The sequence below is a fragment of the Schistocerca gregaria genome, chromosome 2 (genome assembly GCF_023897955.1).
Source record: "Schistocerca gregaria isolate iqSchGreg1 chromosome 2, iqSchGreg1.2, whole genome shotgun sequence".
NCBI classification, from domain to species: domain Eukaryota; kingdom Metazoa; phylum Arthropoda; class Insecta; order Orthoptera; family Acrididae; genus Schistocerca; species Schistocerca gregaria.
Genome location: NC_064921.1, coordinates 992,715,005 through 992,859,183, shown reverse-complemented (window position 1 = coordinate 992,859,183; position 144,179 = coordinate 992,715,005).

Sequence of the window (144,179 nt, the reverse complement as noted above, 5' to 3'; positions counted from 1 at the left end):
CATTGTAGCGAGGCTCAAAACAATATCAACCAAAACCATTAAAAATAAACGCAAAATATATCAATTTATAACAGCAGATAAAAATTCTCTTGATGCCTTCCTAAGAGAGAGTCTCCATTCCTTCCAAGCTAATTATGAGTGCAGACCAAATATGGCTAAAAGTCAAAGATACAGTATCGACAGCAATAGATAGATCCATACCGCATAAGTTAATAGGAGACGGGACTAATACACCATGGTACACAAAACACGTCAGAACACTATTGCAGGAGCAACGAAAAAAGCATGCCAAATTCACAAGAACGCAAACTTCCCAAGGCTGGCTAAGTTTCAAGGAAGCTCGAAATGTAGTGCGGGCGTAAATGCGAGATGCTTTTAATAGTTTCCACACTGAGATATTGTCTCAAAATATGGTAGAAAACCCAAAGAGATTCTGGTCCTATGTAAAGTACACCAGTGGCAAAAGACAGTCAATACTGTCACTGCGCGACAGTGATGGAAATGATACCGATGATGGTGTCACTAAAGCGGAGTCACTGAATACAGTTTTCCGTAATTCCTTCATAAAGGAAGATGAAGTAAGCATTTCAGAATTCGAAATCACAACAGCTGTTAGCATGAGTGACATAAAAGTAGATATCTTAGGTGTTGCGCAACAATTCAAATCACTTAAGAACGGCAAGTCTTCCGGTCCAGATGGTATACCAGTCAGGTTCCTCTCAGAATATGCAGACACAATAGCGCCTTTCTAAGCAATAATATTCAACCACTCTCTTGACGAAAGGTCTATTCCTAAAGACTGGAAAGTAAAACAGATGACACTAATATTCAAGAAAGAAAATAGGGGTATCCCATTGAATTACATACCCATATCACTGACCTCATTTTGCAGTAGGGTTTTGGAGCATATACTGTTCTAGAACATTATAAATCACCTTGAAGAAAATAACTTATTGATATATAACCAACCACAGCTAGCTCTTTATTACCATGAAGTAATAAGTGCTGTCGACAAGGGATTTCAGATCGATTCCATATTCCTAGATTTCCAGAAGTCATTTGATACCCTTCCTCACAAGACACTACAAATTAAATTGCGTGCGTATGGCGTATCGTCTCAGTTGTGTGACTGGATTCGTGATTTCCTCTCAGACGGTAGTGATAGACGGTAAATCGTTGAGTAGAACAGAAGTGATATCTGGCGTTCCGAGAGGTAGTGTCATAGACCCTCTGCTGTTCCTGATTTATATAAATGATCTAGGTGATAATCTGAGCAGCCCCCTTAGATTGTTTGCAGATGACACTGTCATTTACCGTCTAGTAAAATCATCAGACGATCCATTCCAATCACAAAATGATCTAGAGAGAATTTCTGTACGGTACGAAAAGTGGCAATTGACACTAAACAAATAAAAGTGCGAGGTCATCCACAAGGGTACTAAAAGAAATCCGATAAATTTTGGGTATACGATAAATCGCACAAATCTAAGGACTGTCAAGAAAGGAAATAGGAGTAACTCATTGAATTACAGACTCAAATCATTGACGTAAATTTGCAGTAGGACTTTCGAGCACGTTATGAACCACCTTGAAGAGAATGACTTATTGATACATAACCAACACGGATGTAGAAAATATTGTTCTTGTGCAACACAGCTAGCTCTTTATTCCCATGAAGTAATGAGTGCAGTCGACAAGGCATCTCAGATAGATTCCATGTTTCTACATTTCCAGAAGGCTTTTGATACCGTTCCTCACAAACGACTGTTAATCAGATTGCCTGCATATGGAGTATCGTCTCAGTTGTTTGACTGGATTCGTGATTTCCTCTCGGAGAGGTCACAATGCAACCAAATACCTATGAATTACAATTACGAGCAACTTAAATTTGAAAGACCACACAGATAATATTGTGGGGAAGGCGAAACAAAGACTCTGCTTTGTTGGCAGAATACTTACAGAGGTGGTTGTTCTGGGTACTGATTTCTCAGGATCTATGCACCCAAATTGGGTGAAAATGTACTCACATGTCAGTTGTGGGATAAGATATTTGTCCAATGAATACCCGTTTATCATCTGCATTTCTTCTTGGTGTAGCAATTTTAATGGCCAGTAGTGTATATACAGGGACAGCAAAGCACGTGGAACAACCAGTACTCCATCAGCAACAGCACCGCACTGGCTGATACTCACTGCCGCCGGTATGCAGAAACGCGAAGCTCACTCGCAATTGTAGCACCTGTTGTTTTTCATGTTTTACTGCTCGTGTTAATACGTACCGATAAAACGAATATCGCAATAGAGTAATTTTGGAACGCTCTGTCGAATGGGCACGCAAAATTCCGCTTCCAAAAATTGTTTTGTTTGAAACGAGAAAGAAGCCGACGCTTTCGGTCGACGTCGGGTATCGGATGAAACATGTGATGATATAGTATTTGTTTCGGTTGACACCAGCTACAAGTTGCATCAGTTAAATTGCAAATATCTACCGAAAGGCCAGTGAAAAGGCGCCTGACGACCCTTAAGAGATACACCCTGTATAAATGGTTTGGCAGAAATCTTTAAGACTGCACGCAGATGATGCGGTTGTATGTAACAACGTAGCATTGCCAGAAGACAGCATGATTTTTAGAATGATTTGTAGAGGATTGATGAATGGTGCAGGCTCCGACAATTGAGCCTGAACGTAAATAAATGTAAGATTTTGAACATACATAGGAAAAGAAAGCCACTAACTTAAAACGATACAGTCGATGAGAAATAGCTGGAAACAGTATCTACCGTAAGATATCTATGAGTAACTGTCCAGAACGACCTTAAGTAGAATAACTTTATAGAAGAAACAATGAGAAAAGAAGGTGCCAGACTGAGAGTCACACGAAGAAACTTAAGGAAAACTAACTCATTCACTAAGTGACTGCCTTATGCTTGCTGGACGTGTTATTGGGTAGGACTGATAAAACAGATGCAGAAGATATGACGAAGAGCGGCGCATTACACCACGGTATCGTTTAGTCGGCGCGAGAGCATTATCGAGCTGATCAACAAACTCCATTGGCAGACGTTACACGAGAAGCGTTATGTATAACTCAGAGATTGACTACTGACATTTGGAGAGAGAGCACTTTCCTGAATGAGTCGGACAACACATTACTTCCGTTCACATACATCTCGCGTATACACCACGACGAGAAAATTCGAGAAATTAGAACCAATACAGACGCTTACCGCCGGCCGCGGTGGCCGAGCGGTTCTAGGCCCTTCAGTCCGGAACCGCGCCACTACTACGGTCGCTGGTTCGAATCCTGCCTCGGGCATGGATGAGTGTGATGTCCTTAGGTTAGTTAGGTTTAAGTACTTATAAGATCTAGTGCTCAGAGCCATTGAACAGACGCTTACCATACATCGTTCTTCCCATGCGCCATTCGTGAGTAGAACGTAGTGGGGAGAGGGAGGGAGGAAGCAGTCAGTGGTGCCAGGTGTACCCACCGCCAGACACTGTTAGGTGACTTACGTAGTACGACGTAAATGTATATGAAAAGCCATTGCCTACAGTGGCACATAAAGCTATCCGTTTTTTTTGGAAATTTGTGGTAAGGTGTTATGGGACCAAACTGCTGTGGTCATCTGTCCCTCAGCTCACACACTGTTACACCGGAGCCAAGGTAGCCACTGAGAGCCGGCAACCCATATTACACCACAGAGGACGAGGTTGTCTATGCCCAAGGCGTACCAAAAGCACCATGCTTAACACCGGCTATTTACATACAAGATACTGGAAACAGACATTCCGAGCACTACTTCCTGCAGGGGGAGCTCGAGCCACGGCCTGCAGGAAGTATCACTACGCCAGAACCTGATTGGCTGGAGACAGCTATTTAGGGGCTACAAGCAGCCCCGAAATTCAGTCCACGTCGGATGTCGACCTCATGTAGTGCGACCGTTGAAGATTACGTCTTCGTCTCAGAATTGGACCTTCACTAGTATATGTGTGTGTTACCATCAACCTTTGTAGAAATTTAGAAGTGACTTTTTGTTTGCCTCAATTAGGAGACTCTTACTGGCATCGTTATTGTTACCTTTCGTTTGTTGTTCAGTCATCAACCTTGGGAATTTACATCAATGAAAGTTGTTTGTGAAAAATTGCGAATTGTCAGTCACAACACACACTATTTAATCTAACTTAAACTAACTTACGCTAAGAACGACACACACACCCATACCCGAGGGAGGACTCGAACCTCCGACGGAAGGAGCCGCGCGGACCGTGTCATGGCGCCCTAGACCGCGTGGCTACCCCGCGCGGCAAAGCTATCCGGCAACAGTGGTCAACAGTGAGCCAAACAATTCATAAATTGGACAGGAGACGAATCAAGACGTATAGTATGATGTAAAAAGTCGCGATTTTACGTATTTTCAAACGACCAATGGCAGAATGAGGCGTCTGACAGGACGGAGGTTGTCCCGTGGTGTTTCTCTGACTATCACACATGTCTGTTCATTCAGATTATTGCAAACGTGAAACAGGACGATTATTTCAACATTCTCCATGACCAGGTTCTACCCTTTCTTTTACATATTCGTGCGCTCCCAGCTTTCAAAATGACAATATCCATCTTCACAGCACTGCACGTACAATAGCGCCCGTCAGCTGCCCACTAAGCCATTCGAGCTTAATCCACATAGGGAACGGCAGGGATTATTTAAAAGAGCGAGTGAAATGTAGCAAATCAACATCCCTGCAAAGTGCTATGAGGTACTCTAATCAACCAGTGTTTTCAGAGGGATGTGGCACAGCTGAATAAACTTGTGGACACTTCTCCTCGCCGAATCTCGCGACGGAGAAGTATGTGTCGAGTAAGAGCATTAGGGACGGAAAAGACCTACCTTGGTTTGATAATGAAATTCGGAAAATGTTGCACTCTCGGTTCAGAAGAGAATGCGCAAATGACGACAGGCATAGGTTAATAGAAATTCATGTGTTTGTAAGAAGGTCGATGCACGAACCTTACAACAAATACTACTGCTACCATCATACCTAAGCAAAAAATCTTGCCGAGAAATCGAGAAAATTTTGGTCCTGTGTAAAATCGCTAAGTCGGTGTAAGGCTTCCACCCAGTCCCTCGTTGACCAGTATGGTGTGACATTAGAAGACAGCAAAACGGATGCCGAAGTTTTAAATTTCCTGTCTAAGAAATAATTCACTCAAGAGTCTCGTACAAACATACCGTCGTTTGACTGTCATGGAGACTCCCGTATGGAGGCCATAGTAATAGGCATCCCTGGCGTAAAGAAACGACCGAAAGAGTTGAAAACAAACACGTCACCAGGCCCACATGGAATTCCAGTTCGGTTTTACAAAGAGTACTTTACGGCACTGGCACCTTACTTAACTTGAATTTGTCGCGAATCTCTCGCCCAGCCTAAAGTAGGGATGGGAAAAACTGACCGGTTAAAACAGATACCAGAATTTTGTCTCTTAATAACCGGCTTTTTAGGTATTTGTTTGGTCTCTGTTATAACAGATTTGCTCATTTTTTTACGAAAAACCAGGTAAAAATTTCAGAAGATATATAAATAACCTTGTGGATAACATCAAAAGTTCACTGAGGCTTTTTGCGGATGATGCTGTAGTATATCGAGAGGTTGTAATATTGGATAATTGCACTGAAATGCAGGAGAATCTGCAGCGAATTGACGCATGGTGCAGGGAATGGCAATTGAATCTCAATTTAGACAAGTGTAATGTGCTGTGAATACATAGAAAGAAAGATCCTTTATCATTTAGCTGAACGTAGCAGGTAAGCAACTGGAAGCAGTTAATTCCATAAATTATCTGGGACTATGCATTAGGAGTGATTTAAAATGGAATGACCATATAAAATTAATTGTCCGTAAAGCAGATGCCAGACTGAGATTCATTGGAAGAATTCTAAGGAAATGCAGTCCGAAAACAAGGAAGTAGGTTACAGTACACTTGTTCGCCCATTGCTTGAATACTGCTTACCGGTTTGGGATCCGTAACAGATAGGGTTGACAGAAGAGAGAGAGAAGATCCCACGCAGAGCAGCCCGCTTCGTTACAGGATCATTTAGTAATCGCGAAAGCATTACGGAGATGATAGATAAACTCCAGTGGAAGACTCTGCAAGAGAGACGCTCAGTAGCTCGGTACGAGCTTTTGTTGAAATTCCGAGAACATACCTTCGCCGAGGAAACAAGCAGTATATAGCTCCCTCCTATGTATATCTCGCGAAGAGACCACGACGATAAAGTCAGAGAGATTAGAGCCCACACAGAGGCATACCGACAATCTTTCTTTCCACGAACAATACGAGACTGGAATAAAAGGGAGAACCGATAGAGATACTCAAAGTACCCTCCGCCACACACCGTCAGATAGCTTGTGGAGTATGGATGTAGATGTAGATATCAAGTTGCCATATCAAGAATGCTATAACTTTAGGTTTTTATAGAAAACTTTTAAAAAAATGGGGTAATGTTTACTCGTAAAATTTCCATTGCTTTGAAATATTGAATTATTATAGAAAAGGAGAAAATAGATCAGAACTATTTTAATAAAAATGCCCACCGTTAGAAATTAGCAACAAACACGTGACATAAGTCACAGGGCTAGCGCCCACCTGCCCTATGCGTTAGTTACTTGCTGTCATTATCGAACATCGGCTGTACTGCAGAACGGCACCGTCCTTAGTGGTAGCAAATAAAGTACAATGCTCGACATGCTTAAAAGATTAAAAACGGGAGGAGGCACAATAAACTTTACACCACACAAACCGAAATCACCTACATTGTTCCCTTGAAGAGAAGGTAGCGATATATCTATAATTTTATTGACATTCTGAAGCCCTCAGGGTGAAAAATTGATACCATCGAAAAGTGACGGTACAGGAAGTCATCAACTTGTGGCCTCCCGCCCTCAACGTCGCCGCAGCTGTCTCCTTCATCTTCTAACTCTATGCAAGAGACAGTGAGACCGATTTCTGCCACAGAGACAACCACATGGCGATCATGATATCCAACTCTTTCACCTTCATTATAATTTTTAAATCTTCGTTCGAAATCTACTTTCATTATTGGAAGTAGCAACAATGAAAAACGGTCGTTTCAGAAACCGTGTACGAGGTTTGTCCAGAAAGCAAGTTCTGATCGGTCGCCAAATGGACACCACAGTGAAAACCCGTTGAAGCTTTGCACAGATGTGTTGGGCACTGCCTCTAGTATGACCGTCAATCACATCAAGACGCTCTTTTCAGTTGTGAGCGCACTGTGAGCGAGTAAAGGTGTCTAGAACAACAATGTCTCCCGCCAAGTAAGAGGGCCCGCTGAGAGGCGTCGCCTTAATGAATGCAGCCCACCTAACACAACTGCCACGCACTTCCTTCTTCGTGGCAATTCTCAGCCACACTCTGCAGGGGCAGTGAAGACGCTACCGCAGCCTTTCCGATGGGAAGTGTTCGGTCACCCTCAACACAGCCCTAGTTGACCCGTCCTGAATACTATCTCTGTTCACATGAAACCCTGGATACGAAGACAATACTTGGGCGCAGGCTAAGCGCTACAGACCAGCATAGAAAATGATCAGATAGCACAGGCAGCTGCCTTCTAAGACGATGGCTTTGGAAATATGGTATGATGCTCCGACAAATGTCTAAGTCGGAGAGGTGACTTTGTACAGAAGTATGTGGAACATGTAGATAACTCTTGCAATTAAAATGTTTCAGATTTCACTAAGGTCTCCATTTAGAAGCCGATCGGAACCTACTTTCTGGACAACTCTTGTATTTTGAGTGGCTTTAAAACTCTGGCTAAACTGGAGATAAAAAGAATCGGTGTAACTGAAAAGCTGTTGTTTCAGTGATAACCACCATCCCTAGCGTAAAGTCCCAAGCAACTGGAGAAAAGCGCACGTGGCTCCTGTTCATAAGAGGAGTAAGAGAAATGAGCTGCAATATTACAAACCAATATCCTTAACATCGGCGCCTCCAAAATTCTTGGACATAATGTCAATTCGAATATAATAAATTTCCTTGTAACTGAAAAGCTTCTGTCCATGAGTCAGCACGGTTTTAGAAAACTCAGCTTGCCCTTTTCTCACATGATATTCTGTGAATTATGGACGCAGGGCAACAGGCAGACTCGATATTCTTAGATTTCTGAAAATCTTTTGACACAGTGCAGACTGCTGATTGTCAACGAAGGTACAAGCATACAGATTAGGTTCCCAGATATGCGAGTGGCTCGAAGACTTCTTGCGTAATAGAACCCAGTGCGTTGTCCGTGATGGTGAGTTATTCATCAGAGACAAGGGTACAGTGAGGAGTGCGCCAGGCAAGTGTGATAGGACCGCCGTTATTTTCAATATACATAAATAATCTGACCCGCAGATCAAGCAGTCAACTGCGATTGTTTGCTGGTGGCGCTGCGGTGTACGGGGAGGTGGCGTCGTTGAGTGACTGTCCAAGGATACAAGAGGACTTAGACGAAATTTCTAATTGATGTGACGAATGGCAGCTAGCTGTAAATGTGGAAAAAATGTCTCCTACGTTAATGCACATGAGTAGGGAAAATAATCCCCTAATATTCGAATACAGCATTAGTAATGTGCTGCTTTACACAGTCAGGTCAGATGAATATCTGGGGGCAACAGTGCAAAGCGATACGAAATGAATCGAGCGTATAACGATTCCAGTGAGGAACACGAATAGTCGACTTCGGTTTATTTAGAGAGTCTTAGCAAAGTGTGAATCAGCTGTAAAGGAGACCTCGAGACCGGGTACAGAACGCTAGTGCGACCCATTTGTGAGAACTGCTCGTGTCTTTGAGATCCCCATCATGTCGGATTAAAGGAATACATCGAAGCAATTCAGAGGAGGGCTGCTAGATTTGTTACTGGTAGGTTTCTATCAACACGTAAGCATTACGGAGAAGTCTCGGGAACGCAAATGAGAGTCCCCGGATGGAAGGCGACATTCTTTTCGAGGAATAATATTGAGAAAATTTAGATAGCCTGCATTTGAAGCTAACTGCAGAATGATTCTAACGCTGCCAACGCACATTTCGCGTAAGGATCACGAACACAAGATAAAAGGAATTAGGGCACATATGGAGGCACATAGACAGTCGTTTTTCCTCGCTCTATTTGAGAGCGTGTACCGTCTCCAGTGAAATATTACAAATAACTTGCAAATAACAGTGAAAGAAAAAAAACATTTTAATATTAGATTATACGTGAACGCTAACCGCTCAATCGATATAAAATATTCTCTCATGCGTATTATTATTATTATTACACTCCTGGAAATTGAAATAAGAACACCGTGAATTCATTGTCCCAGGAAGAGGAAACTTTATTGACACATTCATGGGGTCAGATACATCACACGATCACACTGACAGAACCACAGGCACATAGATCCAGGCAACAGAGCGTGCGCAATGTCGGCACTAGTACAGTGTATATCCACCTTTCGCAGCAATGCACGCTGCTATTCTCCCATGGAGACGATCGTAGAGATGCTCGATGTAGTCCTGTGGAACGGCTTGCCATGCCATTTCCACCTGGCGCCTCAGTTGGACCAGCGTTCGTGCTGGACGTGCAGACCGCGTGAGACGACGCTTCATCCAGTCCCAAACATGCTCAAAGGGGGACAGATCCGGAGATCTTGCTGGCCAGGGTAGCTGACTTACACCTTCTAAAGCACGTAGGGTGGCACGGGATGCATGCGGACGTGAATTGTCCTGTTGGAACAGCAAGTTCCCTTGCCGGTCTAGGAATGGTAGAACGATGGGTTCGATGACGGTTTGCATGTACCGAGCACTATTCAGTGTCCCCTCGACGATCACCAGAGGTGTACGGCCAGTGTAGGAGATCGCTCCCCACACCATGATGCCGGGTGTTGGCCCTGTGTGACTCGGTCGTATGCAGTCCTGATTGTGGCGCTCACCTGCACGGCGCCAAACACGCATACGACCATCATTGGCACCAAGGCAGAAGCGACTCTCATCGCTGAAGACGACACGTCTCCATTCGTCCCTCCATTCACGCCTGTCGCGACTCCACTGGAGGCGGGCTGCACGATGTTGGGGCGTGAGTGGAATACGGCCTAACGGTGTGCGGGACCGTAGCCCAGCTTCATGGAGACGGTTGCGAATGGTCCTCCCCGATACCCCAGGAGCAACAGTGTCCCTAATTTGCTGGGAAGTGGCGGTGCGGTCCCCTACGGCACTCCGTAGGATCCTACGGTCTTGGCGTGCATCCGTGCGTCGCTGCGGTCCGGTCCCAGGTCGACGGGCACGTGCACCTTACGCCGACCACTGGCGACAACATCGATGTACTGTGGAGACCTCACGCCTCACGTGTTGAGCGATTCGGCGGTACGTCCACACGGCCTCCCGCATGCCCACTATACGCCCTCGCTCAATGTCCGTCAGCTGCACATACGGTTCACGTCCACGCTGTCGCGGCATGCTACCAGTGTTAAAGACTGCGATGGAGCTCCGTATGCCACGGCAAACTGGCTGACACTGACGGCGGCGGTGGACAAATGCTGCGCAGCTAGCGCCATTCGACGGCCAACACCGCGGTTCCTGGTGTGTCCGCTGTGCCGTGCGTGTGATCATTGCTTGTACAGCCCTCTCGCAGTGTCCGGAGCAAGTATGGTGGGTCTGACACACGGGTGTCAACGTGTTCTTTTTTCCATTTCCAGGAGTGTATATAAAATTATGTGGATCATCTTCGAGTACAGAGAATAAAAAGATGAACTCGAAACAAGATTGGACCAGATTGTTGAGAAAGGAGCTATCGTTTGACTTATCACTTATCACCATTATCACTTCTTCTCTTGTGTTCGTCGCGAGTAAACGGACATCTTGGCGAGTGCCGTTGAATGTAAGCAATACTCTATCTTTAGTCAGATAATATATTAGTTTCGTGTTATTATTCACTTTTAATTTGTAAGAGGTGAGCCCTATCTCATGTCCGCTTCCTTGAAATAAAGTCCGTTTTAAGTAATTTACAACGCAACAATTGCCGCGGCCGTTTCAGCCAACGACGCCATTACGTGACAATCTTAACTTATAAAATTAGCGGAAGCGAAAACCTCGCCCGCTACAATTATAATAACACTTTTTTCACAGCCTCCAGACGTTGCAGCAGAGCACCTAGTTTTAAGATTTCTATTTTTAGTTCAATAGCCGAGATCCAGAGCCACGACCCAGACTACAATCCAAACTCGAAACGTGGTAAGAAATACTTCTCTCGCACGTGTGTGGGCAAAATGCAAATAATAATTAAGGACCTCATGCTTGATTAAAAAACCTAATTAACTGAGGCAATAATCTGAGAAAGTTTATTTCATTTTTCGACGTATATGTCCATGTTCTAAGATCAGTTTGTCTTATAGTTCGTAAAGTGACATATAATTTTGCTATAGATTAACTCTGATTAAAAGGACAATTTCCACAAAAGCAATTTAATATAACTGAGAATCAAAAGCGAACTATCAATTATTTTGAGCAAATACCACCACATTACGACAGCAATACTCCATCATTATCAATGCATAATTTGTGTAAAAAAAAAAAAAATAACGTTGTCACGCGGGAAGCGGAACACAGGCCGAGACTCTGACTCGGTACATTTGACCTTCGTCGCCAAGAGCTATTCCAACTGAGATTCATCTTTTGTATTCGGCAGTTATACGTCCCACCACCGCCTTTCAATTTTCAATGCATTGACAATTACGTCTCCCTTAGTAGGCTTTCGCCGATTCACTTGCTTGTCTCCCTGACTTTACAATTACTTCACATTAGGTATCTCTCCATTGCCAGCTGAGGTACCCATTTTTTTTAAACTGTTTTCCACACGAGCAGTTCATACTTGACTGGCATAAGCTGAAACTCGTACTACATAGTGATCGTCAGCTTTCCATTTCAGACATTAGATTCCCGGCGTAAAGAGTATTCTGTGAAGTTTCGGGATCCCACCCGGATTAGGTCGACTTCTTGCCACGATATTTCGGCTGACAACCTTTCAGCCATCATCAGGTGACAGTTTTGCACTCATCTGGCAATGCCTGAATGGTTGTTAGCCGAAATATCGTGGCAAGAAGTCTACATAATCTAGGTGCAATACCGAAACTTCATAGAATAGATCAGAATCTTTGTTTTGAAAACTGGTTTATCAGAACCACTCCATAATATTTTTGGTCTCTTTTATTTCTGTCTCTCCTTGTCCATCATCAGCTCTTGATACAAAAACACATCAACTAGTTGTATGATTACACTTAATTTGTAACCTTTTCTTGCTGTGTCTTGATTATACATTATTTTCCTTATTGTCATTGATTCCCTGGCGTATTTGCATAGTTTATCTGCTATTAAGCTAGAAGTTTCTCAGCTCTAGAAGAAAACATTACAATTTCAACAATAAAATTATGACACGTTCCTCTAAAACGAATTCCTTCTCCTTCTCAGTGCAGTATATTCTCCAGCACACTAACAAAAGTTTAAACAAAGCCTTGTTTATCAATATTCGTTGAAACTGAGTTAAAAATTTGTATTATACTCAAGGACTGAGGGAAGCAATGGTGTTTAGTCGGATAAAGCAACAATATAACTATAGAAGTGGATGTAGTACAATGTGTCATTTTCGAGACTGAAAGAAACTATAGAACAGGTTAACGAACATGAGTTTCCATTTGTCTCCAGTACATCGATTTTTTTCAGCAGTCAGAATGACAATGTGCTTTAACTTTCATCTGAAATGATATAGCATTCTCTTCATAACAGTATTAGCTTTACAATAGCAGAGCATTACAAAGGCATTTTAATGGCATTCTCCCTCTCACTTCTCTTTAACTCACCCTCAAGTTCGATCGTACAGCCTGGCGGTCACACAACGTTCTCCACCGTAACGATTATTCATGCAATGTTAGCTGCTGCAAGACAACGACACGGGACATTCAGTGGTGATTTACAAACATTTACGTGTAATCCTAACACGCCTGTTTCAATGGTATAGTGTGGCGCATGTGTACAGTTCCTTTATGTAACTGTAACCATTTACAAGCTATTCGTCCTGACCCATTGAATCTCACAGCTGAATAACATCCCGTGTTTTCACTTCACTTCAAAACAAATCAAATCGTAGTACTTTCGACAGCTGTCATCACCGTCATTAAATGTCATACAACTGACAGCCATCATTAGTACAACGCATTAATTTGGCCAAAATTTATTCATCATCATCATCATCATCATCATTTAAGACTGATTACGTCTTTCAGCGTTCAGTCTGGAGCATAGCCCCCTTATAAAATTCCTCCATGATCCCCTATTCAGTGCTAACATTGGTGCCTCTTCTGATGTTAAACCTATTACTTCAAAATCATTCTTAACCGAATCCAGGTACCTTCTCCTTGGTCTGCCCCGACTCCTCGTACCCTCTACTACTGAACCCATGAGTCTCTTGGGTAACCTTGCTTCTCCCATACGTGTAACTCCACCATCTAAGCCTGTTCATCCTGACTGCTACATCTATAGCGTTCGCTCCCAGATTTTCTTTGATTTCCTCATTGTGGACACCCTCCTGCCATTGTTCCCATCTACTAGTACCTGCAATCATCCTAGCTACTTTCATATCCGTAACCTCAACCTTGTTGATAAGGTAACCTGAATCCACGCAGCTTTCGCTCTCATACAACAAAGTTGGTCGAAAGATTGAACGGTGTACAGATAACTTAGTCTTGGTACTGACTTCCTTCTTGCAGAAGTGAGTAGATCGCAGCTGAGCGCTCACTGCATTAGCTTTTCTACACCTCGCTTCCAGTTCTTTCACTATGTAGCCATCCTGTGAGAATATGCTTCCTAAGTACTTGAAACCGTCCACCTGTTCTAACTTTGGTCCTCCTATTTGGCACTCAATCCGTTTATATTTCTTTCCCACTGACATTACTTTCGTTTTGGAGATGCTAATCTTCATACCATAGTCCTTACATTTCTGATCAAGCTCTGAAATATTACTTTGCAATCTTCCAATCGAATCTGCCATCACAGCTAAGTCATCCGCATATGCAAGACTGCTTATTTTGTGTTCACATATCTTTATCTCACCCAGCCAGTCTATTGTTTTCACCATATGATCCATAAATAATACGAACAACAGTGGAGACAGGTTGCAGCATTGTCTTACCCCTGAAACCACTCTGAACCATGAACTCAATTTACTGTCAACTCTAACTGCTGCCTGACTATCCATGTAATTGCTTGCAAAAGTTTGCCTCCTATTCCATAATCTCGTAGAACAGACAATAACTTCCTCCTTGGAACCCGGTCATATGCTTTTTCTAGATCTATGAAGCATAGATACAATTCCCTGTTCCACTCATAACACTTCTCTATTATTTGCCGTAAGCTAAAGATCTGGTCCTAACAACCTCTAAGAGGCCTAAACCCACACTGATTTTCATCCAATTGGTCCTCAACTAATACTCACACTTTCCTTTCAACAATACCTGAGAAGATTTTACCCACAACGCTGATTGAAGAGAAACCTCCGTAGTTGTTACAATCTTTTCTGTTTCCATGTTTAAAGATTGGTGTGATTATGCTTTTGTCCAGTATGATGGAACCTGTCCCGACTCCCAGGCCATTTCAGTTATCCTGTCTAGTCATTTAAGACCTGACGTTCCACTGTATTTGATGAGTTCTGACTTAATTTCATCCACCCCAGCTGCTTTATTGCACTGCAGTCTATTGACCATTTTCTCCACTTCCTCAAATGTGATCCTATTTCCATCACCATTCCTATCCCATTCTACCTCGAAATCTGAAACATTGCCGATCGTATTTTCACCTACATTGAGCAACTCTTCAAAATATTCCCTCCATCTGCTCAAGGCATCCACAGGATTCACCAGCAGTTTTCCTGACCTGTCCAAAATACTTGTCATTTCCTTCTTACCTCCCTTTCGAAGACTGCTAATTACACTCCATAATGGTTTTCCAGCAGCTTGATCCATAGTCTCCAACCTGTTTCCAAAGTCTTCCCAAGATTTCTTCTTGGATGCTGCAATTATCTGTTTGGCTTTGTTTCTTTCTTCAACATAACTTTCTCTGTCGACCTGAGTTCTAGTATGTAGCCATTTTTGATACGCCTTCTTTTTCCTTTTACAGGCTGCCTTGACTGTGTCATTCCACCAAGCTGTTTGCTTCATCCTACTTTTACACACTATTGTTCAAAGACATTCTTTAGCCACTTCTAGTACTGTCTCCCTGTACCTTGTCCATTCCTTTTCCAATGACTATAACTGACTACATTCAACTAACTGGTACGTTTCTGAGATCGCTGTCATGTACTTGTGCCTGATTTCCTTATCCTGAAGTTTCTCCACTCTTATCCTCCTACATATGGACCTGACCTCCTGCACTTTCGGCCTCACAATCCCAGTTTCACTGCAGATTAAATAATGATCAGTGTCATCAAAGAATCCCCTGAATACACGTGTGTCCCTCACAGCCTTCCTGAATTCCTGATCTGTTATTATATAGTCAATGACAGATCTGGTTCCCCTGCCTTCCCAAGTATACCGGTGAATGTTCTTACGTTTAAAAAAAGGAGTTTGTGATTACTAAGCCCATGCTGGCACAGAAATCCAAAAGTTGTTTCCCGTTCCTGTTGGCCTCCATATCCTCTCCAAATTTACCCATAACCTTTTCATACCCTTCTGTTCGATTTCCAATCCTGGCATTACAATCACCCATGAGCAGAACACTGTCCTTATCCTTTACTCTGACAACTACATCACTGAGTGCCTCATAAAAACTATCCATCCTATCTTGATCTGTCCCTTCACAATGCGAATATACTGACACAATCCTAATTTTCTTGCTAGACACTGTCAAATCTATCCAAATCAATCGTTCGTTTACATCCCTTACTGCAACTACGCTGCGTTCCATTTCTTTCCTGATGTAAAGCCCTACACCCCATTGTGCTATTCCTGCTTTGACTCCTGACAGGTAGACCTTGTATTCTCCCACTTCCACTTCTTTCTCACCCCTTACCCGAATGTCGCTAACAGCTAAAACGTCCAGCCCCATCTTACATGGAGCCTCTGCCAGCTCTACCTTCTTCCCAGAGTAGCCCCCATTGATATTAATAGCTCCCCATCTCATTACCATTTGTTTGCCAAGTCGTATCTTAGGAGTCCCTGGTTTGTCAGTTAGAGGTGGGACTCCGTAACCTCCAAGGGTCCGAGGCATTTTGCTTTGATTGTTGCCAGCATCATATTTAAAGTATCGGTGAAGCAGGTTGCTAGCCTTACTTGCCCCGAGTCCCATTGAGTTTTACCCCTAACGATAGAGGGACTAACCGGTGGATTTGGTAGTCTTTGCATTATGAGCACAAAGGTGACCACGACTCAGAATATGTCCGAGATGCCCAGCCTTATTCCAAAGTAGCTGGTATCCCGACTGTCGGGACCACTTACTTGGCCACTCATACGTTGCCAGTGGTTCATGAACTAGGACATGACTACAGGAACCCACACCATGAACCAAAATTTATTATAAACAATATTTTATTTTTCCCCTCCAGGTGCGGGAATAAACAGACTGCTGGGTTAACATACTTTAGAGAAATAAACCTAAAGTTCCTTTATTCCTAGCAGGCTAGGAGTGTCACCCAACACTATTTTTTTTTCAATATGGCAAGCCTTATCAGATTAAAGTCCGGCTGATATTTCTCTAATTGTTCCAGACTGATCCTTACACGTTAATACCTTCCGTCCCTTATCCCTATTTTGATTCCTAGGGATGCGAGAGTTGTTTTACTTCCATAGCATCTTTATCCAGACGGTAACTCAAATTTGGCTGAAGTTGCACAAAGTATTTCACGGCCCTGCTTCACATACCATCCTTCCCACCGTCATCTGCACTCTTAGGAAATAAATACGATCGGAACGGTCACCATCAGAATTGTGACTCCGTAAGCTGATACGTTTTCGATTGGTTTTATGTTATTTGCATTCCCACCCGACATCTGAAAGCCTGCAACTGCACTGGAGCTGGTACCCAATAAAATGATATGGAATTAATCGCCAGTTGTGATCAATTTGTTGCTACCTAACTACCGAAGGGAGAGGACACGACCTGGGTTTCGGTTATGCACTGTTGCTTTAAGCCTTTATAGGAACATCGATCTTACATGAAGCACTTTAATTTTGCAGAGACGACCAGAAAACATTTTTGTAACAACATAAGTTAGCAAATAGATCAGTAAAAGAAAGAAGATACTGTACGAATGATCCCTCATGATAATGATGCAACTTAACTACTTGATTAAAGTTCACTAACAGTTTATTCAGATCACTCACAAAGTCGCTTCTAATGGTGGCCTTAAGCAGGAAGATTTTTAAAGACAAAAAAAGAGATCAATTGATTCACTTAACAGAGCAAGCAGAGCGTTCGCAGGCAGTAAGGAATGTACGCCAAAGATATCGTGTAGTGCTTCGAATCACTCAAACCGAATCAAATTCCTGAAGTTCAGTAAGACTACATACAATAACTAATTCATCATGGCAAAAGTTCAGTCACTGATAGCTATACCAGCAGCAGTCAATGTTGAAATATTTTCGAAGTGGAGAACTGGTAACGGAAATATTTCTACGTCCTGGATAAGTGCATACCATAATAATTCTATGCTCCGAATAACAAATAACACACTCATGCGGCTTACCGGCCGCCCAAACGTTTCTACCGTAACAACCTTAACCACCAAGACAGGAACATCAATAGACTGCGAAACATGCCTGTTCGTCTATTTAAAAGCTTCGCCAAGCGACCAACCACTGAAGTTGTAAAATTTGTAACTAGGTCACCGCCGTTATGATCACGTATTTCACAATATTTACGTACTTAAAAAGTACGAAAGGTAGGGTAAAGCCCTGCAATTGGCAGATTTTCTAATACTATGGTCATTAAGGGGTAGATTTTCCCGTGATTTCCATTTAAAGTCACAGGTGGACTTGTCACTAATAACCCATCCGAATTTCAGCAACGTCTGATAATTAGAGAGAAATTTCGAATTTACCTAAAACGAAAACCGCGGAGTTTTACTTCACAAAATGCGCTAAAGCGCCGCAGTGCAGGTTTTTGCCCCATTTGAGATAAACGCGGATAAAAATAGTTCACCGCGTAATGAAAATCCTTGAAATAACTCCTTATAACATTTCTGTATTGTAACCAAGTTGCTTAAAACAATATTGAAAAGTCTTGTAATTTGAACACAATACTGAAAATACTCGAATATGAACACATTGCTTAAAATCACTCGTACAAAAATTATACTGTCTTTTCCATGAAAAAAGTATTAGTGGGGTAACTTAAAAGAGTTCAATTCCTGAGGCTAAGTTAACTATGTGTCTAATAAATAGTGTACTTTGTTAGGTGCTCCGATTCTTTCTTGAAGTCTCAGACCCTTGTTCTTTTTCTTTGGATACTTCTTCACCAAACAGTAACTCCGTGTATCTAATCTTCGGTCTTGAAGTGATAACTCTGAAGAAAATCAACTGCCTGTTTGCTCTTTTTCTTCCTTTTCTTGGAATTGATGTAGTGAAATCTAGCTTACTTCGTTTGTCGCTATGGCACTATCTTTTCTATCTTTGCCACGTCTTTCCTTCTCAGTAGCAGGCTTTTCTTTCCCCGTGCGTCTTCGTTACAGGGTGTCTTCGTTAGAAGCACAGCTTTCAATGCATTGCCAGGAAGTGCTCCCTAAATCTTTATTTTAGGCAGCAGAATTATATCTTCAGATGAGACCATCTCACGCAGTGTGTTGAATGTCATATTTTGCGGGAGTTATTTTGAAGAATTGTCACTTTGTTGGAGCTGAGGGGATTTACCTGAAAACATCTGCGAGGATTTGCTACATTACATGTTCTAACCAACATGCCACTGCTAATTTGGGGGACCAACTGGAACAATTATTTCCACTCGAAAGTGAAGCTTAAATGCAGTAGTGTCATCGAGTAATTCGTAGATACATCTTTCCAAACCGTACGTAAAACATGAGATAAGTTACATGTAAGTAGCGAAAAACAGGCTTAGCTCATTTTCTCCCTCTGGATCGATCTGCCGGGACGAACTTTCGTGGGATAAGACCAGATAATAAGTTACAATAAGACAAATCTGCCAAACTGGTGGTCACCTCGTAAATGGATGGCAGTCAATTCTAATCCCCGGTGCGGGTTTTTACCCCAAGCTGAGATCATAAACGGAACGGTAAAAAGCTAGTGAAATTCATGTCTGAATTTAGCATGCCGCTGCAGTACAACGTTACTGAAATAGGCAGCTTATAAATATTAATTTTTACTAAAATCTCATTAATAAAGCTAAAGAAATTGGGCTAACTGGACAAGTCATTCATGCTGGTGCTAACTTATGACGTGTCTGTGGACAAGTCTTTGTTTTGCCACTATTTTATTAGATACGAAATAATTTATTTATAAAAATTTGTGTATTTGTTCAACAATAAGATAAAGATGGTCATTTTATAGCTGGTATTAAGACGTAGCCACCTAAATATTGATCGTCTATGTAGAGTGTCTGTAGCTTTTGTTATTGATTTATAAACATTTTCATATATAAGTGTTAACAACTCTGAAACTTCCTGGCAGATTAAACTTGTGTGCCGGACCGAGACTCAGATTCTTGAGTTTCCCCTTTCGTCGACAAATGCTCTACCGACTGAGCTATCCAAGCATGACAGACGACCCGTCGGCCTCAGAGCTTTTCCTTTGCTAGTACCTCATCTCCTACCCTCTAAACTTCACACTTCCCCTTCTAAACTTGCTTGACTCGCATTCCTGGAAGAAACGACATTAAGATGCATGGTTCAGCCACACCCTGAGAGATTGTTTCCAGAATGAATTTTTCACTTTTGTTTGTAAGTAGTAGATGAGGTACTGGCGGAAGTCCAGCTGTAGAAAGGCTTCTGAGTCGTGCCTGGCTAGCTCAGTCGGAGAGAGAGGCGCCGATCGTGATTGAAAGGAAATACCCGCATACAGAGTGGCATGTTGTGGCCAGCTGTGAGTGCTGCCACTGTTGATAGGGACGTTCTGTCTGCTTGGTACATAACGGTTAACAGGAAGAAGGTGTGTCAGTCTCACCGACGTCAAATTCACCTCGCGATCTCTCCATTGTGTGTCACCTACAGGGTGATGGATACGGATGACCATCGTCTTGTATGGGGATCGGCGAAGGATATTTGGCACCTGGTGCGCCAGACGTTAGCTTTCCTTATACGCGTGATTCCCGATCGGATAACTGCACAATCGCTCCTCTTCCCAGATGAAGTGTAGTTTCCAAGAGCAGAGACGAATTCTGTAACATGGGTAGGCTGCCACGCCGTCCACAACTGGTTTAGTGACGGTGACAACATAGTCCTCGATTTTTGGCAATAAAACGAACCATAGTATGCGATCGTAAGAAACCCCAAGTACCAGCAATAATTTTTCTCTGGAGCGCTTTCCATAACCCAGCTCGCAGCTAGATGATTCATGACAGAAGAAGTTGAACCACCAAAGGCGAGCCGCGCCGAGTGGCCGCGTGGTTTGAGACGCTATGTCACGGATTGCGCAGCCCCTCCCCCATGAGGCTCGAGTCCTCCCTGGGGCATAACTTAGTTTAAGTAGTGTGTAAGTCCAAGGACCGATGACCTCAGCAGTTTGGACCCTTAGGAATTCACACACACGCCAAAGGCGACCACATTGATACGAGAAGACAAGCAACGACAATTCCGCAGCAAGTAGCACCACATCATAAGGAGATGGCCCCTTTTGTTCTTTTTTTCTTTTCTTTTTGGTAGCCAACGAGGAACTGCTTCCATTTACCTTCCATCAATATTATGAGGCACGCCATAGCAAGAACTTTTGCAACACATTGGTTATGGTACAAAAATAAATAAAATAAAATATTTTCTCCTTTTCGTTGATGCTTTTTGGCTCTCTTAGACCCTATGCCCTGCACCCTTCTTAGTTCCGATGGGGAGAACGGGGCATCATGACCAAGCTTTGGGTTGCAACCCCTGCCCACCATTTTGCTGCCCACGATCCGTCCCCCCTCCCCCCCCCCCCCCCCATCCTTAGCAATGATTAAGAAAGAACTGTGGGTAACGCATTTGCACGCAAAAAGTAAAAGTGCAAAAGGTAAAAGTTCCAAGTTCGGCATACAGGTTTAATGTATCTAGAAGTTTGATACCAATGCACACTCGGCTACAGCGTGAAAAATTATTTCTGTTAAATAAATGTACTAAATCTTAGTGAACTCGTCTCTTTATTGCGGTCGCAATGCTGTCATTAGACTTGCTGTAGCATGCCTGGAACTGTATTTCAGGTTCTTAGTTATAGTTCTCTTAGTCTTAGTTCTCAGTTTTAGCACAGTCACAAACTGGCAGTGTTGTTCAGCCTTCGTATGCACCTGCCGGTACTGTATACCCAGACGGGTATTTCAAGTTGCGACCGCACGCTGCTCCACCAGACATATGCCCCACTTCATTCCACAGCTTGCTGCAGTGACCCGGAACACACCTGGGTACCCGCTTACCTACCTGACCCATCCACTTCATGGCAAATTGACAGCCATATAGCGCACAGCCAAACGTTCCATTTTAGAGAAGCAGACAGCACGCCACTTTCACGTAGCGAGTCACATACACTACGTGATCAAAAGTATCCGGACACCTGGCTGAAAATAACTTACAAGTTCGTGGCGCCCTCCATCGGTAATGCTGGAATTCAATATAGTGTTGGCTCATCCTTAACTTTGATGACAGTTTCCACTCTCGCTGGCATACCTTCAATCAGTTTCTGGAAGGTTTCTTGGGGAATGGCAGCCCATTCTTCACGGAGGCCGCACTGAGGAGAGGTATCGATGTCAGTTGGTGAGGCCTGGCACGAAGTCGGCGTTCCAAAACATCCCAAAGCTGTTCTATACGATTCAGGTGAGAACTCTGTGCAGGCCAGTCCATTATAGGGATGTGATTGTCGTGTAACCACGACAACACAGGCTGTACATTATGAACAGGTGCTCGATCGTGTTGAAAGATGCAATCGCCATCCCCGAATTGCTCTTCAACAGTGGGAACCAAGAAAGTGCTTAAAACATCATTGTAGACCTGTGCTGTGATAGTTCCATGCAAAACAACAAGGGGTGCAAGCCCCTTCCATAAACAACACGACCACACCATAACACCAACGCCTCCGAATTTTACTGTTGGCACTACACACGCTGGCAGATGACGTTCACCGGGCATTCGCCATACTCACACCCTGCCATCGGATCGCCACATTGTGGTGTACCGTGATTCGTCACTTCACACAACGCGTTTTCACTGTTCAGTCGTCCAATGTTTACGCCCCTTACACCAAGCGAGGCGTCCTTTGGCATTTATTGGCGTTATGTGTAGCTTATGAGAAGCCCGTCGACCATGAGATCCAAGTTTTCTCACCTCCCGTCTAACTGTTTTAGTACATGCAATGGATCCTGATGCAGTTTGGAATTCTTGCGTGATGGTCGGATAGATGTCTGCCTGTTACACATTACGACCATCTTCAACTGTCGGCGGTCTCTGTTCGTCAACAGAGGAGGTCAACCTGTATGCTTTTGTGCTGTACGTTTCCCATCACATTTCCGCTTCACTATCACATCGGAAACAGTGCACCTAGGGAAGTTTAGGAGTGTGGAAGTCTCGCGTACAGTCGTATGACACAAGTGACACCCAATCACCTGACCTCGCTCTAAGCCCATGAGTTCCGCTGAGCGCCCCATTCTGCTCTCTCACGATGTCTAATGACTATTGAGGTCGCTGATATGGGTTACCTGGCACTAGAAGGCAGCACAATGCGTCTAATACGAAAAAGGAATGTTTTTGGTGATGTCCGGATACTTTTGATCACATAGTGTATGTACCAAATATGGTTCAAATTGCTCTAATCATTCCAATACATTATTTCTGCAGATAACTGTGATATAAATCTAAAAATAACTTATGAAATTTCATATGTTCTTTACTTGCATATGTATCAAACACTCAGTGCACAAAGAGAGAATTATTTTGTGGCAGGTATAATAGAGAGAAGGAGTCTCTGCACGGAGCTCGGATATTCCCGTTACCAATTTGTAGGACTTGTGCAGGGGGTTGGTTGGTTGGTTTTGGGCAAGGAGACCAGACAGCGAGATCATCGGTCTCATCGGATTAGGGAAGGACGAGGAAGGAAGTCGGCCGTGCCCTTTCAAAGGAACCATCCCGTCATTTGCCTGGAGCGATGTAGGGAAATCAAGGAAAACCTAAATCAGGATGGCCGGACGCGGGATTGAACCGTCGTCCTCCCGAATGCGAGTCCAGCGTCTAACCACTGCGCCACCTCGCTCGGTTGTGCAGGGGGATTGACTAACTTCTAGGACTTCTACACGGGGATGAATACATAACATTCTGAATAGGAACCCATGTCCGGAAACGTTCCGTTTCTGTGTTACAGCCGTTTGAAATTATGTTTGCTAGGTAGGTATGGAACAGGGTAATCGCGACAGGGAGTGGTTACGTCGAACCGGCTGATGTCATTCGATGTGTGTGTTACCTCTCTGAACCGCTCCGAGCCTCATTCACGTATCTGCGAGTGTTCGAGCGACATGGTTGAGCACACGTTTGGAGATACACTGACATGGTCCTCCTGAATGGCGACGTTCACGGTAGTGGAAGAGCTGATCGTCGCCTTTATCAAGATCGTTCTCCACAACGCCCGACTCCATCGTATATCCTTTTCGCCACAATTACTCAAAGTCTTCGAAAAGTAGGCATGACCGTGGTGCTGCAAGCAGACGCCGCACCCCCGAGTTGGAAGAGTCCGTACTGAATCATCGTAAAGAGAACCGGTCAACGAGAACACGAGCAATTTCTCTGGCTGTTAATGGGTCGAATAGTGAAGCAAGAGACGTACTGTGTCACGCCTAAACAATTGCAGGTAAAAGTGGTCGCGTTATCAACATGTTTTCAAATGAGTGTAGTACGAAAACGGTACGTTTCCGGATATGGGTTCCAGTTCAAAAGATTGTCTACTCACTCCCCTATACAAGTCCTACAAATTTGTAACGGGAATTGCCGAACACCCTGTATAATCGCAATAAATAGTGAGAAAAAATTAAAGCGGAACACAGATCCCTCCTCTCGTGAAATCCTCAGACATACGTCTGAAAAAAAAAGAAGTCCCTGACAGATACTTTACGGTATGTTTGATCCTTTTTTCTGTATGCATCAGTGTGCATTATTTTTTACTACACATTATTTTAGAAACCATCGAAATGTTTCCATCAGTCTTATTCATGGCACACACAGAGAAAATTAGCCGTACGATTAAGTGTAGGAGTCCGGAAACTGAATTTCCGCGACTTGCTGCTGTTATGTATGAACGCCTGCTTTGTATGTGCGACGGATGTAACGGAAGGCATTCATGGCTCTTCGAAATTACCATAACTAAGTTCCGGCGAGATAGAGGAGTCTCGTAGCGCTTTAAAGGAGCGGGCCACAGTCACTGGAATTCGCTCTCACGTGAGATCCTCTTATCCCCCCATCTCCACGTGAGTCATTCCTCGCGACTACCTCTGTCCCTGTTCCTTCACTTTTTACGTGCTCACTGGTGCGCTGCAAAATCCAGGGCGAAGCAGAGCGAGAAATTCGTGGATACGTGACTAGCGAAGAGCGCAGCAGAAATATATTGCATATGAAGTAGCAGTTTCCGTGAAGTACAGAGCAAAAGACATACCTTTGAACACATCGGTCGAGAACGCTGAGGTGAGACGTAATGAATGTCTTTCATGGCCAGCAAATGAATGGGCGAATGATCGTAGGAGCGTGGTGAGGCTGATATTTAGTGTGTTATCGTGTCATCAGGCTCATTGTGCGCCGAATAACGTGAAATAAAGCGGAAACGGTATCGGTTATTATGAATAGGTTTTACGTGTGTTTATTGTGAATAGGTTTTGCGTCTATGAATGAGCATTGCAAAAATTAACCAACTGTTTCAGTCATAATACCAAATCACTTCTGTAGTTTCCGGAGTTTTAACGCTTTCATGGATAACATTTATTTTTCGTATATTTGAAGAATTAAAGGTCAATAACAATCTTCTTTTGTGATAAAGAGTACACGTTCACTTCCAAAAATATTTTAAATTGACCACAAAACTCTGTGAAGTGGGACACATGTGTCCTACGTCCCTAACTAGATCCATGTTTTTATGTGAAACTTGGATTTTCAGAGTTAAATTTTACAACGATTTTATCTGGCTGGTAATTATGGGGAAAAGTATATTGAATCAGTACCAAACACATTTATTCTCCTGACAGTGAAAAACATGAAATATCGCACACAATTTTTCAACATATCATTTGATGGTGCCTTGGACATACCACACACCACTGATTTCTATATTCTAAAGTTTTGGTAGTAGTAATAGTAGTAGTAGTAGTAGTAGTAGTAGTAGAAGCTTTAGTCATCCGTAGATCTCTTTTTACAAGTATATAGGACATGTCAAAGTATTTACAAATTTAGATCAATTTAAAATAAGATAATTCGTATACACATGTATTTACAGACTACTAGTTATAGACAAGTCATTAGATTTACACCTGGTACTTTTTTTCACAAATAACTTATTAAATGGTGTAATGCCATATTGTTCACTCAAATCTCACCATCAGTCACTGCACTCACTATACACACATTGCTACATAACACTTCACTTACTACACACATTGCTACATAACACTTCACTTACTACACACACACACACACACACACACACACACACACACACACACACACACTCTGGTGATCCCTGGGCCATTTTCTGTACCGCAACTTTCCATTTGCTATCCTGAAAAACTGAGTCAGCATCCTTCCATAATGAGTGAGATGTTCAGCTCAGAAATAGGAAGAGGTGTTAGTATTGTGCTATGCATAGCTTGAGGGTAAGTATTTCTAGAAAGGAAAAAAGCATACAGTGAAGGTGTTTGTGGAATGTTGGATATTTATAATCATTATTATTATTATTTATTTGTGTAACATTTTTTATCAAACCCCTACTCTGTTTTAGCTAAGTAATCCTTTAATGTATAGCATAACAGGTACTTTTTAGCTGACTTTTTAAATAAGTGTATTTTTGCAATTTCCTTAATCTCTTTTGGTAATTTATTGTACAGTTTTATTCCTTAGTAGAAAATGCTGTTTTGAGTTTTATGTTTATTTTTTCTTGGTAAATGTAAGTTGAGTCTGTCTCTTGTTGCATGGTCATGGACAGAGCTGTACATGCAGTAATTACCAATGTTATTTTTGATGTGTATAACTGAATGGTAAATGTATTCGCTCGGAGCAGTTAAAATCCCCAGTGTTCTGAACAGATCTTTACGATGAGTTCGACTAGTGTTTTCGGTTCTTATTCTTATGGTTCTTTTCTGGAGTTTCAAAACTGTATTCGTATTTTGTGCATTTGTTCTGCAGAATACATGTCTCACTACGTAAAAATTATGCGCAAACCAGCAGAATTACTGATGTACTTAGTAATGTTTCAAAACAATGTCCGTGACATATAAGAGAACACAAGTGGTTAGTTCAGAATTCTTAGACTGGAGAAGATGGTGATTTGATTTGATTTTTGTGGAACACATACACTATAAACACACCCTGCCCCATTTAATCGCTCACTGACTTTTATATATATCCAGCCCAAGGTCTGCAGTATTCTTCTCCTAAGGTTCCGAAAGCATCTCGCTGCACTAGACAGATATGATATATAGATATCCCAACGCTCAAAACTACGTATTACTGTGCTGGGATATACGTATCTCGTCAACCACGGAATGGTTAACTCATTTTTGATTAATTGAACTTTTGAGTTCTGCACAGTGAGCAAAATCTACCAACCTACTGGTATCCGAATTCCATGGATGTGGATTATACAAACTAAGGGAAAAAACGCAGCGCTACGAAGGAATTGTCCGAATGTGACGGAAATCGGTGAATGTAGTGTATAAATACAGACAAACAAATGATTAAGGTTTCAAAAAAATTAAATGATTTAGTCAAGTGAAACAGCTTCACAAATTGAACAAGTTAATAACGCAATGGTCCACCTCTAGCCCTTGTGCAAGCAGTCATTCGGCCTGGTACTGACTTATAGATCGTTGGGTGTTCTCATGAGGGATATAATCCCAAATTCTGTACAATTGTCGGGTCAGATCGTCAAAATTCCGAAATGGTTGGATCGCCCTACCCATAACGCTTCCAACGTTCTCAACTTAGGAGAGGTCGGGTGACATTGCTCGCCCAAGCATAGTTTTGGCAACCGCGATGACAATCGGTAGAAATTCTGGTATTGTACAAGCGGGTATTATCTTGTTGAAATGTAAGCTCGGGGTGGAACCAAAACGGGGCGTAGGATGTTGTCGACGTATCGCTGTGCCGTAATGGTTCAAATGGCTCGGGACTTAACATCTGAGGTCATCAGTCCCCTACACTTAGAAATACTAAAACCTAACTAACCTAAGGACATCACACACATCCATGCTCGAGGTAGGATTCCAACCTGCAGCCGTAGCAGCAGCGCGGTTGCGGACTAAAGCGCCTAGAAGCGCTCGGTCACAGCGGCCGGCTGCTGGCCTATAAGGTTGCCGCGGATGACAACCAAGGGAAGTCATGCCAAAAAATGGCTACAGTCAAGTTGGTATCCTACCGCTTCCCGCGGTGTCTCCCTATAACCTCATTGACTAGAGTAGAATTGTCCTCAGTGATGAGTCCCGCTTCGAATCGACCAGCGAAGGCGTGTCTAGAGACGTCCCGGACAGCTATAGGACAGCAACCTGAAATTGTAAACATTTGATTGTCTTTAGATGTACATCACATCTACCGATTTCCATCGCATTCGGATGATTCTTTCGTGGTGCATTGTTTTTTCTTAGAGTGTTTTACTTTAAGAAACACAGCTATCGGCCACTTTTTTACGTATTTTTATTCACACGAATACGCGTCTCGGGCTTTCGCCCATCTTCAGATGGCGTAATATTCAGTCATTCAAACACATCGACTGTAATTTGGACGCTGCAGCGACCTCTCTCTGCTTGTTGTTGCTCCTTTTTCTTCACATTTATAAACGTAGCTCAAACACTTTCTCTTTGTATGAGGCAAAAAAAAGCCCTGCAGCATCCACCATATAGATGACAACAACCTGTTTTGCGATAAGGAACAAGTCGCGTAATCTACCCACAAAATAAAATAATATAAATAATACTCTCATTTAGCGTAACTACCCAACAGTGAAAATATAATACAACGTGATAAACCTATAACCTTTCAATAATTGACAGTCAATTTAACCTGGTAAATTCTGGATGTCAGCAATGCTGCGTCATGGCCCTGATACATCATTCTGAATAAACTGAAAAATCTTACCTTAATTAGATCGCCGGATAACGCGTATATATCTGCTCCTATAAGAAATTTTCCTGGCGCAGCTAAGTGCAATGCTGGCCGATAGATTTGTCTTATAAAAAAGGAAAGAACTGACTTTTCTTTTCAATAATCGGGAATGCCAAGGATTGGAGAAATTAGTGAATTCTTTAAATTGAGATAAATTTCAAAAGTTACTTTTTATGACAAAGATTATTATTAACAGATTTTTTTAAAACATTTACATGGGACTTGATGTAACAATACTACATATGCGCGAGGCTGCTTTTACCTTATCCTACAACGCTCAGGCTCCGCCACCGCAGCACACGACCGGCCCAGCCAACACGATGCACCAGACCAGACTGCTCGCTAGCAACAACATACTGCTACTGCCACACAGTTCCTACTGCAGTCAATACTGCTCTTTAGTCTCAGATTCTCTTCTAGCTTACATATCGCAGGCAGCACGTGAGCAATACATCGAAATTACATCAGCTCGAGTGCGCTAGCAACAAACTCTTTAATCATGGACCTCTTACAGTCGTTTGAAATTTTAATTTTTTTTTCTTTTAGCTTAAACAACCTACACATTACAGCAGCAACTGTTCAAAGTGAAGATTGCAGAGGCAATTCATTCATTATAATCTATCAGTTTGCGCTTCAACCTCTGCTAAGGTTCTATGACTTCGTGGCATGTGTGTTAAATTCCTGTGGCTTCGCAACATCCAACGGCCTGTGGTAGCTGTTTTGCGGGGAAACGAAAGAAGAAACACGTGACTGTCCACAACGCAGATGATCACAGCGCATCCACCAGGGAAGATCCATTAAGCTTCGTGAACTCCCTGGCCGGCCGCGGTGGTCTCGCGGTTCTAGGTGCGCAGTCCGGAACCGTGCGACTGCTACGGTCGCTGGTTCGAATCCTGCCTCGGGTATGGATGTGTGTGATGTCCTTAGTTTAGTTAGGTTTAAGTAGTTCTAAGTTCTAGGGGGCTGATGACCACAGCAGTTGTGTCCCATAGTGCTCAGAGCCATTTGAACCATTTTTTTAAACTCCCCGTTGTGAGGCAAATCTTTTTCGCAACTGCATACAAATACACCCCCAACATATGTAACACAACGTGTCGTGATTACGACTTTTTGTCTCTTACCCGCTGTAGCAGTTTCCCCAACCCAAGCAGTTTGAATAGTTTGCAAAATATAACGGAGAATCTCTCATACAAATAGAATGAAGTGTCTGACGAATTATGTACTTGTGGCAGACCAACAAACACCAGGCCGCTCTGGCACCCAATCGAGGAGAGCGCCGTGCACTGAACGCCAGACCACCAGCCATGTAACCGAGGGTAGATGGCTTTCAATCGGATTTCGTGGATGGCCGTGCATCATCCGGCAATAAACCTCACGAGGTCTCTGCAACCACTCACATGGCGTATCGGCATTGACATAATTGAAGTCCATAAAGTGCTCCTTAACGTGACAGTGTCAGAGGAACGTGGCAGTGTAATTGGTGGTTCATGAAAGATGATGACCAGTTCTTCGGTCAGAGTTTGCTGTGAAGCTGCCCTAGAGACAAGTCCACATCTTCATCAAGCTGGTGACATACAAAGCACCTGCTCTAACCCAAACACTGACCGTTGCGAGACCGCCCTCTGTGGTAGGGAGAGCGAGCGAATCGTATTGCACTTTTATGATCTTACCCTCACTGATGAAGCAACGAAAGACCATCTCTAAATCACATACTGTAACTTCAGTACTGGGAGGACTGCAGCCAGATTGGGTATCGTGGATGCCAGATAGGCTTTGACGTAAGCCACTCGCTGGAGCAAGTTTCTAGAGAATCCATAAATTTGCTTTGTAGGAGATGAATCTAGATAAAGTGAGCTGTCCATCAACTGTTGTGTGTCAACATGACTCCAAGCATTTGATCAAATTCTGGAATGGCTGTGGGACCAAGCTAGATTCTGCAAGCCACTGTCGATGATCATTGTCCGAGATTTCTCCAAGTTCACGCGGCTTCCAGCTGCAGCACCCTATTGGACAATCCAGTCCCGTAATCTCTGGAAATCATGTGGCGTGCACGCTAAAAACACCAGATCGTTGGCATACACGTGGCAGACGGAGATTTCGTATTTCTACCTCTTTCCATCCAACTGGCATTGTAGTCCATGTAGCAGCAGCTCCACAGCAGTGGCCTATGATTGGAGGAAGTATGATTGCCACAGCAGCCTCTCAAGATGGTCTTGACGTACTCTATCGAAACCATGGTCGACGTCCACAAGACCAAGGCCACGACCACAACGTGCATCTGCCAGTGTGATGACATCACACTCACTGACTGCCACCAGGATATTGCTGGTCTATTGAGACAACTTGAGGCAGGCAGGACTCTCTGAAAGAAAGCAGCCGCGATCCTCGTAATGTTTTAAAATCTTTGTTGAGCAGCGTAAGAGGCCAGTAATGGTCAACTCTCCTTCCGGCAGATAGCTTGTGGACCAATATAAGGATGCCGTTGACAAAGGGAGGTGGCATCTACAATTCAAGCCACATCAGTTCTTGATACATTGTAACCCACTGGGGCATCATAACATCATGGAAAATACGATAAAAATCTATCATGAGACCATCGCGGCTCGGCGGTTTGTTGGTCGCTCCTTTGCCTAGAGCGTCGGTGACGTCCTCTGCCGTTATGGGGTCTGTGAGAGTCGCTGCCGCATCTCCATCGAGGACCTAAGGAAAGAAATGGAGAACTTCATCCTCCACTCCAGCCTCCAGATCATTGCGCAGAACTGCTGGTAATGATCCAGGAAGCCGTTGTTGACATTCTTCTCGGCCGTCAGGCGTTGGCCGTCCGACATATCCAGCACGGTTATCAATACTCTTCGACATCTGTGATGTTCGCAGATAATGTGTTACGTTGCTTGTGGTTCACCCTATATCCGTTCCTGACTGCGTGTGCGTGCAAGTGTACCCACGAGGCAGCACTGTGCACGTTTAGTGATCTTCACCTGCAATTGCCGAACATCGGCCTGAGGTCCTGACTATGGCGGTTAGGCGGATATCTCCTACTGTAGCACAAAATAATATTCCATAGTGTGTTGTTGCCAACGCATAAACTCTCGACACAGTGCATCGTCGCGCATCGCAGAGCAGGTTTTGCGCAATTGGGCCACCAGATGATTGTACAAGGAAATGTTAGATGGCGCCACTCACAGTTCCTCCACGTCAGCACTACCACCTGCTGATAATCTGGAACCTCGATGAGCTCAAGAGTCATCTTCCTGAAGCTCTTGCTTCACTGACCCCCCGTCTTGGGAGATAAAACGTGCAGACCTAGCGAGATGGCGCAGTGGCTTACACACTGGACTCGGTACGACGGTACAATCCCGCGTCTGGCCTTCCTGATTAAGGTATTCCGCGATTTCCCTAAATCGCTCCAGGCAAATGCTGGGGTGGTTCCTTTGAAAGGGCACAGCCGACTTCCTTCCTCGTTCTTCCCTACTCCGATGAGACCGATGACCACGCTATCTGGTCTTCTCCCCCAAACAACCCAACCCAACATAAACATCATGATCAGTAAACGTCGTGTCTCAACAGTTAGTGTCTCCACCATAAATCCCTGCGAGATGTAAACCCCGTTAAGGTGACTCACCAAATGTCTGGTAACATACGTGGACACCAGTCTGTCAGTGTGTATACTCCACCAGGTAGCAATGAGGCGAAGGTATTGGACCAGGCATTGCAGTTCGTCACACATGTTAAATTGTGGCACTGGATCCTGTGGTGATAGGACACAACAGAAATCGACCCCTGGGATGATACGATCGTATCATCCCTCGAAAAAGGACCCCATGACCTCTGAATAAAACTTCGAACAGTCTCTTATCTTATCCATGCCGGAGGAGCCATACACTTTCACGCTACTGATTCCTTGATATATGATAGCAGGTATAAAAGAAACAAAAGACGCTATTGAAAAAGTGCACAAATCGCTTCCAAAACTGGACTACAGATCTCTTACGAAAAGACACAGTTTACGAGCGCAGCGCAAAGAAACTCTCTTCTCTGAACGCAAAATATGGCACGATTTACAAAACGGCAAACTTCAAATACCTCGGTGAAACACTACAAATGAGTGGACATAACAGAGACTCAAACAAAGAAAGAAAAACTAAACTGGACAAGGCATACAAAGTAGTGTGGAATCATTACAACAAGAACTCGCAAAAAGCTAAATTACGCCACCACGACACGGAGGTGCTCCCCGAAGCACTATATGCAGCACAGGCCACACTAATCCTAGGGCATACACGTATCAGACAACTAGAAAAAGTAGAACGGAAAATACTTAGGAAAATATTTGGCGCAACTGACAACAATGGAATATGGATCAAGAAACCTACAGAGGAACTATACAAATATACGGAGACAATCACAGAAAAGCTTAGAAAACGCAGACTACAATTCTATAGACACCTATACAGAATGCCATCACACAGACTGACCAAACAGATCTTTGACTGAGTGACCACTAGAAACAACAAATGGGTGGCAGAGGTAAAAAAACGACCTGAACCAACTCAACATAACAGACACAATAAACGACAGAATAAAATTCAGAAACATCATTAAGAAAAGTAAACTACATGAGATACAATGTGACGAACGACCAGGCGTAAAATGGACCGAAGGACGAAAGCAAGATCACAGCCGGAAGATGAAAGATATATGGGCAACCAAAAAGGCAATCAAGATGAAGCCGAAGACACAAAGCCGACAACACGCATGAACAGAGGACCGGAAACAGAAACACAGCAAGGAAGGCATCAAAAGGAACTGTCCATGTAGTTTCCAAATGCGCTCTTTAAGGGCAAAACACCAAAAATAACAATAAATAGACAGGACCTGGTCGAGGTGCACTTCTTGTAGGAGCGCGAAAACGAGATCCAATGCCTTTGTCATTTCTGAAAACATCATCAGTTTGACATTGGAAGTGATAATATTGATGTTTCTGTTGGCAATCCCATAGGCATGACATGTTTGTTGTTTTTGTTGTTGTTGTTGTTGTTGTTGTTGTGGTCTTCAGTCTAGAGACTGGTTTGATGCAGCTCTCCATGCTGCTCTATCCTGTGCAAGTTTCTTCATCTCCCAGTATCTACTGCGACCTATATCCTTCTGAATCTGTTTAGTGTGTTCATCTCTTAGTCTCCCTCTACGACTTTTAGCCTCCACGCTGGCCTCCAATACGAAATTGGTGAACCCTTGATGCCTCAGAATATGTCCTACCAAGCGATCCCTTCTCCTAGTCAAGTTGTGCCACAAATTTCTCTTCTCCCCAGTTCTATTCAATACCTTCTCAGGTACTGTTGGCGCCTGTTGGGAGGGAGGGAGGTGGGAACCCGTAGAATCCCCTGCTGTCGATAGGACCCCTGCCGTATTTGTCGGCATTTAACTCTTGTGATGTGAAGCGACTGCATCTGCTTTAGCTACGGCAGCAGCCGTCACGTCCTCGACATCATGGGCTCACACTGTCAGACTTATGCTGTGATCATACCTCAGAATTAACATGATGGTTTAAGGCTGCAGCACGTCCGTGACAGGGACATAGAGGCATGATGTCTGCTGATCATCATTCGGTAAGGGGCCTTTTGCACATCTGCAGATGAACCCACTCAGCATTTCTTCTGTGTTACTTCAGAGCCATTTGCATTCGGTGGTCGTTGCAATGAGGACGAAAGCGTCGGTTCTCACCACCAAGTCGGTGCTGGCCAGTGTCTCTTCTGGGGCCATACATAGCCCCATCGCGTTGCAAGACCAGTACCAAGGGAGAAGGTAGATGGAGGCTCTGAGAGTGCGGATTGTTTCTGTAGTGCCCTGCCATCACATCAAGGGCTTTTTAGAGTCGACTGGAGACAACGCTTGGGTGAACAATCGATGATCAGGTGATACAGATTGAAGGGCGCCCACATACATCACTGGACGCACCATCAGAGATGGTGACACCATCTCCTACCCCAATGGCTGTTGCATGATGTGACGTTGCATACAGTCTGAAACAATACAATATGCATTAGATGAGTATGCGCCAAGTAAGATCGTAAGAGATGGAAAAGAGCCACCGTGGTGCAACAACCGAGTTAGAAAAGTGCTACGGAAGCAAAGGGAACTTCACAGCAAACATAAAAATAGGCAAAGCCTTGCAGACAAACAAAAATTACACGAAGCGAAATGTAGTGTGAGGAGCGCTATGCGAGAGGCGTTCAACGAATTCGAAAGTAAAGTTCTGTGTACTGACTTGGCAGAAAATCCTATGGAATTTTGGTCTTATGTCAAAGCGGTAGGTGGATCAAAACAAAATATCCAGACACACTGAGACCAAAATGGTACTGAAACAGAGGATGACAGACTAAAGGGCGAAATACTAAATGTCTTTTTCCAAAGCTGTTTCACAGAGGAAGGCTGCACTGTAGTTCCTTCTCTAGATTGTTGACAGATGACGAGATGGTAGATATCGAAATAGGCAACAGAGGGATAGAGAAATCGCTCAAAAGAGGAAAGGTCGCTGGACCTGATGGGATACCAGTTCGAATTAACACAGAGTACGCGAAGGAAATTGCCCCCCTTCTTGCAGCGGTGTACCGTAGGTCTCTAGAAGAGCGTAGCGTTCCAAAGGATTGGAAAAGGGCACAGGTCATCCTCGTTCTCTAGAAGGGACGTCGAACACATGTGCAGAACTATAGACCTATATCTCTAACGTCGATCAGTTGTAAAATATTGGAACACGTATTATGTTCGAGCATCATGACTTTTCTGGAGACTAGAAATCTACTCTGTAGGAATCAGCGTGGGTTTCAAAAAAGACGATCGTGTGAAACCCAGCTCGCGCTATTCGTTCACGAGACTCCGAGGGCATAAGCACGGGTTCCCAGGTAGATGCCGTGTTTCTTAACTTCCGCAAGGCGTTTGATACAGTTCCCCACTGTCGTTTAATGAACAAAGTAAGAGCATACGCAATATCAGACAATTGTGTGATTGGATTGAAGAGTTCCTAGATAGCAGAACGCAGCATGTCACTCTCAATGGAGAGAAGTCTTCCGAAGTAAGAGCGATTTCAGGTGTGCCGCAGGGGAGTTTCGTAGGACCGTTGCTATTCACAATATATACACTCCTGGAAATGGAAAAAAGAACACATTGACACCGGTGTGTCAGACCCACCATACTTGCTCCGGACACTGCGAGAGGGCTGTACAAGCAATGATCACACGCACGGCACAGCGGACACACCAGGAACCGCGGTGTTGGCCGTCGAATGGCGCTAGCTGCGCAGCATTTGTGCACATATATTTGTGCATATATATATATATATATATATATATATATATATATATATATATATATATATATACTCCTGGAAATTGAAATAAGAACACCGTGAATTGGTTGTCCCAGGAAGGGGAAACTTTATTGACACATTCCTGGGGTCAGATACATCACATGATCACACTGACACAACCACAGGCACATAGACACAGGCAACAGAGCATGCACAATGTCGGCACTAGTACAGTGTATATCCACCTTTCGCAGCAATGCAGGCTGCTATTCTCCCATGGAGACGATCGTAGAGAAGCTGGATGTAGTCCTGTGGAACGGCTTGCCATGCCATTTCCACCTGGCGCCTCAGTTGGACCAGCGTTCGTGCTGGACGTGCAGACCGCGTGAGACGACGCTTCATCCAGTCCTAAACATGCTCAATGGGGGACAGATCCGGAGATCTTGCTCGCCAGGGTAGTTGACTTACACCTTCTAGAGCACGTTGGGTGGCACGGGATACATGCGGACGTGCATTGTCCTGTTGGAACTGCAAGTTCCCTGGCCGGTCTAGGAATGGTAGAACGATGGGTTCGATGACGGTTTGGATGTACCGTGCACTATTCAGTGTCCCCTCTACGATCACCAGAGGTGTACGGCCAGTGTAGGAGATCGCTTCCCACACCATGATGCCGGGTGTTGGCCCTGTGTGCCTCGGTTGTATGCAGTCCTGATTGTGGCGCTCACCTGCACGGCGCCAAACACGCATACGACCATCATTGGCACTAAGGCAGAAGCGACTCTCATCGCTGAAGACGACACGTCTCCATTCGTCCCTCCATTCACGCCTGTCGCGACACCACTGGAGGCGGGCTGCCGATGTTGGGGCGTGAGCGGAAGACGGCCTAACGGTGTGCGGGACCGTAGCCCAGCTTCATGGAGACGGTTGCGAATGGTCATCGCCGATACCCCAGGAGCAACAGTGTCCCTAATTTGCTAGGAAGTGGCGGTGCGGTCCCGTACGGCACTGCGTAGGATCCTACGGTCTTGGCGTGCATCCGAGCGTCGCTGCGGTCCGGTCCCAGGTCGACGGGCACGTGCACCTTCCGCCGACCACTGGCGACAACATCGATGTACTGTGGAGACCTCGCGCCCCACGTGTTGAGCAATTCGGCGGTACGTCCACCCGGCCTCCCGCATGCCCACTATATGCCCTCGCTCAAAGTCCGTCAACTGCACATACGGTTCACGTCCACGCTGTCGCGGCATGCTAGCAGTGTTAAAGACTGCGATGGAGCTCCGTATGCCACGGCAAACTGGCTGACACTGACGGCGGCGGTGCACAATTGCTGCGCAGCTAGCGCCATTCGACGGCCAACATCGCGGTTCCTGGTGTGTCCGCTGTGCCGTGCGTGTGATCATGCTTGTACAGCTCTCTCGCAGTATCCGGAGCAAGTATGGTGGGTCTGACACACCGGTGTCAATGTGTTCTTTTCTCCATTTCCAGGAGTGTATATTCATATTCTCAGTCAAATGGGAATTAACATTCTCCATTAACAGGAATCTTCGCCACTACCACTACTACTGCTATTATCTTTTTCGTAACCACTACTGCCACTTTCCATCTTTCTTTTCGCTCCCTTCTGCGATACTTCCAGCATGTTTTTCACCTTTAGTCCACAGACGCTTGAGTCAGTCACGACCTTGGACACACCTGTAAATATGTCTTCCCCCGCGAAATCCATCTTTTGTCCCTCTTCCGGCCAGCAGGTAAATGGAGCGCGCTCGGTCCTACAGGCGGCCACAATGGGACGGACCGGTTCCGGCGGCAGGCTCTTTGTGGCCCACGCGAACGCGCAGTCGCTAACGGCTCACTTCGACGAGTTCTGTGACCTGTTCTGCCAATCGCTGTTCCACATTATCCTCGTCTCTGAAAATTGGTTGAAACCAAACATTTCTTCCTACACTATCCGAATCGCTGGTTACCCTCTCCTAAGGCCAGATCGTGAAACACGACGCGGGGGTAGTGTAGGTGCCTATGTTCGCTCTGATCTGACACCTACTGTACTATGCACATTGGATGCAAAGGGCGAAGGAGAAGCAGAGTTCTTGTTTTTCGAAATAAATACATCAAATCAGAAACTGCTAATTGGAGTAATCTATAAACCTCCAAACGTCGGTGCCATGTCCTCCTTTCAGTCTGCCCTGTCCTCACTCGTGGCACAGTATGAACACATAATCATTATGGGCGACACGAACATCGACTTACAGTTGAAATCTCCCTCTGCCGAAAAACTAAGGCGACTGTTCCACTCCAATGATATGAGTTTAACACCGCTGGACCCAACTCATCACACGCCACACAGTCACACACTCATAGATATAATAGCAACAAAGCGACCAGACAAAATAATCCTCGCCAATCAGACATCCGCTCCGGGACTCTCTGCTCATGACGTGAAATTCTTAAATTACTCAATGCATACTACCAAAGAAAAATCTCAACTGGTAACCTACAGAAACTTAAAAAATGTTAACCATGACGCTCTTCAAAAGGATTGCTCAGACATCCCTTGGCATGATATAAACAATGAACCGACTTTCGACGGAAAAATTCGGCAATTATGTCGCAAAATTGCACAGTATAATAAACATGCTCCTCAACGCACTGTCAAGGTAAAGAGAGCTCCCGCTCCATGGCTCACCACTGCATTACGCCAGTTAATGCATAAACGTGATGCTGCACATAGGGCCTTCAAGCATAACCCAACTCCCTAGGCGTACGAAGCTTATAGGAAACTCCGAAACAGAACCAAGCAAAGCGTGAGGAATGCCAAAATCAGACATGCCGGCTCTGTCGTATGCGGCATATCAAAACCTGCTGCACTGTGGAAAAAGCTGCGCAGTTTCGGTATAGGGAAGCGAAGATCTGACGCTGTTTATCAAGCGTCTGCAGAAGAATTAAACGATTTCTTCTCAACAGCTGTAAACTGCCACGCAGCGACAAATTACCAGCCCCAAGATATCAATCTCTCGAGAGACAAGTTTTTCCTAAAACATGTCACTACCGGCTCAGTACACAAGGCAATTATGAGAATCTCTTCCGAGGCAGTAGGAAATGATGGAGTGAGCATTGGCATGATTAAGAACGTCGTAGACACTATTATTCCAGTTATCACAGACATCTTCAACCTGTCTCTTGTCAGTAGTACATATCCTACTGAGTGGAAGCAAAGTTTAATTCAGCCTATACCCAAGACTGACAACCCTAAGTCGCCAGGTGACTACAGGCCTATCAGCATACTACCGGCAATATCTAAAGCCCTAGAATACATCGTCCATGAACAGCTGACGGATTACCTCAAAACTCATAACATCCATGATGAATATCAGTCAGGCTTTCGAAAGCACCATAGTGCAGCAACTGCATTAATCAAAGTAACTGATGACATTAAACATGCTATGGACAGACGTGAAGCTAGTATCCTAACACTGCTTGACTTTAGCAAGGCTTTTGACACAGTTGACTTCGATATATTACTAATCAAAATGAAACAGCTGAATTTCTCAAACAGCTACCTCAAAAACAGAAGTCAACAAGTCATTTGTGGATCGGAAAAATCATCATGGAAAAGCGTGCGCTCTGGAGTTCCCCAAGGCTCCGTCCTTTTCCACTACTCTTCTCACTGTACAATAATGATATTTCTTCAGTGATTCACTACTGCAACTACCATCTATATGCCGACGACATCCAACTGTACATAAGTGCAAGCCCCAAAAACATTGCTGGCGCAGTAGCGAGTATGAATGCAGATCTTTGCTCTGTTTCTCGATGGGCACAGAACCTAGATCTGAAACTAAACCCCAAGAAATCCCAGGTCATACTTATATCTCATCCAAAGTTAATCAGCCGGTACTTTCGCGAAACAGTCCCTAAAATATTCCTCTTAGAAAAATATTTCCAACCCATGTTAAACAAAAATTAGTCCAAACACTAGTCTCGCCTAATCTTTACTACTGCGATGTAGTTCAACACGGCACAAATAGTGAAAATTCTAGATGCCTCGAGCTAGTGATGAATGCTTGCGTTAGATACATGTGCAATATTCGGTAGTATGATCATATCAGCCCTTCATACTCCCAGCTAGGTTGGATACGCCCACATAAGGCACGCGATCTCCACATGATGTGCTTACTTCATCGATTTCTTAGCCACTGGTGCCCCCAATACTTATCTTCTCACATTAAACATCTATCATCATTCCACAATCGCAATACCAGATCGGATACGTCTAGCATCTTGGCTGTACCTTTACATAACACAAAATCTTTCTCCGTGTCATTCTCCATCTCAGCCATACGACTATGGAACGCGCTCCCCTGTGATCTGCGTCTTATGCAGAACTACTCAACATTCAAGAGGGAACTCAAAACTTACATATTAGGGACGGTATAACCACCATTGTTGTGCCCCTCCCATCTCTTTCCTTCTCCTCTCCAACACAGCTTCGAATTTTATCATTCTACTTCTCTTCCTCTAACCTATCTACCTCTTATATATCTCTTTCACCCCATTCTATCGTCTTATGTCTCTGCTCGGTGAGAATAACTCACAAGCTGCAAGAACATAACGAGAAAATTCCCAACTAAGAATGTGACTGACATTCACAAAAGAAAAGTATGTTTACTTTCATATACATAGTCATCATTATTATTATTATTATTATTATTATTATTATTATTATTATTCTTGATTGTTATAATTATTTTTATTGTTATAATTATCATTGAACTACTGTTATAATCTCTATTCTTTTCTTTAACATCAATACTGCATAATACGTTATATGTCCTTAATGCTTTGTAGAAACTGTAACTCGTTCAATCTGAGTATACCAGGTTAGGTGTAAGAGAGGGCCTGAAGGCCCTAATCTTGCCAGGTAAAATAAATGCATAAATAAATAAATCAATAAAATTAATCGTCGGTAAATCAGATGCCAGACTGAGATTCATTGGAAGAATCCTAAGGAAATGCAATCCGAAAACAAAGGAAGTAGGTTACAGTATACTTGTTCGTCCACTGCTTGAATACTGCTCAGCAGTGTGGGATCCGTACCAGATAGGGTTGATAGAAGAGATAGAGAAGATCCAACAGAGAGCAGCTCGCTTAGTTACAGGATCATTTACTAATCGAAAAAGTGTTACGGAGATGATAAATAAACTCCAGTGGAAGACTCAGCAAGAGAGACACTCAGTAGCTCGATACAGGCTTTTCTTGAAGTTTGGAGAACATACCTTCATTGAGGAGTCAAGCGGTATATTGCTCCCTCCTACGTATATCTCGCGAAGAGACCATGAGGATAAAATCAGAGAGATTAGAGCCCACACAGAGGCATACTGACAATCTTTCTTTCCACGGACAATAAGAGACTGGAATAGAAGGGAGAACCGATAGAGGTACTCAAAGTGCCCTCCGACACACACCGTCAGGTGGTTTGCGGCGAATGGATGTTGATGTAGATGTAGATCTGATATGTCCCTGTTACCCAAATCCGGATTAGATCTTTGACTTCCTACAGTAAACTGCTAAGTTATGGCATTCGCCTCTGTTGCAGTGGAACAGTATATTTTTAGTAAGACTTATGCATCCATTCAGAACTGGTACCAGGTTTTGCTATATGGCTTATCAAGGGCCTCAACGCTGCATTCACCATCTCTGTTGGCACCTAAAAAGAAAACTCGAACACACAGGCCATCCTCTGGCTGAGAGCTACATATTCCACTTTCACACAGTTAATGTGTATATCGGAATGTCTGAATTGAAGTATTCTCATCTTTTTGAGGACCCTTTCAGAAGCACCGCCATCCACCAGTTTCACATAGATCATGCTGCTCATGATGAAGAGGTGAGGCCCTACTAGTTCATCAGAATCGAAGCAAACGTTGTGTCACAAATATTGAGGAATTTCTAACGCTTTTGGTCATGTATACTCTGTGGTATAACTGAACTTCATTGACGATTTTCGTAGTGAAAATGTCATGGTGCATCGAAGAAAGTAATTCAAGGAGACAACTGTGAACTAGAACAACTCTGTGCACATGCTATCATTGTATGGATGTAAACAAGACATCCATACCACTTCACTGCTGAAGGCAGACTGTACTGCTTCGGCCACCTGGACACAGTTCCGGACCAACTCAGTTTTCCAACTTATCGCACTATTCATTGCAGTGTCCCTCGTCCATTAACACCCTAGTCGCAAGATACTGATTTTTGTAGGAGTTCAGACGATATCAGAAGCGGCAAATGCGGGTTAGAGTCTGATCTGGCACAAATTTTCAAGTATCTCCATTGGTCTGTGCAACTGGAAGTCACAAATTCCTGCCCATCCCTTGCCCTTCTTACCCCATTCTCTGAAGTGTAGGGCAGAGTAGTAAGAAATGGCGTACAGGAATGAAATTCTTCTACTTTTTCAGTTGATTATGATAAGTTAAACTGATACGGAATCCCTTGCTCCAGAAGAGGCAAAGCATCGAGCAACATTAACGATTGTAAAATTAAGTATATAAATATTAGTTATGGCTCTAGATTTCCTTCACAGTGTTTCGGAGTAGCATAATTAGTTCCAAGAGAAACGTTTCAGCCCAAAGGTCGACTTTGTTTTCGTTCTTGTATTGCCTGCGAATTTCTGTTGAGATAGCTAACTAGTGCGTGTTCTTGGCAGTAACGTCACTACCAGCATTTACCGAAGTTTATAAGGAGATACACAAAATAAAAAAAGAGAATGTGAAGGTTTTTCCAGATGTTTCGGAGAGATATTGGAAGTATTTTTGTTCTGTTCTGAGTTCTACGAAGAATACTGATTCATATAAAGGGTCTTATTGAGTTAAAATACCTGCTGCAAAAGAGAGAAATTTATTACAAGTTGTTCAGCGGTATGGAATAAATTTTATCAAAAGATAAATATTTTGTGTACTCGTGGCTGAGTTTGACAAGTGGAAACAAAGTTTTCGACATAGCATTCGTTGCAGGTAATAAATGACAGCGGTAAGTCACCGGCCTTTTATCTGTGTGTTTTACGTCCTCTTTCAGACCGGTGGAGCGCTTTGTCGTACAGAGGTAAATGTATTATTGGAAAGAATTGCCGCTAGCCTTTCTAATCACTCAGACCATTGACGCTGCCGTGAGAGCAGGTCATGTTTTCGAATGAACGACGTTACGATTTAACTGCTTGTTGCGTTCGCCATAAAGCCCCGGTTGCTAGCGTACGTAGTGAAAGGGCACAATAACTTACATACTGCATGCAACAACTGTGTAAAATAAACGAATATATTTAAGCATGTAGCCATAAACAGGATTTTTTTTACTACAGATCTTTTCCCTCTTGTGCGATGTGTAAGTTAAATTTCAGAACAGTGGTCTGTAGCATGCCATGTTCAAACTTGACTAAGGCAGCTGCGTAATTCGCAGGAGCCAATGAAAAATTCCACTTTATCAAACAAAATTTAGGCTATTAAGAAGACAATTAGTTTCCTACGACTTCATTTGGTGAATGATTTTTATTGGCAAATGCTAGAGCTACTCTTTTTTACTGCAATAAGTAAAGTCCTTAGAAAGCAGAAAACTTCCTCATGTTAGACAAATTTCGATAAATAATAGTTTCAACAAAAAGCGGATACAAAACATTTATTATTTTTGAGACACGAACGTTACGTAATCATAGAATTCTTTTGTGCCATCGTCCGTCTGGTTCTGTCTTGCGCCAGATATTCTCATTTCAACTTATCAGTTACACCCATCATCTTCGGTAATCCGTTCTATTTGTTACAGTCTTTTTCAATCCCCTCGATCATTCAACATCTGTTATAATGACGTTTCTGATAACTTGATTCCATTTTTATTTATTTATACATGTCCACGATCATCCATGTCTCATACGAGAGATGGAGACCTGCAGCAAGTCCTTCTTTGGGGTCATCCCAATATTCCTCTGATGATAAGCTACGCCAGAGTTCAACATTTGTAGTCCTGTCTTCCTCAGTTGCGTGTAATATTGCGGTATGTTGATAATTATTACTTTAAGCATCGTTTGACAGCAACTAAATGAAACACTATTTCATTCCATACGCGTTTCACCTTTATTTTCTGTAAGGCATCTGCAGTGGCCTGGAATGTGTACATATGTTTGCTATTTCGTTTACAATTTGGTCACTGTACCTGTACACCTAAGCCAACCAGCTACCAAGAGGGACAAATTCCAACAATCAGGAATTTATAAACTTGAATTTTAAAGTCGTCATGCAGTATACATAGGCAAGACATGCAGGAATTTTAAAACACGATACAAAGAACATATTAGGTGTTGGATGTACAAAACAAACCATTCCATATTTGCAGAACATTTAAAACACCATAACCACCATCCTAAAAGGTTATCCTCAGTTTTCTCCTGGCCTCTCTGTTCCGTATGTGGAATGCACACACTTGTGTCTTTGAAGAGTTTGGCTTCAGGCAGTTACTATCGTAACAGTCACATAATTTCTTAAGACCAGTTGTAATTTTCTCTTCCACCTCCTCAAAATTTCTCTCTTGAGTAGCAACTGCTATATCATCTACGTGAATGAGAGATACGGTGGTAGAATTAATTCGCTATACATGAATATAAATATTATATAACAATAGGATTAACACACTTCCGTAGGAGATACCATTTCTCTGTGCCCTCCTACGGTTCTTTTTTTTTCGGCGTAGCAATGAAACGTCTGTTTTGAAGCATACGTCCCTTAAAATGTGTTTAATGGAAGTCTTTTGTGATGGCATAGATCTTTGTTAATAGTTACCTATGACTGATGATGTTGTATGCGACAGTAAGCTCACCATAGGTAACACCGATGATCTGCCCACATTCATATCCATCTTCTATGTGTTGTGTCAGATTCAAGACCTGTCCACAACACGACCTCCGTGGACGAAAACCGGATTGTTCCCCAGTGTATGGTCGACATGGTGTCATTCTCTCTAAGGGTTAGAAAGGTGGCGTAGGAGTGATATCGGTCGGAAGTTTTTGGCATCTGTTGTCTGTTTCCCTGGTTTAAATAGGGCCACAACTTTGGTTTTTCTCCAGATCTTTGGTATTTGGAATCTTGAAGTACAGGTGTTCATCACACCTAGAATCCACTTCTTGGTTGCTGGTCCAAACATTTACATTTATCCTTTCTCAGGTCATCTAATTCAGTAGCCTAATTGTTTTTCATTCAGGATATTGCGGTTTCTATTTCCTCTGAAGCGAAAGGTGTGCCAGTATAGTTATTCACCAAAATAATTCTTTGTATTGCAGTTTTTTCAAAGAAACTGCCTTTTCTGCATGCTGCACATCGAAATTTATATTTTTATTTTTGCACCCAGACGCGTTTCGCCTTTTTTACAAGGCATCTTCAGTGAGTGTCATGAAATATTACACGATTTGTCCTTCTTACACATAGGTTATGGTTTCACATCTAGGCTATAGATTTATACAGGGTGTTACAAAAAGGTACGGCCAAACTTTCAGGAAACATTCCTCACACACAAAGAAAGAAATTATGTTATGTGTACATGTGTCCAGAAATGCTTACTTTCCATGTTAGAGCTCATTTTATTACTTCTCTTCAAATCACATTAATCATGGAATGGAATCATATAGCAACAGAACGTACCAGCATGACTTCAAACACTTTGTTACAGGAAATGTTCAAAAGGTCCTCCATTATCGAGGATACATGCATGCACCCTCCGTCCCGTCGCATACAATCCCTGATGCGCTGATGCAGCCCTGGAGAAGGGCGTATTGTATCATAGCCATCCACAATACGAGCACGAAGAGTTGCGTAGACAAGAGCTTTCAAATGCCCCCATAAATGAAAGTCAAGAGGGTTGAGGTCGAGAGATGGGGGATCCGCCCCTGAACTGATTCATAGAGTTGAATCTTTCAAAGGAGCGAACAATCAGTGATTCAGAAAAAAAGAACAGTAGCTCCAAACGTTTCCCACAGCTGAGAGAGAGAGAGAGAGAGAGAGAGAGAGAGAGAGTTGGAGCATATCAGCGGGGCCTCTGCTGGTCAGGGCACACTGCACGCCACACAACACAGCCAGCCCCGGTCTCTCCCCTGCTTCTGCCTTGGCTGCCTGCATTTTGCAGTGCCCCATTGGATTTTGTGTTTCACATTCGCCGTGCCGTCTCTGTGCTTCCTCTGCCACGTGCAGTGTCTGACGCACCTTAACCCTTAACTGCCCTATTTTTTCAATATTCGACATTTTAATTTATTTTCAATTTTTTGATTTCTTGTGCATCTAAGTAGTTCATATAGGGTATTATTTGACTCTTCTCTGTCTTAGTTTGTCTGTAACATAACGTGTCCATACGGACATGCTGGGCACTCAGATGCATATTTGAAATATTTTCTGTGATACTGAAATACATTTGAAGATATGTTTTATTAAACAGATTTTTAATACAACTAAGGCAAAATCTAAACAAAATAATTCTTACAAACCAATTTATAACACCATACACAAAATAATTCACAATCATTTGTTTTACTGACTTTTGTGGTACACTTCAAAGCATTCTAGACACAGTCCTACATCACATTTCCCACATTTTGAGCGAACAGCTGATGATTTCTGTTTGCAGTACAAAACTACACATCTTCTCTTCTTCTCAGTTTTCTTGATATAGTTGTTTATACCATCATATCTGATACCACTTGGAACATGCGATTTATATCCACACATAGGACTGATAGACGGCCTGCCTGCTCCTTTTACAGGATTCATATATCTTATGAGGTAAACTTGTACAATTTCTCTTCTGAATTCAAGTTGAGTAGTCCTAGCTGCCGTTCCTTTCTTCAGCTGCCACACATTATGCATAGATACGTCAATCAGCCAAGAAAGTAAAGCCCAGTACTACTTCTTATTTCGAATGTTTATTCTGCACATGGCAATGTTTTCATCCATCCTATCCACTCCTCCCATGTGTTTATTATAGGCTGTGATAATTTGAGGATGTTGTACTTGAACTGTCTTCTTCTCCTTTGCGGGATATCTTTTTGCAAATGATACAGGTTCAACTCCTTCACAGTTAGAAGCTACAGTAAACACTGAATTGTCCACTCATTTTGTGACTATAACACAATCATCCTTGTAAAGTGAGGATTAAAAATACCCTCTTTCCTTTTTAACTAGCACTTTCTTTGAGGAAATTGGGCACGATTTGGGAACTCTGTTTTCTCTGATAATGCCTGTTGCTCCATAGCGATTTTCTCTAAGGTATGACAGAACAGAAAAACCTGTAAATAGGTTGTCTAAGAAAACGTGGAATGGCAGTAGCTTTACATCCAGTGTCAAATCATCTGTCATCTGAACGAGTGGGGCAGTAGCCTTACTAAACTGTGGTTCATATACTGTATTTGGACTCATATACTGTATTTGGACTGGGTGATTTTCCTTGATAAAAGGAAAAATTTACCAGATATCCAGAAGTAGTGCATAAACACCATGCTTTATGTCCAAATCGTATCGGTTTTCCCCTGATAAATTGCTTGCAAGAGTGTCTCCCAAAATTTTTTATCATTGATTCATCGTAAGACAGATGTTGCTGAGGAACAAACAGCTTATTACATTTGTCTCTTACTATTTCAATAAAGGGTCTAATTTTTTACATCTTGTCCTTTTCATCAAATTTGGTATTGTCGTTACAGTGCAGAAATCTAAGAATTTGTTCAAACCAATTTCTCCTCATAGCATTGCATACAAAATCGTTTCGTGTGTCTAAATTGGAATCCCAGTATAACCTCTTATCATGGAGAGAGTTATAACTACTTAGAATGAGGATCCCCAGAAAACATCTCATTTCTTCACAAGTTATATTAGGAATTGGAAAGTTCTTGAAAAGTGTGTAGTTGTTTGACTCATCAACTAGGAATTGTATCAGATCGTCATCAAAGAATAATTCGAAAATTTCCACTGCAGACTTATCAACATATGTGTCAAAGCATGGATCAGGAAAAGACTTCAAATTTGAAATTAGTGAACCATGAACCCAGGTTTTTTTTGCATATTTCTTCAGCTTCAGCCCAGAGTTGTCTAGGATTGAGATTATCAGCTATTCCTCCTTCATACTCATCACCCGAATCCTCATCCGTGAAAACTGTTGGATCAGGGGGCGTGATGTAGATTCCATCAGCCTGAGGACATCCTCAAACAGGATGTCTAAAACATCCTGCACAGTCAAACCAGGCTCTAAAGATTCTGCCAGACCTCTGTTATGATATGAAAAGGGAAAAAGAAACGAAATCATTTTTGACTCTGCAACTGCCCAGCGGACATGGCTGAAATAATCACTTCATAAACAGAAAGTGAATCGATCGTTAACAACTTTCCTCAAATGAAAATCTCTATAAACATATTTAGATGTACTGCAAACAGTTTCACATGCCAGAATGAAGACGTTCTTTGCCAAACATTACTTACTTTACATCAACATGCTTCTTTGTGGACGTCAAAGCACTACCTCAAATACAGGCTGTCACAATCACAGTGTAAATGGAACAATGAAGTGTTAACACAATCTACGTAAAATTCAAACCCTTCCTTAAAACAATATGTAACCGCCAACGCTAAAAATAATTATAAGCCAACAATGAAGTAAAAACAAAACTAGTCAACAATTGTGTCCATATGGACATGCTGGGAAGTTATGGGTTAACTAAGCATCGCACTCCGTCGGCGATCGTTTCAGTCGCACGTCCTGCTCTCTGGGCAGTTGATGCGAGAAACAGGACAGAGAGCCTCCTAGCGGAGAACATAAGAACTACTTGCAATAACCTGCTCGCAAGAGAACGGACGATTTGTCTCGGAGCGGGTGACTGGTGGCCGTTCACCGCTCCCCCCACCCTCGGAACACGCCCGCTCAATGCTCATCCCACTGTTCTCGGCTCTGGCATTGAGCAAAGCATCTCAGGTGTCACTCTGGTCTCTGCGGTCTTAGCTCACGCAGTAATACAGCTCGCGGCTCGACCTGCTGGACTCAGCGCCTCTGCATTGGAGTTCATCACTACTGGATATTGTTCTTCGTAGTAACACCGGTATTTATATTACATAATTATGTTATGTGTACATCATTTCTTTTTATTTTATTTTTATTTGTTTGAACTGATCAGATTAGGTTCCTGACGACTCCACTTACTACAGGATTTTTTATTATGGACACTCGAATTTATGCTTTAATTATGAGCGAACCGTTAAACGTATCGCAAAATGTGATACACCAATATTTTCCTTGTTTTATTCTGCGTAACGCTATGTGCAGCACTTTGGTCTTACAGTCAAATTTATAATTTTTTTTCTTATTGTAATACGGATTTTGCGATTTTAGGCGTCTTCGGAAGGAAATGTTCGCTTTATAAATATATGGCTTGTGATGTATTTGTAGGAGGCTAATGAAATTTTAATACATTATAGCCAAATATATTGTTAATGTAAATCTCAAGTTACAACATTTTCCGATCACCCAAAAAAGTTCTTATTATTTTCGTAAACTAACTTTTTCTTATCACAGCATAAATATATAACAGAAACCGTGGGTTCGTTTTGAAGGTCTCTTTCGTGTTTGTAGGAAGCTGTAACCATTGTGACCATACAGTGGGGTATGGATTTTATACAGAGTAATATTTGATAGTGGTTGTGTGCGTGTTTGACCCTGCAGTTCGCAGTGTCCAGAGGAGCGCAGCATTGTCACGTACCATTTCCTACCCCGGCAGCTGGGAAAAACAGCCACGGACAAAGAAAGCTCACAGGAGTTAATTCCTTCCATGCTACCACTGTTACGCCTGAACGCGGCAACGTAGCAACGGATTTCCCTACCGCATGCACTATTAAGCTCACGTTCAAACACGCTCACAGTCGTTATTCAATATCACTCTGTATAAAATCGGTAATCCACTCTATGGTCACAGTGGTTGCAGCTTCTTACAACCATGAAAGAGACCTTTAAAACAAACCCACGCTTGCAGTGATATATTTATCCTCTGATGAGAAAAATCTAGATTACGAGAATCAAGAACTTTTTTTGGGTGATCGGAAAATGTTGAAACTTGAGATTTCTATTAACAATGTATTTGGCAATAACATATTGAAATTTGATTAACCTGGAACAAATACATCGCAAGCTGTATATTTTCAAAGTGAACGTTTCCTTCTGAAGAGCCCTAAAATCGCAAAAACCGTATTACAATGTGAAAAAAGTATATAAATTTGACTTTAAGACCAAATTGCTGCATATAGCCTTACGCAGTATGAAACAAGGAAAATATTGGTATACACATTTTGCAATACATTTATTGGTTCGTTCGTAATTAAAGTGTAAACTCAAGTGTCCCTAATAAAAAATCGGATAGTAGCTTGGCCAGGTCAAGGAACTATAAAACTTAGTACATCACATCTACTTAACAAATATATTCTAACATGTGTCTTCTTTATGCATGTACTATGCATTATTATCTTATGCCACTTACAGTAGAAAGGATCATATTCTAATGGAAACAAGTATTTCTGCTGCGTTGTCCAGGCAAGAGCCTTTAGGTCTAAGGAAGTAACAACCAGTAGTTATAGCGTAGTGCTGTGTCAATAATAAACTTGATCCTTTGGACTGTGATGCCATCCTGTACAGAGGATGCTCATCTGATACAAATGATGGATTTATCGATAGTGTTTCCAGCTTAAGAAAGAATTTTTCACAACTAATGCTATTTACCTCTGTGAAATATTCGTTTAGGACAATGGGATCGGCTGTAGCTTTTACTTTGCCTTCACTTAGTCAACTGTTGTCTTGTAGATTCATGTATCAGTTTGAATGAGTTTTCTTTTCTCTCAGATTGATTGCCTCTTCCCTTTTTGCTGGTAATCTATTTGTAGGTTCGATTTGTAGCGTGAGATTCATCCGTTAGCCAAGGCATAGGTTTCCCCTTAAGGTTTCCATCTCCTGTGGGCCATATTTATCTTGTAGTCAAGTTACTTTCTTAGTAAATCCAAGTTTGTATTTTATGTCCGGTAACAGAATGGAAGTAGTCTCCCAAACTCTCTCTTGTGCCCCTGCAGCAAGACCAGATACAATGATCCACTTAAAAGTCTCTGCATTGAATCACAGTTTCTTTCTTGGATATTTTACCAAGTAGGGCCAACATCTCTAAAATTGTCATGAGCAGAATTCCAAATTTTAATGTTTGAGAGGTATAAATTACACTGTTTGGAGATTTCGTTTCAAATATATATATGAAACTGTAACTGTTTGCTGCATTATGGATAGGTCCAAGTGGGAGTAGGTAAGTAGCGTCATATTTGAAGAGAAAGCTTATGCTTGAATTTTACAGTGGAGATACTGAAAAATTATGTTAGCGTCACCAGCATTAATTGTATGCTCTGACGCCAACTCTAATCTTGAAAGGACAGTTTCGAAATACTCTGCATTCAGAGGTTTGTAGATGATACAGTTTGAGGTGCCCAACCATGATCCCTGTGAATATTTGGCCTTATGTAATGAAGTCAGGTTTCCTGCTAAATGAAAAAAGAAGTCTTCAGATTTAGAATGTTAAAAGAATGACTGCATTCACACTAGCGCTCTCGAGAGCACCTTCACCGATATCTCTACTTCCCCTTTAACCACACAGTTTTTATGAATACCGCTGCAGTCCTTCTCCATGTCAACCGACAACAACGCAGATTTCCATTTCTCTAGCAGGCGGCCGCTGCTTGTGCCGAAATACCAGCACCAGAAACATTTGATGTCTCCCACCAGAGGGATATGCATTTTGCCTATAATACTATACAAAGTGCCCTGCGTAATTTTTTTAATAATGGGATCAACTAAAACCAAATCAGATTTGGTTTAATATTACTGTAATGTTAAGTCGCACCTAATACATTGTTAGATTCCTGTTTTTCAGTTCTATTTTATACTGGTTTTAGATACAGGTTCATCCATTTTAAATGCATATTTTCCTTGTTTAAGTGTATAATTTAGGTATTTTTGTGCATATTTTAACTATAAATGCGTACATTTAACATGGCAAGGCCAACTTTTCATCTATCTGGGGCAAAAGCACCGTCGTGTTGACATCAAAAAAAATTATTGAGATTTTATGAAATCTACTCCAAGTTGTATTCTTACAACTGGGTCTTCACACTTTATACTCCATACAAAGAAATAATTGAATTAAAATTTGTTTTTTCACCAATTCCTAAGCCCATGCAAAGTCGCAGGTATGCCATTACTTAATATACTGTTGGCCTGTCTGTAAATAGATTAAAAAAAACCTCATGCCATCGTTTTGATCAAAACTGTATAATCACTAAAGTCATAGAAAGTGTAGTTGAAATTACATTATACAAAAAATAGGGGTGGGCCCAAAATCATAGAGAGCCCTGAAATTCCTTAAAACTTCCCAGCCCCACCATAATTTTCGTTTACAAATATTAACGCATGTGCATTTGTTGTCATTTTACATTTTTACTATTTAAGAGGTCTATCTGAAGAGTAAATATTTTAATTTCCAATGTACTTTTCAGTACTGGAGGATAGTATGTCAGCTACATCGCATTCGCCTAGAAGAATTTGGAGCGACATATGGTACCATTTTACCAAAATGGAAAAAAAAGGAAAATGCTGTTACTGCCAGCAGATAATTTCCATTTCCTCTGGCTCCAATTCAAACCTGAACAGACATCTAAAATCGAAGCATCCAACAATACCTGCGGAACGGTGTGGGTCTAGAAGCCAATCAAGATCGCCATCAATGGATGCAGAAATTCAAGAAATCATTTCTTGCGAATCTACTTCCACCTCGAGTGAAGGTATTCTCCCAGAAAGCCAAACTGAGTCTCAAACTGTATCCAGCCCATCACTGTCATCTGGTTCTGGACCAAGTCCTGATTTATCTTCTTTTGTAACCCCCTCAACTCCAACTGTTTATCATTTGCAACAACCCATAAGTAGATTTGTTAATATCATGAAGCCAATCACATTAAACAAAAGTATGGCATTAAATACACAACTTTTGAATATGATTTGCAAAGAGTACTATCCTTTCCCTATAGTTGAAGATGCAGAGTTTAAAAAATTTGTATCTATGCTTTGCCCAAATTATAATTTACCTAATCGAAAAACAATATCAAACTCTTTAATTCCCAGATTTTATCATGAGTTATTTGAAAAAATTAAAAATGATTTGGCTGCTGCGAAGGCAGTTTGCCTTACATCTGACGGATGGACAAGTATAAATAACATAAGTTTCTATGCAGTCACGGCGCATTTCATAGATGTGAACAGTCAGCTGAAATCATACCTTCTACAGTGCTCACAGTTCGAAGAAAGACCAACCGCAGAAAATATTTCGAATTGGGTAAAGGCTGTGATTGCAAAATATAATATCAATTTTAAAGTCACTGCAATGATCACAGACAATGCATCAAACATGAAAGCAGCTGTCATGCTTCTGAAACTTCTGCATATCCCACGTTTTGCACATACATTAAATCTCTTTGTTCAACACGCGATACACGAGTCAATTCAGAAAATTGTTGATGAGGTGAAAAAGACATTAATGTATTCATGAAGAATTTTTTTGCATTAAACAAATTTGGTGAAATGCAGAAAAAATTTGAAAAAAGATAAATTGAAACTGAACATGATGTGCCAACGACATGGAATTCTACTTGCGACAGGTTAGAAAGATTGCTATTGAATAAATGTCCCATCATTTCTTGCCTAGCTGTTTTGGGTGGAAAGTCGATTACTTTAAACTTGAAAGACACTGACTCAGATATAATTCAACAATGTATAAGCATTTTGAAAGATTTTGATGAGGTAACCAAAGAGATGTCCTCAGAGAAAACAGTCTCTCTGTCAAAAATGAAGATCTTGCCAAAAATATCCTGAAGAAACACATGCATTAATAAATAATTTGCTGAAAGGCTTTTCAGACCGATCTGGGGTCATCTCAAGCAACGAAGTGGTTGCACAAGCAACTTCATTGGACCCTCGGTTCAAAAAACAAGGATTTGCTGATGAGTCGACATTCCATGACTGCTACACGAGTGTCATAGCAAAAATGAAATCACTGCTAGCTCAACAAGAAGAAACACATCAACGATCTGAACCAATTACCACTGTAACAGGAGAGAGCTCTTCAATTTTGGAGACTTTGATGAAACAATAAATTAGCTCCAAGGAAGTCATGACCCGCGATGTGCAGCAATTGTCGAACTAGACAAATATTTGTCTGAGGCATATTTGTGTAGAAACAGTGATCCACTAAACTGGTGGGGCACTAGAAGGTTGCTGCATCCAACACTGTATGAACTAGCCCTGCAAATGTTATGCATCCCGGCTACATCAGTTTCCTGTGAGCGTATCTTCTCAAAATCAGGACAAATATGCAATGAAAGAAGGAACAGTCTCACTTCGAGTAAAATTGACCAAATTTTATTTATAAACCAGAACATTGATTAGTTTTTCCTGTAACATATACTCATTGTGTGTGTCGACTGTGCATACTAAAATATATTACAGTTATTGTATGTTACTTTTTATGCAATTAAAGTTTGTTTACATAATATGAATCAGTCTTATTTTAAAAATTTCCCTACCTGATCAAAATAGTTAGAATTTTATTGTAATATTTTTATTTTTTCCACCAGATGAAATGTATAACTTTTCTGTCTCAAAGTGACTCAGGATGTAATATAAACCTATCAATGAGTTTTCCTTCATTGCGGACTGCAGTCACACTGTACTTTATGAAAGAAAATGCAACCATTTGATTAAGTTTCATTATTACTTCATTTCACACTATCACTAATTAGATGTGGAGGTTTGCTTTGCGGGGCACTCAAAAGTGTCGTTATCAGCATGGTATTTTAGCTTTGTATCCATTATCACGTGCAAAGGTGAAATATTTTTACATATCTGACATGTCTGAATGATTGTTGTCACAACATTACAATCATTCAGACATGTCAGATTTTTTATGACTATTTCACCTTTGACCATTATAATGGCTCCAAAGCCAAAACCACGATAGTGCAAAATAAATCAGTAATCCAAAACTTTGTCATATCGTGGAAATTTCAATAAACAATACAAAATTCTTACTCATTATTTGTGTTACTTCGAAATAGGATCAAATAAGATCAAAATACAGGTACAGTACTGGAATAAACCTAGTTTAACGGGCAATGTGCCTTCCATTTATTTTCTATTGTGAATGAGTGGTGAGTCATGAAAAAGAGCTAGTATTTTCAGAGACTGAGCAGTTCTGATTTAATGTCTCGTCTGTATGAGTACAATCAATAAATATTCCTACGATTCGAGTCCTGACGTCGCTTACCTCTGCCGGACTCGACCACCACATGTGTCTCCGAGATCTGAGACAGGATGGTTTGCCACATGCCGATTTGGTGCGTGGGAGTATGCAATGTGAGACACTGATGAGCGCTGTGTGCACAGTCACACATCAGGGTGCCGGAAGACGCCAACACTAATATTGTTGATTCACGTTAGTTCTGTATGAAGCGAAACAACATATAGTACAGGGTGTGCGTGAAAGAATGTCAGAGTTTCAATGGTCAATTTTTTTAACAGTTTAATTTAGACTACTTACGACAAGCGACTCATCAAATTGAAAGTAAGCTAACCTAGTTTTTCGTACAAACATTAAATATGTACACATTTAGTTACAGGACATATGGTCAACATAAAATGCAATTCTTCACACACTTCGGTCAATAAGTCGGGAGTAATGCAAGCAATAGTCTCTCATTTTTGTGTCTCATATCTGGCAAATCTCGGCACGATCATGTATGAAGCCTCAAAAGAAAAAAACATCCGATGTCGTGACGTCAGATGAACGTGGAGGCCAAAAGAAAACTGCTGTGTCGCATTGACCATTACAGTGAATCCAACGTCAGGCGCATCGACGTCCAACCAATTCCATACAGTGAGATGCGAATGCGGAAGGTTTCCATCTTGCTACCAAAATTAAGTTTTCAAGTTCACCTTCTTAAGTTGGGAAACGAACTATTGTTGAAAGGTACCCAGATAAGCCACGCCTATTATGACAGCTTCAGCTTGGGAATGTCTTTGTATTGTACAAGTTCATGGGGATATTCGTACCACCAGATACGAACATTATAGATATTTATCTTCCCACTTAGATGAAAAGTTGCCTCATTAATGAACCCCACACGATGGAGAGAGTCAACTTCCGGCTGTAATGCTTCTCTAACAAAGTTATAACGTACGCCACAGTCATCTGACTTTAATACATGTGCCACTTTTAACCAGTAAGGACGCTTTGTAATCGTTTTTAAAACCTGTCACACTGTCATCTTTGGCAGCTGATGTTCAAGACTTACTTTCCGAACAGACTTCTTAGGACGTCGAAGATAAGGTGCTTTGACACGGTCAACATCATCGTCAGACACTTTTTGTTGACGCGTGCTTTTCACTTTACACATACATTCGAACGTTTCGAATTGACTGCACAATCGGTGACAGTTTTTTTTCCACGTGGGGGGGGGTCATAATTTGACTTTAAATAAAATGCATGTTGAACTAAAATTACACATTCGCTCTTAGCGAACTGCAGAACATAAACTGCTCTACCTTGTACGCCGGCCGCGGGGGCCGTGCGGTTCTAGGCGCTCCAGTCCGGAGCTGCGCTGCTGCTACGGTCGCAGGTTCGAATCCTGCCTCGGGCTTGGATGTGTGTGATGTCCTTAGGTTAGTTAGGTTTGAGTAGTTCTAAGTTCTAGGGACTGATGACAACAGCAGTTAAGTCCCATAGTGCTCTGAGCCATTTGAACCATTTGAGCCATCTACCTTGTAAACCGTCCCCGCCCACACACACACACACACACACACACACACACACACACACACACACACATACACATACAGCTTTAGGCTCAGGAGTCACCGTATTGCGTATGTGACACTGCAATCGGGGAAACAACAAAGCACTGGTCGCCCTTGCGCCTGTCTGAAGTTGTTTGACACATTCTTTAATTGTGATCTTTTACCAACAGTCTACACCACTTACAGCTGACATTATTAAAATTTATAGCTGGGACATTCTTTCAATGACGGACAGCATTTTACAGCGACCGAACTGAACCAGGAAAGCAACTGCTAACACGAGTGGAGTCGAAGGGCGTGACTGCTAACGTGCTGTGAAAGACCTTTAAAATCGTACGGACATTTCCTATTAGTTTATATTATAACAAACACAGCCATATGTGAAGTGTATGAGAAGGAATTCGACTTAGTGACACTTTTAGGAGCTTTATTACCGTGATACATGCACCTTTGGAGTAAAACTACCCGCCAAGATTGAGAGCACGACAGTAACAGTACAAGTACGGCAGAAATCTAAAGGAGTCAGTATTCAAGAACCCACATTAATATACAGGGTGGTCCATTGATCGGGACCGCGCCAAATATCTCACGAAATAAGCGTCAAACGAGAAAACTACAAAGAACGAAACTTGTCTAGCTTGAAGGGGGCAACCAGATGGCGCTCTGGCTGGCCCGCTAGATGGCGCTGCCATAGGTCCCTTTGTGATAGATGGCGCTGTAATAGTCACAAACATATGGCTCACAATTTTGGACGAACGGTTGGTAACAGGTAGGTTTTTTAAATTAAAATACAGAACGTAGGTACGTTTGAACTTGTAATTCGATTGTTCCAACGTGATACATGTGCCATAGTGAACTTATCATTTCTGATAATGCGTGCTGTTACAGCATGATTACCTGTAAATACCTAATTAATGCAATAAATGATCAAAATGATGTCCGTCAACCTGACCGCATTTGGCAATACGTGTAGCGACATTCCTCTCAACAGCGAGTAGTTCGCCTTCCGTAATGTTCGCACATGCATTGACAATGCGCTGACGCATGTTGTCAGGCGTTGTCGGTGGATCACGATAATAAATATCCTTCAACTTTCTCCACAGAAAGAAATTCGAGGATTCGACGACCGATCCACCTGCCACGAAATATGCTATTCAATACCGCTTCAACCGCACGCGAGTTATGTGCCGGACATACATCATGTTGGAAGTACATCGCCATTCTGTCATGCAGTGAAACATCTTGTAGTAACACCGGTAGAACATTACGTAGGAAATCAGCATACATTGCATCATTTTGATCACCATCGATAAAATGGGGGCCAATTATCCTTCCTCCCATAATGCCGCCCCATACAACAAACTGCCAAGGTCGCTGATGTTCCACTTGTCGCAGCCATCGTGGATTTTCCGTCGCCCAATAATGCATATTACGCCGGTTTACGTTACCGCAGTTGGTGAATGACGCTTCGTCGCTAAATAGAACGCGTGCAAAAAATCTGTCATCGTCCCGTAATTTCTCTTGTGCCCAGTGGCAGAACTGTACACGACGTTCAAAGTAGCATTCTCAACACCGACGTTTTTGAAATTCCCGATTCTCGCGCAGTTTGTCTGCTACTGATGTGCGGATTAGCCGTGACAGCAGCTAAAACATCTACTGGGCATCATCATTTGTTGCAGGTTGTGGTTGACGTTTCAGATGTGGCTGAACAATTCCTGTTTCCTTAAATAACGTAACTATCCGGCGAACGGTCCGGACACTTGGCTGGTGTCCAGGATACCGAGCAGCATACATAGCACACGCCCGTTGGCATTTTGATCACAGTAGCCAGACATCAACACGATATCGACCTTTTCCGCGATTGATAAACGGTCTATTTTAACACGGGTAATGTATCACGAAGCAAATACTGTCCGCACTGGAGGAATGTTACGTGATACCACATACGTATACTGTTGTGACTATTACAGCGCCATCTATCACGAAGCGAAAAAAGTGATCCAACTGAAACATTCATATTTCTTTACGTACTACACGAATATGCAATAAAAATAGGGGTTACTATTTAAAAATCCCTGTTGATATCCGTTTGACCTATGGCAGCGCCATCTAGCGGGCCAACCATAGCGCCATCGGGTTTCCCCCTTCAAGCTAGACGAGTTTCGTTCTTTGTAGGTTTTTTGGTTGATGCTTATTTCGTGAGATATTTGGCTCGTTCAATATCAGTCGACCACCCTGTACATGTCAATAATACCATGTGTCAAAAATGTGAATAACCACCTTTTACAAACGGGGACGTGCAGGAAGAGAGTGAGTGAGATTCTGGAAGGTACTGAAAGGGATGTTGAGCGATGTCGTGACCAGCTGCGGTAGGTTTCTCGGTTGAGAATCAATGTTGCGAACAGGACGATCGAAGTGGACCCACAGATTTTTCATTGCAGTTATATCCGGTGAGTTTTTGGCCAGGGGAATACGATAAATTCATAATCGTGCACTCCGAACCAGGCCCGTATACTTTGTGACACCTTGAATTTTCCTTCTGGATGATACCATCGTCCCGATGAAAAAACAACTTTCGTGTTGGGGTGGGCACGCTCCCCAAGAATAGATGCACAGTTGAATTGATCCACTGTGCCTTCCAGAATGCCGGCCGTGATGGCCGAATGGTTCTAGCCCAGGTTCGGAACCTGCCTCGGGAATGGATGTGTGTGATGTCCTTGGGTTAGTTAGGTTTAAGTAGCTCTAAGTTCTAGGGGACTGATGACCTCAGATGATAAGTCCCATAGTGCTCAGAGCCATTTGAACCTTCCAGAATGAAGAGATCACTCAGGGAATTTCCTCTAGTCTGGACTCTTCTGTCAACTGTCGCAGGGTGTTTGCGTTCAGACATTTCACCGGTACACGCCATAGGTATCTGTCCAGTGGGATATAAAATGTGATTCATCTGAAAAGGCTGCATGTCGCCACCCATCGGACGTCCAGTAACGGTATTGGCGTGCAGATTCTAGCCTCCGTCAGCAGCAGTCAGCGTGGGTGCATTGATCAGACGTCTGCTATGAAGGTCTATACTCAGCAACGTTCGCTGAGCGTTCGCTGAGAAGACACTGTTGGTATCCCCTTGGTTCACCTGGAAGGTCAGTTGCTCAACAGTCATACATCTATTCATCTTTGCAAATCTCCGCGGTCGTCTTTTCAACATTGCCATCTATGACCCGCGGTCACCACATTCGGCCCGGCGCCGGTTTTGGATAGCGTCATTTTCCCATGCAGCGCATCAAGCGAACAGTTTACAGATTTGTCAGTTTCGTAAATGCTTCCATCCTTGGCCCTAAAGCCAATGATCATGCCCTTTTGGACGTCAGATAAATCGCTCCGTTTCCGCATTACGACAACAACTACATTGAAACTTTCCTGGCAGATTAAAACTGTGTGCCGGACCGAGACTCGAACTCGGGACCTTTGCCTTTCGTGGGCAAGTGCTCTACTAACTGAGCTACCCAAGCACGATTCACGCCCCGTCCTCACAGCTTTACTTTTGCCAGTATCTCGTCTCCTACCTTCCAAACTTTACAGATGCTCTCCTGCGAACCTTGCAGAACTAGCACTCCTGAAAGAAAGGATATTGCGGAGACATGGCCTAGCCACAGCCTGGGGGATGTCTCATTCTGGACGACTACACTGTTTCCGGCACACCCCTGAGTTGCTTTATACACCCTCAGCTGGCACCTGTCGTCCGCGAGTTGTTATTGCACATTGACGTGAAACGCAGGCGGTGGTCACATTAACGTGACTGGACCGCGTAAAACCGGCGTGGGGCTTTAGAGATGGCTTCCTGTGAGAGGACTGAGATACCATATCTTCGGATGTAACCACTATGAAGGACCAGGTGCAGTGAATTCCTTTGGATAGCACAGGAGTGTTTCAGTCTTCTGATCGAACCATTACAAGTAAAGCGAACTTTATAGGTAGACTACTATGCTTGAATAACAGAACTAAAAACGTCTGTGGATGGAACAAGGGAAGAACGAAGAATAAAAAAGAGAAGAATAGGCTGGACCTCACGACGAACAGACTCTGAACAAGCAGATGCAACATCACAGCACGCGTCGGCCACTAATGGCAGAAAAAGACAAATGTTTCACAAGCGCTGCAGGCGACTGAGCAGAATCGCTGCGGTAGACGAATAAATGTTTATAATTGTTGTAGCAAACGATACCTGGTGTAGTAAACGCTACAGCTACGTGTAATACATAGCATTTTAGACTTGTATTAGTAAGATTAGGACAGTAAAATGAAGCCATTAATTGCGATAAATGAGATTAAATTTTGGAACATATCAGATTGGGAGAAGTAGCAAATACTCAATGAAAGTAATATAGAATATCTGCTAATATACAGTATCCTCGACGAAATTGCAGGAAACGCTACCACGCCCTAAACAGTAAGGGAGCAAGAAGCAGGGAAAATACAAGACGACAGCTAGGTCGAGTAGCCACAATCACCAAAGGAAGGGTTAGAATATAATTTAGGTTTAATACATATGAAAGCAATACGTAAATCATCAACTGAAGAAAAGAGTAGCACGGCAGCAATATAATTGTCGAATGAAAGCCGAGTAAGGAAATGGAAGAATTAAAGATAGTACTGAAATGGGAACTTCAAGCAATAAAGAATCGTCAGGAGAAACAAATACGAAGCTTTGGGGAAACGTTCCTAACATGGAAAATAAACATGGATATAAAATCTGTAGAATAAGAACAACCGAAAACTAACCATTAAATAGTCGCATTTATGCAAACAAGAAAGGAAACGTTGAAAATCTGAGAAAAACAAGAAAAACAGCTTGAAGACAGTAGACAATTTAGAGGTACAGGTGTAGGTAAACACGCAGAAACCAAAAATTATACACTGAAGGGCCAAATAAATTGGTACACCTGCCTAAAATCGTGTTGGGCCCCTCAGAGCAGACGGAAGTACCGCAACACGACGTGGCATCGATTCAAATAATTTCCGAAGTAGTGCTGGAGGGAACTGACACCATGAATCCTGCAGGGCTGTCCATAAATCCCAAAGAGTACGAAGGGGTGGAGATGTCTTCTGAACAGCACGTCGCCAGGCATCTCGTATATGCTCAATAATGTTTATGACTGGGCAGTTTGATGGCCAGTGCAAGTGTTTAAACTCAGAATAGTGTTCCTGGAGCCACTCTGTAGCAGTCTAGACGTGTGGGATGTTGCATTCCCGCAGGAATTCCCCAAGTCCGTCTGAATTAACACTGGACATGAATGGATGCAGGTGATCAGACAGAATGTTCACGTACGTGTCACCTGTCAAGTCCTATCTGAACGTATCAGAGGTCCCATATCACTCCAACTGCACACGCTACGAGCTTGAACAGTCCCCTGCTGAAATGCGGGGTGAGGTTGTCTCCAGATCCGTACATGTCCATCCGCTCGATACAATTTGAAACGAGATTCCTCCGACCAGGCAACATGTTTCCAGTATTCAATAGCCCAATGTCGGTGTCGACGAGCCCAGGCGAGGCGTAAAGCTTTGTGTTGTGCAGTCACCTAGGGTACACGAGTGGGCCTTCAGCTCCGAAAGCCAATATCGACGATGTTTCGTTGAATGGTGCGCACGCTGACACTTGCTGATGGCCCAGCATTGAAATCTGCAGCAATTTGGGGAAGGTTTACACTTTTGTCACGTTGAACGATTTTTTGCAGTCGTCGTTGGTCCCGTTCTTGCAGGATCTTTTTCCTGACACAGCTATGTCGGAGATTTGATGTTTTCCCGGATTCCTGATATTCACGGTACACTCGTGATAATCGCCACTTCATCGCTACCTCGGAGATAGGGTATTCCATCACTCGTGCGCCAACTGAAAAATCACATTCAAACTCACTTAAATCTTGATAACCTTCCATTGTAGGAGCAGTAACTGATCTAACAACTACGTCTCATATGGGCGTTGCCGACCATAGTGACGTATTCTGTCTGTTTACATATCTCTGTGTTTGAATACGCATGCCTATAACAGTTTCTTTGGCGCTTCCGTGTAATATGAGTATTGTAGGTAGAATAGAAACTAGACACCGTAAACGAAGCGGTACAGACGTATAAATGGCAGCGGAAAAACACGTAAAACAAGAAGTAAATAATAAATTACGTCTGGAAGGAGCTTCTGTAGACGGAAAAATTACAATAACTGTTAGAAGAGACCCTCAAGTGGAATTCATTTGCAGCTGCAAATTTAAAAATTTTCACCTGCGTTATTGAAAAGTGAACTCGAACGAACTCAGTCTCTAGACGTCCAGAACAAAACATATTGCGCTAGGTAGAGCAATGACTTCCACACGAAGTGCGCAGTCACTTAATAGGCAATGATATAGAAATAACAGATTAAGACGGGAAATAGTAACGCAGCAAAGACGCGTAAGAGATCTGGACACACAAAACAGTCTTCGACAAAGGCAGCTAGCAACAAAGAGTCTGCCGCGAAGCTGATAGTGATAGCGACAATTGCATACATTACCACAGAGTAGCAGATGACAATCACCGAGCAAGGGATTCGTGAATGCGGCATATATACTCGTTCAGACATAACGAAGCGCAGAAGATAGGCACAGAAAGAAAAGGGCCCGGTCCAAGTGAAAGAGAATAAGAAGAGTGAAAGACGAGAGTGAGCGCGAATCTACATGCCAATGATAATGTAGGGAACCCCCTCTAGTTTCTGGAACGAAGTCTGTAGCACCATAAAAAGCTGGTAGCGCGCAGTCAATTTACATAATTATAACAGCAGAATTTAAAAAGACGAATTGAATGAATTATTAAAAGAATTAAATAAGCCGAACCTTGTAGATGAATTACGAAAACTTAGATACGGAATATCTGTTTGTTGCAGAAGCAAATAGCGCATATTTGAAGTACCATGAACAATAATGTAGACTGCACGTTTACCAGACAATGGGTTTGAAAATAGAAGGTGCTGTTGGAGAGTTATGGGAAATCCCTAAATGGCCAGATGTTTTTAGAATTTGAAAATAATTAACCATTCAACGTGTTGCACACATTTAGGTTCCGTATTTACAAGAAAAAGTTATTGTTGAATCAAAGTACTTGAAGCTATTTAAGAAGAAATAGACAACGGAAGAAACAAAAGTAAAATTATGCAAAGTAGGATTAAGAAAAATATGTTTTGGATGAAATGAAGTTACATTACGTCGAGAAAAATAGTTCAAATGGCTCTGAGCACTATGGGATTTAACATCTATGGTCATCAGTCCCCTAGAACTTAGAACTACTTAAACATAGCTAACCTAAGGACATCACCCAACACCCAGTCATCGCGAGGCAGAGAAAATCCCTGACCCCGCCGGGAAACCAACCCGGGAACCCGGGCGTGGGAAGCGATACGCCGAGTAGAAAGAAAAAGTAGAATTAAGTTTTTTATGAGAAGACAACATTCAAACATGTACAATGATTTACTTGCACCTGCCAAGTATCTAAATATTCAGTTGAAAAGAAAGAGATAGTGAACTTTGAAAATTTAACCGAACCAGTACAAGTCCGATGAATGATGAAGGACCATATTAACTGTCTAAAAAAAAACTACTTCGTAGGAAAATAATCGATATTACAAGAACAGAGCGTACTGAAGCAAAAGAGCTGACCGAAACATTGGGAAAAATGTCAACAATTTTTGACATAAAAGGGACGACCAGAAGACCGAAATTAATACCACATACTTTGTGTACAACGTTATCGTAAACTAGTGATGAGATTAGGAGCAGTCAAGGAAAAGCTACAAAGCTTGTTAACAGCAGAAGTAATAAGGCAAAGACTTAAACAGGTCACTTCGTTATTTCACATGTATGAGGTACATTAAATGTTGACTAAAGCTAAATATATAAATCCACTGAAGCTGATAAAATTTGAGAAGGTGAAAAAGAAACATGATGAAATTTCAGAATAACCAGTATGCTGACCCTACATTAGAAGTCATGTTTGTTTGAGTATTACCGTGCTTTATATACACTCCTGGAAATTGAAATAAGAACACCGTGAATTCATTGTCCCAGGAAGGGGAAACTTTATTGACACATTCCTGGGGTCAGATACATCACATGATCACACTGACAGAACCACAGGCACATAGACACAAGCAACAGAGCATGCACAATGTCGGCACTAGTACAGTGTATATCCACCTTTCGCAGCAATGCAGGCTGCTATTCTCCCATGGAGACGGTCGTAGAGATGCTGGATGTAGTCCTGTGGAACGGCTTGCCATGCCATTTCCACCTGGCGCCTCAGTTGGACCAGCGTTCGTGCTGGACGTGCAGACCGCGTGAGACGACGCTTCATCCAGTCCCAAACATGCTCAATGGGGGACAGATCCGGATATCTTGTTGGCCAGGGTAGTTGACTTACACCTTCTAGAGCACGTTGGGTGACACGGGATACATGCGGACGTGCATTGTCCTGTTGGAACAGCAAGTTCCCTTGCCGGTCTAGGAATGGTAGAGCGATGGGTTCGATGACGATTTGGATGTACCGTTCACTATTCAGTGTCCCCTCGACGATCACCAGAGGTGTACGGCCAGTTAGGAGATCGCTCCCCACACCATGATGCCGGGTGTTGGCCCTGTGTGCCTCGGTCGTATGCAGTCCTGATTGTGGCGCTCACCTGCACGGCGCCAAACACGCATACGACCATCATTGGCACCAAGGCAGAAGCGACTCTCATCGCTGAAGACGACACGTCTCCATTCGTCCCTCTATTCACGCCTGTCGCGACACCACTGGAGGCGGGCTGCACGATGTTGGGGCGTGAGCGGAAGACGGCCTAACGGTGTGCGGGACCGTAGCCCAGCTTCATGGAGATGGTTGCGAATGGTCCTCGCCAATACCCCAGGAGCAACAGTGTCCCTAACTTGCTGGGAAGTGGCGGTGCGGTCCCCTACGGCACTGCGTAGGATCCTACGGTCTTGGCGTGCATCCGTGCGTCGCTGCGGTCCGGTCCCAGGTCGACGGGCACGTGCACCTTCCGCCGACCACTGGCGACAACATCGATGTACTGTGGAGACCTCACGCCCCACGTGTTGAGCAATTCGGCGGTACGTCCACCCGGCCTCCCGCATGCCCACTATACGCCCTCGCTCAAAGTCCGTCAACTGCACATACGGTTCACGTCCACGCTGTCGCGGCATGCTACCAGTGTTAAAGACTGCGATGGAGCTCCGTATGCCACGGCAAACTGGCTGACACTGGCGGCGGCGGTGCACAAATGCTGTGCAGCTAGCGCCATTCGACGGCCAACACCGCGGTTCCTGGTGTGTCCGCTGTGCCGTGCGTGTGATCATTGCTTGTACAGTCCTCTCGCAGTGTCCGGAGCAAGTATGGTGGGTCTGACACACCGGTGTCAATGTGTTCTTTTTTCCATTTCCAGGAGTGTATTTTGATAGTACCAAATCGTGTGATGACTGGGTGTTGTGTGATGTCCTTAGGTAAGTTAGGTTTAAGTAGTTCTAAGTTCTAGGGGACTGATGACCACAGATGGTAAGTCCCTTAGTGCTCAGAGCCATTTGAACCAAATCTTGGCTATAGGGTTTATTTGTTTTGTTTGCTAGTTTAAATCGAATCTGACTATGATGTAAATGATTGAACCTGCTTATTAAGTACAGTAAACATCTGCGATCAAAGACTGTGTTGAATTCCGCAAATTCTTAAACAATGGGTCACTGTATAATGTCATACTTCATTAATAATGTTAATAATAATTATACGGTAATGGGGAAGATATTTTGAATGGAAAGAATGAACAATTCAGGCAGCACAAAGGCTTGCGTAAGTTGACTGAAGAAAGTCAGTAAGAGTACCAAAAAATTAGTAGAAATGTGGCAAACACATCGTTCTCGATTGCTGCGCCACCTTGGCATATAGGAGACAACGTTCGAATTATTTGTTATTCTGTTGGCAGAGTTCGTAGGAAAGATGGCCGTTGAAGAATGCAATTTTATCTTGTTAGTATAGTGTGAATAACAGCTAATGGACCGCTTAAATTTCTGACAACGAGGTGCTCCCTATGGATTAAATAGTGGACTGAAATAACGGTAGGTAAGGCGGGTTTTAAATGACCTAAAAGTACCTGTGATCGCCACCGTCCATGGATGAGGGTCTGTCAGGTATACGTATGTGCTTTTGCTCAAGAAATGATTTTTATTTTTAAAAAGTCTAACACCTTCTTGTATAGACAAGAACTTTTGAAACGTCCCCTTTGAAAAATTAATGAATTACTGTGGTGATAAACCCCTACGTTATTTGATTTTCAAACAGTTGAGCAAAACTGAACGTACTCAGACATTCACTAAAGTGACACACAATATTTTTAGCGCAACACAGTCTGACTTTCAGTAATCCCTACAAAAGAATGGCCCTGACTAACAATAACCTATACCTTTCATGAATCACTTACCTCACAAAAATCTTCGATACTCGAACTACTGCAAAATAGCGAGCGCCAGTACTGCCAGCTAAATAAAAGATTCTAACTAGTGAAGGGACTAACTACTGATAGGCATAGTTAGAAAATGAAAGATTTTAATAGAGAACAAACAATGTATTTACCTTAATAGTGTTCAATAGTCATTATATACTATCTCAGTTCATGACATCCAGTCTTACAAATTTACTCTCTCTGATGGACACACGTCCAGATCATCCGCTCTCAAAACTCCGCCGTTTCTCTCCCCACATTCACCACTGCTCGCGGCTCACCTCCAACTACGCAACACTACACGCTGTTAACTTCCAACTGCCCAACACTACAATGGCGAATATTGCAACAATGCCAACCAGCCTCAGACTGCACACAGCACAGTCCGTGATTTTCATACAGAGCGCTACGTGGCGTTACCAATATAAAAACCTAAACAGCCTACTTACACTTTTCCTGTCGATCGCAAAAGTTTCCTTCATTGCCTCACAATTCCGGTTAATGAACAGAACTTAAGCTAGCAGCAACGCATCATTGCATATAGCTGCTGATTCGTTATATGTTGCCATTTCCATTTCCCTCCTAACTGCAACTGGGGACAGGCACAAGTTGGTACACACTGCAGACACGAGTCGAGCTCCTCGCGTCATTTGAGCCTCTGGTCTGAATATGGTCGTACAGCCCGAAACTGTGTATGTGTATCGTTATATCGCTGGATTGGTTGTGGAGTATCTTTACGGGCAGCTTTGTGTGCACAGTCGAGCTTGGTACAAGGAAGTGTTACGTTGTACTGCGCGTAGCTCTGCACGTGAGAGGCATTGTTATTATGGAAGTTCAAGTGTTGCTACAAGTGCTATTGCAATAAAGTGATGAAATATGGAAGTGATTCAGAGGAAAGTGCGTAATGATGTAATTTAAAATGAGCAGTGCCGCCGATAACGTATTTGTTTATCCTCTCGTTGCGTGTCGCACCGTACAGCATCTACATCTACATCTACATCCATACTCCGCAGGCCACCTGACGGTGTGTGGCGGAGGCTACCCTGAGTACCTCTATCGGTTCTCCCTTCTATTCCAGTCTCGTATTACATCAATCATCGGCGCCGTGTTCGGTCTCCCAGGATGAACTAACGTGTATCAGTAATACTATTTACCGCAAAGGAGAGCAATCAAGTACCAGTGTCTTGTTGCGAGTGTGAGAACGTGCGTTCGGTCATGGCGTTCCGCATCATCAACAATCAGCCGCGCCGCGACGGTTACTCGCACGCTCGTACAAGTGAGAACTGCGAACTGAAAAATCAACTTTACGAAGAGTGTAATATTACTAATGTAATAGTATTACTAACTCCAAGGAGGGCTGGTGGGAGATATCTGTGTATGCGTGACCAGCGTAAGAACTTACGTTCGATCATTAGGCCTCTGCATCTTCAACAATCACCCGCGTTGTGTCGGTTACGCGTACGCTCGTTCAAGTGATATGGACAGATAATCATCAGGAGTGTTAATTTGGATAAACAGTTATGATTTAGGATGTAAAAAGTGCAAACTGTGATTTCATATCGTGTCAGAATATACACTCCTGGAAATTGAAATAAGAACACCGTGAATTCATTGTCCCAGGAAGGGGAAACTTTATTGACACATTCCTGGGGTCAGATACATCACATGATCACACTGACAGAACCACAGGCACATAGACACAGGCAACAGAGCATGCACAATGTCGGCACTAGTACAGTGTATATCCACCTTTCGCAGCAATGCAGGCTGCTATTCTCCCATGGAGACGGTCGTAGAGATGCTGGATGTAGTCCTGTGGAACGGCTTGCCATGCCATTTCCACCTGGCGCCTCAGTTGGACCAGCGTTCGTGCTGGACGTGCAGACCGCGTGAGACGACGCTTCATCCAGTCCCAAACATGCTCAATGGGGGACAGATCCGCAGATCTTGCTGGCCAGGGTAGTTGACTTACACCTTCTAGAGCACGTTGGGTGGCACGGGATACATGCGGACGTGCATTGTCCTGTTGGAACAGCAAGTTCCCTTGCCGGTCTAGGAATGGTAGAACGATGGGTTCGATGACGGTTTGGATGTACCGTGCACTATTCAGTGTCCCCTCGACGATCACCAGAGGTGTACGGCCAGTGTAGGAGATCGCTCCCCACACCATGATGCCGGGTGTTGGCCCTGTGTGCCTCGGTCGTATGCAGTCCTGATTGTGGCGCTCACCTGCACGGCGCCAAACACGCATACGACCATCATTGGCACCAAGGCAGAAGCGACTCTCATCCCTGAAGACGACAGGAGTGTAGATGTTCATTCCAGACACAGGATAGTGTTGTGGTCAACGTTGAGTGGCTCCCCTAAACCCGCTTGCATGCTTAGTTACATAATTTTGAGGCAAGCCAGCAGCAGTGTGGAGCAGAACCAATACGACAGCCGCGAAAGTATAAGGTACGTGGTGTGGACAGGGCGCATGGTCAAGAAACGATATACCAGTTTAAAGAGACACCCCCCCCCCCCCCCCCCCCCCGCCAGTTGTACCCTCCGGTGTGTTACAACTTCTTACCGGAATTAAAAATAAATAGTTTATTGCGATACAGATTGTTTTTATTTATCAAAAGTGGACTGTATCTGCTTCCAAATGATTGGAAAAGAGCACAGGTAGTTCCAGTTTTCAAGAAGAGTCGTCGAGCAGATGCGCAAAACTATAGGCCTATATCTCTGACATCGATCTGTTGTAGAATTTTAGATGTTTTTTGCTCGCGTATCATGTCATTTCTGGAAACCCAGAATCTACTCTGTAGGAATCAACATGGATTCCGGAAACAGTGATCGTGTGAGACCCAACTCGCTTTATTTGTTCATGAGACCCAGAAAATATTAGATACAGGCTCCCAGGTAGATGTCATTTTCCTTGACTTCCGGAAGGCGTTCGATACAGTTCCGCACTGCCGCCTGATAAAGTAAGAGCCTACGGAATATCAGACCAGCTGTGTGGCCGGATTGAAGAGTTTTAGCAAACAGAACACAGCATGTTCTCAATGGAGAGACGTCTACAGAAGTTAAAGTAACCTCTGGCGTGCCACAGGAGAGTGTTATAGGACCATTGATTTTCACGATATATATAAATGACCTAGTAGATAGTGTCGGAAGTTCCATGCGGCTTTTCACGGATGATGCTGTAGTATACAGAGAAGTTGCAGCATTAGAAAATTGTAGCGAAATGCAGGAAGATCTGCTGCGGATAGGCACTTGGTACAGGGAGTGGCAACTGACCCTTGACATAGACAAATGTAATGTATTGCAAACATATAGAAAGAAGGAACATTTATTGTATGATTACTTGATAGCGGAACAAACACTGGTAGCAGTTACTTCTGTAAAATATCTGTGAGTATGCGTACGGAACGATTTGAAGTGGAATGATCATATAAAATTAATTGTTGGTAAGGCGGGTGCCAGGTTGAGATTCATTGGGAGAGTCCTTAGAAAATGTAGACCATCAACTAAGGAGGTGGCTTACAGAACACTCGTTCGACCTATACTTGTGTATTGCTCATCAGTGTGGGAACCGTACCAGATCGGATTGACAGAGGAGGTAGAGAAGATCCAAAGAAGAGCGTCGCGTTTCGTCACAGGGTTATTTGGTAAGCGTGATAGTGTTACGGAGATGTTTAGCAAACTCGAGTTGCAGATTCTGCAAGAGAGGCGCTCTGCATCGAAGTGTAGCTTGCTGTCCTGGTTTCGAGAGGGTTCGATTCTGGATGAGGTATCGAATATATTGCTTGCTCCTACTTATACCTCCCGAGGAGATCGCAAATGTAAAATTAGAGAGATCTGTGCGCGCACGGAGGCTTTCCGGCAGTCGTTCTTCCCGCGAACCATAAGCGACAGGTACAGGAAAGAGAGGTAATGACAGTGGCACGTAAAGTGCCCTCCGCCACACACCATTGGGTGGCTTGCGGAGTATAAATGTAAATGTAGATGTAGATGAAGCCGAGAATACGAAATGCCTTTTTTAGTTCTGTTATAGCCACCTAGATTCGACCCACTTTGGATAGGGAACGAATGAGCGAGTTCCACAGCCCCACCAGGTAGACAGTTACCGGCGATCTCATCAAACAGCCGCTTACAGCTGGCTCCAAAGCACGGTAAACTTTGTTTTAATGCATGAGTTAAATCTGCTCATAATTTCTGTCTGCATTCACATAGAAGATATAGACTTGTGATATCGGATGAATCTCCTTGAAACATCCTGTATTTTGTCGTCATTGTAATAAATGTCGAGAAATTTAATGTTTGCTCCAAATCCGCTGGCTGCATAGACATTGCAACTAAAATGATTTTCTGAGTTTCATTAAGGTTTGGAACTCGATTATATCAACTGTATGCTGAGCTTAATGGATGATGGACACTAAGGTGACAAAAGTCATGGGTAGCGATATGCACATACCCATACAGATGGCAGTAGCATTGCGTACACAAGGAATAAAAGGGCAGTGCATTGGCGGAGCTGTCATTTGTACTCAGGTGATTCATGTGGAATGGTTTCCGGCGTGACTTTGGCACACGACGGGAATTAATAGACTTTAAACGCGGAATGATACTTAGAGCTAGACGCACGGGATATTCCATTTCGGAAATTGTTAGGGAATTCAGTTTTCCCAGACGCACAGTGTCAATAGTGTGCCGAGAATACGAGATTTCTGGCATTATTTCTCTCCACGGAAAACCAATGACCAACGGCCTTCACTTAACGACCGAGAGCAGCGGCTTTTCCACGGTGTTATTAGTGCTAACAGTTAAGCAACACTGTGTGAAATAACCGCAAAATCAATGTGTTACGTAAGACGAACGTATCCGTTAGGACAGTGCTGCGAAGTGTGGCCTTAATGGGTTACGGCAGCGGACGACCGATTCGAGTGCTCGACATCGCCTGCACCGCACTTTCTGGGCTCGTGACCATGCCGGCTGAACCGTAGACGACTGGAAGACTGGTCAGATGCTCCCGATTTCAGTTGGCAAGAGCTGGTGGTAGGGATCGAATGTGACGCAGATCCCAAGAAGCAATGGATCCAAGTTGTCAACAAGGCACTGTGCAAGCTGGAGGTGACTCCATAATGGTGTTGGCTTTGTTTACACGGAATGTACTTGGTCCTCTAGTCCAATTGAACCTATCATTGACTGTAAATGGCTACGTTCGGCTACTTCGAGACCATGGAAATTGGAAATTTGTGGTAAGTTCCTACGGGATCAAACTGCTAAGGTCATCGGTCCATAGGCTTACACACTACTTAATCTAACTTAAACCAACTTAAGCTAAGGACAACACACACACACGTGGCCCAGGGAGCACTCGAACCTCAGACGGGGGGAGCCCCGTGAACCGTGACAAGGCCCCCTTAGACCGCACGGCTACCCCACGGGGCCTCGAGACCATGTGTAGCATTCATGGGCTTCATGTTCCCATCATAATGTGCCATATCACGCAGACGGAACTGTTAGCGACTGGTCTGAGGAGCATTCTGGACAATTTAGGCGAATCATTTGGCCACCCATATCGCCCGACATGAATCCTATCGATCTTTTAGGGGGACAATCGAGAAGTCAGTCCGTGCACAATATCTTGCGCCAGCAATACTTTCGTAATTATGGACGGCTGAAGTATCAGCATGGCGCAGTATTTCTGCAGGGTACTTCCAACGACTTATTGAGTCCGTGACACAGCGGGTTGCTGCACTACTCCGGGCAAAAGGACGTCCGACAAGATAATGGGACACGGCGTTTTAGCGGAGCCCTCAACCGACCCTGTAAGCCATATACAGGCTGCTACAAAAAGGTACGGCCAAACTTTCAGGAAACATTCCTCACACACAAAGAAAGAAAATATGTTATGAGGACATGTGTCGGAAACGCTTACTTTCCATGTTAGAGCTCATTTTATTACTTCCCATCAAATCACATTAATCATGCAATGGAAACAGACAGCAGCAGAACGTACCAAGTGACTTCAAACACTTTGTTACAGGAAATGTTCAAAATGTCCTCCGTTAGCGAGGACACACGCATCCACCCTCCGTCGTATGGAATCCCTGATGCGCTGAAACAGCCCTGGAGAGTGGCGTATTGTATCACAGCCGTCCACAATACGAGCACAAAGAGTCTCTACATTTGGTACCGGGGTTGCGTAGACAAGAGCTTTCAAATGCCCCCATAAATGAAAGCCAAGACGGTTGAGGTCAGGAGAGCGTGGAGGCCATGGAATTGGTCCGCCTCTTCCAATCCATCGGTCACCGAATCTGTTGTTGAGAAGCGTACGAACACTTCGACTGAAATGTGCAGGAGCTCCATCGTGCATGAACCACATGTTGTGTCGTAATTGTAAAGGCACATGTTCTAGCAGTACAGGTAGAGTATGCTGTATGAAATCATGATAACGTGCTCCATTGAGCGTAGGTGGAAGAACATGGGGCCCAGTTTAAGACATCACCAACAATGCCTGCCCAAACGTTCACAGAAAATCTGTGTTGATGACGTGATTGCACAATTCCGTGCGGTTTCTCGTCAGCCCACACATGCTGATTGTGAAAATTTACAATTTGATCACGTTGGAATGAGGAAGTACAGTACATACTGACGAAACTAAAATGAGCTCTAACATGGAAATTAAGCGTTTCCGGACACTTGTCCATATAACATCTTTTCTTGATTTGTGTGTGAGGAATGTTTCCTGAAAGTTTGGTCGTACCTTTTTGTAACACCCTGTATATTGCATAAAAGACTATAAAGGAGGGGTCTGTCTGTCAGAGATAATGTGACTATGCCTTTAAGAAGCAAAAACTCGTTAAGTCCTAACGCGACCTATGATTATCGGCTACTCTTTAGCCACGCTGTTGGTACCAACGTCCATGTTTACGAAAGCACTATCCCTGTGTCTGTTTAAAATAACGATTTTCCCCTTATCAGAATCTACCTGTTGCAGAGAAAATAATTCAGACCATGGATCTCTAAAAGAGAAAGCGTCACTGTACATCTAGACGGGCGGTGTTGGGTGATTAGCCGATTACTTGACTACGACGTGTTTGGCTAGAAAGCTGCTGGCTCCATTCCGATTATGCCTCGCATTGCTCGGTAGCCTTGAAACGACGCTTGCTTGCCTCCAACAACAATCACTTTACAATGTTGTTTCTTCTGGACTTTGGACGCGAATGGAGATGTGGCGGCGAGCTATGTATCATTGACAGCTTGCTCAAGGGTTCTGTAAAAAGTTCTCCTTTGGAACAGCTATGGACCAAAAGGAATGATTGCTTTCTGTTGAATTACCCTGCCTCGTACCGCTGCACATGTCCAAAACTGTTCTCAGTAATGTGTCCGCTTACGAAAATTGGACAAAGAAGACTGTTTTAAAACCAATGATCGCTGTAATATCTGGTAACCATACTGACAGAAATACTACTTAATGAACAGTTAAGAACTCGATACCCACATACTATAGTACATAGCGATCATGTTAATAAATTTACCTGCTGTATCAGTCGGATGGTGGGGCACTCGAAAACACATACATAAATTCACATATAAAAATTATACTACATAGTTATTTAACAAAAATTCTAGGTACTACTGAATGTTCCAGTGTACGTGTACACTCTTTGACATAAAATATGCCCGGCGGCCGACCGCCGCAGAGCCTAACCGCTCCTATAACGAGTTGTGACAAATAACTTGGCCACGCTGATAAAATTCTAAGTCCGGCCATCTGCACGATCTTACTGCGGCACTTGCCTCTCATCCGAGCGAGTTTGTTCGGGTGTTTCATACTTGTCATGAGTTACATAGTTTAATTTTTAGTTCAACATGGAATACTTTTGTTAGAGTGGGTTAAATGTTTAAAATTTTCACGGGGACATGATTATTTGTCTCTGTTTTCGGTGATTGGTTTCGTGCAACTTTATGAACTTTAACTTAGCTTATGTGATTTGAGGCAACTGTGAATCGTGATTTTTTGCTGTAGAGGATATTTTGTCGTGTGTGATGAAATTATTGTAAGTTTTCACAGTGGTTGTTGAGTGTAAGTACTTTACTTTACGCCATTATTCATAGTGAAAAGTGCCCTTTCGAATTTGGAGAGTTTGCTGCCGATTGTCGTGAGTTAATATGGTGCTAAATGAGCTTTGCTACACTGTGTGGCAAAAACTATCCGGACACTAACAAAAACATATGTTTTTCATACTAGGTGCATTGTGCTGCGACCTACTGTACTCCATATCAGCAACCGCAGCAGTCATTAGACATCGTGAGAGAGCAGAATGGAGCGCTCCGCGGAACTAGTGGACTTCGAACGTGGTCAAGTGATGCGGTGTCAATTGTGTCAGAAGTCTGCACGCGAGGTTTCCACACACCTAAACATCCCTAGGTCCACTGTTTCCGATGTGATAGTGAAGTGGAGACTTGAAGGGACAAGTGCAGCACAAAACCGTACAGGCCGACCTCGTCTGTTGACTGACAGAGACTACCGACAGTTGAAGATGGTCGTAATGTGTAATAGGCAGACATCTATCCAAACCATCACACAGGAATTCCAAACTGCATCAGGATCCGCTGCAAGTACTATGACAGTTACGCAGGGGGTGAGAAAACTTGGATTTCGTGATCGAGCGGCTGCTCATAAGCCACACATCACGCAAATAAATGCCAAACAACGCGTCGCTTGGTGTAAGGAGAGTAAAAACTGGACGACTGAACAGTGGAAAAACGTGGTGTGGAGTGACGAATCACGGTACACAATAACGCTATCCGATGATAGGGTGTGGGAATCGTGAACGCCAGGTGAACGTCATGTGACAGCGTGTGTAGTACCAACAGTAAAATTTGGAGGCGTTGGTGTTATGGTGTGGTCGCGTTTTTCATGGAGGGGGTTTGCACCCCTTGTTGTTTTGCGTGGCACTGTCACAGCACAAGCCTACATTGATGTTTTAAGCACCTTCTTGCTTCCCACTGTTGTAGAGCAATTTCGGGAAGTCGATTGCATCTTTTAACACGATCGAGCACCTGTTCATAATACACGGCCTATGGCGGATTGGTTACACGACAGAGCACTGGGTGCACCCGACTGCAAATTGTTGCTCATGTCGGCACCAATGATTCCTGCCGTGTGGGTTCAGAGGTCATGCTCAGTTCGTACAGGCGGTTGGCGGAGTTGGTGATGGCGGAAAGCCTCGCTCGCGGGGTGGAATCAGAGCTAACTATTTGTAGTATCGTTCCCAGAACCGATCGCGGTCCTCTGGTTTGGAGCCGAGTGGAAGGCTTAAACCAGAGGCTCAGACGATTCTGCGGAGAGCTGGGGTGCAAATTTCTCGACCTCCGCTATCGGGTGGAGAAATGTAGGGTCCCCCTGAATAGGTCAGGCGTGCACTACACGCCGGAAGCGGCTACGAGTGTAGCGGAGTACGTGTGGAGTGCACATGGGGTTTTTTTAGGTTAGAGAATTCCCTCCCTAGGCCCGACAAGACGCCTCCTGAGATGCGGCAAGGCAGTAGGCAAAATGCAACAAGGAATAACAATATTAATGTGCTTATAGTAAACTGCAGGAGCGTCTATAGAAAGGTCCCAGAACTGCTCTCATTAATAAACGGTCACAACGCCCATATAGTACTAGGAACAGAAAGTTGGCTGAAACCAGACGTAAACAGTAACGAAATCCTAAACTCGGATTGGAATGTATACCGCAGAGATAGGCTGGACAGTGAAGGGGGAGGCGTGTTTATAGCGATAAGAAGTGCAATAGTATCGAAGGAAATTGACGGAGATTCGAATTGTGAAATGATTTGGGTGAAGGTCACGGTTAAAGTAGGCTCAGACATGGTAATTGGATGTCTCTATAGGCCCCCGGGCTCAGCAGCTGTTGTGGCTCAGCACCTGAAGAATAATTTGGAAAATATTTCGAGTAGATTTCCCCACCATGTTATAGTTCTGGGTGGAGATTTTAATTTGCCGGATATAGACTGGGAGACTCAAACGTTCGTAACGGGTGGCAGGGACAAAGAATCCAGTAAAATATTTTTAAATGCTTTATCTGAAAACTACTTTGAGCAGTTAAACAGAAAACCGACTCGTGGCGACAACATATTAGACCTTCTGGCGACAAACAGACCCGAACTATTTGAATCAGTTAATGCAGAACAGGGAATCAGCGATCATAAAGCGGTTACTGCATCGATGATTTCAGCCGTAAATAGAAATATTAAAAAAGGTAGGAAGATTTTTCTGTTTAGCAAAAGTGACAAAAAGCAGATTACAGAGTACCTGACGGCTCAACACAAAAGTTTTGTCTCAACTACAGATAGTGTTGAGGATCAGTGGACAACGTTCAAAACCATGGTACAATATGCGTTAGATGAGTATGTGCCAAGCAAGATCTTAAGAGATGGGAAAGAGCCACCGTGGTACAACAACCGAGTTAGAAAACTGCTGCGGAAGCAAAGGGAACTTCACAGCAAACATAAACATAGCCAAAGCCTTGCAGACAAACAAAAATTACACGAAGCGAAATGTAGTGTGAGGAGGGCTATGCGAGAGGCTTTCAATGAATTCGAAAGTAAAGTTCTATGTACTGACTTGGTAGAAAATCCTAAGAAATTTTGGTCCTATGTCAAAGCGGTAGGTGGATCAAAACAATATGTCCAGACACTCTGTGACCAAAATGGTACTGAAACAGAGGATGACAGACTAAAGGCCGAAATACTAAATGTCTTCTTCCAAAGCTGTTTCACAGAGGAAGACTGCACTGTGGTTCCTTCTCTAGATTGTCGCACAGTTGACAAAATGGTAGATATCGAAATAGACGACAGAGGGATAGAGAAACAATTAAAATCGCTCAAAAGAGGAAAGGCCGCTGGTCCTGATGGGATACCAGTTCGATTTTACACAGAGTACGCGAAGGAACTTGCCCCCCCTCTTCCAGCGGTGTACCGTAGGTCTCTAGAAGAGCGAAGCGTTCCAAAGGACTGGAAAACCGCACAGGTCATCCCCGTTTTCAAGAAGGGACGTTGAACAGATGTGCAGAACTATAGACCTATATCTCTAACGTCGATCAATTGTAGAATTTTGGAACACGTATTATGTTCGAGTATAATGTCTTTTCTGGAGACTAGAAATCTACTCTGTAGGAATCAGCATGGGTTTCGAAAAAGACGGTCGTGTGAAACCCAGCTCGCGCTATTCGTCCACGAGACTCAGAGGGCCTTAGACACGGGTTCACAGGTAGATGCCGTGTTTCTTGACTTCCGCAAGTCGTTTGACACAGTTCCCCACAGTCGTTTAATGAACAAAGTAAGAGCATACGGACTATCAGATCAATTGTGTGATTGGATTGAGGAGTTCCTAGATAACAGAACGCAGCATATCATTCTCAATGGAGAGAAGTCTTCCGAAGTAAGAGTGATTTCAGGTGTGCCGCAGGGGAGTGTCATAGGACCGTTGCTATTCACAATATACATAAATGACCTGGTGGATGACATCGGAAGTTCACTGAGGCTTTTTGCAGATGATGCTGTGGTGTATCGAGAGGTTGCAACAATGGAAAATTGTACTGAAATGCAGGAGGATCTGCAGCGAATTGACGCATGGTGCACGGAATGGCAATTGAATCTCAATGTAGAGAAGTGTAATGTGATGCGAATACATAGAAAGATAGGTCCCTTATCATTTAGCTTCAAAATAGCTGGTCAGCAACTGGAAGCAGTTCATTCCATAAATTATCTGGGAGTACGCATTAGGAGTGATTTAAAATGGAATGATCATATAAAGTTGATAATCGGTAAAGCAGATGCCAGACTGAGATTCATTGGAAGAATCCTAAGGAAATGCAATCCGACAACAAAGGAAGTAGGTTACAGTACGCTTGTTCGCCCAATGCTTGAATACTGCTCAGCAGTGTGGGATCCGCATCAGGTAGGGTTGATAGAAGACATAGAGAAGATCCAACGGAGAGCAGCGCGCTTCGTTACAGGATCATTTAGTAATTGCGAAAGCGTTACGGAGATGATAGGTAAACTCCAGTGGAAGACTCTGCAGGAGAGACGCTCAGTAGCTCGGTACGGGCTTTTGTTAAAGTTTCGAGAACATACCTTCACCGAAGAGTCAAGCAGTATATTGCTCCCTCCTACGTATATCTCGCGAAGAGACCATGAGGATAAAATCAGAGATTAGAGCCCACACAGAAGCATACCGACAATCCTTCTTTCCACGTACAATACGAGACTGGAATAGAAGGGAGAACCGATAGAGGTACTAAGGGTACCCTCCGCCACACACTGTCAGGTGGCTTGCGGAGTATGGATGTAGATGTAGATGTAGATGTAGAATGTCCCTGTAATGGACTGGCTTGCACAGAGTCCTGACCTGAATCCTATAGAACACTTCGCGCCAGGCTTCACCGGCTGACCTCTCCTCATTGCACCACTCCGTGAAGAATCGGTTGCCATTCTCCAAGAAACCTTCCAGCACCTGATCGAACGTATGTCTGCGAGAGTGGAAGCTGTCATCAAGGGTGAGGGTGGACCAACACGATACTGAATTCCGGCATTACCGATGCAGGGCGCCATGAACTTGTAGGTCATTTTCAGCCAGGTGTCCGGGTACTTTTGATTACATAGTATAGTACTTGTTTCTGTATGTCATCTCTGCTCTCAGTGCATAAATGAATTCTTGTTTAATTGTTTTCCGTTTGAATTCGCAGTTAATGCGAGACCATCATTCACACAGCTGCGAATATTTTTCAATAACCTTTTATTTCGTTTGGACTATAATCACACAGTTTCGTCAATATCATTAATCCCACAGGATTTATCCAGTCATTTCATTTAATTATATACCCGTCTGATGTCATAACAACTCAAGGGAACAAATTAGGTCGTGGTTTTCCCAAGTCGACAGAGGCACGTAATACACCAGGCGTGTTCGTTAGTTTACTAAAGAAATACTTGTAGAATAGTAAGAGAAACAGTTGTGTATCTCGTACAGTTTTCACAAATCTGATATGCGTTTATTTTCAATTGCTTTTGATATAATGTGCTTAGGGTACAAATTGGTACTCTTCTTCGAAAGCCTTTTGAGAATTAAGACAGGTTTATTTCATCAGAACAGTAGTCGTTCATATATTTATAGCAACATTGAAGATTACTTGTTTACATAATATTTACTGGTTCTGCATTAAACTGCTTTTTCATTGGCACAAAACCTGCAGGATATTCCTGGGACTACATCGATCTGCGACCCACTCTTAATATTTTTAAGCTGTATTCATTCATTGCAACAATTAGTGAAACAAGCCCTTTGTTTTGCTTCTCACTGACCGAATGGTACTGAAAGGATGTAAAAGAAAGACTGAAATGCTTTTGTTTTGAGTTCATTGATTAAAAAAAAGTTGTTACTGTACTGTTCGAGAGTTGCTGAGAGCGGATAGAGGTACGGAAATACACTGCACTGAAAAGCAGTAACGAAAAACAAAGTCTCCTTGTCTGATAAATGTTTGGTAGTTTTAGTCACTTTAGCAGTTAGAGGCGTTAATTGATCAGAAAGCCAGAATGAAAGTGACATATCAATGAAGCAAAATTCTGCGCCGTATTTACAGTTTTCGCCTTAGACTCCCAATGTTAATTCACTATCATATTAAGAAATAAACATCTAGCTTCGTTTTCAGCTGGTTTTGTAATGTTGAGATGAAACTGTACTTTCTCATCTCTCAGATATATTTAGTATGTTGTTGGCGTAGATGTTACGCATGAATTCAGTTATTCTAATCAGTCTACAAGAATATTTCTTCCTCACATAAAATTTCTGACTAAGGGATTTGATTCCTACAATGCAACCAGATTCCGTGACTCTTAAAGTTCAGTGGGTCACTGCAGATGAGACACTCTTCTTAGCGAAGCGCCCGTCACGTCGGTATCATTGAAAGTGAAATAGTGTGTGCTGTAACACACTTCAAGGTGAATGTTTTATCCATATTGAACGAGGGAAATATCACGACTGAAAACTACACGCCTATTAAAGCAAATGGTTAAACAGCAGATAAAGGTCAAAAACTCAGTAATTTTCATTATGTAGGCACTTCAAAAAGTAAGTTACACGTGTTGTCTCACGCTAACAATGAAATGGTCAAATCCGATACACAGAAACATGCCCCGAAAGTTTTTTTTTTTATAGAGAACGAATTCATCGAAAGAGAGACACTGTCATAGGTAAGGCGCACCGGAAGAACATTTTTTAATGTTGAAAATTGCCAAATTCTTAGGTTTGCATACGGCTAGAGGACTATACGCCCCTACCGGAGCGCTGCTGCGGACAGCATATGCGCGACACGGCAGGCACATATCCTTGGTCGAACGTGTTCATGTGATTGGGTGCTACTTGTATCATTAGTCTGTACGCGAGATTTCCACGCTTCTAAACATCCCTAGGTCCTCTGCTTCCGATGTGATAGTGAAGTGCAAACGTGAAGGGTCACATACAGCAGAAAAGCGTGGAGACCAACCTCGTCTGTTGACTGACAGAGACCACCGACAGTTGAACAGGGTCGTAAAGTGTAATAGGCAGACATTTATCCAGACCATCACACAGGAATTCCAAACTGCATCATGATCCCCTGTAACTGCTATGACAGTTAGGCGGGAGGGGAGAAAACTTCGATTTTATGGTTGAGGGGCTGCTCATAAGCGACACATCACCTCGGCAAATGCCAAACGACGCCGCATTTGGTGTAAGAAGCGTAAACATTGGACAATTTAACAGTGAAGTGACGAATCACGGTACCCAATGCGGCGATCCGATGGTAGGGTGTGGGTATGGCGAATGCACGGTGAACGTCATGTGCCAGCGTGTGTAGTGCCAATGGTAAAATTCGGAGTCGGTGGTGTTATGGTGTGGTCGTGTTTTTCATGGAGGGAGCTTGCACACCTTGTTTTGCGAGGCACTATCGCAGCACAGGCCTTCATTGATGTTTTAACCACCTTCCTATTTCCCACTGTTGCACAGCAATTCCGGGAATTCGACTGCATTTTTTAACGCGATCGAGCACCTGTTCATAGTGCACGGCCTGTGGTGGAGTGGTTACACGACAGTAACATACGTGCACAGAGTCCTGACCTGAATCGTAAAGAACACCTTTGGGATGTTTTGGAACGCCTATTTCGTGCTAGGCCTCACCGACCGACGTTGATACCTCTCCCCAGTGCAGCACTCCGTGAAGAATGGGCTGCCATTCTCCAAGAAACCTTCCAGCACCTGTTTGAACGTATGCCTGCGAGAGTGGAAGCTGTCATCAAGGCTAGGGATGCGCCAACACCATATTGAATTCTAGAATTACTGATGGAAGGCGCCACGAACTTGTAGGTCATTTTCAGGCTGGTGTCCGGATACTTTTGATCACATAGTGTACCGATCAGTGCTTTCCGTACTGCAGAGCCAGGTTTGACCAGTCGTAAACTATACACCTATACATTGGCACCATCGCTCACAATTTCAATTAATACAGACATGCGGTATTGTCTAATTACTTTCGCGAGCAAACGAAATCTCCTTCTATGGAGCAATTAAAGAGAATCATTTGGTCGGCTAGGTCTTGTTTCGCGCTGTTTCCAACATCTGGCCGAGTATGAATCCCAAGAGTAAAACAAGACAGTGTTTGGTGATGAATCTGGCAGCCATACCATGGTATTCCATGGGCCCCATGGTTACTCTGCAATGTCACATTACTGCCCGACCATTTAGGCTCATCAGGTCCACCCCATGGTACAGTGTTTCTTCTTCGATAGTTATGCTGTGTTCCAGGACTACAGGGCCCATATTGACAAAGATTCCATTATCCATGACTGGTTTTGTGAGCACGAAGGCGAATTCTCGCATCTTCCCTGACAGCGGCGGTCATCAGGTCTGAATATTATCGAGTCCTTATGCTCTGCTGTGTAGAGATGGGCAAAACTGTTCTTTTCAGAGATCGGATCAGAATTGTTCACTCCCTGAAATAAACTAGCTCTTTTTCATGACTCACCACTCATTCACAATAGAAAATGAATGGAAGGCACATTGTCCTGTAGACTTGGTTTATTCCAGTACTATACCTGTATTTTGATCTTATTTAATCTTATTTTGAAGTAACACAGATCGTGAGTAAGAATTTGATATTGTTTATTGAAATTTTCACGATATGACAAAGTTTTTGATTATTGATATATTTTGCACTATCGTGGTTTTTTGGGTGATCGGAAAATGTTGTAACTTGAGATTTAAATTAACAATATATTTGGCTATAATGTATTAAAATTTCATTAACCTCGTACAAATACATCCAAGCCATATATTTTTAAAGTGAACGTTTCCTTCTGAGGACGCCTAAAATCGCAAAATTCGTACCAGAATAAGAAAAATATATATATATAAATTTGACTGTAACACTAAGGTGCTGCATATAGCCTTACGCAGAATAAAACAAGGAAAATATTGGGCGCTTCGTACGCCCAGGTTCCCGGGCTCGATTCCCGGCGGGCTCAAGGATTTTCTCTGCCTCGTGATGACTGGGTGTTATGTGATGTCCTTAGGTTAGTTAGGTTTAAGTAGTTTTAAGTTCTAGGGGACTGATGACCATAGTCCCATAGTGCTCAGAGCCATTTCACCCATTTTTTTGGAAAATATTGGTGTATCACATTTTGCGATACGTTTATTGTTTCGCTCGTAATTAAAGCGTAAATTCGAGTGTCCATAACAAAAATCCTATAGTAAGAGGAGTCGTCAGGAACCTAATCAGATCAGTTTAAACAAATAAAAGTAAAATAAAAACAAATGATGTATATTTAACATAATAATGTAATATACATAGCGGTATTACTACGGAGAACAATATCCAGTAAAGACGAACTCCAGTGCAGGGGCGCTGAGTCAAGCAGGTCGAGCCCCGAGCTGTATTACTGCGTGAGCTGAGACCGCAGAGACCAGAGTGACACCTGAGATGCTTTGCTCAATGCCAGAGCCGAGAACTGTGGGATGAGCATTGAGCGGGCGAGTTCCGAGGGTGGGGGGAGCGGTGAACGGCCACCAGTCACCCGCTCTGAGACAAATCGTCCGTTCTCTTGCGAGCAGATTGTTGCAAGTAGTTCTTATGTTCTCCGCTAGGAGGCTCTCTGTCCTGTTGCTCGCATCAACTGCCCAGAGGGCAGGACGTGCGACTGAAACGATCGCCGACAGAGTGCGATGCTAAGTTACGGTGCGCCACAAACTGCACACGGCAGTGGAAGCACAGAGACGGTGCAGTATATGTGAAACACAAAATCCAATGGGGCACTGCACAATCAGGCAGCCAAGGTAGAAGAAGGGCAGAGGCTGGCGCTGGCTGTGTGATCTGACCAGCAGAGGCCCTGCTCATAACCTCCGTCTCTCCCTCTCTGTCTCTCTGCTGTGGGAAACGTTTGGAGCTATCGTTCTTTTTTTCTGAATCACTGATTGTTCACTCCTTTGAAAGATTCAACTCTATGAATCAGTTCAGGAGCGGATCCCCCATCTCCATTGCTGTGGAGAGAGGGGTGCGTCATTGCTGTCCACCTCAATCATTGTTACCTGCACTACCCGCTTTTCTGTAGGACAAATGGTGTCGTATTCCCTTAAAAACCACGCAAGGCCTGTTTTTATACATTCCGAGACGACTAGAAGCTGTTTTGAATGCCAACGGATTTCTTACACCGTATTACGCATGGAAATGTGTTGTGTTCTTGGTGTTTCCATATTGTCGTCCAACCCCTGTTGTTTGATTCCATGACACAATGTGTGCAACAGTTTGTTCGTGTGCATGGGTGTCTCACACCGACGTTGATAATGGACATTAGTCCAGAATGCAAAGTTTAATCACCATTACATGATAAATATGTCCATGAAGTATGATAAATATTGGACTGCTGTTTTATGGCCGCTTTTCATTTCTTTGAGTGTAATTTCTCTATACAAGAGAACAAGATAAAATACAGTTGAGTGATTGAACCATAGCTTGAGAATATATATTCTTTAGTGTCGTTTTTTGATAACAGTGTCAGCTTATTCCCAAGAATTAGTAGCTTTCACTCAGTTAATACTAGGCAGAAATCCAGTCTGCATTTGTCTTGCACTTCTTAACTCTTGTGCAGAAAGGTGTGCAGTGTACTGCTACATCCATTTTCAATAAACTACCACAAGAATTCAAGAATCTTAGTAGTAATCCAAGCGCTTACAAATCGAAACTGAAGAGTTTCCTCATGTGTCACTCCTTCAATTCTGTCGAGGAGTTCTTTGAAAGATTTAGTTCATTCGTACATTATATTGTAGACTGATTTTACTTAAACTTATTGCTTGACATTTTTTGTTTCATAAGCATTTAATTTTGTCTCTTATTACTTGTATGTTGTAATTACATGTACTGACACATTCCATGACCTTGGACGTTTGCTCCTCAAATTTGGTCCTACAAACTAGACGTGCAAATAAAAAAAAGAGAGAGAGAAAGAGAAATGGAATTCAGACTACAAATTCTCTGTGCCAGTAAGGGTGCACTCATTTAATGTGTATGAAAGAGGAAACAAAACTTTGTAACTTATCACATGTTGAAAGCCGTTTGTTAATATCCATGTTGTACCGGAGCCAATGTAGCCCCTGACGGCTGGCAACCCATATTACACCACAGAGGACGAGGTTGTCTGTGCCCAAGTCGTACCAAAAGCACCATGGTAAACACTGGTTGTTAACATACAAGACAATGGAAACAGACAGCTCAAGCCACAGCCTGCAGGAAGTATCACTAAGCCAAAACCTGATTGGCTGGAGACAGCAATAGAGGGGCTAGAACCAGCCCCAAAGTTCAGTTCACACCGAATGACGAATTCGCGTACTGCGACTGTTGAAGATTACGTCTTTGTCTCTGAATTGGACTGTTATTACTGTGTGTGAGTGTTACCACGAACCTCTGTGGAAAATTAGAGGTGAACTTTTGTTTGCCTCAATTAGGGGACTCTTACTGGCATCTTTATTGTTACCTTTCGTTTGTTGTTCAGTCATCAACCTTGTGACCTTCGATCAATAAAGTTGTGTTTGTGAAAAACTGCGAATTGTCAGTCACAACAATCTAGTACAGTTTTAAAGGTATTAAAGTCTCAAGTTATAAAGATAATTTACAGACACCCTGTATATTTATTTTGCATCATAACATTATACGTTGGGGCGGTTTCTGCCCCTGTTGCTTCGCACCAAAGCTTGCTTTTGCGTTTCTTTATTGTGCGAGACACGCTGTTGGCATCTTTGACGTTAGAGCGTTGTGCTCTTCTTTTCCAGACAATTTCGGTTTACAGAGGAACTCGGCGCGCCTTTCAGGCTGCTTCTGCCTCGCGAGCCGACATTCTTTGAGGGCCCTCCGCCGCTCCGCCGCCGCTGAGGCCTGAATGCCGGAAGCGCGGTCTCCATTACCCGCGCTATCTGTTCCCCAATCTGCCGCTCCCCCTCCCCTGGCCGCAGCTTTCGAACGGCTGCAGTTCCGCCTACTCGTCTGTAAAATGTAAATGACGCCGCCATTAGAAGACGAGCGCCAAGATACCGCTCGCTGCAAACGACTTCCCGAGCTCTCCGCTTCTGCGTGTGCCATTCCGACGTCGTCGACTCGCCAGCTGCTCTGAGGTGCCGTGCCTCGGCGTGCAAACGCCTCGCTATCACGAACTGCGCAATTTGTGGGACGCCGTATTACCTTCCACAGGCCTTGGTAAAGTTCTCTGAAAACAGGCGTCACCATATGAACCGCCGGCCATCGGAATTGCGTCGACAGAAATCCATACGAATAAGGAATCGGCGGGTTCTCAGCGGCCGCGCGCGACTAGCGCCTGAGAGGATGGACGTATTGTCCTCTCGGTCGTACGCGATAGTGCAGCCGCACCAATCACAGGGGAGAGAGTGGGGGCGGAGGGGCCTCAGGAGACCTTACTGTACCTACTGACCCGCGTGTTATCCTCAGCCGACAGGCGTCATTGGATGCGGATATGTGATCAGCACACTGCTCTCCTGGTCGCTGTAAGTTTCGTGAACGGATCTGCTACTTCTTAACCAAGTAGCTCCTCAATTGGCCTCAGAGGAGCTGAGTGCACCTCGCTTGCCAACAGCACTCGATAGATAAGAATGGCCACCCACCCAACTCGCTAATCAAACTTGGTGATCTGACGGCAATCTGAGGGGATGGGGCACAAAAATATACACACACATAAAAAAAAAATTTTTTCATTCCGAGAGTTCCGGAACCTGTATATTAAATTGGAACAGAGATCAACATAAGCATCATTTCAGCCCTTTTTATTGCTTATGAAAACCAAACATTGCATGTTGTAGAACCATACAGCGTGACCTTCAGAGGTAGTGGTTCAGATTGCCGTACAGAGCAGCACCTCTAATACCCAGTATCACGTCTTTTTCATTGATTCATGCCGGTATTCGTCGTGGCATACTGTCCACAAATTCATCAAGGCGCTGTTGGTCCAGACTGCTCCACTACTCAACGGCGATTAGGCGTAGATAAACAGCCCTTTTAAATCCACCGCAGGCAGGTTAGATAGGGTTCATGTCTGGAGAACATGCTGGCCACTCTAGTTGAGCGATGTCGTTTTCCTGAAGGAAGTCATTCACAAGATGTGCACGATGGGCCGCGAATCGTCGTCCATGAAGACGAATGCCTCGCCAATATGCTGCCGATATGGTTGCACTATCGGTCGGAGGATGGCATTCATGTACTGTACATCCGCTACGGCGCCTTCCATGACCATCAGCGGCGTATGTCGGTCACACATAATGCCACTCCAAAACAGCAGGCAAACTCCACCTTCCTGCACTCGCTGGACAATGTGTCTAAGGCGCTCAGCCTGACCGCGTTGCGTCCAGATACGTCTCCGACGATTGCCTGGTTGAAGGCATATGCGACACTCATCGCTGAAGAGAACGCGATGCCAATCCTGAGCGGTCCATTCGGTTTGTTGTGGGGCCCATCTGTACCGCGCTGCCTGGACCTCGCCATGGACGTCGGGAGTGAAGCTGCGCAACATGCAGTCTATTGCGCACAGTTCGAGTCATAACACAACGTCCTGTGGCTCTACGAAAAGCATTATTCAACATGGCGGGGTTGCTATCAAGGTTCCTCCGAGCCATAATCCGTAGGTAACGGTCATCCACTGCAGTAGTAGCCGTTGGGCGGCCTGAGCAAGGCATTTCATCGACAGTTTCTCCCTCTCTGTATCTCCTCCATGTCCGAACAACATCGCTTTGGATCAGTTCGAAACGCCTGGACACATCCCTTGTTGAGAGCCCCTCCTGGCACTAAGGATCAATGCGGACGCAATCGAACCGCGGTTGACCGTCTAGGCATGGTTCAATTACAGACAACACGAGCCGTGTACTTCGTTCCTTGTGAAATAACTGGAACTGATCGGCTGGCGGATCCCCTCCGTCTAATAGGCGCTGTTCATGCCTCATGTTCATCTTTGAGCGGGTTTAGAGACATCGCTGAACATTCAAAGATATTGTGTCTGTCATACAATATCCACAGTCAACGTGTATCTTCAGGAGTTCTGGGATCCGCGGTGTAAAACTTTTTTCGATGTATGTATAAACAAATTTTCAAAAAAAGAGTGACCTTATGTTTGTTTTCTGCTAACTGTGTCTGTGATCTAGAATTCACACCCTAAGGTTCTCACTAAGCAACTGTCTCAGGTCCAGAGAGTCTGAATCTGGCTTGATATCAATGTGTGACGATATTTTAAGACATCGAATGTAGACAATGGCAAACGACACTCGATGGGAAACTGAATTAATATAGTAAGTGATTTGCTTTAGCCATATTACTTAAGTGCTTAGAGCGATAGCAACGATTCAGATTTTAGCTCGTGGTGACTTTGGTAGTATGTGTCAATGTACTGTAAAACGCAGTGAGTGTCACAGACATGGCTGCCTGTATCGTAACGTGTGCAGTGTCATGCCAAGATAATGTTTTGCAAAAACGTGTTCTAGCAATCGGGAGATACTCTTATGATTGCGATAAACATCCTGTATATGTTCCGCAAAGGAAACAGACATCAGGACGTGTCACTGATCAAATAAATCTACATATTTCGTTCAGCATTTGTACCAATGAGAGTGCCACTAAAGCGGAGGTACAGAGTTTCCCAAAATTCGTTTGCTGAAGAAGTCTAAGTCGGCCTAAGTAATCCTGAATTCGAATCGATAACAGCTGCCAACATGAATAACTTAGAAGTATATATCCTCGGCGTAGAGAAGCAGCTTAAAGCACTTAATAGAGGCAAGTCTTCCGGTCCAGATAGCATACCAATAAGGTTCCTTTCAGATCAAATACAGCCACTCGCTCGACGAAAGATCCATACCAAAAGAGTGGAAATTGCACAGGTCACACAAATAGTCAAGAAACGAAATAGATCTAAGCCTCTGAATTATAGACCCATATCACTAACGTCGATTTGCAATATGAATTTGGAACATATATTGTGTTCGAACACTATGAATTATCTCGAAGGTAAGGCTCTCTTGATACGCAGTCAGGACGGATTCGGAAAATATCGTTCTTGTAAACTACAACTAGCTCTTTATTCGCAACAAGTAATCGGTGTTATTCACAGGAAATCTCAAATTGATTCCTTATTTCTAGATTTCCAGAAAGTTTTTAACTCCGTTCCTCACAAGAGATTCTAATCAACCTAATATGCGGCTTTCCCCAAGGAAGTTTTAAGGCCCTGTGCTATTCCTATCAACATAAATGATTTAGGAGATAATCTGAGCAGCCCTCTTCGAACGTTTCCCGATGATGCTGTCACTTACCGTCTAGTAAACTCACCTGAAGCTCAAAATCAGTTGCAGGCTGACTTATGCACGATATCTGAATGGTACGGAAAGCGGCGATTTTTTCTCAGTAAGGAAAAGTTTGTGAGGTCATCCACATGAGAACAAAAACAAATTCGATTACGTGTTAGATCACAGAAGCTTTAAGGTTGTCATTTCGTCTAGGAATTACAACTAAGAACAATATGAGAACGAACGATCACAGAAATAATGTTGTGGCGAAGACAAACCAAAGCCTAGGTTTTATTGCAGAACACTTAGAAGATGCAACAGGTCTACTAAAGAGGCTGCCTACTCTACGCTTGCCTGCCCTCTTCTGGAGTATCACTCTGTTGTGTATCCTTACCAAATAGGATTGACGGAGGATATCGAAAAGTTCGGAGAAGGGCAGGCCGTTTTGCATTAACGCGAAATACGGGATGGAGTGTCACGGATGAGATAAGCGATTTGGCATGGCAGTCATCAAAACAAGGGCGTTTTTCGTTGCAACGAGATCTTTTCATGAGATTTCATTTACCAACTTCCTCCTCTGAATGTGAAACTGTATTATTGTTGCCATCCTACATAGGGAGAAATGATCATCATAATAAGGTAAGAGAAATCAGAGCTCGTACAGAAAAATTGAAGTGTCCTCCTTTCCCACGAGGTATTAGAGAGTGGAACGGTACAGAAAGGTGGCTCGAAAAACCCTCTACAGGGCACTTAAGAGTGAACTGCAGAGTAGTAATGTAGATGTAGATGAAGCAATTAAACAATGCTAAGTCGGTCGCTGACCACAGTATATAAGTGCACTTGCAATGTAATGCAGGCATGTTAAGCTCCGCCCTTAATATTGTTGATATTCTGTAGCAAGGTACTTCCATTGGTCTTTTAGAAAACGTTATATACAGCGTTATACGTAGCTTGAAAACACTGCCAACGAAAGTCAACCATGTATTTACCACCGACGCACTGTACTTATTGAATTTGTATGTCCTATAAAGCATGTGTTGCTTGTATATTTATATTTGTCGTATGTAATTTGTACAGAAAGCAGATGGCAGTAATTAGAGTCGAGGGGTATGAAAGGGAAGCAGTCGTTGGCAAGGGAGTGAGACAGGGTTGTAGCCTATCACCGATGTTATTCAATCTGCATATTGAGCAAGCAGTGAAGGAAACAAAAGAAAAGTTCGGAGTAGGTATTAAAATTCATGGAGAAGAAATAAAAACGTTGACATTCGTCGATGACATTGTAATTCTGTCAGACACAGCAAAGGACTTGGAAGAGCGGTTGAACGGAATGGACAGTGTCTTGAAAGGAGGATATAAGATGAACATCAACAAAAGTAAAACGAGGATAATGGAATGTAGTCGAATTAAGTCGGGTGATGCTGAGGGAATTAGATAAGGAAATGAGACACTTAAAGTAGTAAAGGAGTATTGCTATTTGGAGAGCAAAATAACTGATGATGGTCGAAGTAGAGAGGATGTAAAATGTAGACTGGCAATGGCAAGGAAAGCGTTTCTGAAGAAGAGAAATTTGTTAACATCGAGTATAGATTTAAGTGTCAGGAAGTCGTTTCTGAAAGTATTTGTATGCACTGTAGCCATGTATGGAAGTGAAACATGGACGATAAATAGTTTGGACAAGAAGGGAATAGAAGCTTTCGAAATGTCGTGCTACAGAAGAATGCTGAAGATTAGATGGGTAGATCACATAACTAATGAGGAAGTATTGAATCAGATTGGGGAGAAGAGAAGTTTGTGGCACAACTTGACCAGAAGAAGGGATCGGTTGGTAGGACATGTTCTGAGACATAGAGGGATCACCAATTTAGTATTGGAGGGCAGCTTGGAGGGTAAAAATCGTAGAGGGAAGCCAAGAGATGAATACACTAAGCAGATTCAGAAGGATGTGGGTTGCAGTAGGTACTGGGAGATGAAGAAGCTTGCACAGGATAGAGTAGCATGGAGAGCTGCATCAAACCAATCACAGGACTGAAGACCGCAACAACAACAACAACAATGTTCTGTAAGGCCTGTGTTGCATGTATGTTGATATCTGACGTATGTATGGCAGTATTTGAGAGTAAACACTACAAACTACCGTACACATCTTTGCTGGTCAATGGGACTGAGTTTGAAGCGTGACTTCTCGCTGAAGACAATTCTACTGTATTCAATGACATTCCAGGCCAGTCTGGGGACGCCCTGGACAGCACTGGGATACCAACCTGATTGTTGCCCGGCATACGGCCCGACAATGAGGAGGGATGTTTTGGGGTGCCATTTCTTTACATAGCAGGATCCCTTTGGTTGTCTTCCGGAGCAATCTTACACAGCGCTACGTCGACGACATTCTTTGACCCATTTTGTTGCCCTTTATGGCAAGCCATCCTGGCCTTACATTTCAGCAAGACAGTGCCCGCTGGCATTCGGTGAGAGTCTTTTCTGTTTTTCTTCGTGCTTGCCATAGCCTACCTTGGCCAGCAAGTTCGCCGGATCCCTCTATAACTGAAAACTTCGGAGCATTATGGCTAGGGCCCTTCAATCAGCTCGGGATTTTGACGAGCTAACGCATCAGTTGGGCAGAAATTGGCATTATATCCCTCAGAAGAACATCCAACAACTCTGTCAATCAGTTTCAGTCAAAAAATTGCTTTCAAAGGGGTCGAGGTGGATCAACACGTATGTAGTACTCGTCTACTGCGGAAAGAAGTGTGAAAAATATTGGCAGGGGCTTTTTGAGAGAATTTTTCTCACATCAAGTAATTTGGTTAACGAATGAAAATCCGTATATGGATGATCCGATCATCTCACTGGGTGATGTATAACATGACAAAATGGTAGCCAGAACTCTGACACAGATTCGGAGACGCTGAGGACAATATACTAATGTGCCGAAAAGTAGTTACATCTTAGTTTGATGGTTGTTTTTATTTTCTTGTGGAGAAGATTTACGTTCAATAAAATGGGGCACCTTGTACATCTGTCATTTTCTTTTACTGGTGAAGTACAAGCAGACATTCTGGGAGGTAGCTTACATATACTTGACAGCTACACCTCTCAGCAACACAATGCGCTACCGAACCATATCCCAGTTGTGTCAGAGTTACCTGCTTGCTTTTGAAGCGGAAATACGTAAGCTATTCTGATATTCTAGTGGAATTTCCTCCTCTCACTGACCCAGACGTTGGAGGATTAACAACGAGGGCTGGTGATCCAGCCAGCCTGCATAAGGTTTATACGTTGTTTATCACATACAAATAGGTAAATACCGGGCTGGTAGCTACGTCCTGCCTGACATATACTCTACGCAAACACTTAGAAAACGCTCTCACACTTGAACACGAAATTCACTCCGAACGCAGACAGATGGGGGTACACAGATCCCTACCCACGGCAGTGGTGATTTCAATCACCCACCAAAGGCGTGTTTCTGATGTCACATCCCCCTTTGTGTACAATAAATTTTTGTGTCACTTAGGTGACAAAAGTCATTGGATGTCTCTTGTCGAACCTCCCAGAAATATTGAGTCACGATGACTTTTTTTTTGTCCATCAGTCTTCTGACTGGTTTGATACCCTCCCCCCCCCCCCCCCCCCACGAATACTTTGCTGACATCTTCATTTCAGAGTAGCACTTGCAACCTACGTCCTCAATTATTTGCTTGACCTATTCAAATCTCTGTCTTCCTCTACAGTTTTTGCCCTCTACAGCTCCCTCTAGTACCATGGAAGTCATTCCCTCATGTCTTAACAGATGTCCTATCATCCCGTCTATTCTCCTTTTCACTTTTTCCACTTTTTCCTTTCCTCTCCGATTCTTCGTAGAACCTCCTCATTCCTTACCTTATCAGTCCACCTAATTTTCAACATTCGTGTATAACACCACATCTCAAATGCTTCGATTCTCTTCTGTTCCGATTTTCCAAAAGTCCATGTTTCACTACCACACAATGCTGTACTCCAGACGTACATCCTCAGAAATTTCTTCCTCAAATTAAGGCCTATGTTTGACACTGGTAGACTTCTCTTCGCCAGGAATGCCTCTTTTGCCATAGCTAGTCTGCTTTTGATGCCCTCCTTTCTCCGTCCGTCATTGGTTATTTTACTGCCTAGGTAACAGAATTCCTTAACTTCATCTACTTCGTGACCATCTCACTGTTCTCATTTCCGCTACTTCTCATTACCTACATCTCTCTCCGATTGATTCTCCATCCATACTGTATACTCATTGGACTATTCGTTCCAGTCAGAAGATCATGTGTATCCTTCCCATATATAAAATAATTTCCTGTACAAAATTGACTGAGAATTGAAACTGATAAATTTTGGACGTAAGCAGCTCTACGTCGTGGCTTTGTGAAATCAACCTGAATAAACTGAAAATTTTTTACTCAGAATGGTGTCGGCGGATAACGCTGTCTATATATCTGCTCCTAAATGGCACAGCTTAGAGCAATGCTGGGTCATCTACTACTACTGAACCACATTTTGTCTGATATTTGCATTATTAGAAAAAAAACTGACTTTGCTTGTTGACACAGCTGCATAGCTGGTCCTCTGATTATTAAACAACACATGACTATAATCTGGGAAAATTTGTAAAATATTTAAATTCAAGTAAATGACTGGTAAAAAAAATTATGTTCTGAAAAACTTTATTATTGAAAACATTTCTGCAAACCATTACATAAAAAATTGAACATTACAAGTCTGACTTAATTAGTGCTGACAAATCACAAAAATATTGAAACAAATTCGTATTAAGGTCTCGGACAACAAATTTAATTACGTGCATGGCAACGAAGAATAATAAAGTTTACCTTACACTACATAGCAATGAACTGCGCTGCACCAGCGGCGACTGCTATTGCTCTTAATGGCTAGCAACTGTACTGTGGCGGTGAGCTACTACGACTTCTCCGTAACAGCGAGCTATTGGGACTGCTCCATAACAACGAACTGTTACGACTGCTCCGTAGGGGCGAGAGATTATTACTGCTGCCGACACTGCTCTGACCTGCGATTCTATTTCAACAGAGATGTTTTATATCGCAGGCAGCGCGTGTGCAATACATCGAAATTACATTTGCTCCAGCAGGGTAGTGACCAGCAAACCTCTTACATAAAGAACCCCTTACACATGTAATTCTTCTTCACTTTCACTCAGGATAGCAATGTCATCAGCGAATCGTATCATTGCTATCCTTTCACCTTTAATTTTAGTTCCACTCATGAACCTTTCTTTTATTTCTATCATTGGTTCCTCGATGTGCAGATTGAACAGTAGGAGCGAAAGAGTACAACCTTGTCTTACAACCTTTTTAATATGAGAACTTCGTTCTTGGTCGTCCATTCTTATTACTCCCTCATGTCTCTTGTACATATTGTATATGAACCGTCTCTCCTTATAGGTTACCCCCCTACTTTTTTTAGAATTTAGAGCATCTTGCACCATCGAACGCTTTTTCCAGGTCGACAAATTGAATGAACGTGTCTTGATTTTTCTTTAGTCTTGCTTCCATTATTAAGCGCAACGTCAGAATTACCTCTCTCGTGCCTTTACTTTTCCTAAAGCCAAATTGATCATCATATATCGCATTCTCAATTTTCTTTCTCATTCTTCTGTGTACTATTCTTGTAAGCAACTTGGATGCCTGAGCTGTTAAGCTGATTGTGCGATAATTCTCGCACTTGTCAGCTCTTGCCTTCCTCGGAATTCTGTGGATGAAGCTTTATCGGAAGTCAGATGGTACGTCACCAGACTCATATATTCTACACACCAACGTGAATACTCGTTTTGTTGCCACTTCCTTCAATTATTTTAGAAATTCTGATGGAATGTTATCTATCCCTTCTGCCTCATTTGATCTTAAGTCCTCCAAAGCTCTTTTAAATCCTGAAGCTAATACTGGAGCCCCTATCTCTTCTAAATCGGCTCCTGTTTCTTCTTCGATTACATCAGTCAAATCTTCTCCCTCATAGAGGCTTTCAATGTATTCTTTCCACCTATCCGCTCTCTCCTCTGCATTTAACAGTGGACTTCCCCTTGCAATCTTAATGTTATCGCCCTTGCTTTTAACCTCACCGAAGGTTGTTTTGACCTTCCTGTATGCTGAGTCTGTCCTTTCGACAATCATTTCTTTTTCGATGACTTCACATTGTTCCTGCAGCCGGCTTGTGTTTCTCTGTTCCTGAGTGTCAGGGAACATTTTTGTATTTCCTCCTTTCATCGTGAAACGTCTCTGTGAAGTTGTTTCATAAGATGCTTGTCGAATTCGGTACAACTTATTCACTTTACCATATGATTTTAGCTCAATTCATGAACTCTTCCAGAAAGACTGAGCACTCAAATAAGGCCTATTTAATATTATATGTGTGTTTTAATGCGGGGTTGCAGTTTTGTTTTGTGGGAAACACTGAGTTGGTCATCGTCTGCTGGGAGCAGACGATATTGCTTCTCGTTCGAAGGAGAGCACAGGATGACCAACTTGGGTTTTCAATACCTGAACAGAGAGGTTTACCCATCTTATTCGAAGGCTCTGTCAAAGGCTGTTTTTGTGTGTGAGGTTGGTGACGGAGGGCTACCCCTCAGGTAGCTTCCGAGGCACGGGGAGCTAGGTAATCTCTACAGAGAAAGCGCCACTCTTCGGTGAACGCTTGGTGAGTACGGATCGTAGCTCTTAAGGGGAGTTTCAGGTGACAGGAAGCAGGTTGAGTTAGGACTTCATTATGTTTAACTGTTGAAATACTTAAGAACTTCAGCTTAACTGAAGCGTGTGAAGGGAGTTACTTTTCCGAATTTGAATTAATTACACTCCTGGAAATGGAAAAAAGAACAAATACACACCGGTGTGTCAGACCCACCATACTTGCTCCGGACACTGCGAGAGGGCTGTACAAGCAATCATCACACGCACGGCACAGCGGACACAGCAGGAACCGCGGTGTTGGCCGTCGAATGGCGCTAGCTGCGCAGCATTTGTGCACCGCCGCCGTCAGTGTCAGCCAGTTTGCCGTGGCATACGGAGTTCCATCGCAGTCTGGGGCGTGAGGTCTCCACAGTACATCGATGTTGTCGCCAGTGGTCGGCGGAAGGTGCACGTGCCCGTCGACCTGGGACCGGACCGCAGCGACGCACGAATGCACGCCAAGACCGTAGGATCCTACGCAGTGCCGTAGGGGACCGCACCGCCACTTACCAGCAAATTAGGGACACTGTTGCTCCTGGGGTATCAACGAGGACCATTCGCAACCGTCTCCATGAAGCTCGACTAAGGTCCCGCACACCGTTAGGCCGTCTTCCGCTCACGCTCCAACATCGTGCAGCCCGCCTCCAGTGGTGTCGCGACAGGCGTGAATGGAGGGACGAATGGAGACGTGTCGTCTTCAGCGATGAGAGTCGCTTCTGCCTTGGTGCCAATGATGGTCTTATGCGTGTTTGGCGCCGTGCAGGTGAGCGCCACAATCAGGACTGCATACGACCGAGGCACACAGGGCCAACACCCGGCATCATGGCGTGGGGAGCGATCTCCTACAATGGCCGTACACCTCTGGTGATCGTCGAGGGGACACTGAATAGTGCACGGTACATCCAAACCGTCATCGAACCCATCGTTCTACCATTCCTAGACCGGCAAGGGAACTTGCTGTTCCAACAGGACAATGCACGTCCGCATGTATCCCGTGCCACCCAACGTGCTCTAGAAGGTGTAAGTCAACTACCCTGGCCAGCAAGATCTCCGGATCTGTCCCCCATTGAGCATGTTTGGGACTGGATGAAGCGTCGTCTCACGCGGTCTGCACGTCCAGCACGAACGCTGGTCCACCTGAGGCGCCAGGTGGAAATGGCATGGCAAGCCGTTCCACAGGACTACATCCAGCATCTCTACGATCGTCTCCATGGGAGAATAGCGGCCTGCATTGCTGCGAAAGGTGGATATACACTGTACTAGTGCCGACATTGTGCATGCTCTGTTGCCTGTGTCTATGTGCCTGTGGTTCTGTCAGTGTGATCATGTGATGTATCTGACCCCAGGAATGTGTCAATAAAGTTTCCCCTTCCTGGGACAATGAATTCACGGTGTTCTTATTTCAATTTCCAGGAGTGTATATTGGTTTAAATAGGCAATTTTTTGGTTTTTGTGATGAAAGTGTGGAAGCTGCTTTTGTCTTTGTGTGTCGATTTTGTGCCACGTGTTTGGTAATCAATGACCCTTCTGGTCCACCACGGCACCTCAATAGGCTTTATTTGAACAGTTTGGTTGTTTAGCGAGGTATAATTTCTGCAAGAATATCTATTCTTTTGTGCGCTTTCTACAAAGCATCACAACAGTTTGATTCGGAATGCATCACGGGCTCTAGTAGCAGATGTAGTCAGTATGTTGAATAATTATCGCACAGCCTCGTGCATTGGTTAAACCTCTGTCCAGAACAGTGCATGTGTAGAATCGTAATGCGAATCTCACTGAGATATTTTTATGGTATGAATGCAAGGGAGATGATAGTATCATTTTCTTCCACCCCCGTTTACTGTGATTCTTCTTACTATAGTTAAATTGTGCTCTGTTACATTCTCACGTAATTCTTACTTAAATATTTCTAGTCAGACACCAATTATGTGTAATTAGGATGTGCAACCAAATACTTAGATACAATAAATAATCTACGTGAAAGATAAATTCTGTGGTGTGATCTTACCCACTTACTTCGATTTCCAATCTTGAATTAATGAAGTTGCTTCATCCACGGCATGGAATGCTATTTATCTGGCTACTTAAAGATATTTGTATACTTGTAATTATATTATCAAAGTAATTATATTAATAATTTTCCAGCTCTGTCTTTTTTATAAATGGTTAAGAAGTGATTGGGCTGTTGGTGACCCTGAATTTCTGAATTTTATCATTATTTGTGTAAGAGAAGCAGCTAGAAATGTGAGATAACGTAAATGGCTCGATGAGAAATGTCCTAAAGTTAGTAATACGTTACAATCGATCAGCTGAAGTATTTATTCTGTTTCCCACGGTTTCTTCGCAGTTACCTTCTTTGTACCAATGTTTTGCTTCCCAAATTCTGTGGCTGCCCTTTTTAGAAATGTCCAATCCTCTTCAACTGAACTGCCTACTGAGCTATTCCATATTGATGTATCTATAGCTTTAGAGGACGACGTTATCAGGAAAAAAGAAAACTGGCGTTCTACGTATAGGAGCGTGGAATGACAGATCCCTTAACTGGGGAGGTAGATTAGAAAATTTAAAAAGGGAAATGGATTGGTTAAAGTTAGATATAGTGGGAATTAGTGAAGTTCGGTGGCAGGAGGAACAAGACTTCTGGTCACGTGAATACAGGGTTATAAACACAAACTCATATAGGGGTAATGCAGAAGTAGGTTTAACAATGAATAATAAAATAGGAGTGCGCGTAAGCTACTACAAACAGCGTAGTGAACGCATTATTAAGGTTAAGATAGACACCGAGCGCACGCCTACTACAGTAGTACAAGTTTATATGCCAACTAGCTCTGCAGATGATGAAGAAATTGAAGAAATGTGTGATGAGAAAAAAGAAATTATTCAGGTAGTGAAGAGATACGAAAATTTAATAGTCATGGGTAACTGGATTTCGAGAATAGGAAAAGGGAGAGAAGGAAATGTAGTAGGTGAATATGGACTGGGGCAAAGAAATGAAAGAGGAAGCCGCCTGGTAGAATTTTGCACAGTGCACAACTTAATCATAGCTAACACTTGGTTCATGCATCATGAAAGAAGGTTGTATACATGGAAGAATCGTGGAGATACTAGAAGGTATCAGATAGATCATATAATGGTGAGAAAGAGATTTAGGGACCAGGTTTTAAATTGTAAGACATTTCCATGGGCAGATGTGGACTCTGACCACAATGAACTGTAGATTAAAACTGAAGAAACTGCAAAAAGGTGGAAATTTAAGGAGATGGGACCTGGATAAACTGAAAGAACCAGAGGTTGTACAGAGTTTCAGGGAGAGCATAAGGGAACACTTGCCAGGCATGGGGGAAAGAAGTACAGTAGAAGATGAATGGGTAGTTCTGAGGAATGAAGTAGTGAAGGCAGCATAGGATTAAGTAGGTAAAAAGACGAAGACTAGTAGAACTCGATGAGTAGCAGAAGAAATATTGAACTTAATTGATGAAAGGAGAAAATATAAAAATGTAGTAAATGAAGCAGGCAAAAAGGAATACAAACGTCTCAAAAATGAGATCGACAGGAAGTGCAAAATGGATAAGCAGGGATGGCTAGAGGACAAATGTTAGGATGTAGAGGCTTATCTCACTTGGGGTAAGATAGATACTGCCTACAGGAAAATTAAAGAGACCTTTGGAGAAAAGAGAACCGGTTGTATGAATATCAAGAGCTTAGATTTAAACCCAGTTCTAAGTAAAGAAGGGAAAGCAGAAAGGTGGACTAAGTATATAGAGTGTCTATACAAGGGCGATATACTTGAGGACAATGTTATGGAAATGGAAGAGGATGCAGATGAAGATGAAATGGGAGATACGATACTGCGAGAAGAGTTTAACAGAGCACTGAAGAATCTGAGTCGAAACAAGGCCCCAGGAGTAGACAACATTCAATTAGAACTACTGATGCCTTGGGAGAGCCAGTCCTGACAAAACTCTACCATTGTGAGCAAGATGTATGAGACAGGCGAAATACCCTCAGACTTCAAGAAGAATGTAATAATTCCAATCCCAAACAAAGCTGCTGTTGAGAGATGTGGAAATTACCGAACTATCAGTTTAATAAGTCACAGCTGCAAAATACTAACAAGAATTCTGTACAGACGAATGGAAAAACTGGTAGAAGTCGACCTGGGGGAAGATCAGTTTGAATTCCGTAGAAATATTGGAACTCGTTAGGCAATACTGACCATGCGACTTATCTTAGAAGAAAGATTAAGGAAAGGCAAACCTACATTTCTAGCATTTGTAGACTTAGAGAAAGCTTTTGACAATGTTGACTGGAATACTCTCTTTCAAATTCTAAAGGTGGCAGTGGTAAAATACAGGGAGCGAAAGGCTATTTACAATTTGTACAGAAACCAGATGGCAGTTATAAGAGTCGAGGGGCATGAAAGGGAAGCAGTGGTTAGGAAGGGAGTGAGACAGGGTTGTAGCCTCTCCCCGATGATATTCAATCTGTATATTGAGCAAGCAGTAAAGGAAACAAAAGAAAAATGGAGAAGAAATAAAAACGTTGACATTCGTCGATGACATTGTAATTCTGTCAGACACAGCAAAGGACTTGGAAGAGCAGTTGAACTGAATTGACAGTGTCTTGAAAGGAGGATATAAGATGAACATAAACAAAAGCAAAACGATGATAATGGAATGTAGTCGAATTAAGTCGGGTGATGATGAGGGAATTAGATTAGGAAACGAGACACTTAAAGTAGTAAAGGAGTTTTGCTATTTGGGGAGCAAAATAACTGATGATGGTCGAAGTAGAGAGGATATAAAATGTAGACTGGCAATGGCAAGGAAAGCGTTTCTGAAGAAGAGAAATTTGTTAACATCCAGTATTGATTTAAGTGTCAGGAAGTCGTTTCAGAAAGCATTTGTATGGAGTGTAGCCATGTATGGAAGTGAAACATGGACGAGAAATAGTTTGGACAAGAAGAGAATAGAACCTTTCGAAATGTGGTACTACAGAAGAATGCTGAAGATCACATAACTAATGAGGAGGTACTGAATAGGACTGGGGAGAAGAGGAGTTTGTGGCACAACGTGACTAGAAGAGGGGATCGGTTGGTAGGACATGTTCTGAGGCATCAAGGGATCCAATTTAGTATTGGAGGGCAGCGTGGAGGGTAAAAATCGTAGAGGGAGACAAAGAGATGAATACACTAAGCAGATTCAGAAGGATGTAGGCCGCAGCACGTACTCGGAGATGAAGAAGCTTGCACAGGATAGAGTAGCATGGAGAGCTGCATGAAACTAGTCTCAGGACTGAAAACCACAACAACAACAACATGAAAGTGACATTTGCTGTTGCAATTCTAATCAACTGTTCTTTTACTGAACGACTCTGTAATATCTCCAATCATCACAGTTCTCTGCAGATAAACATACCATTTCTTGATAGCTCTTAATGTATGCATTCGACCATTATTCGATGTCACTGTCAATTGAATATCCCTCACCAGCGGCACTACTTACGTTTATTGAAATTTCCCCATTAATGGCATCTTTCCTCCTACTCACCCTTTCCTCTCTTTTAACACTCTTTATACCTATTTTCTGTATGTATTCTGAAATTCTTTTGTTCATTCCTAAATATGTTATTTGAGTCAAGATTAAGAATCTTAAATGTCTCAGTTTTCTTGTTTAACAACCGCGTTTCTCCCTTGAGAGATTCCGGTCTCCAACGTCCCACTTGGAAAAGGTACGTGGAAACCTCGTGCTCAGGTGATCACAAACCAGAACGCTCACACAATGCTGATGGTTTCTTTCCTGCTCTGTGTAACATTCAAGATATGATCTGTGTCATCTCATAAAATGAACTCAACCTCCACTGGGAATGATGCGATTCATTTGTAGTCTCCTTCCATTAGAATTTGTACTTGGTGTTCTGTAGTTTCCCTGTCGCATTCCGGGTGCCATTCATTAAGTATCCAGTTTGCAAGATCTGATTTTATTCCGGAACGTCTAATTTTTGTACTTTATCTCGTCTCGCCGTTACCAATATGTTGCGGAAAAGATATTTCGTTACGATGTCAGCAGAGCATATTCCCAGAATGACGGGAGGAACCTCTGCTGGCGTAGTACTCAGGGCTTGTCATTTTTACGAAACTGCTCACTGCGCACTTCTTAGGGTGCCTGTGTCATAACAAACGGAGCCAGTGAACGCAAGCACTTGCTGCAAAGCCCACGTGACAATCAAGGCTTCTTTGTGTTCAAGAGGTATACTGTGGCTGGCAGTGCCAAAACTTTTCTGCGTGACATTTGCCACATTTTGACAGACTGATTAGAGAGATTAGATTAGATTAGTACTTGTTCCATACATCTTGAATACGACACTTCGTAATGCCGTGGAACGTGCCAGGTTAATAAAAGGTGTCTATACAGGATATTACATTACATAAAATATTACATGGCACTTCATTCATTTTATACAGGATATTACATTACACAAAATATTACATGACACTTCATTTTTTTGTGACGGTTGCGAAAATTACCCACTTACTACATCCAAAAATTCATCTAATGAGTAAAAGGACTTGCCATTAAGAAATTCATTTATTTTCCATTTAAATGATATATGGCTATCTGTCAGACTTTTGATTCTATTATGTAAGTGGCCAAAGACTTTTGTGGCAGCATAATTTACCCCTTTCTGAGCCAAGTTAAATTTAACCTTGATTAGTGAAGATCATTCTTTCTCCTAGTGTTGTAGCCAAGTACACTGCTATTACTTTTGAATTCGTTCGGCTTGTCAATAACAAATTTCGTAAGTGAATATATATATGTACATATATATTTTGTGAGGCTACAGTGAAGATCTGTAGCTCTTTAAATAAGTGTCTGCAGGATGATCTTGGATGAGCTCCAGCAATTATTCTGATTACACGCTCTTGTGCAATGAACATTCTTTTACTCTACGATGAGTTACCCCAGAATACGATGCCATATGAAAGCAGAGAATGAAAATAGGCGTGGTATGCTAATTTACTGAGATGTTTATCGTCAAAATTTGCAATGATCCTATTAGCATAAGTAGCTGAACTCAAACGTTTCAGCAGATCTTCAGTGCGTTTTTTGCCACTTCAACCCCTCATCAGGGCATACACCTAGAAATTTTGAATATTCTACCTTAGCTACCGATTTCTGATTGAAGTCTATATTTATTAATGGTGTCGTTCCACTTACTGTGTGGAACTGTATTTACTGTGTTCTCAAAGTTTAATGAGAGCCCATTTGCAGAGAACCACGTAATGATTTTCTGAAAAACATCGTTTACAATTTCACCAGTTAATTCTTGTCTGTTGTGTGTGATAGCTAGACTTGTATCATCGGCAAAAAGTAGCAGCTTTTCACCTTCGTGAATACAGAATGGCAAGTCATTAATATATATCAAGAACACCAGAGGACCCAAGACCGAACCTTGTGGCATCCCGTTCTTGATTGTTACCCAGTTTGAGAAATCGCCAGTTTTTTTGCATATTATGTGAACTGCTTATTTCAACTTCCTGCACTCTTCCCGTTAGGCATGACTTAAACCATCTGAGCGTTGTCCCATTCATACCACAGTACTTGCAGTACTTGAGCTTATCTAGAAGTATTTCATGATTTACACAATCAAAAGCCTTTGAGAGATCACAAAAAATGCCAATGGGTGACTTCCGGTTCCTCAGAGCATTTAATGTTTCATTAGTAAAAGCATATATACCATTTTCCGATGAAAAAACTTTTTGGAAACCAAACTAACATTTTGTTAAAACTTTATTACTACAAAGGTGTAAGCTACTCTACAAGACATTACTTTTTAAAGAATTTTGGATAAGGCAGTCAGAAGAGAGATTGGGGGGTAGTTGTTGACATCAGACGTATCCCCTTTTTTTATGCAGTGGTTTAACAATTGCATACTTCAGTCTATCTGGGAAAATACCCTGCTTCAGAGAGCTATTACACATGTGGCTAAGAATCCCACTTATCTCTTGGGAACAAGCTTTTATTATTCAGCAGGAAATGCCATTAATTCCATGTGAGCTTTTATTCTTGAGAGAGTTTATTATCTTCCTAATTTCAGAAGAAGAGGTGGGTGGAATTTCAATTGTATCAAATGGTGTGGGTAACGCCTCTTCCATTAACTGCCTTGCTTCTTCCAATGAACATTTAGATCCTATTTTCTCTACAACATTTAAAAAATGATTATTCAAAATGTTTCCAACTTCCAGCTTGTTATTTGTCAAGTTTTCATTCGCTTTGATGGTAGTTCCGTCATCCCATACTCTTTGTTGCTCTGTCTCCCTTGTAATAATATTCCAAATTGTTTTGATTTTGTTATCAGAGGTATTAATCTCAGACATGAAGCACGTGCTTCAGGAATTTTTAATAACCTTTCTTAATGCAGCACAGTACTTTATATAATATTTGGCTGTTTCTGGGCCATTACTCTTCCTTGTTGTTAGATACAGTTCCCTTTTGTGGTTACAATATATTTTTATTCCTATAGTAAGCCAAGGCTTTTTGCATGGTTTCTTATAATTAGAATTAACTACTTTCTTGGGGAAACAGTTTTCAAATTCTCTTACAAGTGTATCAGGAAATAAGTTATGTTTTAAATTAGCATTGGATTCCTTGTACACCTCATCCCAGTGTAACTGCTGAAGATTTTCTCTGAAATTTCTAATTGTTGAGTCATTAACTGAACCCACAACTTTGGAGGACTGTATCTCCGTTTGCTGAAAAGTTTCTTCCGTCGTCAAGGAAAATCTTAGTTTCGCGCAGACAGTGCTGCGAGCAGTTAAGCTGTTATCTAACTTAATGTTTGGGTTGTGGCTTAGGGAGAGTATGCGTTTTAGCAACATATATGTATATTTACTTTCAGCTGTCCGTAATTTGTTGCTCCTCTGCGTCTTTGATAATACCAGGTTTGCTTTTTCTTCGAGCTTATCTGGAATGCTCAGAGATATCACTATGACATCATCAGCTGACGCCACAGCATCTAAAATGACAGACCATATTGATTGCTAAAAAGACCAAATGATACACTGAATAAAATACATAACGTTTTTAGCAAGGTGTACAGTCGGAAACTAGCTTCAATGAACTTACTCCATACTTCCAGCCGCCCCCCCCCCCCCCCCAAGTTTCGCACCACCCCTCCACCAAAGCAAAAAATTCCTTCCTACTTGGAACTTTGAAAAAAAAGTATCACCTTATACTGAAACACGAGAAAAAATTCAAATGGCTCTAAACACTATGGGACTTAACACCTGAGGTCATCAGTCCGCTAGACTTAGAACTAATTAAACCTAACAAACCTAAGGACGTCACACACCCCCATGCCCGAGGCAGGATTCGAACCTGCGACCGTAGCAGCAACGCTGTTCTAGACTGTAGCACCTAGAACCGCTCTGCTACAGTGGCCGGCAAAACACGAGAATTCATTTGAAATTTTGCGAAGACAAAAATTAAACGCATGAGAGGGTAAAGAGAAATTTTAATGAAGTATATGAAAGAAAATTACAAACATTCTCGCACTGATTTGTCTCCTGACTATAGCGCCAGATGGCCTGTGCGGTAGGAACCATCTTTCATTAACTCACCCCTTTGTGAACCGCCTGTCGAAACAAAGCACGTATATGAACATTTTGAAGAACACGAGCTCATAGTCCGCTAACGCAATGCCGTACAGAATGTATCATTCCACGATACTCGTACGGAATTGAGCAGTACATGGGAAAGTCTGTGTCCTCTCATCTGTGAAGCTGCGAGTAATTACACAACTCATGTTGTTGATTTGGTGGGCAGCAGACAAAGACACAAGCTACGAATCTGCTCTCTGGAAGGGCGGATTCAGCTAAATAACCGGCTACTCTGCTTTTGGGATCCAGCAGTTCCCATTGTCTGAGTCAGCATTCGCCCTTGTCGTCTCTATTGTTTCAGAGAAATAAACATCCCTCCGTGATGTCTGTAGTTGTTTGAGTTATTTGTTTTCGAAACGTGTTCTCTCTTCTGTTTTGCGAATACCACTGCTACAATGCTCGCTCTGAGTAAACACAAAATAACATCACCTCCATTACTTGATGGAGAAATACTCTCACGGTAGAGGTAGGCGATCAATCAGATTCTGCATACAGTGAAATATGAAAAGGTCTTGATAGCACAGTTCCTTACTAAGCGTTACGCAGTTCTAAATTTCATCAGACAGAAACTGTGGGATAAAATGTACAAAGGAATTACCGATAACAAACGTATACAGAGTAGCATAAGTATGCAAATTAGTGATCCATATACAGAATTTTCAATTAATAACATACTTAGGTTTACAACAAACTCCAGAGACAGGCACACGAAAGAGTATGTGGACTGAATACGATACAGATCTCATATAGACATATTTGACGGTGCCGTTGTCGGTTCGATGAGAACTAGTGTCAAACTGACTTTGACAATTAAAGTGCCTAAGAAACAAAGCAAGGCCGGTAGTTACCACTAGCATTGGCCATAGTAATGAAATCGAAGAGTAAGTATACAAAGAAGCAGTTCATAGCGACGAACTGCATGTTAACACATCGTGAACAACTTGACAGAGATACATTTGTGCTACCCTAATAGATATGAAAGTCATTGAGATAGATTAGATAAAGTTTACAGAGCATGAAATGTGCGTCGTAGCGAAACACCGTGAAAGACGTAACAAAGATACTCATTAGTCAATTATTAAAACAAAAGACATGTGTAATCTTTAACTGGTGCAGTACAATGTAAACATAAAACTGATATATCACAAAATAAAATAAAATATAAGCTCTTAAAGAATAAGTTTCCAACAAATCACAAGCTAAGATATCACTTGAGTATGACCAGCTGTAGTCATATTACAAAAATCGAACATACAGTAAGTGACATGCAATAGAACGATTTAGGTTACCCTATATCAGTGGCAACGACTTGAATTAAATTAGACGCTAATATTAGAATTAAAAAGTTTAAAAAAATGGTTTTTACATTTTTTAAAATGATAACGATTTAATATGGGGTCATACAACAGTCTAGCTGAAGTATATGCATGAGGACAACAAAGACATATAGTGGTTTTGGATGCAGAATTAGGATCACTAGTTGTCAAAAATTGATGCCTTAGCGTGCGTAATGCTGAAATACTGGTCATAGCATGTTGGAAATAATAGATTCCATTTGGACATTCCGTACATAATACGAGGGTAAGTCAATAATTATCAGCAGTTTAGTTATATTTTTGTTTATTTTGGTAGTACTGTCACTTTACGTTGATGACGCATGCTTTGTTTATTTGCTGTTATATCTTTGCAATTTTCAAGCTGCTGGGTTAGTTTCGTTATCGCTGCCGTCCTGTTAATCATGGCTGCTCCGCTGTCTATTTGCACCAAAGAAGAGCAGTGATCAGCGATGCGCCGCTATTTGTGGTCGGAAGGAGTATCAGGGGCCGAAATTCATCGAAGAGTGTCAGTACAGTAGGGGATCAGTGTTTTGCCACAACGGATTGTCTACGAATGAACTGAAAATTTCCGAAATGGCCACACAAGTGATACGCACGATGAAGGAGGCGGACGACCGTTTACCGCCGCAAATGAAGAAACCATTGTATGTTCACGTGAAATGATTCTCTTAGACAGACGATTAATTATTGACGATGTGGCACATGGTCTGCAAATTAGTCACGGTTCTTTTTACTAAATCATACACAACAGACTTGGGTTTCATACAGTTTGTGCAAGATGGGTCCCAAAACAACTCATACAGTTGCATAAACAAACGCGATTGAACATCTGCAAAAAAAACATTTGGATCGCTGTGGTAACGAAGGGGACGACTTTTTAGACAGGATCATTACAGGAGACGAAACATGGATCCATCATTACGAGCCGGTCAGTAAAGGGCAGAGTATGGAATGGAAACATCCAAATTCGCCGTGCAAGAAAAAGTTCAGGAGTCAACCGTCCGCAGGAAAACTCATGCTTACTGTTTTCTGGGTCCAGTACTGGAACATCACGGGTAAAGGGGCACAACAGTAAACAGTGCACGTTACAGTGAGATGCTTACTGCCAGGCTAAAGCCTGGAATTCGAAGCAAACGCCGAGGATTGCTGACAAAAGAATGTTGTGTTGTTGCACGACAATGCCCGTACGGATACTGCTGCCCACATTGCTGAAACGCTCCAGAAACTCAAATTTGAAGTACTGGATCATCCTCTATATAGTCCTGATCTTGCCCCTTCTGACTAACACTTCTTTGGTCCACTCAAACAGGCATTAAGGGGCCGTCGCTTGGCCACGGACGCAGTAGTGAAAAAAGCGGTGCCTGTCTGACTCGCAGCTCAACCGTGTGAGGTAACGGGCGAGTCGTCGCGCCCTGATAATATTCTAAGCTTGGCGGGTGCGGGCCGCTTGGCAGGCTGAAGACGTGGTGCCGGAAGTTGGCCGAAGCGAGAGGGGTCCAGCCCCGTGGCTAGGAGTTCCATGGTGTCGCTATGTTGGTGAAGGAGACACGCTGGCAGTTCCAAAGATGGCGGACTTTGTGGAACCTCTATGGCAGACATTTCACAGTTCGTATAGAAATTAATAGCAGCCAAATGAATGGCGGTACCACAAAAAGAAACATGTACATTACCATCATTTGCACGGCGATTCTGATGGTATAATCAGATTTTCAATACCTTTATTAGTTTAAAGTTTAATATCTGACAATAAATTATACAAGTAACACCCAGCAACGAATTTCCAAAACCTAAACTGTTCATCTGATTTCGTTGATCTACGTATCTTTAGAAAGCTATTAGTGTAGACCTAAATCGGTATGAATTACAGGCATGTAAATTTAATAGTACATGAGTTATTGGAGGCCAAACTGGCCGATTACCGTCGATCGCGTCAGGCCATAACTGCCCCACAGTTACACGAAAACACTGTAGCAGCATGCTTATAAATACAGGGTGTTACAAAAAGGTACGGCCAAACTTTCAGGAAACATTCATCACACACAAATAAAGAAAAGATGTTATGTGGACAAGTGTCCTGAAACGCTTAATTTCCATGTTAGAGCTCACTTTAGTTTCGTCAGTATGTACTGTACTTCCTCGATTCACCGCCACATGTGTGGGCTGACGAGAATCCGCACGCAATTGTGCAATCACGTCATAAACACAGATTTTCTGTGATCGTTTGGGCAGCCTATGTTGGTGATGTCTTCATTGGGCCCCATGTTCTTCCACCTACGCTCAATGGAGCACGTTATCATGATTTCATAAGGGGTACTCTACCTGTGCTGCTAGAACATGTGCATTTACAAGTACGACACAACATGTGGTTCATACACGATGGAGCTCCTGCACATTTCAGTCGAAGTGTTCGTACGCTTCTCAACAACAGATTCGGTGACCGATGGATTGGTAGAGGTGGACCAATTGCATGGCCTCCACGCTCTTCTGACCTCATACCCCTTGACTTTCATTTACATCTAAAACGATTTACATCTACGTCATACTCCGCAAGACACCTATTGCTCTGTGGCGGAGGATACATTTATGGGGGCATTTGAAAGCTCTTGTCTACGCAACCCCGGTACCAGATGTGGAGACTCTTCGTGCTCGTATTGTGGACGACTGTGATACAATATGCCATTCTCCAGGGCTGCATCAGCGCATCAGGGATTCCATGCGACGGAGGGTGGATGCATGTATCCTCGCTAACGGAGGACATTTTGAACATTTCCTGTAACAAAGTATGTAAGTAGGCTGTTTACATTTTCTTATTGGTAACGCCACGTAGCGCTCTGTATGAAAAATCACTGGCTGTGCTGTGCGCAGTCTGTGGCTAGTTTGCATTGTTGTCTGCCATTGTAGTGTCGGGCAGCGGCAGCTAGATGCTAACAGCGCGTAGCGTTGCGCAGTTGGAGGTGAGCCGCCCGCAGTGGTGGACGTGGGGAGAGAGATGGCGGAGTTTTGAAATTTGTAAGAATTGGTGTCATGAACTGCTATATATATTATGACTAGTGAGTTAAATACATTGTTTGTTCTCTATTAAAATCTTTCATTTGCTAACTATGCCTATCAGTAGTTAGTGCCTTCAGTAGTTTGAATCTTTTATTTAGCTGGCAGTAGTGGCGATCGCTGTATTGCAGTAGCTTGAGTAAGGAAGATTTTTGTGAGGTAAGTGATTTGTGAAACGTATAGGTTAATGTTAGTCAGGACCATCCTTTCGTAGGGATTTTTGAAAGTCAGATTGCGTTGCGCTAAAAATATTGTGTGTCAGTTTAAGCACAGTCTTGTATAATTGTTCAAAGGGGACGTTTCATATAGACCAGTCGTGTATAATTTTTCTAAGGGGACGTTTCAAGTGTTTGAAGCCACGCTGGTAAGTTCTGTTGCTGTGTGTTTCCATTCCACGATTACTGAGATTTGAAGAGAAGTAATAAAATCAGCTCTAACATGGAAAGTAAGCGTTTCCGGACACTTGTCCACATAACATACACTTCTGGAAATTGAAATAAGAACACCGTGAATTCATTGTCCCAGGAAGGGGAAACTTTATTGACACATTCCTGGGGTCAGATACATCACATGATCACACTGACAGAACCACAGGCACATAGACACAGGCAACAGAGCATGCACAATGTCGGCACTAGTACAGTGTATATCCACCTTTCGCAGCAATGCAGGCTGCTATTCTCTCATGGAGACGATCGTAGAGATGCTGGATGTAGTCCTGTAGAACGGCTTGCCATGCCATTTCCACCTGGCGCCTCGGACCGTCGTTCGTGCTGGACGTGCAGACCGCGTAGGACGACGCTTCATCCAGTCCCAAACATGCTCAATGGGGGACAGATCCGGAGATCTTGCTGGCCAGGGTAGTTGACTTACACCTTCTAGAGCACGTTGGGTGGCACGGGATACATGCGGACGTGCATTGTCCTGTTGGAACAGCAAGTTCCCTTGCCAGTCTAGGAATGGTAGAACGATGGGTTCGATGACGGTTTGGATGTACCGTGCACTATTCAGTATCCCCTCGACGATCACCAGAGGTGTACATCCAGTGTAGGAGATCGCTCCCCACACCATGATGCCGGGTGTTGGCCCTGTGTGCCTCAGTCGTATGCAGTCCTGATTGTGGCGCTCACCTGCACGGCGCCAAACACGCATACGACCATCATTGGCACCAAGGCAGAAGGCTCTCATCGCTGAAAACGACACGTCTCCATTCGTCCCTCCATTCACGCCTGTCGCGACACCATTGGAGGCGGGCTGCACGAAGTAGGGGCGTGAGCGGAAGACGGCCTAACGGTGTGCGGGACCATAGCCCAGCTTCATGGAGACGGTTGCGAATGGTCCCCGCCGATACCCCAGGAGCAACAGTGTCCCTAATTTGCTGGGAAGTGGCGGTGCGGTCCCCTACGGCACTGCGTAGGATCCTACGGTCTTGGCGTGCATCCGTGCGTCCCTGCGGTCCGGTCCCAGGTCGACGGGCACGTGCACCTTCCGCCGACCACTGGCGACAACATCGGTGTACTGTGGAGACCTCACGCCCCACGTGTTGAGCAATTCGGCGGTACGTCCACCCGGCCTCCCGCATGCGCACTATACGCCCTCGCTCAAAGTCCGTCAGCTGCCCATACGGTTCACGTCCACGCTGTCGCGGCATGCTACCAGTGTTAAAGACTGCGATGGAGCTCCGCATGCCACGCCAAACTGGCTGACACTGACGGCAGCGGTGCACAAATGCTGCGCAGCTAGCGCCATTCGACGGCCAACACCGCGGTTCCTGGTGTGTCCGCTGTGCCGTGCGTGTGATCATTGCTTGTACAGCCCTCTCGCAGTGTCTGGAGCAAGTATGGTGGATCTGACACACCGGTGCCAATGTGTTCTTTTTTCCATTTCCAGGAGTGTATTTTCTTTCTTCGTGTGTGAGGAATGTTTCCTGAAAGTTTGGCCGTACCTTTTTGTAAAACCCTGTATATTTATTCATCTCTGTCTTTGTTTATATCCGATATGTACTATTCATGAAGAAATTGGTCAAATATTTACTGTGTTTTGGAAAGCACTGAGACATTAGGCTACTGGCCTACCTTTTGTTCTATTCCTTTGATATATGTTTACTTAGTATACTTATATATCTAATAATGTGTGTTAGAGCGTGTTTATGGTCCAGCCTTAGGAATATTTATTTCATTTCAAGTAATTCAAATATAAATACAGTTCTTCGAATGTGTTTCAATATGTTTGTGTGGGTGCGTTAGCTTGAAGACATGGTGCGAGTGCTCTAGCCAATCACAGTGCTCGTGAATGAGGAGTCTGGATGGAAGCGAGAGAAGAGGATCGTTTCGAGAGAGGACAGGGGATATCGGAACGGTGCTGCGCGAGGAACAGTGGCACAAGACACGGGAGTACGGCGACGGACGTGGAGTCGCGTAGGGAGCCTCGGAGTGTGGAGTGGTTTGCGTGTGGTCGCGAGAGAAAGAAATACTTCGGAGTGCGGACTTGTCAACTTGTGAGATTTCCGAGGCTTCTACAGTGAAGACGTAGTGTGCGTTTAGAAGTGAATATCTAGCGAGCTATGTTGTTGTTCATAACTAATTACGTGCAGTAGCAATCTATTGTTTCCCTGTTATTCAACTTATATTTTATTTCATTACTGTACCATCGACACCAATGTGTTTTGCAGAAATATACCGCATTCCCGAAAGTACTTCTACTATCGTACTCATCATTTAAAGTCGTTAAGATAGTACCTGCATATTTTATTTAATTGCAATGTTTCATTTATAAATTTTGTATGTTACATTCATAATTCGCAATTGCCGACTGATAGAAACGTTCGACCATTCGATTCATGTGTGCATTCTTATCGTATACTGTAGGCTCAGCAGTATTTGGCCTGTAATGCAGCAACTACGTATCCCAGCCCCTAGAGAACGAAACCAGCCAAAACGTTTAATATTGCAACTCTGAGTCTGAGGGTACGTAGCTCAGGGCCACTTCATCACCTCATTTCTTTCGTCTATTTGAAAGCTCGCAACCGAGAATCTTTTATGAGGGCATAAGAAAGCCTGTGCAACAATGTACCACGTGCGCTGAAACGCAAGGAGACTATGTCGAAAAATGATGTTCTTGTAAGTTTCCTATTTGATTACAATAAAATTTTATAACTACTTTGGGGATAATAACTGACTTACCCTCATATAATGCAATAGTATAAAACAGTATGGAAATTCGGTATTAATTGTAACAGAATAACTTCTTTGAAATAGTAGTTAACCTCAATAGGTTTTTTTTTCTTCGTTGTTGTTTCATCCCCTCTATCCCCATATGGGCTGGGGATGAGTCATCAGCAGGACAGTTAATCTATTCTTCAGGAAATTTATAATAAAAATTAAATGAGACGAGGAAACAAGAAATAGATACGTGAGATTTTTACAATGAGTTAAGAACTTTTTAGAAGTGAAAATAAAATTGAAGTTTTTACATTTACGAGAATTATGATTTACTTAAAAAAAGGAATAGAATATTTAAAATTTGATGCTGAAGCACTGAATACAAAAGAAGCAATTTCCCGGCACTAAAACTGGAAGGATCAGTCCTGGGATCGAGAGTCTGGTGTTGAAGGGGCAAATGATGGCAGGTAATAAGGGTAGGAATGTCATGATATAATGATGGAGGACTGGTGCATAGTATCGATGAGCTAGGAGTGGTTGTAGGGACAGAAGAGGGGGATGGGGGGTAGAGTAGAGAGGGGTATTCGTGAGTCAAATAGTTGTTGCGGAATTGGGGCAGGGAAAGAAAGGTAGACGGGGAAGTTCATTAGGCAAACCACAGTGTAATTTACATGCAATGCAACTACATTCAAGACAAGAAGTTAACTTTATTGTGCTCATAAAGTGAAACCTATGGAATGAGAACACACGCATGTTACGATAACATTGCAAATTAAGTCAAATGAATAGCATGAAGTATTATACACCGACCCATGAACGATGATACAAGACACTGAGGGGGGTTGCATTGTTGCCCACTCCAAGCGACAATTCCGATAAGCAAAAACACGTGCTCTGCGCATGCAGAAAGTATCTATACTGTAAATTATGCCACTCGCTTATTTGTGCAGAATTTGTTCCTTACCACCTCCATCTAGTGTGACAACCCGCAACAAATGGAATAAAAATTAACCGAATAACTAGCTGCGATTACGTTTAATACTCGCGTTGGCTACGACATCCACAGCAAAGCCCTGATAACACTGCTGAACGCCCATTGGTTGTCGGTGAATGCGTGGCGTAGATGAGCAGAACATGCCAAAACTTGACCGCCATCGTTTGATATTTCGTGTACATATAAACAGCTGTAATTCCCTGAAAAATATCGTAACTTTCATTTACTTTATTTTTGAGCATTCATGTTAACGCTCGTTTCGATCAAATTACTTACCATAGTTCGACTGTATTACATGAAAATAAAAACAAATAGCATATTGCAGCAAGGTACGTTATATCTTCGGATGAAGATATTTCTAAAAAGCACCAGTTGTACAGCAAATCCCGGATTCTGCCTAAGTACCGTAACTGCTAGTGCTTGTACACACATCCTGTGAAAAGTGAATGATGTGTTACCAACTGTAAATCACGATCGAAATAGATAGATGGTTACTAATTTTTAAGAAGCCATCTATACTATCGTATTAAGAACAGAATTCATTCTCAGATCCAAAACGTCATGTTAAAAGTAGTCATGGCGATATATTAAAAGATGTTCCGTCTTCTTGTGGCAGGTCCAGCACCCTACATTACGCTATGGAATGGTCTTGAACCTACTGTGCATCATCTGAAGATGAGCCTGAAAATATTCGGAAACTGGTTTATGGAACAAACAAGTATTTAAATTAAGTGGCAGATTGCAGTTTTCTGTGTTTACCTTGAATAAACAATCATGGGTTCTTAAACATCCGTAATGGTTAATCTTAATCTAAATTTTTGATCAACATATCGTACAAGGATGGAAAAACTGGAGTACCAGTTAGTAGCGTTCGCTTAGAATGTACATGGTGTAGCTCTTCCCATTTTCGTGAGAGTGGTGTCATCTGTCCACCTCCCTAGAAACACAAACAAAATTAATAATTTTCACTATTAATTAATAAAGATTTTTCATCAGTTTTCAATATCAACAGGTTCTTTCGATGAATTCTCCGTAGTTAAGAAATAAGTATTGTTATTACAACTGACAGACAGAATGCAAAAGGTTGTGCTGAATAACTCGGACATTGTTGGAAAGCTAGAAAATTTTGATGGCTGGGGTAAAAAAAAAAAAATTATAAATCACAAAAGGTGGTCCACAGGGTTCAATTTTTGGTCCCCTCTTATTTCTTATACACTCCTGGAAATTGAAATAAGAACACCGTGAATTCATTGTCCCAGGAAGGGGAAACTTTATTGACACATTCCTGGGGTCAGATACATCACATGATTACACTGACAGAACCACAGGCACATAGACACAGGCAACAGAGCATGCACAATATCGGCACTAGTACAGTGTATACCCACCTTTCGCAGCAATGCAGGCTGCTATTCTCCCATGGAGACAATCGTAGAGATGCTGGATGTAGTCCTGTGGAACGCCTTGCCATGCCATTTCCACCTGGCGCCTCAGTTGGACCAGCGTTCGTACTGGACGTGCAGACCGCGTGAGACGACGCTTCATCCAGTCCCAAACATGCTCAATGGGGGACAGATCCGGAGATCTTGCTGGCCAGGGTAGTTGACTTACACCTTCTAGAGCACATTGGGTGGCACGGGATACATGCAGACGTGCATTGTCCTGTTGGAACAGCAAGTTCCCTTGCCGGTCTAGGAATGGTAGAACGATGGGTTCGATGACGGTTTGGATGTACCATGCACTATTCAGTGTCCCCTCGACGATCACCAGAGGTGTACGGCCAGTGTAGGAGATCGCTCTCCACACCATGATGCCGGGTGTTGGCCCTGAGTGCCTCGGTCGTATGCAGTCCTGATTGTGGCGCTCACCTGCACGGCGCCAAACACGCATACGACCATCTTTGGCACCAAGGCAGTAGCGACTCTCATCGCTGAAGACGACATGTCTCCATTCGTCCCTCCATTCACGCCTGTCGCGACACCACTGGAGGCGGGCTGCACGATGTTGGGGCGTGAGCGGAAGACGGCCTAACGGTGTGCGGGACCGTAGCCCAGCTTCATGGAGACGGTTGCGAATGGTCCTCGCCGATACCCCAGGAGCAACAGTGTCCCTAATTTGCTGGGAAGTGGCGGTGCGGTCCCCTACGGCACTGCGTAGGATCCTACGGTCTTGGCGTGCATCCGTGCGTCGCTGCGGTCCGGTCCCAGGTCGACGAGCACGTGCACCTTCCGCCGACCACTGGCGACAACATCGATGTACTGTGGAGACCTCACGCCCCACGTGTTGAGCAATTCGGCGGTACGTCCACCCGGCCTCCCGCATGCCCACTATACGCCCTCGCTCAAAGTCCGTCAACTGCACATACGGTTCACATCCACACTGTCGCGGCATGCTACCAGTGTTACAGACTGCGATGGAGCTCCGTATGCCACGGCAAACTGGCTGACACTGACGGCGGCGGTGCACAAATGCTGCGCAGCTAGCGCCATTCGACGGCCAACACCGCGGTTCCTGGTGTGTCCGCTGTGCCGTGCGTGTGATCATTGCTTGTACAGCCCTCTCGCAGTGTCCGGAGCAAGTATGGCGGGTCTGACACACCGGTGTCAATGTGTTCTTTTTTCCATTTCCAGGAGTGTACATGTTAGTGACCTTCCACTTAACATTCAACAAGCAAAACTAGTACTCATTGTAGACGATACTAGTATTATAATAAATCCTATAAGAGAGAAACAACAGAAGAGTTAGTAAACAACATTCTCCTAAGAATTATTAGGTGATTTTCTGAAAATGAACTCACCCTAAATTTTGAAAATACGCACTACATTCAGTTGTGTACAACAAATAGGGTCATACGAACAACTGATGTAGCACATGAGCAGGAGTCAGTAAGAAATGTGGAATGATGCAAATTTTTGGGGGTTCGTACTGACGAAAACTTGAATTGCAAGAAGCATACTACTGAGCTTCTCAAACAACTAAGTTCAGTTACCTTTACTCTTTGTATAACTGTTACTCTTGAAAACAAACGTGTCAACCTTCTGACATATTTTGCATATTTCCACTTAATAATGAGCTGCGTAATAACTTTATAGGGTAACTTATCATTTAGAAATAAAGTATTGATTGCATAAAATCGTGCATTGTTCACCTATCACCTCTTGTCGCGAGATTCCGAAGGAGCTAGCAACTTTAACTGCGGCATCACAATACGTATTTTCGCTAATGAAATTCGTTTCAGAAAAACAGTGATATAGATACCTACAAAACTAGAGGTAAAAATTACCTTTATTACCAATTGTTAAAACTCCCAGTGTGCTCAGAAAGGATTTCAGTATGGAGCTACAGAATTTTTTGATCATTTTCCCAACAACATAAAATGTGTGACAAGTAAGAAAGCAAGTTTTAAATCTAATTTAAAGTAATTTCACCTGGACAACTCCTTCCATCCCATTGACGAATTTCTCCTTAAAAACTGATAGCTGTAAAACAAACTTGTTTCCAAGTGTAGTTGTATGGTCAGGAATAAAATGATAATATTTTTATTGCTGTTAACACTAATCATGTCTACATATCCCATAAAATGACACGTTTCACATCATTTAGATAAAAAAGAAACCATTCAAATGATCTGTGGAATATGTGACTAACTACACTACTGGCCATTAAAATTGCTACACAACGAAGATGACGTGCTACAGAAGCGAAATTTAACCGACAGGAAGATGGTGCTGTGATATGCAAATGGCTAGCTTCGCAGAGCATTCACACAAGGTTAGCGCCGGTGACGACACCTACAACGCGCTGATATGAGGGAAGTTTCCAACCGATTCCTCATAGACAAACAACAGTTGAGCGGAGTTGCCTGGTGTAACGTTGTTGCGACACCTCGTGTGAGGAGGAAAATGCGTACCATCACGTTTCCGAGTTTGGTAAAGGTCGGATTGTAGCCTATCGCGATTTCAGTTTATCGTGTCGCGAGATTGCTGCTCGCGTTGGTCGAGATCCAATGACTGTTAGCAGAATATGGAATCAGTAGGTTCAGGAGGGTAATAACGGAACGCCGTGCTGGACCCCAACGGCCTCGTACCACTAGCAGTCGAGATGGCAGGCATCTTATCCGCATGGCTGTATCGGATCGTGCAGCCACGTCTCAATACTTGAGTCAACAGATGGGGACGTTTCCAAGACAACAACCATCTTCATGAACAGTTCGACGACGTTTGCAGCAGCATGGACTATCAGCTCGGAGGCCATGGCTGCGGTTACCCCTGGAGCTGCATCACAGACAGGAACGGCTGCAATGGTGTACTCAACGACGAATCTAGGTGCACTGATGGCAAAACGTCATTTTTTCGGATGAATCCAGGTTCTGTTTACAGCATCATGATGGTCGCATCCGTGTTTGGTGACATCACGGTGAACGCACGTTGGAAGCTTGTATTCGTCATCGCCATACTGGCGTACCACACGGCGTGATGGTATAGGGTTCCATCGGTTACACGTCTCGGTCTCCTCTTGTTCGCATTGACGGCACTTTGAACAGTGGACGTTACATTTCAGATGTGTTACGACCCGTGCTTCTACCCTTCATTCGATCCGTGCGAAACCCTACATTTCAGCAGGATAATGCACGACCGTTGTAGGTCCTGTACGGGCCTATCTGGATACAGAAAATGTTCGACTGCTGCCCTGGCCAGCACATTCTCCAGATCTCTCACCACTTGATAACGTATGGCTCGACACAATGCGCCAGTCACTACTCTTGATGAACTGTGATATCGTGTAGAAGCTGCATGGGCAGCTGTGCCTGTACACGCCATCCAAGCTCTGTTTGACTCAATGCCCAGGCGTATCAAGGCCGTTATTACGGCCAGAGGTGGTTGTTCTGTTTGACTCAATGCCCAGGCGTACCAAGGCCGTTATTACGGCCAGAGGTGGTTGTTCTGGGTACTGATTTCTCAGGATCTATGCACCCAAATTGCGTGAAAATGTTATCACATGTCAGTTCTAGTATAATATGTTTGTCCAATGAATACCCGTTTATCATCTGCATTTCTTCTTGGTGTAGCAATTTTAATGGCCAGTAGTGTAACTAAGTAGCTAACTGTGGCAACTGCAGCATCACGAAATATAGAGTTGTAATAATGTCCATCCCTTGCGAAATCAGTGTGGCTCAAGCTGGACGTTGCGCAGCGCCTCAGGGAGTCAAGGCGGTGGACGGAGTCGCTGAGAGGCGCCGCCGCAAGTGACTCCCACGGAGACATCGACAGCCCGCGGCAGCCCAGAGCTTTTTAGCGCAGCACTGGAAGCGGGACGATTTAGCACAACACGCGGGCCCGGCCTAGAGGCTGCACCGCTATCTCCCTGTGTCCCGAGGGAGAGCAGGGGAGAGAAGGGACGGAGCGAAGAGGCGAGACGTCCTCTGAGCCTTGTGGCGGACCCGCCTTTGGGCGTCGCTTCTTCCGGCTGCGCTCCCAGGAGAGTGGCCGACGGGCCGCCTACAAAGGACGCGGACGTCGCCCCGGGCGGCGGCACAGCCCGATGCTGCTGATGTCGTCACCGCCAGACCAGCTGCCGAGGGCCGGCGTCGCGACACCGACGACGTTCACAATGGATCCGCGGCTCAGGCGAACGCACCGCCAATAAAGCAAAGGAAACCCCGCAGCACGGAGAAGAGAAGAAAACTGTGCTTGGCACTTCAAACGCAAATACATTCAATACCTGCAACTTATCATCGCTTAACGAAGGAACGTAGGCAACACTTCCCATAGCTATACCGGGTGATCAAAAAAAGTCACTATAAATTTGAATACTTAATACACCGCGGAATAATGTAGACAGAGAGGTAAAAATTGACACACATGCTTGCAATGACTTGGGGTTTTTTTAGAATAAAAAAAAGACAAACATAGTTCACTGTGGTGTGCGTACTGTAAGACCTTCGGTACAAAGACCATTAGATTATTTGACTTGTCGCTCTAACGAAGTAGGCGAGTGTCAAGCAATATGTCTCGTGGTCTTATCGTGGCGTGTTTATCTTCTGCCGTTAGGTCAGACAATAGAAATGCCACTTGCACGCTTAGAGTAGCTGATTAACGGTGACCAACTTTAAACAGAACTTGATTAATTTTCACACACATTTATTAAAATAATAACAAGCATAAACATTTCTTAACTTGGTTCTGAATGCTATTTACAATTGACAATCTGAAGTTCCTTTGGTCTTGGTACTTTAATCTTATTCTCACATATCTCTGATACTTGACAAAGTGTCTATATATTTATCTTCATGGCTATGTACAGGAATATGATAATCTTATTGGGCGCAGACAGAAACTTGAGTATAGACTGGTACAGACTAATGTAGACTGGTACAGACTGGTGCAGACAAATGCAGACTGACTAATCGAAGGTCTGTACAGTCATTATAATACCTCGCGCGTTCAGGTGTCACTCCACGAGGGTGATCTGCAAGGAGAAAAGGTTCTACATGAGAATGCAGGCTTTCTCGGCGAATCTTGAAGATAAATTCTTCTCGGGTTGACAGCCGAGTCAATGCTGGAGAACAACGCATTGACTCGGCTGTCAACCTGAGAAGAATTTATCTTTAGAAAAGGTTCTACTTTATCAGCAATATCATTGGCTGCGTTACATATTAATACGCGGATCGGCGGAAGCAGAATTTGGTCCGTCTCTAAGGCAGCGCCATCTCGTAGTGCGGAGATGGACGAGCGCTGCGCCTGTGCCATTGTGTTTAGTGGAGCGCTCTCTAGTGGGAAAGTACACACTGACTATGCGGAACTATGTACACAACATTCACAAAATGTCCGACAGGTAGCGCTGGACAGCAAAACTGCTACCATGATGCGTGAGAGGTACTTCGATATGTTACACAACCGCATCATCCCCAGCCTGGCTGATAAACACCTGCTGGAACGTACAATGTTCATGCAGGATGGCGCTCCACCCCATATTGCTAGACGTGTGAAAGGTCCTTGTGCGCATCGTTTGGTGGTGATCGTGTGCTCAGCCGCCACCTTCGTCATGCTTGGCCTCCCAGGTCCACAGATTTCAGTCCGTGCGATTATTGTCTTTGGGGTTACCTAAAGTCACAAGTGTATCGTGATCGACCGACATCTCTAGGGATGCTGAAAGACAACTTCCGACGCCAATGCGTCACCATAACTCCGGATACGGTTTACAGTGTTGTTCACTACATTGTTCCTCGACTATAGCTATTGGTGAGGAATGATGGTGGACATATTGAGCATTTCCTGTAAAGAACATCATCTTTGCTTTGTCTTACTTTTTTATGCTAATTATTGCTATTCTGATCAGATGAAGCGAAAACTGTCGGACATTTTTTTAACTTTTGTATTTTTTTTTTGTGCTAATAAAACCCCATGTCATTCCAAGCATCTGTGTTAATTTGTACCTCTCTAAACATTCATGATTGTTCTATATCGTGTCTCCCTACCACTTTCGCGCAACGACGCTCTGAGCGTGTTTTTTTAGGGAATTAACTAGTTTGAACCTGGGACCTGTTGTGGGAAGGAGACGCCAGACCACACATGACATGTAGAATTCAGAAGAGTTCAGTGAGACTAGCGATGATATAACCAAATACTAAATGATCTCAGCGTCAGCTCCAGTGCACTCCCTGTAAAAGAATCTTAATACTAACTAAATTTAGTGGAAAGGGTTGAAGGCTTTCCTATTTTTAGTTGGCTGGTAAAATAACGTCGAAAAAGCAGTTAAGTTTATCATTGATAATTTTATTCTACTCACAAAACATCGTTTATAAATTGCAATATAGATAAAAGGAAATGTTTCAATACAGGATGGTAAAAACCAACTGCGTTCAACAAAAATATGAACGAATATTCCCTGAGTGGTTTTCCAAGTTCTACAATGGATCGAAGGATGACCTGTGCCATATCACATCTATAATCTATGTTTAAATTAAGTTTCACAAAAGAGAAAACTATCGAAATGGTCTACAGTGACCCTCAATTATCTTTAATTACTAATCTAACCTGTCGTAAATTACAGTGGCTGATGTGGCTTCTCAATAACTATAAAAATAGAAAAATCATCGCGTTTCAGATCTTAACTTCAAGTGGCAAATGTGAACACCATGAATTTTAATTAACGATCGACACTAGTATTACGCAAAAAAGGGGTGTAACAGATGAGTCTTCTGCAGTTCTGAGTGAAGCCTTATGCGCTCAAAAATGCGGCATCGCGTGCGTTCATTACCTTGTTGGTGTTTAGGCAGCGTCAGGGCGACAGCGGCCGGCGCAGCAGCCATCCACCTCGCCGTCTCGGAACTAACTCTTTCCTAACTTCTCCTTACTACAATTTACCGAAGTTAGTTTAAAAAAACTATCTGGCTGTGGTTTCGTCTGACCAATCAGGGTCTCAATGTTAACCTTAAGCTCCGCCTACAAAAATTCTGTCCATCCAATGAGAAACGTTATACTTTGCGTGGTGAGGCAATGTTTTTAAAGTTTGCAACGTAACAGAGACGCTAAAAAGTCTCACGCTAAAATCTGCAGCTGGTGTGGTCCTTTTAGCGGTATCGTAAGATCTATACTGTTCTTCTGGAGGGCTCTATCTTTTAACATGGGATGGGGGTTGTCCTTGACGTACCTGAGACGCGAAAAAGTCTCACGCTAAAACTTGCGGGTGGTAGTGGCCCTTTTTGTGTTATAGTAAGATCTATACTGCTTTTCTGGAGGGCTCTAGCTTTTAACATGGGCTGGGGGGTGGTCCTTGACGTACCTGAGACGCGAAAAAGTCTCACGCTAAAACGTGCGGGTGGTAGTTGTACAGGTAGGCTGGTCCGTCCGTCCCTTATCGTAGGGCCTTCTAGCTCAACACGGTTCTGCTCTCGGCTTCTGTCCTCGTTTCTCCCCTCGGAACTGCGTCTGCCTCACGGTGGGAAGGTACAACATGCATTTAGGCATTCTTGTGTTAGTCTGTGGCATTCCATTTGCTCACTCGTTACTTGTATTACTTTGGTTAATTTAATGTCACGATTTATTCGGAGCTATGTGACATACTACTGGATTTGCTTATCATGTCAGGGTTTTCATGTAAGGTGTTGGATTTGCCTGACACCTTACACCTCTCCATCTACATTATTCCGTGATTTATTCAGTTCTCAAACGTATACTGACTTTTTGATCACCCGGTATGTGGCGTACAGGCGCGAATCCAAGGGGAGGGAGGGGGGGGGGGTCATGGGTATCATGAACTTTCCCCCCTCGAAAAAGGAATGCAGAGTGGAGAAAGGCAACTTGATAATAAGGTCAGAACAGAGTAGTGGACGTCGAATCTAGCAACATTTCACAGATAAATATAGGGCGGAAACGCAGTATGCTGTTGTGGAGCTGCAACCGTGAAATGACAGACGATCAGCGACGACCGTACGAAAGTTTATCCGGTAATTTTATCCGGTAAGTCAACCTGTCTGTGTGTGTCTGGCAGTGACGTTTTGTCGGTACAGCAGTGCAGCTTATTATATAATCAAATTAATGGTTTGATTTTAACAATTGGTAACCGTTAGTGAAAGCCTACGACTGAAGAAACATGGGTTTGTTTTTTGAAACAGCTGCTGATAAATCCTCTGGAGTACAGGGTCATGATCCATGAAACTCTCCTGTTCCTCACATTTCTTCGACAAATGCGATGGACACCTTCAGAGTCGTTGCTCCCCCGTTGAGTCTTGCCGACTGACGGGTCGGGCGCCTGAGAACTATATATACAGGTGTCCCATATATATCGACCACCGTAAATAACTGTTTGTCCAGATGCAAATTACAAAAAGTTTCAAGCAAACGTTCCTTAACCGTCAGGGGGACATCAGCCAGCATGATTGCCTTCGTTATAGCTTTGTTTTTTTTTACAAAGATATGAACAGCGGTATGACTTTTTTTAAATGGCACACTGTATTTTTATTTGGTAATTCATTTCCTCTCCTAAAGACCTATTCAGTAATGTATCACAGTCTACCATTCACTGAAACACAACGTTATTAATTACATACCACGTCACTGACGTTGACGCTCCCAGCGCTTAGTGCAGGTACTCGGGGTAATGGAACACATCCACGTGCTGGCGTCAGGGCGTCGACAGAGGACGAATGTAAGCATAAGTAGAATGCACACCCGTCATTCCGTCAACCAAAGTCAGTTGAAGAGTTGTGTGAGTAGAATGCACGCCAACGAAGAGACGGTAGAAATGCTACTCCTATATGCGGAATGAACACTCCTGGAAATTGAAATAAGAACACCGTGAATTCATTGTCCCAGGAAGGGGAAACTTTATTGACACATTCCTGGGGTCAGATACATCACATGATCACACTGACAGAACCACAGGCACATAGACACAGGCAACAGAGCATGCACAATGTCGGCACTAGTACAGTGTATATCCACCTTTCGCAGCAATGCAGGCTGCTATTCTCCCATGGAGACGATCGTAGAGATGCTGGATGTAGTCCTGTGGAACGGCTTGCCATGCCATTCCACCTGGCGCCTCAGTTGGACCAGCGTTCGTGCTGGACGTGCAGACCGCGTGAGACGACGCTTCATCCAGTCCCAAACATGCTCAATGGGGAACAGATCCGGAGATCTTGCTGGCCAGGGTAGTTGACTTACACCTTCTAGAGCACGTTGGGTGGCACGGGATACATGCGGACGTGCATTGTCCTGTTGGAAAAGCAAGTTCCCTTGCCGGTCTAGGAATGGTAGAACGATGGGTTCGATAACGGTTTGGATGTACCGTGCACTATTCAGTGTCCCCTCGACGATCACCAGAGGTGTACATCCAGTGTAGGAGATCGCTCCCCACACCATGATGCCGGGTGTTGGCCCTGTGTGCCTCGGTCGTATGCAGTCCTGATTGTGGCGCTCACCTGCACGGCGCCAAACACGCATACGACCATCATTGGCACCAAGGCAGAAGCCTCTCATCGCTGAAGACGACACGTCTCCATTCGTCCCTCCATTCACGCCTGTCGCGACACCATTGGAGGCGGGCTGCACGAAGTTGGGGCGTGAGCGGAAGACGGCCTAACGGTGTGCGGGACCGTAGCCCAGCTTCATGGAGACGGTTGCGAATTGTCCTCGCCGATACCCCAGGAGCAACAGTGTCCCTAATTTGCTGGGAAGTGGCAGTGCGGTCCCCTACGGCACTGCGTAGGATCCTACGGTCTTGGCGTGCATCCGTGCGTCGCTGCAGTCCGGTCCCAGGTCGACGGGCACGTGCACCTTCCGCCGACCACTGGCGACAACATCGATGTACTGTGGAGACCTCACGCCCCACGTGTTCAGCAATTCGGCGGTACGTCCACCCGGCCTCCCGCATGCCCACTATACGCCCTCGCTCAAAGTCCGTCAACTGCACATACGGTTCACGTCCACGCTGTCGCGGCATGCTACCAGTGTTAAAGACTGCGATGGAGCTCTGTATGCCACGGCAAACTGGCTGACACTGACGGCGGCGGTGCACAAATGCTGCGCAGCTAGCGCCATTCGACGGCCAACACCGCGGTTCCTGGTGTGTCCGCTGTGCCGTGCGTGTGATCATTACTTGTACAGCCCTCTCGCAGTGTACGGAGCAAGTATGGTGGGTCTGACACACCAGTGTCAATGTGTTCTTTTTTCCATTTCCAGGAGTGTAAGTTAGCAGAACAGTAATTGCAATGCTGTTTTCTTATGCACGGGTACATTTAGAACAGTAGTTGAGTCCTTCTATATACTGTTTTCTAGAGTAGGCATACAGTAGAGGCTGTCCTTCCTACAAACTGCATCGACATAACGTTTCTTTTATTGTTGATGTTGTTGAAGATAGGCGAAATGCTACGCAGGCAGCGGAACTGTACAGAGAGCGATATCCCGACAAGAACCCACCTTCCCGACGGATGTTTCCTCGTCTTGTTGCAACGCTTCAGGAAACGGGAAGTTTCAACCCACAACAACGCAATCGTCCTAACACTCGCACAGAGGAAGCTGCCGAAGTTACTGTTCTCGCTTCCATAGCTGTAGATCCGCATGTCAGCACACGACAGCTTGGACACGAGATTGGCATTCCTAAAACAAGTGTACATCGTATTCTTACACGTCACCGGTTCCATCCTTACCATGTACATCTACATCAAGAATTGCATGGGAATGATTACAGAATCGTCGACAGTTCTGTCAGTGGACACAGAAGCAAATCCTCGCCAACCCGAACTTCTTCTCCAATGTTCTATTTACGGATGAATGCTCCTTCTCAAACATAAGACAAATAAATACAAGGAACATGTATTATTGGTCCAGTGACAACCCACAATCGCTTAGACAGGTGGAAAATCATCGTCAATCAAGAGTTAACGTCTGGTGTGGGATGCTTGGTACTACATTTATGTAGTGTCAACAAGATGGATGTCCAGCACATGATGCCTTGCGTGCACGTCGTATTCTGAACCGAAGGTCTCCTGCCGTATGGTTTGGTCGAGGAGGAACAGTTATTTGGCCTTCTAGGTCTCCCGATTTAAATCCTCTGGACTTCTTTCTTTTGGAATTGATTAAAGACGTTGTCTATCGAGATATTCAAGCAACTCCAGAGGAAGTGCAGGAACGTATCGTGCTTAGTTGTAATTCTATTCAGTAGGCAACACTGGAAGCAGTAAATAATTCTTTCATTCAACGAATGCAGCAGTTTACCTGTGTTCAGAGTAACCACTTTGAGCAACTTTGAATGTTCTACTCCTGGGCAACGGTATGGGAGACTCAAAGTCAATTTTGTGTTATGTTTTTACTTCGTTTTCATTTTCTTCCTGACAACTCCAGCAAGTAGACGAGTTTGTGATCCCGGGCTCAGAGTCAGTGTTGTGTTATGTAATTAATAATGTTGTGTTTCAGTGAATGGTACACTGTGATACATTTTTGAATAGGTCTTTAGGAGAGGAAATGAATTACCAAATAAAAAATACAGGGCGCCATTTAAAAAAGTCGTACCATTGTTCATATCTTTGTAAAAAACAGAGATACAATGACGGCAATCACGCTGACTGAAGTCCCCTGACAGCTAAAGAACATTTGCTTCAAACATTTTGTAATTTGCATCTGGACAAACAGTTATTTACGGTGGTCAAGATAAATGTGACACCCTGTATGTATACAGGGTGGAGAAAAACTGTGTCACGAAATTTTAACCCTGGATAGCTGATGCCAGTAGGAACCAAAATTACTAATAATGTGTAGGTCGACAACGCACCATTTTTAAACTACGGAAACTTGGTGCCAATCTCTCCGATTGGCTGTGGGATTGCCCTGTTGCCGTTCGTCGGTTGACGGGCAGCGCTATGGTTGTCGGTTCACACATACAAGCACGCGTCCCTCGCCCCGTCACTGCTCCAACGTGATACGCCCTGGATACATCACGATCTCCGGCAGACAAAGCATTCGCAGTCATGCGTTGTCCAGAGCATCTGGCAACAGAGCAATCCCACGGCCAATCTGAGCTCGTGGCTCCAAGTTTCCGTAGTTTAAAAATCGTACGCTGTCGACCTACACAACATTAGTAATTTTGGTTCCTGCTGGCATCAGCTGTTAAGGATTAAAATTTCGTGACACAAATTTTCTCCACCCTCTATATAAACTGCGAAAGGTTTACCAGCTGCAAAGTCATCCGGTCGCGAAAGCTTCAGTCTATCATTTTTATAAAATAACTTTTTTGCTACCAATCACGATTCTCCTTTTATTTCTATTTTGCATGACACGTTTCTGCGTATGGTTCTCATTTTCAAGTATTTCCTGTGTGCTGTGCCACTTATTCGTGATCTTTCCGAAGTGTGAGGTAGCGCATCGCTCTGTTACCTTTACTGTAATATATAAAAACGAGCGCAGTTTCTAGTTATTGGTGGATCTTTTACACATACAGTTAGATGTAAGGAACTTGTACTTACGGTTTTCTGGTAATCCACCTGTGCAGGAACTGACAGGTATTGAATATCACACACAATTTTCTGTGGACAGTACACAACAAAAATAGTAAATTTAAGAGAACAAACAGTTACAAAAATGGTTTTACGTATAGTCAGTAGAGTTAACACTATAGATTGTGCACAGAGTATGTATACCCTCAAACATTTGGTGTTTATGTGAATAATCTGGATCATTAATTGCATGTGGTCCTTACTTATACATGTCATTAATTTTATGTAAGTACACTGTCAAAGAATCTGAAGCAATTTCCCTGATTCACTTCCCAGTTTTTCATTTAATATTTCATCTTCAGTGTTTTCTTGTAATATGAACATATCTTCAGTTCTTTCAACAGATCTAGTTTATGACCGTCATTTAGGCGGTGGAGTACTCTGACGCTTTGCTCCACTTTTCCAAACGAATGTCTTGTGTTATATATGTGTTTGGCCACTGCTGATGTTGTGTATCTAGGCTTTCATGTCCTCTCTATACCTAATGTTGAGTGTTGATATCTCGCCCTGTTTGTCCTAGGCAGAACATGGAGAATCCTTGGCATGTTATTTTGTATATTAGACTCTGAATATGGGTCTTAATTACACATTATGTTAGGGTATTAGTTTTTGTTGCAGTTTATTAGAGATCACATTTTTATATTGGGGTTTTTGAAGATTTTCGCGATATTTTGTGATTTATTGTCACTGTGTGGAATCTTAGATATGTATTTGTTTTTATCTTCATCTTCTGCTGTGTGGGTTGTGTCTCCATCTGTCTTTACTTTGTGTAGTACTGAATTAACCATGAAAACTGTATAGTCACTGGCAACTGCGAACTATTTCACTACATATATTTCCTGTAGCATATTTTCTTGGTTCAAAGGTATTTTAAATACTCTGTACAGCACTGACACGTATGCTGCTTGTTTATGAATTTTTGGGTGCCCTGAAGATGCAGGGATTGTGGTAGTGTTGTTAGACTATTGAAGAAATTTAGATTGTCTACTATGTCTCTGTCATACACTTTCACTACGACTAGTAGTAGTAGTAGTAGTAGTAGTAGTAGTAGTAGTGTGTCATCCACATATCTTCTATTAAATTCAATTTTGTTTAGGCAGTGTCCTTGTGGCATTAAACAGTTTTTGTTGCAAATAGTTTATGTATTCGTCACTTACGATGCAAGATATACTTGATCCCACTGATAGCCCATTTGGCTGTTTCTAGCTGCTGACCTTAAAACAGGTCCAAATTAGGGTTATCTGGAGGAGTTCCATAAGTTCAGTAGTCTCTGTGTGTGTATGTTTCTGGCGTGTCATATGGTTTGTTTGGGTTGCTCCTACAGCTTTTTGTGTTTGTATGTTTGAGTAATGTTTGTGAGTGTCGAGTGACACAAACTTAGCACCTTGAGGCAGTTTTGTGGCTTTTAGTTCTTCAACTAGTACCAAGCTGTTTCTTATAAAAAGTGTGTTGTTTCATATGTCTGATTTTTGTAACACATTGTATGCTGGACTATTTTTAGAGTTCATTCATGATCTTACTGGATTCCCTTCTTTGCATATTTTTGCCTGTTCTCTGAAACGTAGTGCCTTTGGGTTCATACATATGAAATACTTCTCTCCAGTTTCTGTCAACAGGAAATGTGTGCTCTTCAGTTATTCCTGAATTTGTCTTTGACACTGTCTTGTTGGGTCTTTTTCATGTGGTGAATATTAAATAACAGCATTCCAGATCACAAATTGTTTGTGCAATCACGAATTCAGTGGTAGGGAATATGGGGCTGTGCACCAATTAATTAATAAGAAGATGACTTTAATCTACTTATTTATACGTCAAAAGTAATTTACCGGAGCGAACTGAAACCATTGATATCTGGCCTAAGAAAAAGAATATTTAACGGTGGGGGCAAAGCAATTTTCGTGAATTCCAGGCGCTACCAGTTTAAAATTCAAGCAATGATGAGGAGACTGGCGCCAACCCAGGACCGTCAAATTGTACATTAGGTGGGCTGAAATGCCACTCAGGAGAAAGGCATAGCAACCAGCGGCGTGGCAGTCCCAGTCAAGCTGGCCACTGGAACCTATTACTGGCAAAGAAATCGGACTATTGTATGTCATCACAGGTAATAAAACAACTGAGAGTTGCGCTCTCAATCTCACTTCGCTGCAGTTCTTCGTAGCCATCACTTCGTCACTAGCAATGGTGCGGTAGTTTATTTTTTCACCTCCTTGGAAGCAATCATGCACTGTTATATTCAGCAGACATTCGCAGTAGTACGCTAAAGGCGGAACCAACCATAATTTAAACGCAAACTCTCGATTTTCTGCACTAGATGATGATGATGATGATGATGTTTGGTTTGTGGGGCGCTCAACTACGCGGTTATTAGCGCCCGTACAAATTCCCAACCTTTGCTCAGTCCAATATTGCCACTTTCATGAATGATGATGAAATGATAAGGACAACACAAACACCCAGTCATCTCGAGGCAGGTGAAAATCCCTGAGCCCGCCGGAAATCGAACCCAGGACCCCGGCTCGGGAAGCGAGAACGCGACCGCGAGACCACGAGCTGCGGACTGCACCACGAGAAATCAGTACTACAGGTCCATCAGTGTTAGAGCAGTAAGCTTTGTTGCGCTGCCCCTGTCTGTATGCTGGTACCATGGCTCACTACATTCTGATTTCTTGATCAATACTTTCTCCAGGGAGTGGACAAGTTATCATTTTTTCTTATGTGCTTCTATGTCTTTTCGTGCACTTTCGGTTCGGCCGACAGCAAGCCTGTGCATCGCTCTGTAGAGCAAATTTGAGGCAATTTCCCTCTTTTTGTAACAAGACTGCCTTGCATTCCTATGTGCATTCAAACATATAACTGAACTAATTGTAGCTGTCTGTCTGTTACCGGTCTGTAGCCTCGCTTGTTCCCTTCGTTAATCAAGTAATTTAACTCATCAATCGAATTCTCTGCTGTACGAGAAAATGTCTGATGCGTCCACGACCCAGGGAGCAGAAAACGAACTGATGAGATCTATTTCATCTGATGGTAGAGGAAACGCTTGTAAGGTGGCAGAATAAATAGTCAGATTCGCACCTTAAATGAGACCTTTGCAAATCGCAAAGAGAAGGTGAAGATGACACCTAGAGTAAATCGACATTCGCCTAACAATATGTAACGCAAAAAGGGATGACAGTCAATCGACGGTAATTAATGCACCATTCCTATACAATGAATGTCTTTGAGCAGAAGGTAGAACAGGGAACACAATTCGAGTCGCAGTTCCACAATGGCGTAGCGAAGCCACGCTGCAGGAGTTACGCTGGCAACCACTTAAAGGGATGGCAGAAAGGAGGACAGCAACCCCGGGCCAGGTGATTCAAGCTGGAGGGCCGCCTGTAGCAAGGGCATCTGGACACGAGCAGAGAAGAAGCTTTAGAAAACTACGTTTCGAAATTCCAACGGCATACGAACAAAAGTAAGTAACACATTTTCGTCCAGCGAGTGCGACACATGGAAGGTCAATGTACTTTAGGCGTCTAGAATGGGCACAAAACGTCTGATTGGAGGAAACTCACTAGGAAGAAAAAAAACTTCTGAGATTTCGACACAGTTTGATAGAAGGGGCGTTGGGGTTGGTAGACGCTGTTTCTACAAAATGAGAGGAACGCTGTTATGGTTCGAAAAAAGCCATGACGTGAAAAAGAAACCTAAATGGAGGGATGCAGTTCTGCCATGAGTAGGACAAGAGAGAAATTTGGTGGGGTCTCCTCTTTGAACTGGCGTCAAGTGCAGAATGCAGAGAAGAAATTGGTGTGGACATTGGGTTCACAGCGGCTGCACTGCAGCTAAAATTAGCTGTAGCAACTTTTAGCTCCAATTGTGGAGAAACTAACCAGCCAAATTAGGTAACTGTTCTTGTGAGAACTGAGAGGGCATTATAATATGCAGGCTGCTCCAACCATGCGAGTGTATATTGCCACATAATAAGTCTAGGGCTGAGTACATATTTTCTCGCATAACGAGAAACATAGGGAAAGTTTCTGCAGGAAAGGTCAGCAAAGGCCAGATCAGTTTTGTAGGAATTTCAGTGGCAGAGAGCGGCCTTGCAGACAGCAGCACGTCGCAGCTTAAGGAAAATACCGCATGCAGAGACGAAAACCTTGTTGGTTCACCATCTTGCATCCACTGCAAACTTGAGTGGCCTTGGGTAATCTTGCGTTCAAATTTGTCACTTGACTAACCATCTACCGTAGACTTGATTGTCATCTTAAATAATACCGAACTTTGTACTGGAATCGGACGATTTTCGTAGTACTGACCAACATCATAACGTATGTGTAGGAGCAATTTAGAAAAGAAACGTCCAATTAAACTTTCATATTATTTTGCTTAGGATTAATGTTCTTTCAGAGAGTTAATATTTAACATTGTTGTGCATGAACGTATTTCACTTTTGATGTTGGCAAGATGCGTTATCCATTGCACTGTTTTTAAGTTGGCGAGTTGAAAACTGTGTGAAAAGCTGTAATTTGGTGAGGAATATTACGTCATTAAACTTGTCATTTCACCTCAAACAGTTGTTCTCAATTCAAGAATAAGCAAAAGAAAAGAACGAACTCCCGCAACCATACACGGTGACAGGCAGAACACCCCAGCTTTCTGAATCCACTACAGCCAACTGTCTACCGACATGACGAACATGACAGGACAGATAGAGAATTCATTGCTGATCCGTGATACAGTCAAGGCTGCGATGTACTCAAGTAAATTTCAGATCAGTCTGCCCTAGTTCGTATTTAGCCATGCTTGGGCGAACCTTTACTGGTGATGGAAGTACAACCTACTTCCCACTAATCACTTCCACTACAGTGGGTGGCGACCGTTTTTACTGTATCAGTCTAGCACGTTAGAGAAAGGCAATTTCCAATTCTGAGTCGGGTTGGTGCCTCAAGAGACAGCGAGGGAGATGGGTGAGGCATACTGCAAGGTGCACCTTCGCGTTCCATCATAGATAAAGTCCCTACACACAGGGGGAGTGGTCCACTGATGGCCTCACACCCGCTCTCCTATGTGTGTGGAGACGATGGGCTCGTCGTCGCTCCCGTGGTCTGGATCTGTCGTTAAGACTGGCGAACCTCTGACTGCTTACCCCGATCGCTACCTGCTAGCCCAAACTCCGTCAGTGCAGGTAGGTAGCGTCCGCGAAGCAGTCAGACAGATCGGCGAATTGGTCGGACGGACCAGTCTGGCTGTGAATGGGCGCCTTATGGAGAAATCGTCAGCATTGTCAAGGCAAGCTCCGCTGCCTGTGGAAGATCAAGGCCCATGCTGAGGCCCGACTCACTGCTCCAGCTCTCATGTCTGACTCCACCGCTGCCCCCGACGCCGCAGATGGCAATAACACCACTGCCATCGACGATGACGAGTTGCAGCGTGCTGACAACGAAGGAACCAACGGCCAACCATCCATACTGCCGATTGCAGTGGAAGATCATCAAAAGGCGAGTAGGCGAGTAGAGCTCCACAACCAGATGTACTTGCTAGTGATATGGAAACTATGTTTGGGGAGTTGATGGCAGTAATACAGGTACGGAGGGAGGCGGGGGGGACAATGTACCACAAAGTTTAGGAACACACGCTGTGAGCTTCTCAGAAAGTTTAGAAGTGCAAAATATCACATCATCAGATAAGTCAGATACACAAGTCATTCAAAATGCCAGCTTTATGACAGCATTAAATGGGTTTTTAAAAAAATTAGCTGCTGTGAAAGGGCACCATTGGTGCAGTTGGAGGCAGTAACCAATTCGTTTCCGAAGCTCTGCGAACTCATCGCAATGATGTCTCTGGCCAGATTGAAGCCCAGGCTCCAGCTTTCCAGAAGCTAGATGAGCTTTATGACAGGATTCCTTGAGAGAATAGTGGGATCTTGATTAACATTAGCTATAATTTGTGCACAGTAGATGAGTAAATAGTAACTCTAGTTCGTGACTGAGTTGCTGACTGATTGGATGGGAGAAACAAACACGGTAATTTCTGGTCAAAATCCGCCCCAGTAGTCGTGCTATCCCAGTGTGTGGTCGGTTCCACATCACTGTCCAGGACCAGTACATCATCCAGTGGGGAAACACACTATGCTGGTTCCTTTAGTAGACAGGATCCATTCCTCCGCTTGCTTCCTTCTATTAAACTAGTGTTGCGTCTCTTTTTTTCTTGTTTTCTGATAGACGCTTCTCTGAAGGATGAACAATTAAATCTATAGTCTGCTGGGTTTTGATAGACGAGTTTATGGCGGCGCGGTTCCTTTCGTCCATTACCTGCAGCTACCTGTGAACTCGTTGCAGGAGATCCCCAGTAGGAAAGCCGAGCAGAAACCTCCCGTACTGCAACTTGCACCAGGCTGCATACAGCGTAACTATTCCAAGAATCGGGAAAAAGTGTTAATATTGAATGAAAGGTCGAAATAGCGCTAAACTTCGGTATATTCTGAAACTTGATAATGTACACGTTCACTGCTAATCCCGTGCTAATCTTAACCCAGACACACACAAACCCTTTCATTCATGTTAGCAGTTTTATGGTATTTCCCAAAATCTGAAGAGCTACAAAGCACGGATTGTTCTTAAATGAAAATGCTTGCCATACTATTAAGTTTATCGGTGTAAAATGCCCTTAAACTTGTTAGTCACCGATCTGCTCAATATGCCACGCGGAATTACTGTCTTTTCTCCAACACAAAATTACTTAAAAAATCCACACTTTCTAAAAAACACACCGGAATAAATGTGCCATCACTTTAAAACAATTTCGAAACATGCAGCAAGTTATAACTTCCTTCGGTGCTCATACTACACACGACAGTACCACTGAAAGGCTGGGCTGCGACTACTCTAGGCTGCTATAAGCCTTCTCTATCTCCAAAAGGAAAGACGCGCGAAGAATATTGCATTCTGATTCGTCAGGTTTCTTTAAGGGCAATACAAAAACATTATTATCCCGCGTTAGTCAGAGCTTTTCATGACTAACCAATCAACAAATAACACACTTTCAAACTGTACTTTTTCCCGAAATAAATATTTAACATTCTGATATTTTGTTTATACTTTACGTTATTAACTATTTTCATCTGCGCTCGAATTAGCTTTCCTTTTACCATAAACTTACTTAACATATTATGATACAAAATTCCCCGTCGTACAACGTTAACCAGTAGAACAGTGATCTACATATTTACTTTAGACCTGATTTACGCATCATTCACACTACTAAAAGCATATACAAAACTGTATAAACATAAATAAACAAAGAAACTTCAGAAAATAAATATAACAATTCACTAAATCATTCTCTTGCCCTGTTTCTTGAATGTCTCTGTGCACTACTGGACTCTGATGGATGAAAATTAGAACTACGTACTCGACTGAACCCGCTTCAGACCACCTGCCACTGTGCACGAATGAGTCATTCTCCCGACACACAGGCTCTAGACAGGAGCGATATAAGTTCAAACAACGACGTATTGTGTTGATCTTCTCGCTTCACGAGAATATTGTTAAGATTTTCTATGATGAATTGTGGTCATTCTTGCGGAAACAGCTAGAATGCAACCACCGTTAATAAGCTTCCTTAGGTTAAGCGTTCAAATCCCCCTTCTAAGTATGAAAAAGATTTTTTTTCTAATTAACTAAAATCAGTTTTTGTTAATTGGAGAGAGCCGTTTACCCTCGCTGTCGGCATCACTTTCCTCGATTTGTGTGTAACTCTTCACCGAAGAAATCAAGCAAACGGTCCCGCTCGCCATCTTTTCAGGATCTGTGCAAAAGTTTGCTAATTCTTGCGTCCGCTCATAATCTTACCATTTCCAAGTAGATACTGTAATTTCTTCTGTGGAATAACGTTCCGTTACGCGGGATATCGGTTAGTTCACTCGTTTTGGCAACACTGTACCGACATGTTCATTTCGTGATTGTCGAGTCTTATGCTTTCAGTTGGTTCACTAATATTTTCTACGTGATGAAGCTGAATTGCACCGAAAAACACTCGGGAATTGTTCCATGGAAATTATGTGAGTGTTTTGGTTACAGGGGACCCGTGGGTTCAAGTGATCCGTCACAAGCAATAACATAATTATAATTTATTAGGTTTGTTACCGCAGCTAGTATATCACCCCCCTGCTTCCCGGGATTTGCGAAATTACAAGTTGACAATGACCGTGAATTATGAATTTTGACCCGTGTCGGGATAATGCATCCGAATCCGAAGTAAATAATCCGCGGGAAATAGGAGACGTTATAACTTGATCGTTATTGAATGAGTAATTTCATTCAATAACAATCGGAAAATGAAATAATGGAAATAAATTGGAAATAAATTTTGCCAGTGGAAATTTTGAAGAAAGAAATGATTAAGTAGTGAAAGCAATTAAAAAATCGGTCGCCTGCTCAACTGATGAGCGACAGTACTGTTAAGTATGTGAATAATTGTGTCAAAAATAAAGTTTACCTGTTTGTAGCGCAGCAGGTGGAACGCGACCTTTTACGTAAGTGCTGTGTCAGGATCAGTAGTCATACAAAATAATGTCATAACAATCTAACTGCACTTAAACATTAATGGTTAACTTTCAGTAAGTATTTTGATAATTATTTTGTCAGCTAAGTGCAATGCAGATAATTATCTATCGAGATTTTGAATAATGGACTGTCATTCTGTTTTTAAAATTAGGTACTTTGCACAGTTTAATCTTCTGATAGTGCAATATATTACCAATAATTGATTAACTATATTTTGAATGATAATAATTTATTAACTGGGGGATTGTCAGGTGGAATAAGCTTTATAGTTTCACGAAATATCCTTGAACTAACTTCAGCTGAATATGCATTGAAATAACTCTTAATAATCAAATTTATTACTCCAGTCTATTATTGAGTTACTACGGTTGGCATAAGCTTATTAAGTGCAACAATTAACTACGATAACCAGTCTGGAATTTATTCTTCACCGTCTATGCAAATAATTTGATAATTAACATATTTTCTCTTGAGAATGACGTGACACACTCGATTAAACAAGGTAAGGATCGGAAGGAACCTACTTGAATTTATTGTCTGGCGAAATGTAACTGCAACACTTCGATTATAAAGTGCTTGTTATTAATTGTTACCGGGCTGGGTGGCCGTACGGTTCTAGGCGCTTCAGTCTGGAACCGCGTGACCGCCACGGTCGCAGGTTCGAATCCTGCCTGGGGCATGGATGTGTGTGATGTCCTTAGGTTAGTTAGTTCTAGGGGACTAATCACCTCAGAAGTTAAGTCCCATAGTGCTCAGAGCCATTTGAACCTTTTTTTTTATTAATTGTTCAACTTCAGAGAAAAGCACAGTCACTCGCAAGCCTTCTACAATTTTATGCTACGAAAATTACGTAGATCTTACTTCCCTCGCTGTCGGTGGATCGACGGAAGTCCACGGCAGCGACACAATGTGGCAGCGGGCTTTTACTGTTGCGACTTGGGCCCACAGTGCGCTTTACATTTAAGCCCTCGTTTCTTCAGCACTGTGCCCAGTAATCCATAATAACTTACCCGGCCATGCTTCCAGATATGCCGACCATTACTTTCCCGTCGTACTTAGATCGACACACTAACCGTTAGACGTAACAGCACTCTACTGTACGTCTAAAAAACAATCTCTCTGACTTCAACGTTAACTAAATATACCCTGACTTGCCAGTGTTAGATATTACATAATTTAAACATAGTATTTACAATACATATTTACACTAGACAATACATCGTATACAAATAGTTTCATGTGTTAAGTAAGCGAAAAAATTCATAGCAAGGACTGCGTTGCAGCGTCATACTAGCTTTCAAGTACTGAACCAAATGGGGCAAAGTAATTTGTGGCACAACCTGACTACAAGAACGATAATTTGACAGAACGTACCCTGTGGCTTCAAGGAGGGGGGTGGAGGGAGGGGGAGGAAATGTAGAGAGACACGAAGGCTTGTATACAGTAAGCAGGCTGAAATGCATTTAGGTTGCAGTAGTTATGCAAAGACTGTGGTGCCTTAGTTTCTTGGAAATGAGTCTTGGATCTAATTAAGTGTTATTCAATCCGGAGCGCTAAGTTCAGTGTCAGTAACATCAGGGGTGATCAAAAGGATTCCATTCGAAGGCTGTTCAGTCCATAATTGGCGTGCCAGTCATGAAAAGTCACTGTGACCTTTGAGACAATCATCCCTCCGACACATCACGTTGAAATATCCGTTCGGTTAAACACGCTGCCCTGGTGCGTGCAGAAGTCGTAACTGCCTGCTGTACCACTCATCCGACGGGAATCGTTGACCCTTCAAGGCCTTTTTGTAAGGGATAATAATTACGGGGGGGGGGGGGGGATATCAGGATTGTAGGGTTGGTGATCAAGTGTCTCCCACTTCCGTATTTCCGTTCGCGTAACCTCTGCGTTACGACATTGGTTTCCAGAAAGGTTTTTCAACGGAAAATGCTATATATACTTTCACTACTGAAATATTAAATGCTCTGAGTAACCGGTAGTCACCTGTTGGGATTTTTTGTAATCTCTCAAAGGCTTTTGATTGTGTAAATCATGGGATACTTCTACATAAGCTCAAGTACTGTGGTATGAATGGGACAGCGCTCAAATGGTTTAAATCATACCGAACTAGAAGTGTGCAGAAAGTTGAAATAAGCAGTTCACATAATATGTAAGAAAACTGGTAATTTCTCGAACTGGGGAACAATCAAGTATGGGGTGCCGCAAGGTTCGGTCTTGGGTCCTCTGCTGTTCTTAATATATATTAATGACTTGCCATTCTATATTCACGAAGGTGCAAAGCTGGTACTTTTTGCCGATGATACAAGTCTAGCTATCACACCCAACAGACAAGAATTAACTGGTGAAATTGTAAACGATGTTTTTCAGAAAATCATTAAGTGGTTCTCTGAAAATGGGCTCTCATTAAACTTTGACAACACAGTAAATACAGTTCCACACAGTAAGTGGAACGACGCCATTAATAAATATAGAGTTCGATCAGAAATCGGGAGCTAAGGTAGAATATTCAAAATTTCTTGGTGTATGCACTGATGAGAGGTTGAACTGGAAAAAACACACTGAAGATCTGCTGAAACGTTTGAGTTCAGCTACTTATGCTATTAGGGTCATTGCAAATTTTGCCGATATACATCTCAGTGAATTAGCTTACCGCGCCTATTTTCATTCTCTGCTTTCGTATTCTGGGGTAACTCATCATGCAGTAAAAGAGTGTTCATTGCACAAAAGCGTGTAATCAAAATAATTGCTGGAGCTCATCCAAGATCATCCTGCAGATACTTCTTTAAAGAACTATAGATCTTCACTGTAGTCTCACAATATATATATATATATATATATTCACTTATGAAATTTCTTATTAACGCTCCGAACGAATTCAAAAGTAATTGCAGTGCGCATGGCTACAACACTAGTAGAAAGAATGATCTTCACCACTCAAGGTTAAATCTAACTTTGGCTCAAAAAGGGGTAAATTAAGCTGCCACAAAAGTCTTTGGTTAAAAAAATGGTTCAAATGGCTCTGAGCACTATTGGACTTAACATCTTAGGTCATCAGTCCCCTATAACTTAGAACTTCTTAAACCTAACTAACCTAAGGACTTCACACAACTCCCAGCCATCACGAGGCAGAGAAAATCCCTGACCCCGCCGGGAATCGGACCGGGAACCCGGGCGTGGGAAGCGAGAACGCTACCGCACGACCACGATATGTGGGCGAAGTCTTTGGTCACTTATCTAATAGCATCAAAAGTCTAACAGATAGCCATATAGCATTTAAAAGGAAATTAAAGGAATTTCTTAATGGAAACTCCTTCTATTCATTAGATGAATTTTTGGATATAGTTAGTGGGTAATTTCCCCAACCGCCTCAAAAAAATGAAGTGCCGTGTAATATTTTGTGTACTGTAATATCTTGTATAGACACCTTTTATTAACCTGACACGTTCCACATCATTACGAAGGGTCGTATTCATGATATATGGAACAAGTATTAATCTAATCTAATCTAATCTGATATGGGGACCTGCGTTATCATGTACCAGTAGAACCCTTGGCGAACCATTTAGTTCTTACAGTTTGTCTGGGGTATACTAGAGCAATAAGTTGCGACGACTCGTCGGTAAGTGATAATAAACATAATTACTTTATGTTGCATTCTCATAAACCTTCCAAACGGAAAATCAGATCTTGTGAATTCTGTCATATCAGCTCGATTTTTACTCAGATCGTGGAATGTGGCGATGTGTGTCACCTGCAAGTCTTCGGCAGTGGGTTGACAATAACGGAATTCCGAGGGGTTTCCCAACAGTTCTCATGGGCAGCGATCTCATAATCAAGCCACTTTGAGTGCCTCTTAAACGAGAGTGTTACAAAGGCGCCATTCAGGACTGTGCTACCCATGAAAGGCCCAGCAGATTTGAACAAAGACCATATGTGTTCGGGAAAACGGAAACAGGGAAGCTGGGACACGACTATGTTTCTGTTAACAGTGTGGGAAGCAAGCTTCATTCATGCGTTGAGATGTTGTCTGCCAATCATAAGGCTCGGACCGGTATTCTTCCAACTTCAGTTTGTTAACAGAGAATACAGCGGACGCTGGATGAGAAAATTCTGCACGCATTCTCTGTACGCAGGAAGAAAGAGGGAGATTTTCACTTGTCACAGTGGCAAACCTTCAATTTCCTCCCCTCCTACAGTAATTTTGAGAAGTGTGAGGGAGACGGTCTAGTTTGGGTTCGCTTGGAGTCTGGAGTTGTTGATTTCTGGGCGACCACACGGTGGTTGCTTGCGTCTCGTTCGTTGCAGAGTTACTGTTCGGTGCACAGCTGCAGTTTTGCCCGCCTTTAGCGATTTTCGAGTTACGCATCGCGCTTAGCGTTTGCATTTGTCTTTGCATCACATAGCTCACAATTTTCGAGCCTGTTTCGTAACTTGTGATTGCATTTTACCGTTATTTCTTTATCATACTGTGTTCTAAAGTTGATGCTATCTGGTACTGGCGCTTTTTGTGAGTTACCTAGACTTGGGGAACTCATTTGCATTTCAATCTGCAGTCTTCCAGAGAGCATTCAGGTGCCTTCTGCATAGATATGGTTTTCATTAATTTGAATATTACGACGTTGGCAAACGAGAGAAACCTATAAATTACTAGCGTATTCCTATTTACGGTTCTCATGAAAGTTATCGTGATTCAGTACAATCTCAGTTTAAATCATGGTGTCTGATACCAAAGCACTATCTGTTCTCACTCCATCATTTACTCCCACAACATTATGATGAGGCGACACTTATACAAGAAATCGTTAGCACATTCTTGCTCACTCAACTGCAGTCCCACTGTGAAGGTATTTCCAATTTTGTACAGGCACCAAATGAGAAACATACTGTTCTCTTTTAATCTAGACAGTCCGCTGGGCCATTTTTAATTACATGAATGTAATTAAATTTTTATTTCGTAGATAATGAAATTTCAGCTGCATTAGTACATTGCATTTGGGTAATTATCAACTTAACAGTTGTACGATTGTGTTGGATTCTGTCAGAGGATAGAATCGGTTGTTTGGTCTTTTGCGTAATTAATTCGCTAGTGTGGCAGGCAGCTTCACTAGCGAATGGTGGAACGCGTCGACTCGCACAAGTATGTACAACAGTAGAGATAGTCACAACTTATCACAATACCTAAAATTAAAAAATTAATAAAAAACAGAAAATTAAAGTAACCAGTACAAAAATCGCACTTGCGATCCTAGATACAGCGACTGCCGGTATTAAAAACAGTTCTACCGCTACGGACGCCTTCCTTTGCACAATAGAACGCAAAACGTAATAACAAGGAATAAAAGTTTCTTTCGGCTTCACATTGCGCAGAACTACCAAAAATAATGGACGCGCTTTCATACGAAGTCACTCTGGAAACTCAACCATTATTCACTGAATTAAAAACACAGTATATTCTTCCGATAACATTACAGATACTGCACCTCGTAAAAAAAACTTCCCAACAGTTTTTAGAAACTACCAATGAAAACTACAATACCCCTGCCGCAACTGTGAAACAGTCAGTTCAGGTAAATACAGTACAACTACTGGCTACTCTCAACTCACATTTTTCTCTCGTTTTCTTTAGACGACCGCTAGCCGTGGATGTCACGTCTCTTAGAGCGTTGTTCCCCGTCTAGAAGACATGCACACCAGTCTCCCGGCTACTGCATTCCCCGGAATGCAAAGTTCGGTGGTGACTGTAACATTGCTGCTGTTTGTGTGAAACATTTTTTTCAAAAATATTAATAAAACAATTTTCCCCACATGTATACTCTCCCCCATCGGCAACTCCGTCCGAACAGGATTCGGAAGGCGTAATGGTACTAACCGAGCGCCGTGTCATCCTCAGCAGATCGGTGTCACTGGATGCATAAATGGAAAGGCATGTGGCCAACACACAGTTTCCCGGCCGTTTTCAGTTTTCTTGAACATAGCCGCTACTTCTCAGTCAAGTAGCTTCTCAACTAGCCTCACAAGGGCTGAGCGCACAGTAACAAAAATTGGTTCAAATGACTCTGAGCGCTATGGGACTTAACATCTGAGGTCATCAGTCCCCTAGAACTTAGAACTACTTAAACCTAACCAACCTATGGACATCACACACTTCCGTGTCCGAGGCAGGATTCGAACCTGCGACCGTAGCAGTCGCGCTGTTCCGGACTGAAGCGCCTAGAACCACTCGGCCACAGTGGCCTGAGCACATCAACAGTTTGATACTATTATCATTGCTTTACATTTGAAATTAATACTGTAGCGGAGGATATAAAAAACAAGTTTGTAACTGGAACGTTACAAGATGGAGAGGCTTGCATAGGATAGACTAACGCGAAATCGGTCTTTGGATTGATGACCACAACAACAAAAGCATCTCCACTTTATCAGAGGGCTGTTCTATTTTGTTTTGCCTCTGCTAGCAGCTTTCTGCAGTACTGCCGTGCGGAGATTTTAATACGTACCAGAACTGCGCATAAAAACGAAAACTTAATTACGTAACTTTATTTCCTCAATGTCATAAAACTTTATAACTTCTCCTCT